Below are 144,179 nucleotides of genomic sequence, written 5' to 3'. Positions count from 1 at the left end.
CGTTCTGTCTAGTTTAGTTTTTCTATGTTTAGGTTTGCGTGTGGACTCTCAATTGCAGGCAGGTGTTTCTATTTTCCTCTGATTGAGAGTCCTATATATAGGTATGTGTTTGGGGTTGTTAATTGTGGGTAGTTGTATTTCGCACTGCTGTTATTATTGTAGCATGTGAAACTGTCGGTCTATTGTTTTCCATGTTCACGGTTATTTAATAAATTATAATGATGAGCATGCAACCCGCTGCGCCTTGGTCCTCTCTCTCCTACGACAGCCGTTACAGATTCTCTATATTGTTGTCCCAATCACACTCACAATCACTGCTACTAGAAAAGACTCCTCGGCCAGTCAGGACAGGTCAATTAAGAGAATCTCATTTCCAAGTGATAAACTGCCAATATCTGGTATTGTGTTTTCACTATTATGGTGCTGCGTTTCTAACAGGGTTGATTAGGACAAAAACACATGTTAACAACTGGGATTACAAATGTGAAAAAACTGGAGAGTGATGGCACTGTCTAAATGTAATTATAAACTGGGGGGTTCGAGCCCTGAATGCTGATTGGCTGACAGCTGTGGTATATCAGACTGTATACTACAGGTATGACAATTGTTTTTAGTTTTACTGCTCTAATTACATTGGTAACCAATTCCAGCAGCATCTGGTCTCCCATCCAGGACCAACCCTGCTTAGCTTCAGAAGCAAGCCAGCAGTGGGATGCAGGGTGGTATGCTGCTGGCTGTAACACATCAAAATGTGGATTAAGTCAAGGGGTATGAATACTTGACGGCACTGTATATAGTTGCGGCCAAATATATTGGCACCCTTGCCCTTTTCTTAAATAATTATATATTTTCTACTAAAATAAGACATTTAACAACACTTTGTCTCCACATGTTATTGGATTTTCAACATTGCAGAACCAAAAGTATTTTTGGTAACTTAAGTTTACTATTTTAATTTATAAAATAAAGACAAATGGCATGAACAAAATTATTGCCACCCCGGATCTAGTGCTTGGAAGCACAGCCTTTTGCCAGGATAACTGTAGCCACAAGGGAAAGAGGATACATAGTCAGATGCACAACTGATCGCATTCAACCGAAATGTGTCTTCTGCATTTAACCCAACCCCTTTGAATCAGAGAGGTGTGGGGGGCTGCCTTAATGGACATCCACTTCATCGGCGCCCAGGGGTTAGTTGTTAACTGCTCAAGGGCAGAACAACAGATTTTTCCACCTTGCTGGCTCTGGGATTCAAAACAGCAACCTTTCGGTTACTAGCCCAACACTCTTAACCACTAGGCTTCATGCCGCCCTTGCTGAGCTTGCTGCACCTACTGGCAATTTGGCCGCTTTTCAGCAGCAAACTGCTCTGATTCTTCAATGTTTGATGGGTGCCCTCCACCAACTGCTGTTTTTAGCTCTCACCATAGGTTTTGGATGTGATTCAGATCTGGACTCTTCTCTGACCACTCCAGAAAAGTCCAATGTTCCTTCTTGAAACATTCCAGGGTGCTTTTGATGTTTGTTTAGGCTTGTTGTCCTGCTGGAAGGCCCACAACCTTTAACAGAGAGACAGATGTTGGACACATTGCACTCTAAAACACCTTGACAATCGGCTGATTCCATGATGTCTTGCACACATTCAAAAACCCCAGTACCAGAGGCAGTAAAGCAACCCCACAGCGTTATCTAACCTTTCCCATGTTTGATTGTGGGCAGGGTGTTCTTTTCTTTGAATGCTTCATTTATTTATTGTATTTGGCTGCAACTGTATATAGTGTTCGCTGGAGATGCACTGTTGAGGCCATTTGCTTCACTAGGAGCTAAAGGAATAAGTAAGTTAAGACCTATTTCTATATGTATATCAAGTCTATGTATCTCTCCTGCAGGTGAGGGCGAGTCGTAATGCTGAGGCTGCGAAGAGGTGTCTGGCGACCATAGAGGAGTGTGCTCGTACCAGGGAGGGGAACCTGCTGGAGCTGGCTATGGAGGTTGCCAGAGCCAGGTGAGGAACTAGTATACTTCGCTAGTCCCGTGGTCAGCAACCCTGGGCCCATTGTCACTTTAAAGGAAACTTTGGCAGTATGATTTGTATAAGTAAGCAAACAATATAATAGAATACCAGGTACAGTGAGGGAGAAAAGTATTTGATCCCCTGCTGATTTTGTACGTTTGCCCACTGACAAAGAAATTATCAGTCTATAATTTTAATGGTATGTTCATTTGAACAGTGAGAGACAGAATAACAACAAAAAAATCCAGAAAAACGCATGTCAAAAATGTTATAAATTGATTTGCATTTTAATGAGGGAAATAAGTATTTGACCCCCTCTCAATCAGAAAGATTTCTGGCTCCCAGGTGTCTTTTATACAGGTAACGAGCTGAGATTAGGAGCACACTCTTAAAGGGAGTGCTCCTAATCTCAGAATGTTACCTGTATAAAAGACACCTGTCCACAGAAGCAATCAATCAATCAGATTCCAAACTCTCCACCATGGCCAAGAGCAAAGAGCTCTCCAAGGATGTCAGGGACAAGATTGTAGACCTACACAGGGCTGAAATGGGCTACAAGACCATCGCCAAGCAGCTTGGTGAGAAGGTGACAACAGTTGGTGCGATTATTCGCAAATGGAAGAAACACAAAAGAACTGTCAATCTCCCTTGGCCTGGGGCTCCATGCAAGATCTCACCTCATGGAGTTGCAATGATCATGAGAACGGTGAGGAATCAGCCCAGAACTACACGGGAGGATCTTGTCAATGATCTCAAGGCAGCTGGGACCATAGTCACCAAGAAAACAATTGGTAACACACTACGCCGTGAAGGACTGAAATCCTGCAGCGCCCGCAAGGTCCCCCTGCTCAAGAATACATATACATGCCCGTCTGAAGTTTGCCAATGAACATCTGAATGATTCAGAGGACAACTGGGTGAAAGTGTATACAGAATGTATACAGAATGGTGTCGTCTGCGTAGAGGTGGATCAGAGAATCACCAGCAGCAAGAGCGACATCATTGATGCATACAGAGAAGAGAGTCGGCCCGAGAATTGAACCCTCTGTCACCCCCATAGAGACTGCCAGAGGTCCGGACAATAGGCCCTCCGATTTGACACACTGAACTCTGAGAAGTAGTTGGTGATTCAGGCGAGGCAGTCATTTGAGAAACCAAGGCTGTTGAGTCTGCCGATAAGAATGTGGTGATTGAGTCGAAAGCCTTGGCCAGGTTGATGAATACGGCTGCACAGTATTGTATTTTATCGATGGTGGTTATGATATCGTTTAGGACCTTGAGTGTGGCTAAGGTGCACCCATGACCAGCTCTGAAACCAGATTGCATAGCGGCGAAGGTACGGTGGGATTCGGAATGGTCGTTGATCTGTTTGTTAACTTGGCTTTCGAAGACCTTAGAAAGGCAGGGTAGGATAGATATAGGTCTGTAACAGTTTGGGTCTAGAATGTCTCCCCCTTTGAAGAGGGGGATGACCACGGCAGCTTTTCAATCTTTGGGGATCTCAGACGATACGAGAGGTTGAACAGGCTAGTAATAGGGGTTGCGATAATTTTAGAAAGAGAGGGTCCAGATTGTCTAGCCCAGCTGATTTGTAGGGGTCCAGATTTTGCAGCTCTTTCAGAACATCAGCTATCTGGATTTGGGTGAAGGAGAAATGGTGGAGGTTTGGGTAAGTTGCTATGGGGGGTGCAGGGCTGTTGGTAGGGGTAGCCAGGTGGAAAGCATGGCCAGCCGTAAAAAAAATGCTTATTGAAATTCTCAATTATCGTGAATTTATCGTGGTGACAGTGTTTCCTAACCTCAGTGCAGTGGGCAGCTGGGAGGAGGTGTTCTTATTCTCCATGGACTTTACATTGTTCTAGAACTTTTGAGTTTGAGCTACAGGATGCACATTTCTGCTTGAAAAAGCTAGCCTTAGCTTTCCTAACTGCCTGTGTATATTGGTTCCTAACTTCCCTGAAAAGTTGCATATTGCGGGGGCTATTCGATGCTAATGCAGTACGCCACAGGATGTTTTTGTGCTGGTCAAGGGCAGTCAGGTCTGGAGTGAACCAAGTGCTATATCTGTTCCTGGTTGTAAATTTTTTTGAATGGGGCATGCTTATTTCAGATGGTGAGGAAAGCACTTTTAAAGAATAACCAGGCATCCTCTACTGACGGGAATGAGGTCAATATCCTTCCAGGATACCCTGGCCAGGTCGATTAGAAAGGCCTGCTCCCTGAAGTGTTTTAGGGAGCGTTTGACAGTGATGAGGGGTGGTCGTTTGACCGTAGACCCATTACGGACGCAGGCAATGAGGCAGTGATCGCTGAGATCCTGGTTGAAGACAGCAGAGGTGTATTTAGAGGGCAGGGTGGTCAGGATGATATCTATGGTGCTGTCAAGACAACTGGGAACTCAGAAAAATACTAGGTCAAATATTGACATCAGTGATCTTTAGGTCGGAAAGTCTGAGCTCTAGAAAGAGGCCTGAGTTCCCGAGTTGGAATTCCGAAAAAGATTTCCCAGTCGGAGCTTGTTTTTTTCTGAATGCCCAGTTGTCTTGAATGCACTGAAGTCGGAGATTTCCAAGTTCCCAGTTGTTTTGAATGCGGAATTAATGCTCAGAGGAAGGCAGCAGGGTATTCCCTTTGAGCCATGAACCAAAACTCCTCCGTAGTGACAGTGAATGCGTTGTCTGCAGCATTTGGTCACATGACAGCACGATCAGCTGTTCGATTTCACTTACCAGCATGTCAACTGAGCCAGGATAATAGTCCAATGGATTGTGAAGTTGTTCCCAAAGTGCCCTTCCAAGCGTTGGAGGTGAGCAGTAATCACTCATGTGGAACACCTATTGATGCTTTTTTCTGTTATTTTCATTACACAGAAAGTCAACCAAGTCAGTTGTTTTTACATCCATTGTGAATGACAACAGTTCCTCTCTCAATGCGAAAAATCTTTCCAACAATCCCCCTCGATAACCACCAAGCCTCGGAGTGAAATAGAATATTGTCATGCTCTGATCCCATATCTCCACATTGTTTTGTGAACAGGCGTGCGCATAGTGGATGTAGTTTACAGTCGAAGTTACCTGCTGCAGTATATCTCGAGTTCTGTGCTCAGCTCTTTTGCCGCCAGTTGCTCTGTGTATCATACAATGCCTCCATATAGCAGAGGGAGAAGCATTCATAACCAGAGTTCAGAGGCCTGCCCGCCATCTCATGATAGATGGAGCTCCATCTGTGCAAAAGCCCACCATTCGATCCCATATGGTATCTGTTTTTCGTCAACATCCCATATGCCGTTTCATGCTCGGGAATCGTGAGAGAGAATAATGTCCTTGTGATTAGCATCCCCCGACATGTATAGCGAACAAAAGTCAATGTATGGGCATCTCGGCAGTCACCGCTAACGTCCATTTGGAGCATAAACTGGGGAGTTTGAGTCGTTCAGTCAGTTTCCTCTTGATTGCTAGCAATAACATAAATTCTTTGTTTAACAGTGTTATGTGCGTTTTCTGGTTGAATTTTTGATTTTTAAGGTTAACCACATTGCAATGATTTTGAGATACAAAGTCGATATTATAATATACATAATTATTCTCCCGCAACCCCGTTTTCATTTCAGGCGACCCATAGTTTGGGAACCGCTGGCCTGACATTGGACTACACTACAACTCGTCTTGCGCTGCGCAGAATATCAGATCTCAACAATGATTGGAAAAGTGTTTAACATCACCATTAGGCTTAGGCTACCACATTGTTATAATATAGATATTTTCATAAGCGCAACGTGAGAGGTTGGAATATCAGACTGACAAACAAAAAAATCTAAATTGGTGGTGTTTGAGTTTGTTGAGATGTGGGACATGATTGTTTGGTTGCGAGACAAAAGGGCCAAAATGCGGGACTGTCCTGCACAATGCAGGACTAGTGATCACCCTACAAGTATGGAGTCCCACAAGGATAAAACAGATGGAAAAGTAAAGACGCTTTTCTTATAGTAGCGGATGGTGGCTAGTCTCGTATTGCACTTCATAGGACTTTTAAACCATTTAATTCAGCAGCAATTGTATACTTTAACTTGATTATACATGCAATTAAAAATAACATTTAATATACATTTTATTGCTGAATATGAAATCAAAGGAGACATGGGTAATTTGATAGAAAATGGGCTAGGTAAAAAATGGCCCGTTATTCCCTATGTAGTGCACTGCTTTTGGCTAGAGCCATATAGTATGTGAGATGGTAGTGTTTCCTCTGCAGTCATTTATATGTGACGCTGTGCCATGGCAAAATCAGTGCTGCCCAGGAAAGGCGGTAGAACTAATCAGTTGGACTTGCCTTTGATTTCCATAGGCAGGCATGTTTTTTCACTGGACCTCCTATGTGTGCACGTGCTTGCGCATTTCACATTTTTTAAAATGAGTGTTATACTTAAGCAATAAGGCCCGAGGAGGTGTTGTGGTATATGGCCAATAAATTTGTTGTTCTTATTCATGACACAACGCGGAGTGCCTGGACACAGCCCTTAGCTATGGTATATTGGCCATATCTCACAAACCCCCGAAGAGCCTTATTGCTATTATAAACTGGTTACCAGCGTAATTAGAGCAGTAAAACTAAACGTCTTGTCATACCCGTGGTATACGGTCTGATATACCATGGCTTTCAGCCAATCAGAATTCAGGGCTCAAACCAGCCAGTTTATAATAAAAACCATAGGCAGCTTGTGAGTTTCAAGTTTGGGGAAGCTTACAATTTATCCTACCATTTCTACCCATCTGTGTGCCAGCTCTAATAATTTTTATATGCTCATTTTTGTGAAACTTTAATTTCAATAATAACGTTTTTGTTTCTCAAAATCATTGTCACCTTGTTCATCATAAAAATCTGAAGTAAAACGATAAAAATCTGAAAAGTTCAAATTCAACTAGGGCGAGAGCACCAGCCTCTGCCATATGGACACATTGATACACTGATCTATTGGCGGCTAACGAAATGAGTGCATAGAACTCAGAGATATTCTATAGGCCAATCCAGCAGTAAACCTATAACCAAGTAAAATACATAGGCCTAAAGTAGAAAAATTAAAACAGTAGGAAATATTTAATTAATCTCTAGTCTGCTTGTCTGCCTCCCTTTCTATCTGTCTTGATTTGAGCTGTTGCTAGTGAAGTGCAAAATTATACCAAATCATCAACTGGGTTGCCCCAAAGTAACTTGCAACATTTTATCAACTCACAGAGTTTCCAGCTCCAGTGAGCTTGGGATAGACAGCTGTTTTTGTATGATGTTTCCACTGTATACAGTGGGGATAAGAAATATTTGATACACTGCCGATTTTGCAGGTTTCCTACTTACAAAGCATGTAGAGGTCTGTAATTTTTATCATAGGTACACTTCAACTGTGAGAGACGGAATCTAAAACAAAAATCCAGAAAATCACATTGTATGATTTTTAAGTAATTAATTTGCATTTTATTGCATGACATAAGTATTTCATCACCTCCCAACCAGTAAGAATTCCGGCTCTCACAGACCTGTTAGTTTTTCTTTAAGAAGCCCTCCTGTTCTCCACTCATTACCTGTGTTAACTGCACCTGTTTGAACTAATTACCTGTATAAAAGACACCTGTCCACACACTCAATCAAACAGACTCCAACCTCTCCACAATGGCCAAGACCAGAGAGCTTTGTAAGGACATCAGGGATAAAATTGTAGACCTGCACAAGGCTAGGATGGGCTACAGGACAATAGGCAAGCAGTTTGGTGAGAAGGCAACAACTGTTGGCGCAATTATTATAAAATGGAAAAAGTTCAAGATGACGGTCAATCACCCTCAGTCTGGCGCTCCATGCAAGATCTCACCTCGTGGGGCATCAATGATCATGAGGAAGGTGAGGGATCAGCCCAGAACTACACGGCAGGACCTGGTCAACGACCTGAAGAGAGCTGGGACCACAGTCTCAAAGAAAACCATTAGTAACATACTACGCTGTCATGGATTAAAATTCTGCAGCGCACGCAAGGTCCTCCTGCTCAAGCCAGCGCATGTCCAGGCCCGTCTGAAGTTTGCCAATGACCATCTGGATGATCCAGAGGAGGAATGGGAGAAGGTCATGTGGTCTGATGAGACAAAAATAGAGCTTTTTGGTCTAAACTCCACTCGCCGTGTTTGGAGGAAGAAGAAGGATGAGTACAACCCCAAGAACACCATCCCAACTGTGAAGCATGGAGGTGGAAACATCATTCTTTGGGGATGCTTTTCTGCAAAGGGGACAGGACGACTGCACCGTATTGAGGGGAGGATGGATGGGGCCATATATCGCGAGATCTTGGCCAACAACCTCCTTCCCTCAGTAAGAGCATTGAAGATGGGTCGTGGCTGGGTCTTCCAGCATGACAACGACCCGAAACACACAGCCAGGGCAACTAAGGAGTGGCTCCGTAAGAAGCATCTCAAGGTCCTGGAGTGGCCTAGCCAGTCTCCAGACCTTAACACAATAGAACATCTTTGGAGGGAGCTGAAAGTCCGTATTGCCCAGCGACAGCCCCAAAACCTGAAGGATCTGGAGAAGGTCTGTATGGAGGAGTGGGCCAAAATCCCTGCTGCAGTGTGTGCAAACTTGGTCAAGAACTACAGGAAACGTATGATCTCTGTAATTGCAAACAAAGGTTTCTGTACCAAATATTAAGTTCTGCTTTTCTGATGTATCAAATACTTATGTCATGCAATAAAATGCAAATTAATTACTTAAAAATCATACAATGTGATTTTCTGGATTTTTATTTTAGATTCCGTCTCTCACAGTTGAAGTGTACCTATGATAAAAATTACAGACCTCTACATGCTTTGTAAGTAGGAAACACTGCCGATTTTGCAGGTTTTCAAATACTTGTTCTCCCCACTGTATATGGAATCATCAGATCATGATATTTTGCTCTTTCACACCGAGGCTTGGTGATTATCGAGGCCAGGAGTGTTGGAAGGATTTTCCCCGTGTGTTTTGGGTCATTGTCATGCTGGAATACCCATCCACGACCCATTTTCAATGCCCTGGCTGAGGGAAGGAGGTTCTCACCCAAGATTTGACGGTATATGGCCCCATCCATCGTCCCTTTGATGCGGTGAAGTTGTCCTGTCCCCTTAGCAGAAAAACACCCCCAAAGCATAATGTTTCCACCTCCATGTTTGACCGTGGAGATGGTGTTCTTGGGTTCATAGGCAGCATTCCTCCTCCTCCAAACACGGCGAGTTGAGTTGATGCCAAAGAGCTCCATTTTGGTCTCATCTGACCACAACACTTTCACCAGTTGTTCTCGGAATCATTCAGATGTTCATTGGCAAACTTCAGACGGGCATGTATATGTATTCTTGAGCATGGGGACCTCGCAGGCGCTGCAGGATTTCAGTCCTTCACGGCGTAGTGTGTTACCAATTGTTTTCTTGGTGACTATGGTCCCAGCTGCCTTGAGATCATTGACAAGATCCTCCCATATAGTTCTGGGCTGATTCCTCACTGTTCTCATGATCATTGCAACTCCACGAGGTAAGATCTTGCATGGAGCCCCAGGCCGAGGGATATTGACAGTTCTTTTGTGTTTCTTCCATTTGCAAATAATCGCACCAAATGTTGTCACCTTCTCACCAAGCTGCTTGGCGATGGTCTTGTAGCCCATTCCAGCTTTGTGTAGGTCTACAATCTTGTCCCTGACATCCTTGGAGAGCTCTTTGCTCTTGGCCATGGTGGAGAGTTTGGAATCTGATTGATTGATTGCTTCTGTGGACAAGTGTCTTTTTTACAGGTAACAAGCTGCGGTTAGGAGCACTCCCTTTAAGAGTGTGCTCCTAACCTCAGCTCGTTACCTGTATAAAAGACACCTGGGAGCCAGAAATCTTTCTGATTGAGAGGGGGTCAAACTCTTATTTCCCTCATTAAAATGCAAATCAATTTATAACATTTTTAACATGCGTTTTTCTCGATATTTTTGTTGTTATTCTGTCTCTCACTGTTCAAATAAACCTACCATTAAAATTATAGACTGATCATTTCTTTGTAAGTGGGCAAACGTACAAAATCAGCAGGGGATCAAATACTTTTTTCACCCACTGTATGGATGTCTGCTTGAAACATGTTGGTATTACAGACTCGGTCAGGGAGAGGTTGCAAATGTCAGTGAAGACACTTACCAGTTGGTCCGCCATGTTTGAGTACACATCCTGGTTATCCGCCTGGCCCCACGGCTTTGGGAATATTGACGTGTTTAAAGGTCTTGCTCACATCGGCTACCGAGAGCGTTATCACACAGTCGTCCAGAACAGCTGGTGCTGTCGTGCATGCTTCAGTGTTGTTTGCCTCGAAGCGAGCTTAAAGGCATTTAGCTTGTCTGGTAGGCTCGCGTCACTGGGCAGCTCGCGTCTGGGTTTCCCTTTGTAGTCCGTAATAGTTTTCAAGCCCTGCCATATCTGACGAGGGTCAGAGCCGGTGTAGTAGTATTCAATCTTAATCCTGTATTGACACTTTGCTTGTTTAATGGTTCGTCTGAGGGCATAGCAGGATTTCTTATAAGCGTCCGGATTAGTCTCCCGCTCTTTGAAAGCGGCAGCTCTAGCCTTTAGCTCGATGCGGATGTTGCCAGTAATCCATGGCTGCTGGTTGGGATATGTACGTATAGTCACTGTGGGGATGACATCGTCGATGCACTTATTGATGAAGCCGATGACTGAGGTGGTATACTCCTCAATGCCATTGGATGAATCCCGGAATATATTCCAGTCTGTGCTAGCAAAACAGTACTGTAGCGTAGCATCCGCGTCATCTGACCACTTCCGTATTGAGCGAGGCACTGGCACTTCCTGCTTTAGTATTTGCTTGTAAGCAGGACTCAGGAGGATAGAATTATGGTCAGATTTGCCAAATGGAGGGCGGGGGAGAGCTTTGAATGCATCTGTGTGTGGAGTAAAGGTGGTCTAGAGTCCCCCCCCCTCTGGTTGCACATGTGACATGCTGGTAAAAAATTTGGTAAAACGGATTTAAGTTTGCCTGCATTAAAGTCCCAGGCCACTAGGAGCGCTGCTTCTGGATGAGCATGTTCTTGTTTGCTTATGGCCGTATAGAGTTGGTTGAGTGCGGTGTTAGTGCCAGCATTGGTCTGTGGTGGTAACTAGATGGCTACGAATAATATAGATGAGAACTCTTGGTAGATAGTGTGGTCTACAGCTTATCATAAGGTACTCTACCTCAGGCGAACAATACCTCAAGACTTCTTTAATATTAGACATCGCGCACCACACCAATACCCCTTAATGACGAAGCAAAACAGATTTTTTTTTATGTTTACAAAAAAAACTGATATGACATTTACATATATATTCAGACCCTTTACTCACTACTTTGTTGAAGCACCTTTGGCAGCGATTACATCATCGAGTCTTCTTGGGTTTGACGCTACAAGCTTGGCACACCTGTATTTGGACAGTTTCTTTCATTCTTCTCTGCAGATCCTCTCAAGCTCTGTCAGGTTGGATGGGGAGCGTGGCTGCCCAGCTATTTTTGGGTCTCTCCAGAGATGTTTGATCGGGTTCAAGGGTCATGTGCTTAGGGTTGTTGTCCTCTTGGAAGGTGAAGCTTCGCCCCAGTCTGGGTCTCAGGAGCAGGTTTTCATCAAGGTTCTCTCTGTTACTTTGCTCTGTTCATCTTTGCCTCGATCCCGACTAGTTTCCCAGTCCCTGCCGCTGAAAAACATCCCCACAGCATGATGCTGCCACTACCATGCTTCACCATAGGTATGGTTCCAGGTTTCCTCCAGACGTGATGGTTGGCATTCAGGCCAAAGATTTCAATCTTGGTTTCATCAGACAAGAGAATCTTGTTTCTCATGGTCTGAGAATCTTTAGGTGCCTTTTGGCAAACTCCAAGCGGGCTGTCATGTGCCTTTTACTGAGGAGTGGCTTCCATCTGGCCACTCTACCGTAAAGGCCTGATTGGTGGAGTGCTGCAGAGATGGTTGTCCTTCTGGAAGGTTCTCCCATTTCCACAGAGGAACTGTAGAGCTTTGTCAAAGTGACCATTGGATTCTTGGTTACCTCCCTGACCAAGGCCCTTATCCCCCGGTTGCTCAGTTTGGCTGGGCGGTCAGCTCTAGGAAGAGTCTTGGTGGTTCCAAACTTCTTCCATTTAAGAATGATGGAGGCCACTGTGTTCTTGGGGAACTTCAATGCTAGAGACATTTTTTGGTACCCGTCCACAGATCTGTGCTTCGACACAATCCTGTCTCAGCGCTCTACGGACAATTTTTTTCGACCTCATGGCTTGGTTTTTGCTCTGACATGCACTGTCAACTGTGGGACCTTATATAGACAGATGTGTGCATTTCAAAATCATGTCCAATTAATTGAATTTACCACAGGTGGACTCCAATCGAGTTGTAGAAACATCTCAAGGATGATCAATGGAAACAGGATGCACCTGAGCTCAATTTTGATTCTCATAGCAAAAGGTCTTTTGTAAATAAGTTATTTCTGTTTTTTATTTGTAATGAATTTGCAAACATTTCAAAAAAACTTTTTTCGCTATGTCATTATGGGGTATTGTGTGTAGATTGATGAGGACAATTTTTTATTTTATCAATTTTAAAATAAGGCTGTAATATAACAAATTCTTTCTGTATTTTACTTAACTAAAGTTACTTTGAAAAAGTAGTTCACTACATGTAAACTACTTTGTGAAAAATTATCATACCTAAATCTGAAATGTCATAGACTACAAATTGCAACAACAGATCTCTCTGGAGTCAGATGTTAACATAATGTGTAACTTAGCCTATTAAACACAAAAAATATATATTTGGTTAAATAAATAAAGTAAGCTGAACTGGCAGTGTAGCTCTCTTCACAACAACAGACACAGGTTGGTTCTTTGAAACGGGCGTTTATTGCATTGCATGTCTTTTTCTCCGATGCATCCACGTCACGCCGTGAGAACTATATGTTTGAATGAACACAGTAACGTTGATAAATTATACAGTACTGAAACAAAGAAATACAAATGGCGCTCGGCGCAACAATACAAATGGCGCTTGGCGCGACAATACAAATGGAACTTGGCGCGACTATAAACAAAGTTCTATAGGTTGAACAAAATACCTCGTTGGCTGCTTGTCCTGAAAAGAGGTTCTTGAATTCTTAAAGTCCCTTGAAAGTCCCTTTACTGTCTTTCTTAGCCTCTGCCATCAACAATTATGACTCAGACTAAGATCTGCTTAAGTTAGATTGCACACAGTCAATTAACAAATTCCGTAGCAGTAACACAACAGAGAACGTTAGTTCCGGGATGGAACATAAAAACACAATTAATGGCCTAACGTTAATTTACCTGTTACATCACATTTAAATTCTTATCTATACATCAATAAATCATTTATTTATTTACTACATCAAATAAACCTTGAATTATGTATTAATCATGCATAGTGAACACAGCATCTATGTAACAACACTTACACTCCCACCAAATCACTCATTAACTTGGAATGTGGGATTTTCTTTTAAACAAAATTATGAAAATAATTAATAAAATGTTTTAAGTCTGAATGAACGCATGTGGTTTAGTTAGCCTCCAGTAAGGTAACTACCTTGTGAATAGGCCTTTCAAGGTGGACTGATCTAGTGTGTGGTTTTCCTTTACCAAGTGTAGTGTCACTGACTAGTAGCTTCAGCTTTCGCACCATGCCGTCTGCAGTAGGATGAGCTTCTACAACCCTGGCAAGCTTCCACTAGTTTCTTGGTGAGTCCTTTGAATTCCCTGACAAATTTCTGGAGCCTGGCGATGGCTCTCACTGCTCTGGACCAGTCAGAAAACTTAATGAAGCGATTCACTATTGAATTCACTTCTTTCATCTTGACTGCGTGGACATGGGCCTTGCGAAGCTCAGGATCGGTTGTTTCTACTTCTCCCACCATTTCCTCTTCACGTGGAAGACTCCACTGCCAAAGAAAGTTGGGTCCTTTCAGCCAGTTAGACTCTTTCAGCTGAACTTCACTTCGTTTATTGTCTGGAAGATTAGGTTTGTCCGTCTTGAAAGGAAGTGGGAGTTCATAGTGGCCGTCTTCCTTCTGCCTTATACTTTCTTTCACTTTAAACAAGAAGAGAAGGTCTTCCTGAGAAACTGGGTTGTCATCTGCAGTGTGATCTGCAAAATCAGATTCGAGGACCTTGATTATGTCTGTTGGATCTCTTTGACTTGAGTTTTGCACACAAAGTGTACTTCTCTCTTCAGCTCAACTGATGGCTGCACGGCAGGTGTCACTTGTCGCACTATGATTCTGTGACTGGTTCCTATTGCATCACCGTAGTCACTTGCTTGAGTTGAGCAGCCAACAATGCTCCAGCCGAGATCAGTTCGCTGTGCATATGGATGATTTTCTTCACCGGACAGGATCTCCCTTGGAAGAAGGGCTTGTTGACAGTTATAGCCGATCAGAAGGCCTACGCAATCCAGTGGTGGTGGAATCTTGTCTGCCAATTGTTCCAGATGAGGCCCTTTTAGAGCTGTTTCAGCAGTTGGAATGTGCGACCTGTCTGCTGGAATGAATTCTCGTGTGAAAAGTGGTGGCAATGGGATCCTTTTCTTTAAGTTGTACCCTCTCACTTGTAGACTTGTCAGTTTCTGGCAGGGTATGACTGTTGACCTTGTAGACATTGTGGACAGCCGCAAACTGACATTCTCTTTGTTTGTGTTGAGGTCTTGGGCTACTTCATCTAGGATGAAAGTCGTATCGCTTTGCGTGTCTAAGAGAGCGTAGACGAGAACTTCTTGATCTGGCTGTTTTGTGGACGAGACCCAGACTGGTATGATTGAGGATGTTTGTGTGCTTAGGCCTTCTTGTATGACTCTGTTGGTAATTGCTGCTGCAGCTATTTCCTTGGTGTCTGCCCTGTGCTTTGAGTAGTCGTCTACCTTTGGAGGTGTCGACCTTTGATGTTCCTTGAACTTGTCATCATGCAAACATGTCGGGTGTCTCTTCTGACATCTTTCACACGTACTCTTGTTATCACACGTTCTTGAGTGATGACCGGTCTTCAAACATCCAAAGCAAAGCTTTTCTGCTTGCACAAACTTGACACGATCTTGAACCGTCTGTTCACTGAACTTTCTGCACTTGACGAGGACATGTCCTGTTCTTTTGCAAAAAATGCATGATGGGATGTTGCTCTGTGTTGTGTTTGTGGACAGCGTCTTTGCTTGAATGGTTTGACTTCGTGGATGCTTTGGTTTCTCGCTTTCCACACTCTTGAGCGCTTGTATTGAGGATATAGGATTGCAAGCGAGATCTGCTTCCTTTGATAGAAAGTCTACAAACACCTTGAATGGTGGGTACCCAGCGTTTGCTTGTCTGACTTCCATCGTTTTGCGGTTCCAACTGGATACCAGCCAATCTGGCAACTTCAGCAGAATCCTTTGACTCTCATTGCAGTCATTGAGAACTTCCAATGTCTTAATGTGGGGCATTGCAGCCTCACAGCTCTTGAGGAAGTCTGCAAAGTCTCTTAGTTCACAACCATCCTTAGAGCTTATCTTTGGCCATCCATGCAGCTTGTCTCTGAAGGACTTCCCAATTATGAATGGGTCTCCGAAACGTTTTTGCAACAGCTGCCAGGCTGAGTCGTATGCTGCTTCAGTGCCTAGTAGGAAAAATCCTTCAACAGCTTTCTTTGCGGCACCACCTAAGTACTTCCTTAGGTAATACAGTTTTTCATTCTTTGGAATGTTTTTCCTGTCTATCAATGTTTCGAAAGATAGCTGCCAGTCTTTGAATTTCAAAGGATCTCCAGTGAATAATGCAGGCTCTGGTGTTGGGAGACGATTGGCACTTATAGCTTCTGCTAGCATGTTGACCAGATCAAAGCTGTTCTGCACTTGATGCATGGACACTGAAGTTGGTGGAGCTTGAGGTACCAATTGTGGACTTTGGGAACTAAGAGCTTGACTTGTAACTGGTAGAGGTTGAGGAATGAATGAGGGACTTGAGGCATATAGGGCTTGCGTTGTGACTGGTAGAGATTGAGGAATGAATGAGGGACTTGAGGCATATAGGGCTTGTGTTGTGACTGGTAGAGATTGAGGGCGGTCTGGAGGAACTGTGAGGTTAAGAACGTGAAGTTCTCCTGCTGGTTCAACATCATGCAGAAAGTCAGTGATCTCAAAATTGTCTTCGACTTGATCGTAGACCTTTACTCGAGCTCTTGCAGCGTTCAACTTCTTCACTTCCTCTAGACGTTCAAGCTTTCTACGCTTGTCTTGCATTGCCTGTTGTCTGGCTAGGTTCTCAGATTCAAATTGTGTCAGCTGCTGTTTTCCTTCAGCCTCTAGCCTTTGAAGTTCTATCGCTTCCCTTTCTTGTTCATCCAACACTGCCAAAATCTCCTTGGATGCGGCAGCTTCAGCTGCAGCCTCATTTCTTTTAACTGAGTGGATGCTAGAGTGGATAGAAACACATTTTGATCGACGAGACGGTGGCCTTGATAGAGAACCTGTTGAGTCTAGGATCGAGCCAACATCGGGCCAAGGTTCTTCCTCCTCATCTGATGTATGCCCTTTAAGTTGCCTTTCTGCCTTTTGAATGATAAATCCTGAAAGCGAAATGCACGTGTCAATTCTGCGTCGCAGGTTTGGTTCAGGAGTTTGCATTCTACGTAACTCTTCATAAATGACCTGTACATCAGAACAGGTGCTTTTCATGTTCTCAATCAGCTCATTTAATTCGTCCTCGGAGGCCAAATCAGTCAATATTTCCTTGCCTATTCTTGCATGATACTTCCACTTCTCATGGATGATCCTGTACCGACGTTGTACACTCTTCAGCCTTTCTTCTTGAAGTTCTTTTCCTTTCTCTGTTAGGGATCGGGTTCTTTCACTTCTTCGTAGCCTTTCCACTTCTTCTGCAGACTCTGTGTCTGTTGCGTCGGGTTGAGCAGGTGAGGTAATTTCACGGCATGTCTCAGTGTTTGCGTCTGACATTTTGAGATGGATGTGGTATGTGTGTCTCAACTATTGAGCTTGAATTGGATTTATATTAGGCTATGGGTGAATGTAGGCTACAGTAGGCCTAAATGTGATTAGCCAGGAAGGTTAATAACTGTATGAATTCCTTAACTGTGTGAAGACTAGGTGGGTAGCCTAACTTCTAAATATAAACTTCAGTATTGCATCAAGATAACTATCAGCATTTAAACTTAGCTAGACTTCCAGTTGACTTCAATTTCAAAATAAGATTGAAAATTACTTTGGTACAAATAAACTTAGTATAAACCTTAATCACAGAATGAATATGCATATAATGCATTAAATCACATATCACTTCACATAATAAAATAATTTCACATCAGTGGAGGTACCTTTTAAACTTTGCTTAAATTGCTCTTTAAGCTTGGCTAACACCACTTTTCATAAAACATTCATCTTAATTTCAATGTATGATTATCTTTTATCTTTACTCAAAACGTGTTCACTTGCTTATGGAGTTAAGTTTCCCTTTAAATCTCGTAACACGTAACAACCACAAACACCAGCACATTCGATTTATCCCCAAAACATGTAGGCTAAGCACAGTATGTACGATTCATAGAGCTGAGTCCTTAGTTGCAATTTCCAAGTAGAACCACTTCTCATACCACCTTAACTTGAATGTTGTGGTAGAGTGCTTTTGGCCTGAAAAGTTGCGCTTTCAACACAGTCCAATCACCGTTGCTTGCTGTCGCTAAGCCGACAATGTCATGGGCTTTGTTTATCTGATCTGCTGGATCTTCGTTGTGTCGTTACCCGCGGCGATCTTGTTGTCTCTCCTACCCGTGTTGAGCAGGCGAGTTCTCACTTGTAATAAAGATAATCTAACGTTTTACCTAATGATATATAAGGAGGGCATTTGCACAACATGTTTCACAACAGCACACAACAAAATTCCAGAGACATATTGAGCGACCAACTGATACCAATCACGACCACACCCAGAGACAGATGGCTGACTTAAGCCCTAGCCACACGAACTGACCACTGGTGTAAAGAACAACATTCCATGAATATCGCAAGCACCCAGACACGAATTACCAGAAATACACACACACACACACACTTAGGTGTGTTGGACTCCGAGGACAAAGGACACTGCCAAGGGCCAATGGGAAGTTGACACCACCTGGAGAGTGGACCGTCCCTCCACTCATCGACCAGTCAGGAGAGCGGACCTACTAGACTCAACGTCAACACACTGTTATTTCATTGTATAAATTGGATGTACACTATGTTTCGGGGCTCTCTCTTCTGCTAGTTCCCTAAGAGCTAAACGAACGAGCCCGTGCACGCTCAGCCAAATATCTTTGTCTCATAATAAATAGCCTTACTATATACTGAATCCACCTGGTCCATCGTCTTGACTTGGTCTCCTTCTCAAGTAATTTTCATCAACACACACGCTCTCTTCACGACAACAGACACAGGTTGGTTCTTTGAAACGGGCGTTTATTGCATTGCACGTCTTTTTCTCCGATGCATCCACGTCACGCCGTGAGAACTATATGTTTGAATGAACACAGTAACGTTGATAAATTATACAGTACTGAAACAAAGAAATACAAATGGCGCTCGGCGCAACAATACAAATGGCGCTTGGCGCGACAATACAAATGGAACTTGGCGCGACTATAAACAAAGTTCTATAGGTTGAACAAAATACCTCGTTGGCTGCTTGTCCTGAAAAGAGGTTCTTGAATTCTTAAAGTCCCTTGAAAGTCCCTTTACTGTCTTTCTTAGCCTCTGCCATCAACAATTATGACTCAGACTAAGATCTGCTTAAGTTAGATTGCACACAGTCAATTAACAAATTCCGTAGCAGTAACACAACAGAGAACGTTAGTTCCGGGATGGAACATAAAAACACAATTAATGGCCTAACGTTAATTTACCTGTTACATCACATTTAAATTCTTATCTATACATCAATAAATCATTTATTTATTTACTACATCAAATAAACCTTGAATTATGTATTAATCATGCATAGTGAACACAGCATCTATGTAACAACACTTACAGGCAGGGAGTATTGAAAGGAGAGCTTTGTAAAAAACCCTGCTTATGTATAGTGGGGTCCGGAATTATTGGATCCCTTGATAAAGATGAGAAAAAAGACTGTATAAAATAAATAATACAAATACTGAGCTATATCATATGCTCACATTTAAAAATAGATGTATTTTATACTAATTCAATTGTTCAGCTAAAGATATTTAGTTTAACAAGTAATAATAAAAAAAATAGGTGTCAAAATGATTGGCACCCCTGTTTTCAATACTCTAGCACCCTCCCTTTGCGAAGATAATGACGCTGAGCCTTTTTCTAAAATGTTTTATGAGATTGGAGAACACAATGGGAGGGATCAGACCATTCCTCCATAAAGAATCTTTCCAGATCCTTGAAATTATTTGTCTGCGCTTATGGACTAGCTTCTTCAATTCAAACTACAGGTTTTCAATGGGGTTCAAGTCCGTAGACTGAGATTTCCATTGCAAAATGTTGATTTTTGTGGTCAATTAACCATTCTTTGTGGATTGGATTTGTGCTTGGGGTTATTGTCTTGTTGGAAGATCCACTTGTGGCCATGTTTCGGACTCCTGTAGAGGCAACCAGGTTTTTGGCAAAAATGTCCTGGTACTTGGTAAAGTTCATGATGCTGTTCACCTTAACAAGGGCACCAGGACCAGAATAAATAGCTCAGTATTTATTTTTATTTTATATAGTCTTTTTAGCTGATATTTTTCAAGGGATCGAATTATTCCGGACCCCACTGTATGTGATTAAATGAGAAGATTTGTTAAGACATGCTGTTGTGTATTCCCCAGATGTTCTGTAGGGGAGATCACGGATGCCATGAAGGCTGTGTTTGGGGAACATAAAGCCAGCACCAGAATGGTGAGTGGAGCCTTTTCGCAGCGAGTTTGGAGAGCATGAGAAGATCTCTACAGCACATAACCAGTAAAAGCAGGAGAGAATAGTACTTAAAATTGTCTTCTCCTCTGCTCTGTTTTCAACCCCCTAAGTCTCACTATTGATATGATTTATTAATCTTCTCCCAGGGTAGTGGAGTTTAAGAAGCATGAGGGCAGGAACCCTCGTCTGCTGGTGGCCAAGATGGGCCAGGACGGTCATGACAGGGGGGCAAAGGTCATCGCCACGGGATTTGCCAATCTGGGATTCGACGTCGACCTCGGACCGCTTTTCCAGGTGAGCTTTGTAGCTAGCTATTGGACTTGGGAAATACATACTCTTTCAATTCTCTTTAACCTGTTATGGATAGGGGGCAGTATTTTCACGGCCGGATAAAAAACGTACCCGATTTAATCTGATTATTACTCCTGCCCAGAAACTAGAATATGCATATAATTATTAGCTTTGGATAGAAAACACTCCAAAGTTTCTAAAACTGTTTGAATGGTGTCTGTGAGTATAACAGAACTCATATGGCAGGCAAAAACCTGAGAAGATTCTGAACAGGAAGTGCCCTCTCTGACAAGATCTTGTTCTTCTTGTCTCTGTTTATTGAAGACTGAGGATCTTTGCTGTAACGTGACACTTCCTACGGCTCCCATAGGCTCTCAGAGCCCGGGAAAAAGCTGAATGATATCGAGGCAGCCCCAGGCTGAAACACATTTGCGCGTTTGGCAAGTGGTCTATCAGCGGACACTGGGACTCATGCTCGTGCATGAGACGACACCATGTTTTTATTATATCGTCTTTGAACGGATAATACGACTCCCGGTCGGAATATTATCGCTTTTTTACGAGAAAATTAGCATACAAATTTTTAACAGCGGTTGACATGCTTCGAAGTACGGTAATGGAATATTTTTTGTCACGAAATTTTCAAATATTTTTTGTCACGAAATGCGTCGTGCTCGTAACCCTTCTTTACCATTCGGATAGTGTCTTGAACGCACGAACAAAATGCCGCTGTTTGGATATAACTATGGATTATTTGGGACCAAACCAACATTTGTTATTGAAGTAGAAGTCCTGGGAGTGCATTCTGACGAAGAACAGCAAAGGTAATAACATTTTTCTTATAGTAAATCTGACTTTGGTCAGGGCTAAACTTGGTCGGTGTCTAAATGGCTAGCCGTGATGGCTGGACTATCTACTGAGAATATTGCAAAATGTGCTTTCACCGAAAAGCTATTTTAAAATCGGACATATCGAGTGCATAGAGGAGTTCTGTATCTTTAATTCTTAAAATAATTGTTATGTTTTTTTGTGAACGTTGATCGTGAGTAATTTAGTAAATTCACTGGAAGTTTGCGGGGGTATGCTAGTTCTGAACGTCACATGCTAATGTAAAAAAGCTGTTTTTTTATATAAATATGAACTTGATTGAACAAAAAATGCATGCATTGTATAACATAATGTCCTAGGGTTGTCATCTGATGAAGATCATCAAAGGTTAGTGCTGCATTTAGCTGTGGTTTTGTTTTTTGTGACATTATATGCTAGCTTGAAAAATGGGTGTCTGATTATTTCTGGCTGGGTACTCTGCTGACATAATCTAATGTTTTGCTTTCGCTGTAAAGCCTTTTTGAAATCGGACAGTGTGGTTTGATTAACGAGAGTCTTGTCTTTAAAATGCTGTAAAATAGTCAAATGTTTGAAAAATGGAAGTTTTCGGATTTTAGAGGAGTTTGTATTTCGCGCCACGCCCATCATTGGATATTGGAGCAGGTGTTCCGCTAGCGGAACGTCTAGATGTAAGATTAAGTCTTCAAAGAACAGGATAACTCCAGGACAGCGTGTGGAGATCAACTGAGGCAGGGATTCAAACAAAAGCAGATAAACAACCTGTGTACTGTGATTAAGCCGTTAACAGTGAATGTGATCTCTGCCATTGTCTGGGAAGTTGCCTTTATATTTAAATCTATTGCTTTGCATAGGTTGTTAATTTGCTTTGGATTGAATCCAGGCCTCAATGTTGTTTTATTCATAACTTAACAAATTCTTACATGTTAAGGCAGTCAATCACATATCAGCTATGCCAGGTATAACACAATGATCACGCTATGGAACTCAGTGTGCTAACAATGGACCTCTAATGCAGCAATGTTAACATGTGCAGACATACCACATAACACTCACACGTGGAAAAAGGTGGGCCATACCTCGGTAAAGCCTCCGTTCAAATGATTAAAGCTGTAATTCATCTGTGTCTGTGAGTTCTTCTGGTCCACTCCATGGAAGGCAAATACAACCAAAACATTCCCTACATAGGCATACGAACTTCAAAGCTGCATACCGGCCTGTTAAGCTACCGTTTCACCACTGTTTTCACAATAAGGCTAATCTCAGTCTTATGTTCTGTTATTGGTGCTCTAGTAGCTACTTCCCCTTAGGTAGACCTACTGTACCCTATAGTCCTGAGTTTCATTAGCAGGCAGCAGTCTCAACCTCTCTCTCCTAATCCCTCTCGCCTATCTGTCTCCTCTAGCCCCTCTTACCCTCTCGCCCAGTCCAGGAAGAGATGGGGGGGATAGAGAGGCATATGGGCTGTTAAGGTGAACACTGATGCCGTCCCTAGATAAACAGTGCCCTCTTTGCCAAAGGCAGGGGCATGATGCAGCGTAGCCTCTACGGTAGAATGAGTATATAGCCTCTGTGGCCATTTCTGTAGCTTACAGGGCAACAAATTTATGACAATTTCATGAGACAGAAACTATTTACATCATGCGTGTTTCCTATCAAATGGCCTAAATGGCACCTTATCAAATAAAAATATGCTTCGATGTGAATATGAATTAACATGTTAACACAACATATCCTAAAAACAGGATGGGTTAAAGAAAAATTGACAAAAGCCTATGGAATGAAATAAGGCTACTCACGACTGTTGTCTGGGAGTTTCACTCAGTGGGCTAAATTGTCATGATAATTAGTGATTGGTCAATTTCTGATCTGATCATGGTGAAGAAGAAAATACGAACTGCATTTTCCAAGATAACGCAACGCCTGATCATTTTGGGTAGCTGAAATAGGCAACGTGTGTTATCCTACCATTTCTACCAATCTGCGTGCCACTTATGATTTAAACTCAGCTTATTATTAGTGGTGGTCAGAAATCAGACATCCCCAAATTCGCACTTTCCTACAGTTGCACGCAGCAGGCTAGGTAGCCTACTTTATGCATGCTCAGGCACTCGGTCAACATTAGCACAGAGAAACAAACCATACACACGCTCATATGGAGCGCTCTAAACAAAATAATAAAAACATTTATAAAACTCGTAAATTATGATAGGAAATAAACCAAAACAACAATTCCACTCCGAGAATGAGAAAGGTAAATTACTAATTAATACATGCATTAACAGGAATTTCGTCATAGGGGTCGTTGAATGGAGACCAAGGCTCAGCAGGTATAGTGCTCATTCTTTGTCTTTAATGAATACACTTTAACAACATAACAACAAAACAACAAAACGACCAACAACAGTCCCGTCAGGTACACTAGACTAAACGGAAACAACTACCCACAAACCCCAAAGGAAAACAGGCTGCCTAAGTATGGCTTCCAATCAGAGACAACGAAAGACACCTGCCTCTGATTGGAAACCATACCCGGCCAAAACATGGAAAACGAAACATAGAAATAGAATTCTAGCACGATCCCACCTAGAAACTGAAAACCCCAAAACCACCCAAAACAACCACCTGTCACGCCCTCACCACTCCACTATGGCAAATGACCTCCTACAATGGTCAGGACGTGACAAATTTATGTAACCAAATGACAGGGAAGGTAAAAATCTGTCGTTCTGCCCCTGAGCAAGGCAGTTAACACACTGTTCCCCCGGCGCTGAAGACGTGGATGTTGATTAAGGCAGCCCCCTGCACCTCTCTGATTCAGAGGGGTTGGGTTAAATGCGGAAGACATATTTCAGTTGAAGGCATTCAGTTGTACAACTGATGAGGTATCCCTCTTTTCCTAATAGTACATTTTCTACTGGTGACATACAGTATGTAATGGGGAATTGAAAAAAATAAACAATCAAAGGGCAAACAATTCATACAATGAAACAATGTGCAAGAATTGACGGGAGTGCATTCTGGAGAGAGATGCGCCTATAAATTCAGCCCCCCACCCCTCCCCTTCTTCTTGTCTCAACATTTTAAATTATACTCAAGACACATTATCTTCACACATATTTTAGATGCTTTTCACTGACAGGCAGAACTCAATAATCAGCTAGGCCTAATGCCACACATGCTGGCCAAATTGCAGACTTCCCAATTTAGGCATAAGCCTACTCACTTGTGTTTTGAAACAATCCACAGCAATTTCTTTTTAAGAAGCTAATGATCCTCTGTGGCTAAGTATTTTAAAACATTTTTTAAATTTAAGGCAGGATTAATTATATACATTTGGTAAATTTATTTCAATTAACTTTAGGACGCGCCGCCTATGGTAGCTGATATTCAGAATAATCAAAATGATTTGTCTTTGTCAGGTATCATGACTATAACAGGGACCCTGGGCATCTTTTTTTGGTGTTTTTCAGAGTCAGTAGAAAGGCCTTTTTTAGTGTCCTAAGTTTTCATAACTGTGACCTTAATTGCTGTTAGTGTCTTAACGACCGTTCCACAGGTGCATGTTCATTCATTGTTTATGGTCAATTGAACAAGCATGGGAAACAGGGTTTAAACACTTTACAATGAAGTCAAGTTATTTGGATTTTTACGAATTATCTTTGAAAGACAGGGTCCTGAAAAAGGGACGTTTCTTTTTTTGCTGAGTTTATGTAGCTAGATATAGTAGGCTAATGTTAACTAGCTGGCTAATTGTTGTCCTTGAAAGGAAGTTAGGCTAGCGAGCAAGCATTTGAGCCAGGTAGCCTAGGACAACAAAAGCGTGTACTGTATTTTTTATTATAATTTTTTGGGGGGGTATGTCAGAGTCATAGACTGTTTTGGCAACATGTAAGAGAGAACAAAGGCATTGGCGTTTCTCTACAACTAGGGTTAATCAACGTGTTTTTTTCTACGCACACACACAAAAATCAGTACCATGGACAACCAAATCAAATTTACACAACATGACCAAAAATATGTGGACACCTGCTCATCGAACATCCCATTCCAAAATCATGGGCATTAATATGGAACTGGTCCCCCCTTTGCTGCTATAACAGCCTGCACTCTTCTGGGAATGCTTTCCACTAATGTTGGAACATTGCTCCGGGGACTTGCTTCCAATCATCCACAAGAGTTTTAATGAGGTCGGGCACTCATGTTGGGCTATTAGGCCTGGCTCGCAGTCAGTGTCCCAATTCATCCCAAAGTTATTCGATGGGGTTGAGGTCAGGGCTCTGTGCAGGCAAGTCAAGTTCTTCCACACCGATCTCGACAAACCATTTCTTTATGGACCTCGCTTTGTGCACAGGGGCATTGTTATGCTGAAACAGGAAAGGGCCTTCCCCAAACTGTTGCCACAGAGTTGGAAGCACAGAATCGTCTAGAATGATATTTTTATGCTGCAGCGTTACGATTTTCCTTCACTGGAATTAAGGGTTACCTCCCTAAGGGCCCATGAAAACAGCCCCAGACCATTATTCCTCCTCCACCAAACTTTACAGTTGGCAATATGCATTGGGGCAGGTAGCGTTCTCCTGGCATCCGCCAAACCCAGATTTGTCTATCGGACCGCCAGATGGTGAAGCATGATTCATCACTCCAGAGAATGCGTTTCCACTGCTTCAGAGTCCAATGGCGGCGAGCTTTACACCACTCCAGCCGACACTTGGCATTGCGCATGGTGATCTTAGGCTTGTGAGCGGCTGCTCGGCCATTTTATGAAGCTCCCGACGATCAGTTTTTGTGCTGAATTTGCTTCCAGAGGAAGTTTGGAACTCAGTAGTGAGTGTTGCAACCAAGGACAGACGTTTTTTACACGCTATGCAATTCAGCACTAGGCGGTCCCGTTCTGTGAGTTTGTGTGGCCTACCACTTTGCGGCTGAGCTGTTGTTGCTCTTATACGTTTCCACTTCACAATAACAGCACTTACAGTTGACCAGGGCAGCTCTAGCAGGGCAGAGATCTGATGAACTGGCTTGTTGGAAAGGTGGCATCCTATGGCTAATTGAAGGTCACAGTTTTTTTTTTAACTAGGAAAAGCCCACTGAGACCCAGAGTCTCTTTTTCAAGGGAGACCTGTCCAAGAAGGCAGCAACAATCAATACATTATGTAATTAAAACATACAACATGATCCAGCCTAAGAAAGCATTTACACTCCTCTGTAACAGAGTCTTCCATCAATATGTAAATTCATTCAGTGGCACTAACATATCTAGATGAAGCATGGATTGGAGATTATTCCATGCGTCTGGTGCACAAGATGAGAAGGCAGTCTTGCCTAATACTGTGAATGTCCTGGGGACTTTAAGTAGCAACCACGTAGCAGACCGTGTATGGTAACTGCTGGTGGTGAAGGAGACCAGACAGGGGTAGTCTGGTCTCTTCAGTAAGGCCATTCTACTGCCAATGTTTTTCTATGGAGATTGCATGGCTGTGTGCTCGATTTTATACACCAGTCAGCAACGAGTGTGGCTGAAATAGCCGAATCCAGTCAATTGAAGGGGTGTCGATATACTTTTGTATATACTGTAAATTCCGGACTATAAGCCGCAACTTTTTTCCCAGGCTTTGAACCTCGCGGCTTAAACAATGACGCGGCTAATATATGGATTTTTCCCGCTTTCAAATTTTTTTTCTCCAAAAAAACACATTCTGTGACGTGCTCAGTTTTTTGCCGGCATGAAGCTTTCATTAGACCAATGAAATTGCCGAACGGGTTACGGTCAAACAACTTTTTTGTTTACTGTTTAGATTAAATCGAGCGCTCTCAAACTTCCCATCATTCTGATTACGGTAGTCATTTTGTCACCCTCATCATGGCAAAGACATGGAGAAATGCATATGATGCAGCTTTCAAGTTGAAGGCGATTGATCTGGCTGTTGGAAAAGGAAATAGAGCTGCTGCACGGGAGCTTGGTCTTAATGAGTCGATGATAAGACGTTGGAAACAGCAGCGTGAGGAATTGACTCAGTGCAAAAAGACAACTAAAGCTTACTGATAATTTTTTATTTTTTGTTACAAGCCGTGTTTCGTTAAAGCCTATTTATTTTTGTTACAAGCCGTGTTTCGTTAAAGCCTGTGTAAAGTTCATTTGTTTCAATGTACCGGTAGGCACCTGCGGCTTATAGACATGTGCGGCTTATTTATGTTCAAAATAATATGTTTTTTTAAATTCAGTGGGTGCGGCTTATATTCAGGTGCGCTTAATAGTCCGGAAATTACGGTACAGTGCATTCGGAAAGTATTCTCCGATCCCTTGACTTTTTCCACATTTCGATTCATTACAGTCTTATTCTAAAATTGATTAAATAATTTCCCCCCCTTATCAATCTACACACAATGCCCCATACTGACAAAGCAAAAACAGGTTTTTAGAAATTTTTGCAAATGTATTACAAATAACAAACAGAAATACCTTATTTACATAAGTATTCAGACCCTTTGCTATGATACTCGAAATTGAGCTCGGGTGCATCCTGTTTCCATTGATCATTCTTGAAATGTTTATACAACTTGATTAGAGTCCACTTGTGGTAAATTCAATTGATTAGACATGATTTGGAAAGGCACACACTTATCTATGTAAGGTCCCACAGTTGACAGTGCATGTCAGAGCAAAAACCAAGCCATGAGGTCGAAAGAATTGGCCATCGAGCACAGAGACAGGATTTTGTCGAGGCACAGATCTGGGAATGGGTACCAAAAAAATGTCTGCAGCATTGAAGGTCCCCAAGAACACAGTGGCCTCCATCATTCTTAAATGGAAAAAGTTTGGAACGACCAAGACTCTTCCTAGACCTGGCCAAACTGAGCAATCGGGGGATAAGGGCCTTGGTCAGGGAGGTGACCAAGAACCCGATGGTCACTCTGACAGAGCTCCAGAGTTCCTCTGTGGAGATGGGAGAACCTTCCAGAAGGACAACCATCTCTGCAGCACTCCACCAATCAGGCCTTTATGGTAGAATGGCCAGACGGAAGCCACTCCTCAGTAAAAGGCACATGACAGCCCGCTTGGAGTTTGGCAAAAGGCACCTAAAGGACTCTCAGACCATGAGAAACAAGATTCTCTGGTCTGATGAAACCAAGATTGAAGTCTTTGGCCTGAATGCCAAGCATCACATCTGGAGGAAACCTGGCACCATCCCTACGGTGAAGCATGGTGGTGGCAGCATCATGCTGTGGGGATGTTTTTCAACGGCAGGGACTGGGAGACTAGTCAGGATCGAGGGAAAGATGAACGAAGCAAAGTACAGAGAGATCCTTGATGAAAACTTGCTCCAGAGCACTCAGGACATCAGACTGGTGTGACAGTTCACATTCCAAAAGGACAATGACCTGAAAATAGCTGTGCAGCGACGCTCCCCATCCAACCTGACAGAGCTTGAGAGAATCTGCAGAGGAGAATGGGAGAAACTCCCCAAATACAGGTGTGCCAAGCATGTAGCGTCATACCCAAGAAGACTCGAGGCTGTAATCACTGCCAAAGATGCTTTAACAAAGTACTGAGTAAAGGTTCTGAATGGTTACGTTCTGGTTATTTAAAAAACGATTTAATCCAATAAGGCTGTAACAAAATGTGAAAAAAGTCAAGGAGTCTGAATACTTCCCGAATGCATTGTATAGTGTAGCTTACAGTGATTGGAATAAATCGTTTTTGCAATCTTTTAGTTGTCACTGTAATTGACTAAGCATAGGTTATTTGATGATGTTGAAATGGTGCTGGAATAGTGGAGGCAGCTCCTCTTCTCCGTGGGACTTGTGTAACTCTTCGGGGTTCTAAATCAATAGTTGTTTAGTAGTCTGAAGATGTCGGAAACATTAGCTTGATTGACCATGCTGTAGGTCATGTAACTGTTTGTCACATGCAATATGCTTTGTGGACTCCACCGGACATATGTTGCTCTCCGGTTTTGTGATGCCGCTGTGTCTTATTGTCTCGGTCTTAGGCCTATATATCACGGTGCCAAGGCATTTGAACTAACAGGTTATAGAGCAAACAATGCAATTATCACAACACATACAATTGGTTGTAATATGGCTTTTTTTCCCAGGCTTGGCTTCCCCAGTGATTTTACCCACGCACCGCTACTGCTCTCATAAGTATTTTTACTTTCGCTCTTCCTTATCATGTGTGACATTGTGAATCCTAACAGACCCTTTATCTCCAGAACTCGCCCTCAGACAAATAGTAATGACTAAATTCAATATAGATCATGGAAACCGGAACAAATCATAACTGGAGAAACGCAAGAGCAGCTCTGACTACACATCTAAATCACTCATTATGTCATAATGGGTTAGAGATTTTCCTGATTCTCTTATCACAAGCTCTCAAGTTGGAGACTCTAACTGATGATGGAAGGTCAGAGGTTTGCTCAAGCAGATCAGATCAGACATAATACATAGTGGACCGTTGCTGGCTACATTACGCATTTAGTCAGATAGCCTTTTGCCTTTATGTACAGTCTTTTGTATTATCTTTATCTTATTCAAAAACCCATCTGCTGGAGCTTTCAACCGGCTTATTGGAATAAGAGTTGAGTGCTATGGAGACTGATTATACCCGCTGACTGCGGCTGACTTGCGTAAGCTCACGTCTCTGCTCTCAACAACAGGAAGCTCAACAGCTCTTTCTTTCTCTTTCTTTCTCTCTGTCCATCCCCACTAAGCCACAGTCAATCACCATCCAGAAACAACACCTAGCCATAAGAGATGACCACTAACCCATATAGTCGGTACCCCAAGGCACTTCTGTAACTTGATCTGAACATTTTGGAATCAACTATTATCAGAGTGTGAGGTGGAGGCAGAGCTACTAGCATATTGGTTATTCCTACCCATTCATTTCAAGTACCTAGGAGCTAGGGGTTATTTCTGTACAGGGCCACAGTAGCAGAATGGTTGTGTATTTTGTCTGAGGATGAACTCCATGTTTTCCTCTACATCTCTTCATGCCTGGAGTCACAGATAGCTATCAAAGACAAGTGTATTTTTCTACATGTGATTCTGCCCTGAGATTCACTAACGTGGTTAACGAATTAAATAATAAAGTGTTTAACTTTAAACTGAGGCTCTCCCTTTTATCTGTGTTGTGGTCTTTCTCTCTGTCTCATACACACACTCACTCTTTTTCTTTCTTTCTCTCTATGTAATTATATGCAGGGTTAGAACTGTGTTTAAAAAATAAATACAATTATTTAACCTTTGTTTATCCAGCTGAGTCCATTAAGAACAAATTCTTCATTATATTGACTGCTTGGTGTTGACAAAAGCCCTGATAGTAATGTAAGGTAAATCCTCCCATGAAGCCATGGCCAGTGAAGCATGTCTTATGAAAAGCTTAGGAAAGCTTTCAACAGTCAATATTCCTAATAACAGCCATTTGATGCCACGTTCTCAGGTGCTGTCTTGGTATTGATCTGCCTTCACATGATAAATCTGTCTCTTCCAGTTGGCTGGCTGGCTGACAGGGTGAGACTTGAGGATGGTAGAGGAGAGCGAGGAAATTCATGGTGAGACTGCAAAATTGTCTTCAGTTGACAGCTGAGCGAAGGAGGGGATGGGAGGGTTAGGCTGGTTGAGAATGACAGGAGTGGGTAATGGTTGAGGGAAGGAGGAGTGAATGTTGGGTGAGGGTGGTGGATAAATGGGTGAGGGAGTCATGGGGCTTTCCTTGTATAAAATATGTTTTAGTCACGGCACCAGCCAAGCATGTCTTAATGTTTTAAACAGTCGATATTCCTATTAACAGCCATTTGGTGCCACATTTTCAGAGGCTGTCTTAGTATTGATCTGCCTTCACATGATAAATCTGGCTCTTCCGGGTAAAAGAGCCATGGTGGAGGAGAGTGAGATAGGTTACAGCTGAATGGAGGGAGGGGTCAGGAGTGTTTGAGGCCTAATTGAAGAAGGGGTGAGATACGTGGGATACGGGAGGGGGTAAGTTGTGAAGAATGGTTAAGGGGTGACGGTTGTGTGAGGAATAAGATAGATGAGTGAGTGTTGCAAAAGGGGTCTTACAGTATATAATGCCTGTTGTTCTAGTCAGAACAGCATGACTACCCAGTGTGAGACCAGGGTGCTTCGTCTCATTATGATTTCCATGCTATGTATTCCTCTACGCAGGGCCTGAGAGGAGAACAGCATGAGAGCCACATGATGGTGGGGATTTCTCTGCTCTGAAGGTGACTGCAGCCATTTCTTTCAAATAAAAACAATCTCCATGACACTACGGCTGCATCTCAATAGTCTATAGTGGATCCCTCTCCATGACACTGCAGCTCCATCTTAATAGTCTATCGTGGAATCCTCTCCTTGTGGATTTTTCTCTCTTCAGGAATTTGCTGTCACAAAATCTTTCTCAAGCCATACATTGCCTACATTGCTGATCTGCCATAAAAGCAGTGACAGTGCTATGTATAATTTCCCCCTTTTAGTCTGTCCTTGTAAGATGATTTCAGTCACCCTAAACACACCCTCACTTCATAAGCCTGAGATGAACAGTGTCGGATAAACCCATTTTCCCACAGAAAGTGTTGTTCATTGTTACAGATTTCACATTGAGATGAAACGTAGCACGTTTAAGTGGTATGCAAGGCTGATGGGATAGCCAGTGAGAGGAAAGTGATAGTTGGGGAGTGGCTGTTGGAGAGAGTGGCAATCATCTTCCTCTGTGTGAATTTGAACTGCTACTCTCCCCAGTCAGCCAGCTCAACAGCCGTGTGAATCCTTGCCATGTCTTTGCTTGGACACATCCAGATCACTAAATAATGGACGGTAATGTCTTCAGCAAGACAAGACAAGATGCTTTCAGTCACTTCAAGATACTTTTTATTGACTAGCCATGATAGAAAAGTAACAGGGTTTTTATTAAAATGCCCAGCGACAGTAACAGAGGAAGAGAGAGGCCCAACTCGGCAGAATATCTGTCTCCCTCCAGCAGGTGGCGTTTTTCATTGTTTCACCCAACATGCAAGGAGTTTTTGTATGGAGGTCAATGTGAAAGTGTGGAATTTGGTCAACATAAAAGTTAATGGCTTATTGTCTATGTGAGGTTTATTTGATTGAATATTGAAAATAGGTTTACAATAATGAGATGTATCCACCAATCCAATGAAAGGGTACGTGGGAGCTACACTAGACTGCCCGCCATGCCACTTTGTGGACAACGACTCCCATTGTTAGGGCAGAGAGACATGTATGTATCTTGTCAGTATAGCCATAATCTTTGACAGTAATAATGGTTGAGTGTGAGGATGACATCACTTCTTCTCCAAAGACCGAAATATTTCCCCCATCTTTTCGATTTTGTGTGAATGTTTCTCTTAAAGAGTTAAAGAGTAGTTTTCAGTTATACAGTATTCCATATCCATTTAATTGAGCCTCTCCAGGCATTTTTATCTCAGTAATGTTGGCTCCTGTTTTTGTCTTCCTGAAAAATGTCAATGGCACCTCTTGATTAAATGAATGAGCTTCTCACCGAATTAAAAATGAAAATTAATCACACCAATTAGCACTTTCCCATAATTCCTCTCCAGTTGGCACCAATGTAGTCTTGCTTGCCAGACACATGGCGGCCGTGGAGAATAGCACATATGCTCCCAATCAAATATTGCAACTGTCGTTTTACGATATTTTCTCCCCTCTATTTTAGTCCGGTCTCTGACGTACACCATCCAGAGAGGATTGTGGCTAGTGAGAGGTAGACATACATCCGTGTCAACAGTTATAGAGACAACCTTCAATTGTTAAAATGGTTATGTCAAGTGAAAAATGTGCCTTCTGAAACTTAAATCTGATCTCGCTTTTTAAAATCTTTGTTGGCATGACAGAAAAGAGGTTCTAAAATAAATGGGTTTCAGGTTTTTTTTAAAGAAGAGAAGAAGTAGCTGTATCAATTAAAGAAACCTTGCGCGTGTGCGTAGATTAGAATATATTTTTTTAATGTTTTATACATTTTTCAAATGGAAACGTAATGTATTTCATTGAAAATATATGTTAGAGACAAAGAATGTCCTTGGTCAGAAAGAATAATCATCACTCCACAAAATGATGGTGCCAACACCAGTGTTTTATTTTTCTGTAATGAAAATTGTATTTCTGATCATTTGCTTTGAGCAGTAAAATGAACAGAAAGCTACATCAGAGAAACACAACAGATTGAAATAAATGACTGTTTGAATTCTTTCTGCATCAATTATGCAAATATCAACCAATCTGCCTGTCTGAATAAATACTTTTCTAACCATTTATATTCAGAGGATCAATGATCATCAGTTTCATTGAACAGCTAGAGGTGTTATGAACCATTAACATTGTCCATTAGATAATAGTAGATGATCATTTTGGAAATATAATCAGTACGGCCCACTGAGCCAATAATTTATCAATAAATTGACTGTCCTCTCGCTGTATAATTGTTTGTCTCTGTAGGAGCATCAATGATTTACTGTACACCGCAACCCTTATAAGCATATTATGCATGTTTTGTAGGTAAAGGTAGACTCAGCGAAATGATGTAGAAAGTAAACAGCATAGTGGGTCAACTAATAGCATTGAAGATTGAGGCTCAACTTCTCCGCTGTTTTGGTCACGTGGCTACCACGATGTGAACCGTGTGAAGTGAACCCGAATGCGCAGATACTGTGTGTGACTGAGAGAGCGAAGTCTTGCATCACACTCATCTCAATATCTGCGGTACTGCTCGTTGCACCGTTTTTCTCTGAGGCAACCTTTACATTTGGACGTAGTCTGGCGTTTGAAAGCTTACGCACGGCTTGTGTCTAGATTCTTGTCAGCAATTGTTTTTTTTAAATCAAACGTGGGCATTATAGGGGATACAAGTGGTTTGCAGTCAAACAGAACGTCACATCCACACAGTTGAACACAACAGGTTGACAGGTTTTTATTATGGCTTTGCAGTAAGGGAGTCGACCATAGGAAACGGAATAATTGTAATAAGTCTCCCATGCTTTCATGAATCAAGCTTGCTTTGTCCTGCAACAACCCATTGTTTACAGAGGCTTCTGTAGCCTGGCGTCCTTTATCAACCAAACCTAAATTATTTGGTTTCACAAAAATAAAGTTTACCCGCAACAGAGGCACATCTAATATCTCTAGCAACAAGACTTACGATTCCTCAGGTTGAATGTGTCCTTTGAAACACATCTCCCATTTTCCGCCTCTGTGCTGCCATTGTCTAGACCATGCAAGAGCAGGCTACTATGTAATCTCCCACTTCTACAGGAGGAAAATGGGAGACCCAGGCTAAAAATGTGTTTTAAATACTTATTTGATAGCAAAGGACACATTCAACTTGATGAATCGAAATTATTGTTCCTTGGGATATTGGATATGCCTCTGTTGATGGGAAACCTCTGTTACGGAAGCTTGCGCAACGAGCCATCTGTAAACATTGTTGCGGGCCAAGGCAAGAATCAACCATTATTCTACAATACAATGGGAATTTGCTTATCTTCTATAGTTTGACTGAGATGGGACCTACCCAGAAATAGAATGGTAGGGGGTACTTCTGCAAACATCAATAATAAATTATACAAATGTATTAATTAGGTATTGCTTTTTCATAATCAGCTATTAGGAATGGATTCAATTCGTAGCGCTGAAGTTCAACATTACAGCGTGATTGAAATTCAATGTTTCCACGTTGGCGGAAACTGCTTTCACGGTAAATGCTGCATCAGCTCAGTTGAAGATTACCTTTACATTTCAACCGCGCTACAATGCTGATCTTCAGCATTATTGATTGAATACAGCCCTTAGTTAAATGTTGGTTTGCAAGTACACAGTGTGCTGAAGTCACTTCAACCAAAGTTCTTCATTTTTCTTCTCTGATATATACACCTGTTGTACAATGTGTACTTCATGCGTGTCAAAGGGATCTTTACTTGAGTTGCAAAACTCAAAGATGGTTTTGGGGATGTGAATTGTGTCCTTTATCAGTTCAAAACATGACTTATAGTGATGCTACTGTAGGTGATTAAAATGTCCACATCTGAAACAGTTTTTATGGGCTTTCAGAAACAGTAATTTTATAACTGTATAACAGCGATTTTATCAGGGGTTGGAACTGGAAAATAACAACATTTTTCAACGAACCGAAACAGATTTTTTTTTTTTAAGCATGGGAACTGGTTAATAATGTTATTTTTTTTTTCTAGTCCCACAAAAAAACGAACAAAGCACCTATGCAAAGCCCTCACTCTGTCACTCAGAAACTTACTTCAGTGTCAGCCTGCAAGCTAAAAATCTTTGCCAATGTGTGTGCGTGTTTAGGCTACCTGCCCCTCCCCCCTCCGAAGCATAGGCTACTGTACTGAAGTTACAATCTTGATTCAGAAGATAGGAAGAGAGATTTTTAATTAGCTAGAAAAAAAAGTATTCACTTTTTCAATGTTAGTTAAGGATACTATAGGCATAGTTACCACGTTTCATGTTGGATTTATTAACTACAAAAAGGTAAAACGAGTTTTTAAATCTTGTGCCACTCTGCACACACAAGCTTGTTAGCTAGCTAGCTCAAAAGACATTCAAAGTTCCTTCATAGAAGCCTCTCCTCCTAGGTATAATTCTGTGGACCGAATTCAGATAATGCATGTCATAACAAGATGCCCAGCGCTTCAAGCCTCCTCCTCCACCCTCTCTAGTTCTCTCACCACCTGCAAAACACTGGGTGACAGGTAGCCTAGCGGTTAGAGTGTTGAACCAGTAACTGAAAGGTCACTAGTTCAAATCCCTGACCTGACAAGGTGAACAATCTGCTGATGTGCCCTTGAGCAAGGCAATTTAACCCTAATTGCTCCAGAGTTGCTGTTCATAATGGCATTTAAAAATATAAGTTTTTTTTATTTAACTAGGCAAGTCAGTTAAGAACAAATTGTTATTTACAATGACAGCCTACCCCGGATGATGCTGGGCCAATTGTGTGCCGCCCTATAGGTCTCCCAATCACAGCTGTATGTGATAGAGCCTGGATTTGAACCAGGTACTGTGGTGACGCCTCTTGCACTGAGATGCAGTGCCTTAGACCACTGCACACCTCGGGAGCCCCTTTAAAATGATTGACCCCACTCCCTGAGGGTGTCTCACATTTCCAATTCAAATGTGCATGTTAATAAACAATTGTACATGTGTGAAATAGCACAAATATAAGCATATATAATTATATAATTATTATACTGTACCCTGCCCTTTAAAAGCAGACAACTGCACTCAGTCTGACAACTGAATCGGTGTGAAGTGTCTTTTGTAACATTGAGGAACATGTGAGGGGGCAAAATTATATAATAACAAACAAAGAGTATTATAAGATTTTATATATATATGTATTTCTTCCGTGAAGGTTTAGAGATATGATGTAATGATTGTGACAGGCCTATACATTTAAACTTTTGGTTCCCTGACAATAATGTAATTGTATTTTTCAAACATTGCTTTAAAAAGAGTACGAAGAGGGAAGTTATTTAGTATGCAACACTTAAGACAACACTGGGGGTGAGGACATTGACAAATCAGTGATAATGAACAATCCATGAAGATGCTTACATAATAACTACATTCCAAAAACCAGATCTGCTCAATACCACAGGACTGTATTCACAATAAGGTTCCAAACTATACATACTATGGTTGCATGACAAGCATGACAACATTATTTGGGGTCATATAGGGTCATATTGCCCACCCCACTATACATGGGAAATAGGTTATGTACTGTATATCTTATCTTCATGAAGCATGGAGCTCCTAAACTACGTATATATCTGTAGGAACCCAGATGCATCACCTATGAGATTAGTGTACAGTCTATGGCATAGCCCGGTCAACTAGATGCATGAAATCCCCATCATCAATCCATGGTTGCCCACCCAAAGGAGCCTCAGCAGGCTCCGCTCGCAGTCCTGGCTGACTGCTACTTAGCATGCTAGCATCCTTTTTAGATAAGAGTGCCTGCTAAGTCTCAAGACAAATATAATATATAATACAGTATTATATAGAATATATGCCATTTAGCAGACGATTTTATCCAAAAGAAATTACAGTCATGGTAAAGTGGGTTTTCCAAGCTATGTGGCCGTGGGGATATTAAACAGAATTAAAAGGAAATATGAACAGACACCCAATTCGTCCGTCACAAATTCAGATTCCGTCCGACCTCAACTATGACTTTTCAACCCCCTTAGTGGCTGGCGTGTGACCTTTGAGGCTGGGCTGGGATCCATCCTGAGCACTAGAAGCATCCGTTTCTCCACCCTCTCCTCTCCTCATGGGATCAGTCCTGAGCACTAGAAGCATCCGTTTCTCCACCCTCTCCTCTCCTCATGGGATCAGTCCTGAGCACTAGAAGCATCCGTTTCTCCACCCTCTCCTCTCCTCATGGGATCAGTCCTGAGCACTAGAAGCATCCGTTTCTCCACCCTCTCCTCTCCTCATGGGATCAGTCCTGAGCACTAGAAGCATCCGTTTCTCCACCCTCTCCTCTCCTCATGGGATCAGTCCTGAGCACTAGAAGCATCCGTTTCTCCACCCTCTCCTCTCCTCATGGGATCAGTCCTGAGCACTAGAAGCATCCGTTTCTCCACCCTCTCCTCTCCTCATGGGATCAGTCCTGAGCACTAGAAGCATCCGTTTCTCCACCCTCTCCTCTCCTCATGGGATCAGTCCTGAGCACTAGAAGCATCCGTTTCTCCACCCTCTCCTCTCCTCATGGGATCAGTCCTGAGCACTAGAAGCATCCGTTTCTCCATCCTCTCCTCTCCTCATGGGATCAGTCCTGAGCACTAGTAGCATCCATTTTTCCATCCTCTCTTCTCCTCATGGGATCAGTCCTGAGCACTAGAAGCATCCGTTTCTCCATCCTCTCCTCTCCTCATGGGATCAGTCCTGAGCACTAGTAGCATCCATTTTTCCATCCTCTCTTCTCCTCATGGGATCAGTCCTGAGCACTAGAATCATCTGTTTCTCCATCCTCTCTTCTCCTCATGGGATCAGTCCTGAGCACCACTAGAAGCATCTGTTTCTCCATCCTCTCTTCTCCTCATGGGATCACTAGAAGCATCTGTTTCTCCATCCTCTCTTCTCCTCATGGGATCAGTCCTGAGCACCACTAGAAGCATCTGTTTCTCCATCCTCTCTTCTCCTCATGGGATCACTAGAAGCATCTGTTTCTCCATCCTCTCCTCTCCTCATGGGATCAGTCCTGAGCACTAGAATCATCTGTTTCTCCATCCTCTCCTCATGGGATTAGTCCTGAGCACTAGAAGCATCCATTTCTCCATCCTCTCCTCTCCTCATTGGATCAGTCCTGAGCACTAACAGTGTATTCCCTCTTTAGTGCAGGGCACTACTTTTGACCAGGGCCCATATGGCTCTACATAGGGAATAGGGTGGACCCAGGCTTAGTGTCTCCATCCATCCTCTCCTCCATGGGAATACGGTCACTTCCTTCCTCTGCATTGATCAATGGCAGCTGTGTTTCTCTAAAGAAAACAGCCCACCTACTGTACGCTCCGTCCATTCAAACCATATACGGTTTATGATTCCCTTTTGGCTATAGCATATTGTCAATCCTCTTCACCCTGGAAGCCAATTGGCTTGGGAACCAGTCCTCCAATCCTCTCATTGGTTGCCATTTTTCACTCACATCCATTAAGTTAAGATACAATAGTGCAAACACGCCCTCTTTCATTCAACCATCAATACAGGATTTGATATTACCCTGCAAGTTATGTTGCACACACTAGTTGTGCTTATTAAAGTATAATTTGTCTTTATGTAAAAGCAATTTTCATGCCAACAGCAATTGATAAAGGCGTATAACAATAAAATCATAGATATTGGTCTTAGCTCGTTTCAAATTATATTCTGTATGATGTCCTTTCTCATGACAATCTATAATTCCTCATCCAGTCAGGGTTGAAATTATTATAAAAGTTCACCATTGTCTCTAAAAGTTTTCATCAATTCAGCATTCTGTGAAACCTCATCTCATCACCGAGGCCCACGGGTGGAGTTCACCAAGTTCAATGGTGAACTTTTATGGTCATTTAGACCCTGACTGGATGAGGAATGATAAGATTGTCATGAGAAAGGACATCATACACTATACCCCCCGCCTCCCCGAGGCCTTCCTATTGGCTGTCGCAGGAGTTTAACCTGGTCTCCATCTCCTGGTTCTTCCCAGAGGACAACTTATCCTCAGTGGTCCTCCCAACCACCGTGGCCACCACCTTCTCCTCCTTCTCTGTCCGGCTGCTGTCACACACCAGGTAGATGGGGTTGTCCGTGATGTTGTTCCTGGCGCTGGAAGCGTGGCATGCGTTGGATCTACCACACAGCTGCTTCACCTCCTGCTTAAAGGTCTTGCTGAAGATATAGTAGATCAGGGGGTTGTAAAGAGTGGAGGACTTGGCAAACAGGCAGGGCAGCATGGTCACCTCTGGGGGGAGGAACTCACTGCCCCTGACGGCAGACACCAGGCTCACCAAACCGTATGGAGCCCATGATAAGATGAAGCCCAAGCTGATCAGGACTGCTATCTGTAAGATAGAAGAAACACTGTGAAAATGGGCCGGCAGAGAAAACTATCTGAAACAGAGGGCAGAAAGCAAACCAGCTAAATATACTTTGAAGACCATGCAGTTGAAACATTGTTGTTGAATCCACATCTTCAGTTAAAATCTGATTTGGACACTCTCCCTGAAACAGGATCTTGAACAGTGGGATTTACTTTCTCTTTCTTTGGGCATAAGAAATAACACTGTTAAAATGAATGTATTACCTACGTTTTTATACTTATTTCAATGTATTCGTATCTTTCTGACCAAATCTTTTTTTTTATCTCCATAGATAAACTGATATCTGCTTTTATCTGGAACAAGAAAACCCTTGGATACGTAAGAGCGTATTACAGAGATCTCGCCCCCAGGGTGGTCTAGCACTTTCGAACTTTTTCAATATTATTACTGGGCAGCTAATATAGAAATCGGTCTATATTGGATGACAGAAATCCCAGATGTTACAGGCCCGAAATGGTTGACCTTGGAGATTTCATCCTGTGGCCGCACCTCCTTAGCTGCCTTTCTCTGTTCTAAACTAGCTGAGCCAGTTTCCAAATACATTAAAAACCCTATTGTGAAACATTCTCTAAAAATCTGGAAATAGTTCAGGCTATCGTTTGGTCTCAGTGAATTTTAAACTTCTGTCCCGTTATTAAAGAACTATACATTCTCTCCATCATTATTAGACCGGGCGTTTCATATCTGGGCTGGAAAAGGGATCTCCTCACTGAACGTTGTACGAGATCTTCAGTTTCTTGGCAATTTCTCGCATGGAATATGCTTCATTTCTCAGAACAAGAATAGACTGACGAGTTTCAGAAGAAAGGTCTTTGTTTCTGGCCATTTTGAGCCTGTAATCGAACCCACAAATGCTGATTGTAAGGGGTGCGTACTGGCGGCAGAGAAGTCAGGCGCAGGAGAGCAAAAACTGATTTACAATGGTGCAGTTTAATAATAAAACCCCCCTGTTAACAGAACAGTAAATCAATGGGTACAAAACCCGTCACACACCAGCATAACGTGCACAAGCACTACAATAAACATTCCGGACAAGGACATGGGGGGAACAGAGGGTTAAATACACAACATGTAATGATGGAATTGAAACCAGGTGTGTGGGAAGACAAGACAAAACAAATGGAAAATGAAAAGTGGATCGATGATGGCTAGAAGACCGGCGACGCCGACCGCCGAATGCCGCCCGAACAAGGAGAGGAACCAACTTCGGTGGAAGTCATGACAGTGATGCTCCAGATACTCAACTAGTCTTAAGAATTCCAGTTTTATTGCTTCTTTAATTAGAACAACAGTTTTCAGCTGTCCTAACATAATTGCAAAAGGGTTTTCTAATGATCAATTAGCCTTTTAAAATGATAAACTTGGATTAGCTAACACAACGTTCCATTGGAACACAGGAGTGATGGTTGCTGATAATGGGCCTCTGTAAGCCTATGTAGTTATTCTATACAAAATCTGCCGTTTCCATCTACAATAGGCATTACAACATTAAAAATGTCTACACTGTATTTCTGATCAACTTCATGTTATTTTAATGGACAAAATATGTGCTTTTCTTTCAAAAACAAGGACATTTCTAAGTGACCCCAAACTTTTGAATGGTAGTGTATATGTCTAAGACATGCTGTAATTCACTTTAAAATAGTTAATCGGCTGCGTTGGTCAAAGGCAAAATGATCCAAGATTAGACCAGAAATAGATCCCACTTGTGACCGATGTAAGCAGGCTCCTGCTACTTTATTGCACACGTTTTGGACATTGACAATTTCTTTGACGTTTTCTAAGATACTGGAGAGACCTATAAAAACTTCTGCCTTTATTGCATTATTCAGAGTGCCACCACAGGAGGCCCAACTAAACAGTTCTATGGAGTGGCACCACAGGAGGCCCCTCTAAACAGTTCTATGGAGTGGCACCACAGGAGGCCCCTCTAAACAGTTCTATAGAGTGGCACCACAGGAGGCCCCTCTAAACAGTTCTATGGCAATATGCTGGCATGTACTACTCTTCTAGCTAGATGTCTTCTACTATCTAAGTAGAAGGGTTGGTTTCCTCCTACGTTTATTGGATAAAGGAAGTTATGCAACATCTCAAGCTAGAGAAAATACGCTAACTCTATTAGGGGATCTGCAATTACATTTTATAATATCTGGCAACGTTTCCTATCCTTTGTAGAAGACATGGACCCAGCTAATTTCACAACTCCATAAACCAACCCAAATTAGAATTTATATAACTATTTTTACTATTTTTTACTTTTTGTTTTAGAATATATTTTATTGTATTTTTTACTATTTGATTATTTTACTCATTCTATATCATGCCTGCTTTAAGTCTGGTATTGGGGTGGGGCTCTGTTGGAGCATGGGGGGGTTGGGGTTGGTTTGATTTGGTAGGGGATCAGTGTGTGTTTTGCCCTCTACCTGTTCTGTCTGTATTATCTGAATAATCATTAAAAAAACGCAAAAAGTACAAAAGTATAAAATAACAAATTATTTAGAAGCAGCAAGTAGAGGGCGGTTTGTTCCTCTCCTTTTGGAAGAAAATATCACACATTTCTCAATGTCTGAGCAGTGGAGCTGGAGGCAGAATAATTTATACAATATGTTTATTCAAAAGGAAGTTTGTTCTGAAGTGTTTTTACATGTATGTAACCCCTTTTTGGCACTAATTCTCCATATATAAATATCTCTCTATATACAGTACCAGTCAAAATTTTCCACACACCTACTCTTTCAAGGGTTTTTCTTTATTTTTAGCTGGTGGGGAGGATGCCAAGAGTGCGCAAAGCTGTCATCAAGGCAAAGGGTGGCTACTTTGAAGAATCTCAAATATAAAATATATTTTGATTTGTTTAACACATTTTTGGTTACTACATGATTCCATATGTGTTATTTCATAGTGATGATGTCTTCACTATTATTCTACAATGTAGGAAATAGTAAAAATAAAGAAAAACCCTTGAATGAGTAGGTGTGTCCAAACTCTTGACTAGTACCTCATATATTTTATTTAAAAAAATGAAATTTACAACAATAGACAATATAATGATAATATTACATCAGATTTTCAATGTCCCCTTAGTCCTACAGTATCTGACATCTTAAGAGTCGGAATGTCTTAATGTTCACATTAATGGTTTGCCTTTAGCCACTTTTTCAGGTTTGCCTTGAAGCTAGCAAAGGTACTACACTCTCTCACACTGGTTGGCAGAGTGTTCCATAATCCAGACGCTCTGACTGAAAAAGCAGTCTGGCCAAATTTGGTGGACCTAAACTGAGTATTCCCCTCTGGTTGAAGCTCTTGTAGTTTTCCTCTGGGATTTTGTCAGTGCTTAGCTCTATCCTTTTTCTTTTCATCCTGAAAAACTGCCCAGTGTGTCAAGCATATCCATACCATATACCAGCCATATACCATACCCATACCCATACCAGCCACCACCATTCTTGAAAATAAGGAGGCAGTTACTTAGTGATGTGTTGTGTTGGATTTGCCCAAAACATAAGGCTTTGCATTTAGGCCAAAAAGTGTATTCTATTTAGGCCAAAAAGTGTATTCTATTGCTGTTTTTTTCAGTATTACTTTAGCACCTTGTTGCATGTTTTGGATGATTTTTGTTATTAATCCATTCTCAGTTTTCTCCGGAAGTTGGAACCGGTTCAGGGAACAGAAACAAAAACTGGGAACGAAAGTGATCTATACTGTTCCGGAACAGAACTCTTTTTCCAGTGACTGCCTGACTACCAGCTGAAAAATACTGATGTTACAAGCGTGAAATTAGGAAGAAAGATTTTTAAAGAAGAATTTTTAGAGAAGAATGGATTCACTTTTTCAATGCTAGTTAAGGATACTATAGTTATTATGTTTCAAATTAGATTTATTAACTACAAAAAGGTATGACGTGTTTTTATTTAAATAGAACAGAGCCGGCTTTAACAGGTCAACATTTAAATGAGTGTGCGTTTGACAATTGCGCCGGCTTAACCCCAGCCTAAAATAGAGCCCATAGTGAAAGATGCAGTTTCATTCATTCAACTCATGAAATAAAGTTATAATTATATACACTGAACAAAAATATAAATGCAACATGTAAAGTGTTGGTCCCATGTTTCATGAACTGAAATAAAATATGTATTTCTCTCAAATTTTGTGCACAAATATGTTTACGTCCCTGTTAGTGAGCATTTTTTCCTTTGCCAAGATAATACATCTATCTGACAGGTGTGGCATATCAATAATCTGATTAAACAGCATGATCATACACAGGTGCACTTTATACTGGGGACAATAAAAGGCCACTTTAAAATGTGTAGTTTTGTCACAAACACAATGCCACATATGTCTCAAGTTTTGAGGGAGCGCGCAATAAGGCATAAGTTACGGACAACGAACACAATTGCATTTTATCAATGGCAATTTGAATGCACAGAGATCCTGAGGCCCATTGTCGTGCCATTCATCCGCCGCCATCACCTCATGTTTCAGCATAATAATGCATGGACCCATGTTGCAAGGATCTGTACACAATTTCTGGAAGCTGAAAATGTCCCAGTTCTTCCATGGCCTGCATACTCACTAGACACGTCACCCATGTTGCTCTGGATCAATGTGTACGACATCGTGTTCCAGTTCCCGCCAATATCCAGCAACTTCGTACAGCCATTGAAGAGGACTGGAATAACATTCCACAGGCCACAATCAACAGCCTGATCAACTCTATGCGAAGGAGATGTGTCCCACTGCATGAGGCAAATGGTGGTCATACCAGATACTGACTGGTTTTCTGATCCACGCCCCTACCATTTTTTTTAAAGATATCGGTGACCAACAGACACATATCTGCATTCCCAGTCATCTGAAATCCATAGATTAGAGAATCATTTATTTATTTCAATTGACTGATTTCCTGATATGAACTGTAACTGTTGCATGTTGCATTTATATTTTGGTCAGTATATATAACGTATAAAGTTAAAACTATGTGTAAATAGGCCTGTATAATGTCCATATTCTAGTCCTTTAAAAAATCAATTTAAAGTAAGATGGTGTGACAAAAACAACTTTATAGGAATTCAACTCCAAGTCAGCAAGTCACTCACTATGAGAAGGCGACGGTGCATCTTGATGATGTTTGGGATATTTTTGCTGTGTTCGAGGGACTTGTAGGTAATGTACAGCTTCAAGGCAATGCCAAAGTAGCAACAGAGGATGATGAAGGAGGGCCCCAGCAAGTTGAAGGAGAAGACGGAGATGACGAAGGAGAAGCCTTGTTCCTTCATCTCTCCCCAGGCCAGGGTGCAGGAAAGGCCGAAAGGCTCTGGACCGTACCGGCCCCAGCCCAGGAGAGGGAAGCAGGCCCACAGCAGGGCATAGAGCCACGTCCACAAACACAGCAGCTTCACGTTTCTCCGGCTGATCTTCTCCTCTAGGGAAACACACACAGACAGTGGGTCACTAAGAGGTTTAGGGGGAGAGCAGTACTTCCTGTATGGCTCATCTGGTAAGAACACTAGCAACGGAAAGGCCATGAGCTCATGTCCTGGAGGGATCACATACGCATACCAAACATGTAAGCACTCACTGTACTGTAAGTTGCTCTGGATAAAAGCGTCTGCTAAGTGGTATATATTACACTTCTGACCTCAAGGTCCGGATTATAGACATTTTCCCTGATCTCTGTAGTGTGAGAGTGTGAATATAATTTGAGAAGCTTTATATAGTTTATCTGTTGCTATTTCTGGGTTGTACTCTTCAAAAACAAGAGGTATATTTCAGGTTTAAATGCTTGGTGGGCTTTGAGAAATCAGTTGGGGCCCCTAACCACACACCACTTTTGTAAATGCTTCCTAGTTTGTGTGTTTTTTATTCCAAACATTCACAATTACTTTCCAAAATGTTCCTATGATGACAAGTGGTGGTATCACTCACTCACTCACTCACACAGCCTATACAGAAACTGACTCAAACATACACAAATTCCAATGGTCCTAACATCATTCCCTGTGGTACTCCTGCTCCACAATGCTCTATATACTCACTGGGAGACTGGAGGCTGAGGGAGACGACGAAACGCACCACAGCCATCACGGTCATGGTCATTATGCTGGCCGTGCCAAAGAAGAAGCCTACCAGGCCGTAGTAGATGCATGTGGCGTCTCCTCCCAGCCAGTGGTGGTTCCAGGCCGAGGCCACAGCCAGAGGGTACATGGCGACAGCAGCTCCCAGGTCTGTCACCGCCAGGTTGACACTCAGCAGCTCCGGGGGCTTCATGTGAGATGAGTGCTTAAATGCCATAATGAGCACCAGCAGGTTCCCCACAATGGACAATATAGCTAGAGAGAGGGGAGAGAGACAAAGAGGGAAAGGGAAGGGAGCGAGAGAAAACGGGAAGGAAGAATAAAGAGCAATATGATGAGAGAGAGAAACAGAAAGACAAAATAGGAAAAGAGAGAAAAGACAAGAGGAAGAGAGAGAAAACGGGAGCTTTATTGTTAGATGTAAAATAGAGGTGAGGTGACCTGGAGATGATAAACCAAAGGATTAACTGCAAATACTGGCTAATATTTGTTTTGTGCGCTCAGCAAACTGTGAACAGTTTTTTTTAGTTCCTTGTATACTCTCTCTCACGCAAGCACACACACGCGCACACACGCGCACACACACACACACACACACACACACACACACACACACACACACACACACACACACACACACACACACACACACACACACACACACACACACACACACACACACACACACACACACACACACACAACAGTAGCAAGGGAGAAGCTGTTAGACCTTGCCTTAACCCTCCATTTCCCAACGCCCAGACCAGACCCAACAATCCCACCAGGCTAACATTGGTTATTTTCTTGTCTGGGTAAACACTACATTATTAGGCATTCAAAAAGCACATGAATCCCTCCGGAGAGAGATTGATTTGGTCACCATGGTCTCCACGTGATTCCAACATACCTTCAATGCCCAGACCCGTGTAATGGTTTAGTGAAAGAGATTACATAAAGTTAGCACAAGATAGAGCAATACCATGAGCCATAGAGAGTTAACCGTTTAATTTTCAGACAACAGAGATGGTTAACTGAAGATCAGAACTAGATTCCTCATGCTGTCATGGAGATTGGACCATTAAAAAGAAACCTCTGTTTACCAACAGGAAAACATCAAGGTTGCATAAACTGTGAATCTTTTCTCAATGGGTCTTTTGTTGTGCCAATGAATGGCGAGCACATTCAGTTCGTTTGATTGGGAGTATTTGAGGTCATCAGTAATAGACAAGAAAACAGGTCTGATAGGATCTGACAAGGATCCCATTTTGAGCCTAATATAATTTCCAGATAAAAGAAATATGAAGAGTATATGCCTCTGGCAGAGGTTCTTCGTCTGAGTAAATTAATGTGGGCCAAAAAATATCACGTTACCTTTAACTCCAAATACACAGGAGATAGATAAGATAAAGTAAGATCGAGTTCGGACTTCAGCATGATATTTATAACTCAATAAAACGTAAATTGGTTTCATTTCAATGCATATTGTCACGACTTCTTCCGACGTCGGTTCCTCTCCTTGTTCGGGTGGTGTTCGGCGGTCGACGTCACCGGTCTTCTAGCCATCGCCGATCCATTTTTCATGTTCCATTTGTTTTGTCATGTTTTCACACTCACCTGGTTTCAATTCCCTAATTACATGTTGTATATTTTCCCTCCGTTTCCCCCATGTCCTTGTCGGGAATTGTTTATTGTATGTACTTGTGCTATGTGTTACTGGTGCGCTACGGGTTTTGTACCCATGTGTTTGTTGTTTTGTATGCCGTTAGTTTTATATATTAAACTGCTCCGGCTATTCACCAAGTTCTGCTCTCCTGCATTTGACTTCCCTGCCACCAGTTACGCACCCCTTACACACATTGAATTAACTTCGACAACATCTGGTGAAATTGCAGAGTGCCAAATTCAAATTAAATTAGTATAAATATTTAACTTTCATGAAATCACAAGTGCAATACATTAAAATAAATCTTAACTTGTTGTTAATCCAGCTGCCGTGTCAGATTTCAAAAAGTCTTTACTGCGAAAGCAAACCATGCGATTATCTGAGGACAGCGCTCAGCACATAAAACATTACAAACAGTTAGCAGCCAAGTAGATTAGTCACGAAAGTCCGAAATAGCAATAAAATTAATCACTTACCTTTGATGATCTTCATATGGTTGCACTCACAAGACTCCCAGGTTTTCGCAAGCCATATCAGTTCTGTTATATTCACAGACATTATTTTAACAGTTTTGGAAATTAGAGGGTTTTCTATCCAAATCTACCAATTATATGCATATCCTTGCTTCTGGGCCTGAGTAGCAGGCAGTTTACTTTGGGCATGCTTTTCATCCAAAATTCCGAATGCTGCCCCCTATCCTAGTGAGGTTAAATATAAAAGCTATTGGAAAAACAAATCCCGTTTTCTGTGGTATACCCCAAACAACTGCAGGTCAAATGGAAGGAAAGAGACATCCCACTAAAATCAGCAAAAGAAGATACCTGATTCCTGGACAAGGACAACGGTGGAAATGGCAATGAATGAACTGTATAGACTACAGGACAGCCTCTCAACAGACAATGTATGACAGATGGGGCACTGGAATACTGAACTGTTTAGGATACTGAAACACGCTTTTTGAAAATACAGCACCACTCAGGAGATCTGTCTAAATGAATAACACTTTAATGACTATTGGCTATGCAGCTTAAATGACAACCAATTCATTGGTAGGCTATAGCCATGATCTATTTGTTCAAGTAACAAATTGACAAGTGAACAGGACAACGTGATGATTGCTATGATCTGGACAATTATTTGCGAATGCTGCCCAGCTGATAGGCTCCAAAGGCCTGGGTGGATGTAAAGAATTTAAACGGCCCATATGTGAAAAAAGACTGGGAGGGATCAAATGTCATACAGCCTAAGAACCTGAAAATGTAAGCACACAGTACTTTTTTCCCAATTGCTTTTGCTCCCTTCTTTTTTTAAATGTATTTACTTTCGCCCTTATACTGGTGTCTTCGCCCAAGACGTTAGTGACCTTTGACCCGTTGTTTGTGTTTGAGATGTGAGAAAACAACAATCCTAGCCTCATGTCATCACAAAGAGGAACTATAAAAACATCAGTGAATAGTTTTTTTTTACATTATCTTTATTTTAGTGACCTTGCTTGTATTTCAGCTATCCTTGAACCTGATTTAGCTTTGAGCCTTTTTGCAGATTTCTTCCACACTATTGTGGATAATCATGGTCCCTTCCAAAAATTAAGGGTTAAAGCTAGATCAAATGCCTGGTACACTCCGGAATTATCAGAAGTCATTCATAAAAGACATGATGCTTGGGTCAAGAACAAGAACACAGCCTTGGGCCTGGACTGGCAAGCTTTTAAGCAACTGAGGAATCATTGTGTAAAACTAATCAGAAAGGCCAAATCTGATTGTTATGTAACCGCTCTTTGGATTGTAATGGGAACATGGCTAAGTTCTGGAATAATGTCAAATCCCTGAAGGGTTCTACTTACTCCTTCGGGCCACAACAAATTAATTCAGACACTGGTCTCATTACTAAAAAAGAAATGTCATCATTGATGCATTTAATCAGCATTTTATTTCAACGTGCTTTGTCTTAGAAGTTTTTTCAAAGAGACCAGTGTCTGAATATTCACAATGATCTTGCGCTTGAAGCTGACAGGGGAAACTTGCTGAATGATCAGAGAAATTATAGTCAAAGCTTTTCTTTTAGGCTATTTACAGAAAAAGAAGTCCTGGATGCTTTGCTAGCAATAGACAACAAGAAATCCACAGGGGCCGACCAATTGGATACTGGTCTGTTTAAGTGTACAGCACCCATCATTGTTTGCTCAATAACCCATATTTTTTATTTAACATTGTTATTAGGAAATATTCCAAAAGTATGAAACTCAGCTCTTGTGCTGCCACACCATAAGGGCGTGGCTTCCTTGTCTAGCTAACATCCTTGAATCCTTGGTAAATGTACAATTTAGCTTTTTTTTAAATCTAAACCAATCATGGTTTAGGCCTGGGCATAGCATTATTACAGAAACCACTATAGTTGTTAATGATCTTGTCAATGCTTTAGACACTAAAATGAAACGTGTTGCTTTGTTTCTGGATCTGTCAAAAGCTTTTGATACTGTTGATCAGGCTATTTTATTGAATAAATTGTCCTCGATAGGCCTGAGCTCTGACGTCTGTTTATGGTTTCATGATTATCTTAATGACAGAACTCAGGCCATCGAGATTGATGGGGTTAAGTCTGAATTTCTCCAAGTACATAAAGGTGTACCACAGGGGTGGATTTTGGGACCTGCTCTCTTCACTATTAAAAAAAACACCATTGGTTAATCTGTTAAAATAGACAAGTTAATCTATACGCGGATGATACATATGCTATTGCGCCATCTGCCATCTAAGTGTATGTAAACTTCCGACTTCAACTGTACCTACACTTACACTACGGTCACAAGATGCAGGCCTCCTTTTTGTCCGTAGAATTTCTAAACAAACAGCTGGTGGCAGAGCTTTCTCGTATATAGCTCAATTTTTATGGAATGATCTGCTTATCCATGTGAGAGACGCAGACTCAGTCTCGGCCTTTAAGTCTTTACTAAAGACTCATCTCTTCAGTAGGTCCTATGATTGAGTGTAGTCTGGCCCAGAGTTGCGATGGTAAATGGCAAGGTACTGAAGCGACAAACTGCCTTGGTGTCTCTGCCTGGCCGGCTGCCCTCTCTCCACTGGGATTCTCTGCCTCTGACCCTATTACGGTGTCTGAGTCCCTGGCTTACTAGTGCTCTTCATGTCATCCCTAGGAGAGGGGTTTAGTCACAGACGTAATCTTCCTGTCTGGTTTTGCGCCCCCCCTCAGGCTTGTGCGGTGGAGGAGATCTTTGTGGGCTATACTCAGCCTTGTCTCAGGGAAGTAAGTTGGTGGTCTGTTGATATCCCTCTAGTGGTGTGGAGGGCTGTGCTTTGGCAAAGTGGGTGGGGTCATATACTGCCTGGTTGGCCCTGTCTGGGGATATCGTCAGTGTCCAGTGAACGCTGCATGTGCTAGCTAAGTAAGTGAATGTCACGTGTGCTCCCTCTCCGTCCTCTAGGTCACCAGGCTGCTCATTATGGTGCACACCTGTCACCATCGTTACACACACCTGCGAGTGGTCAGACTCACTTGGACTCCATCACCTCCCTGATTACCTTCCATATGTACAGTTGAAGTCGGAAGTTGACATACACTTAGGTTGGAGTCATTAAATAATTGTTATATATTTTGTCAACGTTTATGATGAGTATTTTTGTAAATTGATGTGCACATTCACCGGACGTTTTGGTGGGAATACATTTTCTGAACATCACGCGCTGTTTTTGGATATAAATATGAACTTTTTGGAACAAAACATACATGTATTGTGTAACATAATGTCCTAGGAGTGTCATCTGATGAAGATCGTCAAAGGTTAGTGCATAATTTAGCTGTGTTTTGGGTTTTATTGACACATGTCCTTGCTTGGAAAATGGCTGTGTGATTATTTTTGTCTATGTAGTCTCCTAACATAATCTAATGTTTTGCTTTCGCTGTAGCTTTCGCTGTAGCGTCCCACGTAGCCCATAGAAGTTAAAGGCAATGCTACCAAATACTAATTGAGTGTATGTAAACTTCTGACCCACTGGGAATGTGATGAAAGAAATAGAAGCTGAAATAAATAATTATCTCTAGTATTATTCTGACATTTCACATTCTTAAAATCCTAACTGACATAAGACAGGGAATTTTTACTTGGATTAAATGTCAGAAATTGTGAAAAACTGAGTTTAAATGTATCTGGCTAAGGTGTATGTAAACTTCCGACTTCAACTGTATGTCACTCCCTTTGGCGTCATTGTTTCTGTTTCTGTTTCATGTCTGTGTGCTGTTAGTGTTTCTTGTTTTTATATTATGTTCTGATTATTTAATTAAAACACTCACTCCCTAAACTTGCTTCCCGACTCTCAGCGCATAACGTTAAAGTGAAAGTAAAATGACAAAATATAGCTCTCAATCTCTCTCTCTCTTGCTTCTCCATTTTTTAAGAAATGACTTTGTTCAAAACTGTTAAACTATTGTCTTTCTCTATTGTCATGACGTGGCCCTCTTTGGGTATAGCGAGTGCCTTCCCCCTATCTCTCCTTCTTACACTCAGGTTCTGTTATCTCAGGTCGTAAATTCCTAGAGGACTCTCTTCCCCCCCGGCCATGCAGTATAGAGAGAGGGTTCATAGAGAGAACAAAGGAACTTCTTCTACATCACAGAACTTGAGAACTGAACAATGTCCATGTTTTGGAGAATGTGTAAACGGTCGGTGGAGAATCCAGCTACGAACGGTCCATTTTGTTTAATGTTTGTGACGTCATTGAGAGACAATACAGCCACATTACCATAACTCTGTTTATACAAGAGTCTCCGTTATGAGATTTGTATCTAATTATTGAATAAAATGAATGAGTAAAGATTAAAATATTTGTGAAATTATGTAATGTGATTTAAAACTGTTTAAGAGAATCCAATTCCCTTTAAAGTTAACTAAGTCATTGGCCCGCCCCATGAGCACAAACATTGATCTGGCGTCATGGGACAGCCTTTTCTGCTGTTCTGAATAAAACCCCCACCTAGAGAGATCATCTGCAGACCATGCGTACCTCGATTACCGAGAGGGCTAAGGTTTGAGTAGAGACCATGCATTCCTCGGTTGTTGAATTCCTAACCAAACCACGTGGAGCATTGGCTACATTGGTGGAAATGGTTAAACTCTGGGACTATCGATACCAACAGAATAAGAGCAAATCTTTAGAAACTAATTACTAATCTGCAGCTAGAATTTATGTCGACTGAATGCGAAGACCGACAACCGCCGAAACATCTATTCTATAAGAACATTTCTGAATGGGACTCTGAAGTGTCCATTCTAACCATGAAAGACTCCAGGGACGCAAAGAGAAGTTCAGATGAACTTTCCAACAGAAAGACGGACGATTCCAACAGAGATCATGACGACACACTGAGCGTAAATATATATATTGATTGCAATTATTCCCGAATGAGTGAGCGTTCATGTACAAGGGTTTAGCATTTAAATTATTATAATTATCAACTGTGTAGTGTCTCTTGTCTTTCCTGGCCTTCTCAGTCCACACCCACTTCCCTTATCATTTCCTTGTAACCATATATATTGTTGTTTGTTTATGCATTTCTGTGATTATTTAGTTAGTTAGTAAATAAATTATTAAGACAATTGATGTATGGATGATTCATAGTGAAGGCTGGGTTCGTGCAGATAACCAACAATTTCCGACGTTTGGAATGAGACTAATGTGAGGTAAAGAATGATTAATTAATTAGAAGACTAATTGATCAGATATTAAAATATCAGAAAAGTTAAATTAGGAAAATTATAACTTTGTAATCTGAAGATTTTCTTTGGTGCCCCAACTTCCTCATTAATTACATTTACATGATTAGTTTAATCACGTAATAATAATAATTACAGAGAATTCATTTGATAAAATAAGTCTTCCCTTTAATGATGCCAAAGACACAACACTATCTTAGAGTCTACTACTCACCACATGTTATGCAGTGCAGTGCTAGCTAGCTGTAGCTTATGCTTTCAGTACTAGATTAATTTTCTGATTCTTTGATTGGGTCGACAACATGTCAGTTCATGCTACAAGAGCTCTGATAGGTTGGAGGACATCCTCCGGATGTTGTCATAATTACTGTGTAAGTCTATGGAAGGTGGTGAGAACCATGAGCCTCTGTCACGTCCTGACCATAGAGAGCTCTTATTTTCTATGGTAGAGTAGGTCAGGGCGTGACTAGGGGTTTTTCTAGTTATTATTTTCTATCTGGGGTTCTAGTTTAGTTTTCTATGTTTGGGTGTTTGGTATGATTCCCAATTAGAGGCAGCTGGCTATCGTTGTCTCTAATTGGGGATCATACTTAAGTAGCTTTTTCCCACCTGTGGGTTATGGGATATTGTTTTGAGTTAGTGCACGTAGCATCTCTGTAGTCACGGTTCATTTATTAATTTATTGTTTGTTTTGTATGTTGCTAAGTTTCACTTTATAATAAAGATGTGGAACGCTACTCACGCTGCGCCTTGGTCCGACATTTATTCCAGCGAACGTGACATCCTCCTAGGTTTTGTATTGAAGTCAACGTACCCAGAGGAGGACAGAAGCTAGCTGTCCTCTGGCTACACCATGGTGCTACCTTACAGAGTGCTGCTGAGGCTACTGTAGACCTTCATTGCAAAAGAGTGTGTTTTAATCAACTATATATTTAGTATAGTTTTATCTAAAAAGGACACATTTTTTTTATGTTTCACTAATTTTATTTTTACGAAATTCATTGAGGAGGATGATCCTCCCCTTCCTCCTCTGAGGAGCCTCCACTAATGTACAGTACCAGTCAAAAGTTTGTATAAACCTACTCATTCAAGGTTTTTTTTACAAAATATTTGTACTATTTTCTACATTGTAGAATAATAGTGAAGACATCAAAACTATGAAATAACACATATTGAATCATGTAGTAACCAAAAAAGTGTTAAACAAGTAGCCACCCTTTGCCTTGATGACAGCTTTGCACACGTTTGGCATTCCCTCAACCAGCTTCACGAGGTAGTCACCTGGAATGCATTTCAATTAACAGGTGTGCCTTGTTAAAATTACATTTGTGGAATTCCTTTCCTTCTTAATGCGTTTGAGCCAATCAGTTGTGTTGTGACAAGGTAGCGGTGGTATACAGAAGATAGTCTTATTTGGTAAAAGACCAAGTACATATTATGGCAAGAACAGCTCAAATAAGCAAAGAGAAACGACAGTCCATCATTACTTTAAGATATGAAGGTCAGTCAATGCGGAACTTTTCAAGAACTTTGACCGTTTCTTCAAGTGCAGTCGCAAAAACCATCAAGTGCTATGATGAAACTGGCTCTCATGAGGATCTCCACAGTAAAGTGAGACCCATAGTTACATCTGCTGCAGAGGATAAGTTCATTAGAGTTACCAGTCTCAGAAATTGCAGCCCAAATAAATGCTTCACAGAGTTCAAGTAACAGACACATTTCAACATCAACTGTTCAAAGAAGACGTGAATCAGGCCTTCATGGTCAAATTTCTGCAAAGAAACCACTACTAAAGGGCACCAATAATAAAAAGAGATTGGGTTGTGCCAAGAAAACATGAGCAATGGACATTAGACCGGTGGAAATCTGTCCTTTGGTCTGATGAGTCCAAATTTTAGATTTTTGGTTCCAACCACCTTGTCTTTGTGAGACGCAGAGTAGGTGAACGGATGATCTCTCTACATGTGTATTTCCAACTGTGAAACATGTAGAAGGAGGTGTGATGGTGTAGCGGTGCTTTGCTGGTGACACTGTCAGTGATTTATTTAGAATTCAAGGCAAACTTAACCAGCATGGCTACCACAGCATTCTGCAGCGATAGGCCAGTCCATCTGGTTTGCGTTGTGGGATTATCATTTGTTTTTCAACAGGACAATGACACAACACACCTCCAGTCTGGGGAAGGGCTATTTTACCAAGAAGGAGAGTGATGGAGTGCTGCATCAGATGACCTGGCCTATCCATGACGCGGAACCAGTAGTGATGATCCATGGCACGGAGCCTGCAGCGAAGGTCCCCAGTCCGGAACCTACAGAGACGCTCCTCAGCCCGGAGCCTCCAGCGACGCCTCCCAGTCCGGAGCCTCCAGCGACGCCTCCCAGTCCGGAGCCTCCAGCGGTGGTCTGCAACCCAGAGCCTTCAGCGGTGGTCTGCAACACAAAGCCTTCAGCGGTGGTCTGCAGCCAAGAGCCTTCAGCGGTGGTCTGCAACCCAGAGCCTTCAGCGGTGGTCTGCAGCCCAGAGCCTTCAGCGGTGGTCTGCAGCCAAGAGCCTTCGGCGGTGGTCTGCAGCCTAGAGCCTCCGGCGGAGGTCGGCAGCGCAGAACGGGAGCTATGCCCGGAGCCAATGCCACCTCCGTAGTGGGTGGATTAGCGAAGGGGGGTGTAGCACAGGAACCGTCGTTGACGGTGGCCACCCTCCCTTCCCTCCCTTTAGGTTTTGGGTTGTTTTTGTGGGTTTTTTTGTTTTGACCTTCGGGGGGGGGGTACTGTCACGTCCTGACCAGTAAAAGGGGTCATTTGTCATTGTAGTATGGTCAGGGCGTGGCAGGGGGTGTTGTTTTTGTGTGTTTTGGGGTTAGTTTGTTTCATGGGGATTTGTTCTAGTTTTCATTTTCTATGTTCATTTTCTATGTGTGGCCGAGTATGGTTTCCAATCAGAGGCAGGTGTCTTCCGTTGTCTCTGATTGGAAGCCATACTTAGGCAGCCTGTTTTTTCCTGTGGGTTGTGGGTGGTTGTTTTTCGTATAGTCTATGTTACCTTACGGAACTGTCGATTGTCATTTTGTTATTTTGTTTAAGTGTTCACTTTATATGTTAATAAAAGTAGATGAGCTCTCAACATGCTGCGCGTTGGTCCAATCCTTCCGACAGATGTGGCACAACCTCAATCCAATTGAGATGGTTTGGGATGAGTTGGACCGCAGAGTGAAGGAAAAGCAGCCAACAAGTGCTCAGCACATGTGAGAACTCCTTCAGGAATGTTGTTAAAGCATTCCAGGTGAAGCTGGTTGAGAGAATGCCAAGAGTGTGCAAAGCTGTCACCAAGGCAATGGGTGGCTACTTTGAAGGATCTCAAATATAAAATGGTTACTACATGATTCAATATGTGTTATATCATTGTTTTGATGTCTTCTCTATTATTCTACAAGTTTGAAAATAGTCAAAATAAAGAAAAACCCTTGAATCGGTAGATGTGTCTAAACTTTTGACTGGTACTGTATGTGCTATTATTTCATTGTGGCTAGGAATTTATATCCATCCATCTCCACGATTTTGTCTGTTGGGAAATGTTAATATTGGTGATCAATATTAGAGAAAGTGTTCTAATCTAGCTCCAATTGCTGCAAAAATATGTATAGCCATTAATTGGAAACGCCTCATATTCACACAATAACAAACTGGAGGACTGAACTATCTAGTTACATCCCACTAGGTTTCTATATACTACGAAGTAAAAACAGACTTATATGACAGAGTTTGGAGGCCATATGTGGACCATCTCGGGGGAGTGTGGTGCTTAATTGGAAGTGACGGCTACTTGTGCTGCGCTTGCGTGCCGGTCGGGGCTCGGGGGTTTCCAACTTTCTGACTGGTTGTGGTTGTGCGCATGTCGCGTTTTTGTTTTTGTGTGTGATTGTGGGCAAGTGCGTGCATGTATTTGTGTGTTTTGTTTTTGCGGTGTATTGTTTCTGTTTGTGAATGTCCGTTTATTTTGGATAGATTTTTTACTTTATTATTTTGTTCAATATAAAAAATAGTTATTTGTAAATGTTGAACCATTATCAAAATAAACATATATTCTAGCGAATAAGCCATAATATTGTCTTGATCAGGGGTGGGCAATTCCAGTCCTTGAGGGCCTGATTGGTGTCAGTTTTGCCCGAGCCCCAGCTAACACACCTGACTCCAATAATCACCTAATCATGATCTCCAGTTTAGAATGCAATTTGATTAATCAGCTGTGTTCGCTAAGGATGGAGAATAAGTGTGACACCAATCAGGCCCTCGAGGACTGGAGTTGCCCACCCTTGGAAGATGATGCACTGATTTATCTTTATGGACAGTACTGTACCCTACCCTGGTGACCAAAGTAGTGCACTATAGAGAATAAAATGCCATTAGAGACACAGCCTATGTCCTGTTAAGAATAGATGACAGGAGAGGAGAGGAACCTCTTGAAGCCATTAATAGCAGCATCACTCAGGTTAAGTGCCTGTGTGTGTTTGTGTGCATGGATGTGTGTCCCATCCTAAATCAGTCCTGTTCCTGAGGGACTGTGAGGAGTGTCTCTCTCCGTCTACGTGAGGGACTTGTGGATGACATTAGATCAGTCAGGCCTACTAATCCAACTAATGACTCTCTCATACATACATGCTCACACACACACACACACACACACACACACACACACACACACACACACACACACACACACACACACACACACACACACACACACACACACACACACACAAGCATATATACACACCTGTGTTGGAGCTCAAAGCCTCAGGCTCTTAAAGCCATCTCCCCTCCTATTCCTCTCCACCCCCTCACCTCTCTGTGTCTCACGGTGAATGCATAAATGTGAGGAGATATTCCATTATGAAAGGAATTCAATTGGTGGCTGCATTGCTTAATTAAGCCTGGCCTGGACTCGTTAAGATCAGGGTCATAATAACAACACACACACACACAACACACCCACTCTCTCTACCTGGGGTGACTTTCCAGTACATCTCTCTCAGACTTATAGAAGAGCTGGAGCTGGAGGCATCGCCTCAGGCTCTTAAAACCACCTCCCTACTTCCAGCTCTCCCCTCTCTCTACATGTCACAGTACATACTTACATACAAGGTCCATGGTCACATAAGCAGCACTTCTATTAATACATATGTGAGGAGACCTTCCATTATGAAAGGAATTAACTTAGCTGGCTGCATTGCTCTAGCCTGGCCTGTATCTGTACTCTGTGCTTCTACATCTGCATTGCTTGCTGTTTGGGGTTTTAGGCTGGGTTTCTGTATATCTGCTGATGTAAAAAGAGCTACATAAATACATTTGATTGATTACGATTAGGGTAACAATAACAGTAATTATCTATTGCTGATTATGGTAAGCTAAATGTTTCATACAGCAGGTTATCATACAGCAGGTTATCATATAGCAGCATTGGCCACTCGTCATTCAGGGCACATTGAGCCCCACAATTTTAGCTAAAAAAGTATTAAAATAAAATAAAGAAATTGGGCATTAAAACGTGTCACATATATATCATTGAGTTAATAAAGCCGCATGGTCTCTTTTTTGTTTTCTTGAGTATGGCAGCTCCAAAATGCAGGTGTTTCAGCCTAGCTCAGGGCTTTCTGTGGTGGTGGAGCAAGCCAGCAGAAAATACGGAGCGTTACGCCATGATAGTCTCAGTGTTTTGTCACTCATGGAGACACTACGTTACCACCAAGTCTAAGGGTAGACCTCGAAAAATGTTGCCCTTTGGGTGCTGCCATAGAGTTACATTAGAAGTGCCCATCCAAGAAGGCTCTAGGTCATTGGCCACAGATAAAACTACAACTTTGTTATTGTAGTTTGGTCAGGGCGTGGCAGGGGGTGTTTGTTTAGGGTGTTTCGGGGTTGTTTGGGTTATGTTCTATGTTAGTGTATTTCTATGTTATTTCTAGTTGGTCTATTTCTATGTGGTGTTTATTGGGTTGACCTTCAATTGGAGGCAGCTGCTTCTCGTTGCCTCTGATTGAAGGTCCTATTTATAGGGGTGTTTGTTCTATGGGGGTTTGTGGGTAGTTATTTCCTGGTTTAGTGTTTGTTGCACCTGACGGGACTGTTTGGAGTCGTTTGTTTTTGTATACGTGTTTATTTTGTTTTTCCTTCTTCAAATAAAAAAAGAAGATGAGTGTACATTTTCCCGCTGCCTTTTGGTCTACTCATTATGACAATCGTGACAGAACTACCCACCACAAATGGACCAAGCAGCGGAAGAAGGAGCAGCAGGAGGAATATAAGGATTCATGGACATGGGAGGAGATCCTGGACGGGGCAGGACCATAGCATCAGGCTGGGGAGTACCAGCGCCCTAAGGAGGAGCTGGAGGCAGCCAAGGCGGAAAGGCGCCATTACGAGGCGTTATACGCGCCGATTGGCAAGTGCGAGAGGCAGCCCCAATAACTTTTTTTGGGGGGGGGCACACGGGGAGAGTGGCTAGGTCAGGTAATAGACCTAAGCCAACTCCCCGTGCTTATTATGGGGAGCAACGGATCATGAGAGCACCGGTGTATGCGGAAGTGCGCACAATCTCGCCCATGCGCACGCACAGTGCCGTGCTAGAGTGGGCATCCAGCCGGGTAGGAGTATGCCTGCACAGCACATCTAGCCACCAGTGCGCCTCCTAGGACCAGGCTACCCTACGCCTGCTCTGCGCACGACAGCCATCAGGCCTCTGCACAGCCCAGTTCGCCATGTGCCAGCACTCCGCTCGTGCAGGGCTACTGTTACCATCCAGCCAGGACGGGTTGTGCAGGCGGTGCGCTCCAGACCACCGGTGCCTACTCATGACCCAGTGTATCCAGTTCCCGTTCCTCGCACTAGCCTTGAGGTGCTTGTTTACAGTCTGGCGCCTCCAAAGCCAGCACCACGCACCAGGCCTCCAGTGCGTCAGCCCAGTCCAGTATGTCCTGTTCCCGCTCCTTGCACTAGCCTTGGGGTGCGTGTCTCCAGTCTGGTATCTCCAGTACCAGCCCCACGCACCAGGCCTCCAGTGCGTCAGCCCAGTCCAGTTCGTCCTGCTCCTGCTCCTCGCACTAGCCCTGTGGTGCGTGTCCCTAGTCTGGCGCCTCCAAAGCCAGCCCCACGCATCAGGCCTTCAGTGCGCAGTCCCCGTCCAGAGCTTCCGACGACAGTTCCTCGTCCAGAGCTTCTGGTGACAGTTCCTCGTCCAGAGCTTCCGGCGACAGTTCCTCGTCCAGAGCTTCCGACAACAGTTCCCCGTCCAGAGCTTCCGGTGACAGTTCCCCGTCCAGAGCTTCCGGTGACAGTTCCCCGTCCAGAGCTTCCGGTGACAGTTCCCCGTCCAGAGCTTCCGGTGGCAGTTCCCCGTCCAGAGCTTCTGGTGACAGTGCCCCGTCTAGAGCTTCCGGCTACAGGGCCCCATCTAGAGATGGCCCACAGTTCGGAGCCTGCAGAGACGGCCCACAGTCCGGAGCCAGCAGAGACGGCCCACAGTCCGGAGCCAGCAGAGACGGCCCACAGTCCGGAGCCAGCAGAGACGGCCCACAGTCCGGAGCCAGCAGAGTCGCCCTCCTGTCCGGAGCTCCCAGAGTCGCCCTCCTGTCCGGAGCTCCCAGAGTCGCCCTCCGGTCCGGAGCTCCCAGAGTCGCCCTCAGGTCCGGAGCTCCCAGAGTCGCCCTCCGGTCCGGAGCTCCCAGAGTCGCCCTCAGGTCCGGAGCTCCCAGAGTCGCCCTCAGGTCCGGAGCTCCCAGAGTCGCCCTCAGGTCCGGAGCTCCCAGAGTCGCCCTCAGGTCCGGAGCTCCCAGAGTCGCCCTCAGGTCCGGAGCTCCCAGAGTCGCGCATCAGCCCGAGGTCTCCAGCGACGCGCATCAGCCCGAGGTCTTCAGAGATGCGCCTTAGTCCAGAGACTTCGGGAGGTGTAAATAATAATAAGCAGTTAGCGGGGGTGGACAGGTTAGGTTGGGGAGTAAGGCCGGAGCCTGAGCCACCTCCGTAGTAGGAGGTTGGGGAGGGGGGGGGTGTAGCACAAGAACCGTCGGTGACGGTGGCCACCCTCCCTTCCCTCCCTTTAGTTAGGGGATTATTTTTGTGTTGGGGTTTATTTTAGTGTTTTTTGTTGTTGTTTAAGGTGCATCTGGGGTCTGCACCTTTGGGGGGGTACTGTCACGTCCTGACCAGTAAAGGGGCTGTTTGTTATTGTAGTTTGGTCAGGGCGTGGCAGGGTGTGTTTGTTTAGGGTGTTTCGGGGTTGTTTGGGTTATGTTCTATGTTAGTGTATGTCTATGTTATTTCTAGTTGGTCTATTTCTATTTGGTGTTTATTGGGTTGACCTTCAATTGGAGGCAGCTGCTTCTCGTTGCCTCTGATTGAAGGTCCTATTTATAGGGGTGTTTGTTCTATGGGGGTTTGTGGGTAGTTATTTCCTGGTTTAGTGTTTGTTGCACCTGACGGGACTGTTTGGAGTCGTTTGTCTTTGTATACGTGTTTATTTTGTTTTTCCTTCTTCAAATAAAAAAGAAGATGAGTATACATTTTCCCGCTGCTTTTTGGTCTACTCATTACGACAATCGTGACACTGATCATGTCAACATCATACTTTCAAAATATTAGCTAGCAGTCATCCTCATGAATCAAGTCGACAATCTACTGGCATATCCTTTTTAATCTTTGTCATATGAAGAGAAATAATGAAGAGAAATTATAGATAAAACAAATCGGTTCTCCTTCGGCCATTGGACATAAACATTACACAACAAGTTGGAAATCGCAAATTCAACAATGAGTGGTTTGGAAGGAATTAGTGACAGTGGCTGTGTGGTCCCAAATATGGGATTAAGGGACTCATTTCCAAGTTTAAAATGATAAACATTCAACATTGGCCATGCTGTCAATGAGGCATGATTTGTACCGTGCTCAAAACAACAGTTAACTCGGAACTGCGAAAACTTGACTTCAGTGAGTTCAACAACTCTTGAGTTCAGTGAGTTCAACAACCTTGTTTTTATCAGAGTTCCCAATTGTTTTGAAAGCACCATAAATCCAGAGAATGCCAGACTTTTATGACAAAATTTGCCCATGAAGGACCGCCGCGCCAACTTCCTGTTCAAGTGAGCACAGTACAACAAGGTGAGTCCAAAAATGTATTGTATGCTGCTGCATAAATTATGTAATATGCCAGGGAGATATGTATACTGTAGCTAAGTAAGTAATACTAAGTGTATGTTGTGTAGTAAGATGTTAGTAGCCCATGTGCAGCAGCCTAATCATTTCGTCTATTTACCCCTCTTAATTTCACCTACTGTTCTGACTTGGTGGTGCATATGTAGCCTATAACCTGTTTTAGAGAAATGTAGTCATTGAATATTGTAAGAGCTTTCATTGTCTGTTTATATGCCCCCTTTATTTATCCTACGGAGAACGGCCCATGTTCTGAGTTCTGTCGCTGTACATTTCAAAAGTGCTAAATAAATAGTTATATTGACTATGTCCGTCGTCGCTTGCTCAGGAATGTCTTAATCGAAATTACGGATTGCCTCTTATCCGCTTGTTGTCCCCTTATGCCATAGTTTGTACATCTCAATAGTCATTAGAAACCACATTTGTTTAAGCTAGTCAGCCATATATATTAAAAGGCAGTAAATGAGGTGTTTCGCTGCCAGACAAGGCTCCGCTGATAGCCAGGTGTAGCAGCGATAAGATGTTGAGACTGCTGTTGGGACAGCTTTATGTAGGCCCTAACAGTTTGTGGACACCGTTTGTCACCGTTATAGTGCAATTCATGTATTGTTTAGGGTTGTGTTGTGTAATGGCTTTGCTGGCATGCATCCCACTTTTTTTTTTTTTACCCCACCAAGATTTATATGATAAAATTGCCTCTGTACAGCAGGTTATCATTACCAATTATTAAGGAAGGTATACATGTTGTTGACTGCTAGTGAAGTCTTCACTGTTGGGGACTAAAATAGCTCTATTGGACACTATATACACAATCTAAATAACAACACACACACACACACACACACGCTTGGCAACAGGTTAGTTATCTCAGTAATCAGACATTATAGATCAAAATAACCTATGTTGCCCCCTTGATCACATGTAGATCCCTCCACATACAGTCACATAGAATATATACTATTCATAAGACATTTCATTACTTTAATATGACATCTACATCCTCCAATCACCACCTGAGCAGATATCCAATTTGTGCAAAAGATGTCACTCCTGCCTAATTCATATGCGGTTGGATAGTAGTCATGTAGAAAATTAGATGGATAGTAAATGCCAGAGGGCATAAAAAGCACTTTCTAATATAGTACCATTGACATACAATATCGGTGAAAAGTTTTAGAACACCTACTCATTCAAGGGTTTTTCTTTATTTCTACTATTTTCTACATTGTAGAATAATAGTGAAGACATCACAAATATGAAATAACACATATGGAATCATGTAATACTTTCTCTGTGGGACAAATGGCAAATAAAGACTCTTTATCAAGTTAAGCTGGTTACACATAGTCATTTCCATGTAAAAGGACCCATGACCACCAACATTTTCAGACAGGTGTAGATGATTGAGGCATCGTGGTCTGATTGTGGTCAGATCTTCGTTACCACCTCAGGAGGTATTCTGGCACGCATTGTGTCTGAATATCATACAATTGTAGACGGATCTGGACTGTGAAATCAGTTTTATCATCATCATCTCACCTAATAAAATTCATTGACAGCTGGGCACCATTGACATACATTACTGGACAAAAGCTTTAGAACACATACTCATTCAAGAGTTTTTCTTTATTTTTACTATTTTCTAGATTGTAGAATAATAGTGAAGACATCACAACTATGAAATAACACATATGGAATCATGTAGTAACCAAAAAAGTGTTAAACAAATCAAAATATATTTTATATTTGAGATTCTTCAAATAACCACCCTTTGCCTTGATGACAGCTTTGCACACTCTTGGCATTCTCTCAACCAGATTCACCTGGAATGCTTTAACAACAGTTGTGAAGGAGTTCCCACATATGCTGAGCACTTGTTGGCTGCTTTTCCTTCACTCTGCGGTCCAACTCATCCAAAACCATCTCAATTGGGTTTATGTCGGGTGATTGTGGAGGCCAGGTCATCTGATGCAGCACTCCATCACTCTCCTTCTCAGAAAAATAGCCCTGACACAGCCTGAAGGTGTGTTGGGTCATTGTCCTGTTGAAAAACAAATGATAGTCCCACTAAGGCCAAACCAGATGGGATGGCGTATCGCTGCAGAATGCTGTGGTGCCTTGAATTCTAAGTAAATCACAGACATTGTCACCAGCAAAGCACCCCCACACCATAACACCTCCTCCTCCATGCTTTACGGTGGGAAATACACATGCCGAGATCATCCGTTCACCCACACCGCGTCTCACAAAGACACGACGGTTGGAGCCACAAATCTCCAATTTGTACTCTAGACCAAAGGACACATTTCCTGGTCTAATGTCCATTGCTCGTGTTTCTTGGCCCAAGCAAGTCTCTTCTTCTTATTGGTGTCCTTTAGTAGTGGTTTCTTAGCAGCAATTCGACCATAAAGGCCTGATTCACAAAGTCTCCTAAGAACAGTTGATGTTGAGATGTGTCTGTTACTTGAACTCTGTGAAGCATTTATTTGGGCTGCAATTTCTGCGGCTGGTAACTCTAATGAACTTATCCTCTGCAGCAGAGGTAACTCTGGGTCTTTCATTCCTGTGGCGGTCCTCATGAGAGCCAGTTTCATCATAGCGCTTGATGGTTGTTGCGACTGCACTTGAAGAAACTTTCAAAGTTCTTGTGATGTTCAGTATTGACTGACCTTCATGTCTTAAAGTCATGACGGACTGTCGTTTCTCTTTGCTTATTTGAGCTGTTCTTGCCATAATATTGACGTGGTCTTTTAGCACATAAGGCTATCTTCTGTATACCCCTCCTACCTTGTCACAACACAACTGATTGGCTCAAACGCATTAAAAAGTAAATAAATTCCACAAATGTACTTTTAACAAGGCACACCTGTTAATTAAAATGCATTCCAGATGACTACCTTATGAAGCTGGTTGAGGGGATGCCAAGAGTGTGCAAAGCTGTCATCAAGGTAAAGGTTGGCTATTTGAAGTATCTTTTTATTTTGTAATTTGTTTATTAAATATATTTGGATTTATTTAACACTTTAACCTGTTAGGGCTAGGGGGCAGCATTTGCACGTCTGGATAAAAAAAATGTACCCGATTTAATCTGGTTACTAATCCTACCCAGTAACTAGAATATGCATATACTTATTATATATGGATAGAAAACACTCTAAAGTTTCTAAAACTGTTTGAATGGTGTCTGTGAGTATAACAGAACTCATTTGGCAGGCAAAACCCTGAGACATTTTCTGACAGGAAGTGGATACCTGATGTGTTGTATTGACTTTAAACCTATCCCATTGAAAAACACAGGGGCTGAGGAATATTTTGGCACTTCCTATTGCTTCCACTAGATGTCACCAGCCTTTACAAAGTGTTTTGAGTCTTCTGGACGGAGATCTGACCGAACAAGAGCCATGGAACGATGATGTCCCATTAGACACCTGGCGCGCGAGTTCATGTTGGGTACCCTCGTTCCAATACGTTATAAAAGAGTATGCATTCGTCCACCTTGAATATTATTCATGTTCTGGTTAAAAAAGGCCCTAATGATTTATGCTATACAACGTTTGACATGTTTGAACGAACGGAAATATATTTTTTCCCCTCGTTCATGACGAGAAGTCCGGCTGGCTTAGATCATGTGCTAACAAGACGGAGATTTTTGGACATAAATGATGAGCTTTTTTGAACAAAACTACATTCGTTATGGACCTGTGATACCTGGAAGTGACATCTGATGAAGAGAATCAAAGGTAATGGATTATTTACATAGTATTTTCGATTTTAGATCTCCCCAACATGACGTCTAGTCTGTATCGCAACGCGTATTTTTCTGGGCGCAGTGCTCAGATTATTGCAAAGTGTGATTTCCCAGTAAGGTTATTTTTAAATCTGGCAAGTTGATTGCGTTCAAGAGATGTAAATCTATAATTCTTTAAATGACAATATAATATTTTACCAATGTTTTCTAATTTTAATTATTTAATTTGTGACGCTGACTTGACTGCCAGTTATTGGAGGGAAACGATTTCCTCAACATCAATGCCATAGTAAAACGCTGTTTTTGGATATAAATATGAACTTGATAGAACTAAAAATGCATGCATTGTCTAACATAATGTCCTAGGAGTGTCATCTGATGGAGATTGTAAAAGGTTAGTGCATCATTTTAGCTGGTTTTATGGTTTTGGTGACCCTGTCTTTGACTTGACAAAACATTACACACAACTCTTGTAAATGTACTGTCCTAACATACTCTAAATTTATGCTTTCGCCGTAAAACCTTTTTGAAATCGTAAAACGTGGTTAGATTAAGGAGATGTTTATCTTTCAAATGGTGTAAAATAGTTGTATTTTTGAAAAATTTGAATTTTGACATTTATTTGGATTCAAATTTGCCGCTCTTGAAATGCACCTGCTGTTGATGGAGTGCACCACGGGTGGCACGCTAGCGTCCCACCTAGCCCATAGAGGTTAATGGTTACTACCGGATTCCATATGTGTTATTTCATAGTTTTGATGTCTTCACTATTATTCTACAATGTAGATGTGATGCACGTCATAGAGAGGAGACCAAGGTGCAGCGTGGTAAGTGCTCATGATTACATTTTATTTATACTCAGAACATTAAACAAAAATTACAAATAAAGGAAAAAAAACGTCACGTTCTGCAGGATTTCACTGAGCTGTACAAAAACAAGATCCCACACTGAAGGAGGGAAAAAGGGCTGCCTAAGTATGATTCCCAATCAGAGACAACGATAGACAGCTGCCTCTGATTGGAAACCATACTCAGCCAAAACAAAGAAATACAATGACATAGAATGCCCACCCCATATCACACCCTGACCTAACCAAACAGAAAAACAGCTCTCTCAGGTCAGGGCGTGACAGTACCCTCACCCAAAGGTGCGGACTCCCGGCCGCAAACCTGAACCTATAGGGTAGGGTCCGGGTGGGCATCTACCCATGGTGGCGGCTCCGGTTCGGGGCGTAGCCCCCGCTCCGCCCGCTGATCCCTCCGCTTTTGTAACACCGGACAGTGGATCGTCGTCGAAGGAACCGGACCGCGGATCGTCGCCGGAGGCTCCGGACCGGGGACCGTCGTTGGAGGCCCCAGCCTCCAGGGACCGTCGTTGGAGGCTCCGGACCGAGGACTGTTGCTGGAGGCTCTGTGCCATGGATCATCCCTACAGGCTCCGGGCCATGGATCATCACTGGAGGCTTCGTGCCATGGATCATCCCTACAGGCTCCGGGCCATGGATCATCACTGGAGACTTCGTGCCATGGATTATCACTGGAGGCTCCAGACCATGGATTATCACTGGATGCTTCGGGCCATGGATTATCACTGGAGGCTCCGGGCCATGGATTATCACTGGAGGCTTCGTGCCATGGATCATCCCTACAGGCTCCGGGCCATGGATTATCACTGGATGCTCCGGGCCATGGATTATCACTGGATGCTTCGTGCCATGGATTATCACTGGAGGCACCGGTTCATGGATTATCACTGGAGGCTTCGTGCCATGGATTATCACTGGAGGCTCCAGACCATGGATTATCACTGGAGGCTTCGTGCCATGGATCATCACTACAGGCTCCGGGCCATGGATCATCACTGGAGGCTTCGGACCATGGATCATCACTGGAGGCTTCGGACCATGGATCATCACTGGAGGCTTCTTACGTGGAGCTGGAACAGGTCTCACCGGACTGGGGAGACGCACTGGAGACCGGGTGCGCAGAGCAGGCACAGGGTATACTGGGCCGTGGAGACGCACTAGAGGTCTGGAGCTTAGGGCTGGCACAACCCGTCCTGGCTGGATGCTTACTTTAGCCCGGCAAGTGCGGGGCGCTGGCACAGGACGAACTGGGCTGTGCAGGCGCACTGGCGACACAGTGCGTAGAACTGGCGCAGGATATCCTGGGCCGTGGAGGCGCACTGGAGATCTGGAGCGTATGGCTGGCACAACCCGTCCTAGCTGGATGTTCAGTTTAGCCCGGCAAGTGCGGGGCGCTGGCACAGGATGAACTGGGTTGTGAAGGCGTACTGACGACACAGTGCGTAGAGCTGGCGCAGGATATCCTAGACCGAGGAGGCGCACTGGAGACCAGGAGCGCTGAGCCGGCACAATCCGTCCTGGCTGAACGCCCACTCTAGCACGGCAAATGCGGGGGCGCAGGCACAGCGCACCGGGCTATGAATGCGCACTGGAGATATAGTGCGCATCACAGCATAACACGATGCCTGGCTGTTCACTTGATCCCCACGGTAAGCATGGGGAGTTGGCTCAGGTCTCCACCCTGACTCTGCCAATCTCCCCGTGTGCCCCCCCCAACATTTTTTTAGGGGGGCTGCCTCTCGTGCTTCCGTTGTTGCCGCGCTAGTTCCTCGTATCATTGCCGTTCCTCTCTCGCTGTCTCTACCTGCTTCCATGGCAGGGTCTTGTCCCCTGCCATTACCTCCTCCCAGGTCCAGGACGTCCTCCACTCTCTCTTCTCCCGGGCCCAGGATCCCTGCTCCTCCTGGGCACGCTGCTTGGTCTTTTTGTGGTGGGAACTTCTGTAACGTACGTCGTAGAGAGGAGACCAAGGTGCAGCGTGGTAAGTGCTCAGGAAAGTGCTCAGAGAAAAACGGTTCTCTCAGGTCAGGGTGTGACAGTAGAAAATAGTATAAATAAAGAAAAACCCTTGAATGAGTATGAGTAGGTATTCTAAAACTTTTGACTGGTACTATATGCCACTCCTAAAAGACCCAGTACAGTCAAAATTCTGTTTCCCTGTGTTTTATATCACATTGTACAACGGCTGCTAAAACAATCACTGTAAAAGTGTGAAAACATTTGTTGAGTGTTATTTCCTGATAGTTGCTGGTTGAAAATACAATCTACACAGGACCTTCTAATAAGCAGGTTTGCATGGGTGGGAGTTTCAGCTTTCCATGGTGACATCACCTTGCAGTAAATTGGTTAATAGACCAATAACAAAGCTACTACCAAACCTCTCTGCCAATAACAGCTAGATTTCAGTTTTCCCCTCCCCACTAAGACCTCTCCCAGACAGTCCTAGCAATATTCTTGCTTGAGAGATATACCGAACAATAATATAAACGCAACATGTAAAGTGTTGGTCCCATGTTTCATGAGCTGAAATAAAAGATCTGTCACGTCCTGACCAGTAGAGGGTGTAGTTGGGTCAGGACGTGGCAGAAGAAGAAGTGTGTGTTTTGATTGTTTCGTTTATTTTGGCCGTGTGACTTCCAATCAGGCACAGCTGTAGAGGGTTGTGGCTGATTGGGAGTCACACATAAGTAGCCTACTTTTCCTTTGGGGGTTGTGGGTAATTGTTCTTGTTACAGTGTTTGCACCTGACAGGACTGTGTTGGCTGTCAGTTTATTGTTTTTGTAATTGTATAGTGTTCCGTTTCATTAAATATATCATGAACACTAACTCCGCTGCAATTTGGTCCACTCTCTCGAAAGACAGCCGTTACAGAATTACCCACCAAACCAGGACCAAGCAGCGGAGAAGGAGGGAGCAACAGGAGTACAGCTTGATGGACTCGTGGACATGGGAACAAATCCTGGACGGAGAGGGACCATGGACTCAGGCTGGGGATTATCGCCTCCCGCAGTGGAAGATTGAAGCGGCGAGAGCAGAGAGGCGATATTACGAGGAGAGAGAGCGCAACGAGCACGAGAGGCAGCCCCAATAATTTTTTTGGGGGGGTCACACGGGACAGTCGGCGGAGCCGAGGTCGGAACCAGAGCCAGCCGGGGTGACATTGGAGGTGAGCGAGGGGTACGAGGCAGAGACTGTGATGGAGTTAATGGGGAAATTAAAGGAGAGAGATGAGAGAGCTGCTAGTTTGGTGCATAAGGCACGGCATTCGCCCTACGGAGCGTGTCGTGGAAATGATGTCACCTGAGGCAGCTCTCCATACTCGTCCTGAGGTGCGTGCTGGTTGTCTGGTGAAGACTGTGCCTGCGCCCAGAAACAGGCCTCCTGCATGTCTTCCCAGCCCTGCATGTCCTGTGCCTACGCCCAGAACCAGGCCTCCTGCATGTCTTCCCATCCTGGTCAAGCCTGTGCCTCCTCCACGGACCAGTCCTCCAGTGGGTCTCCCTATCCTGGTCAAGCCCGTGCCTCCTCCTCGGACCGGTCCTCCAGTGGGTCTCCCCATCCTGGTTCGTCCTGTGCCTCCTCCAAGGACCAGTCCCCCGGTGGATCCCTCCACCCTGGTCTCTCCTGTGCCGCCTCCTCAGACCAGGCCTCCAGCGGGTCTCCCCAGCCTGGTGAGTCCAGGGCCTGCGCCCAGAGCCAGGCCTCCCTCATGTCTCCCCAGCCTGGTGAATCCTGAGCCGGATCAGCCAGAATCGCCCGCCTGTCCTCCGGCGCAGCCAGAGTGGCCCGTCTGCCCGGAGCTGCCAGAGTGGCCCGTCTGCCCGGAGCTGCCAGAGTGGCCCGTCTGCCCGGAGCTGCCAGAGTGGCCCGTCTGCCCGGAGCTGCCAGAGTGGCCCGTCTGCCCGGAGCTGCCAGCGTGGCCCGTCTGCCCGGAGCTGCCAGAGTGGCCCGTCTGCCCGGAGCTGCCAGAGTTAAGAAAAATGTCTAAAAACCTGTTTTAGCTATGTCATTATGGGGTATTGTAACGGCCGTCGTATGAAGTGGACCAAGGCGCAGCGGGTTGAGTAACATAACACATAACCCAACAAACCTTGAACCACATAAAACAAACACCCCCTGCCACATACTGACCAAACTGCAATAACAAATAACCCCTTTACTGGTCAGGACGTGACAGGTATTGTGTGTAGATTGATGAAGAACAAAAACAATTTAATACATTTTAGAATAAGGCTGTAAGCTAACAAAATGTGGAAAAAGTCAAGGGGTCTGAATACTTTCCGAAGGCACTGTAAATAAATAACTATAAAGAATAAAAATTACTTTAAAAAAAAAAGGCACACGTAGCCTACATATCAATACATACAAACTATCTAGGTCAAATAGGGGAGAGGCGTTGTGCAGTGCTTTGTCTGTTTTTTTTAAACCAGGTTTGCTGTTCATTTGAGCAATATGAGATGGCTCTATATAATACGGTCCGCTGTTCTTGAATTTGTTCTGGATTTGGGTACTGTGAAAAGACCCCTGGTGGCATGTCTGGTGGGGTAAGTGTGTGTGTCAGAGCTTTGTGTAAGTTGACTATGCAAACAATTTGGGATTTTCAACACATTCATGTTTTTTATAAAAAGATCAAGTGATACAGTCAGTCTCTCCTCAACTCTTAGCCAAGAGAGACTGGCAGCATAGTATTTATATCAGCCCTCTGATTACAATGAAGATCATGAAGTGCCGCTCTGTTCTGGTCAAGCTGCAGGTTAACTAGGCCTTTCCTTGACAAAACTAGAGCTTGCAGGACTTGCTTTTTGGAGTGTGGTGTCAAAAAAAGCAGTGCATCTCTTTAATACGGACAGATCTCTCCCCATCTTTACAACCATTGAATCTATATGTTTTGACCATGTTTTTACAATCTAAGGTAATGCCAAGTAATTTAGTCTCCTCAACTTGTTCAACAGCCACATCATTCATTACCAGATTCAGCTGAGGACTAGAATTTAGGGAATGATTTGTACCAAATACAATGCTATTAGTTTTAGAGATGTTCAGGACCAGTTTATTACTGGTCACCAATTCCAAAACTGACTGCAACTCTTTGTTAAGGGTTCCAGTGACTTCATTAACTGTGGTAGCTGATGCGTGTACAGCATACATGGACACGCAGGCTTTGTTTAATGCCAGTGGCAGGTCATTGGTAAAAATAGAAAAGAGTAGAGGGACTAGAGAGCTGCCCTGTGGTACACCACACTTTACATGTTTGACATTAGAGAAGCTTCCATTAACCTCTTGGGGCTAGGTGGGACGCTAGCGTGCCACCCGTGGTGCACTCCATCAACAGCAGGTGCATTTCAAGAGCGGCAAATTTGAATCCAAATAAATGTCAAAATTCAAATTTTTCAAAAATACAACTATGTTACACCATTTGAAAGATAAACATCTCCTTAATCTAACCACGTTTTACGATTTCAAAAAGGTTTTACGGCGAAAGCATAAATTTAGAGTATGTTAGGACAGTACATTTACAAGAGTTGTGTGTAATGTTTTGTCAAGTCAAAGACAGGGTCACCAAAACCATAAAACCAGCTAAAATGATACACTAACCTTTTACAATCTCCATCAGATGACACTCCTAGGACATTATGTTAGACAATGCATGCATTTTTAGTTCTATCAAGTTGATATTTATATCCAAAAACAGCGTTTTACTATGGCATTGATGTTGAGGAAATCGTTTCCCTCCAATAACCGGCAGTCAAGTCAGCGTCACAAATTAAATAATTAAAATTAGAAAACATTGGTAAAATATTATATTGTCATTTAAAGAATTATAGATTTACATCTTTTGAACGCAATCAACTTGCCAGATTTAAAAATAACCTTACTGGGAAATCACACTTTGCAATAATCTGAGCACTGTGCCCAGAAAAATACGCGTTGCGATACAGACTAGACGTCATGTTGGGGAGATCTAAAATCGAAAATACTATGTAAATAATCCATTACCTTTGATTCTCTTCATCAGATGTCACTTCCAGGTATCACAGGTCCATAACGAATGTAGTTTTGTTCAAAAAAGCTCATCATTTATGTCCAAAAATCTCCGTCTCGTTAGCACATGATGTAAGCCAGCCGGACTTCTCGTCATGAACGAGGGGAAAAAATATATTTCCGTTCGTTCAAACATGTCAAACGTTGTATAGCATAAATCATTAGGGCCTTTTTTAACCAGAACATGAATAATATTCAAGGTGGACGAATGCATAGTCTTTTATAACGTATTGGAACGAGGGTACCCAACATGAAGTAGCGCGCCAGGTGTCTAATGGGACATCACCGTTCCATGGCTCTTGTTCGGTCAGATCTCCCTCCAGAAGACTCAAAACACTTTGTAAAGGCTGGTGACATCTAGTGGAAGCAATAGGAAGTGCCAAAATATTCCTAAACCCCTGTGTTTTTCAATGGGATAGGTTTAAAGTCAATACAACACATCAGGTATCCACTTCCTGTCAGAAAATGTCTCAGGGTTTTGCCTGCCAAATGAGTTCTGTTATACTCACAGACACCATTCAAACAGTTTTGGAAACTTTAGAGTGTTTTCTATCCATATATAATAAGTATATGCATATTCTAGTTACTGGGTAGGATTAGTAACCAGATTAAATCGGGTACATTTTTTTTTATCCAGACGTGCAAATGCTGCCCCCTAGACCCAACAGGTTAAAGAAAACCCTCTGAGTTCTATTACATAGATAGCTCTGAATCCATGATATGGCAGAGGTTGAAAAGCCATAACAAATATGTTTTTTTCATCAACTGGTTATGCTCAATAATATCAAAGGCTGCACTGAAATCTAACAGTACAGCTACCACAATCTTCTTATAATCAATTTCTTTCAACCAATCATCAGTCATTTGTGTCAGTGCAATACATGTTGAGTGCCCTTCTCTATAAGCATGTTGAAAGTCTGTTGTTAATTAGTTTACTGTGAAATAGCATTGTATTTGATCTAACGCCATTTTTTTCCTACAGTTTGCTAAGAGCTGGCAGCAAGTTTATAGGTCTGCTGTTAGAACCAGTAAAGGCCGCTTTACCACTCTTGTGTAGTGGAATTATTTTGAATTTCCTCCAGGCCTGAGGACAAAGACTTTCCTCTAGGCTCAGATTAAATATATGACATATAGGAGTGGCTATAGAGTCAGCTACCATCCTCAGTAGCTTTCCATCTAAGTTTTCAATGCCATTATTGATCCATAACAATAATTTCTCCACTTCTCCCACACTAACTTTACGAAATTCAAACTTGCAATGCTTTTCTTTCATGATTTATTTTTTATGCATGAATTTGATGGCTCACTGTTCATTGATGGCATTTCCTGCTACATTTTTTCCACGTTGCCAATTTTTGGTGTTTCTGGACATAATATAATTGTAATTTTTCCCCCATCAGTCTTTATATCATTGCGCTTTGCTTCATAATACAGTTTCTTCTCCTTTTTGTTGAGTTTAGTCACATAATTTCTCAATTTGCAGTAAATCAGCCAGTCAGATGTGCAGCCAGATTTATTAGCCATGCCTTTTGACCCAGCTCTTTCAACCATACAGTTCTTCAATTCCTCATCAATCCATGGAGCCTTAACCTGTTGGGTCTAGGGGGCAGCATTTGCACGTCTGGATAAAAAAAATGTACCCGATTTAATCTGGTTACTAATCCTACCCAGTAACTAGAATATGCATATACTTATTATATATGGATAGAAAACACTCTAAAGTTTCCAAAACTGTTTGAATGGTGTCTGTGAGTATAACAGAACTCATTTGGCAGGCAAAACCCTGAGACATTTTCTGACAGGAAGTGGATACCTGATGTGTTGTATTGACTTTAAACCTATCCCATTGAAAAACACAGGGGTTTAGGAATATTTTGGCACTTCCTATTGCTTCCACTAGATGTCACCAGCCTTTACAAAGTGTTTTGAGTCTTCTGGAGGGAGATCTGACCGAACAAGAGCCATGGAACGGTGATGTCCCATTAGACACCTGGCGCGCTAGTTCATGTTGGGTACCCTCGTTCCAATACGTTATAAAAGACTATGCATTCGTCCACCTTGAATATTATTCATGTTCTGGTTAAAAAGGCCCTAATGATTTATGCTATACAACGTTTGACATGTTTGAACGAACGGAAATATATTTTTTCCCCTCGTTCATGACGAGAAGTCCGGCTGGCTTACATCATGTGCTAACGAGACGGAGATTTTTGGACATAAATGATGAGCTTTTTTGAACAAAACTACATTCGTTATGGACCTGTGATACCTGGAAGTGACATCTGATGAAGAGAATCAAAGGTAATGGATTATTTACATAGTATTTTCGATTTTAGATCTCCCCAACATGACGTCTAGTCTGTATCGCAACGCGTATTTTTCTGGGCGCAGTGCTCAGATTATTGCAAAGTGTGATTTCCCAGTAAGGTTATTTTTAAATCTGGCAAGTTGATTGCGTTCAAGAGATGTAAATCTATAATTCTTTAAATGACAATATAATATTTTACCAATGTTTTCTAATTTTAATTATTTAATTTCTGACGCTGACTTGACTGCCGGTTATTGGAGGGAAACGATTTCCTCAACATCAATGCCATAGTAAAACGCTGTTTTTGTATATAAATATGAACTTGATAGAACTAAAAATGCATGCATTGTCTAACATAATGTCCTAGGAGTGTCATCTGATGGAGATTGTAAAAGGTTAGTGCATCATTTTAGCTGGTTTTATGGTTTTGGTGACCCTGTCTTTGACTTGACAAAACATTACACACAACTCTTGTAAATGTACTGTCCTAACATACTCTAAATTTATGCTTTCGCCGTAAAACCTTTTTGAAATCGTAAAACGTGGTTAGATTAAGGAGATGTTTATCTTTCAAATGGTGTAACATAGTTGTATTTTTGAGACATTTATTTGGATTCAAATTTGCCGCTCTTGAAATGCACCTGCTGTTGATGGAGTGCACCACGGGTGGCACGCTAGCGTCCCACCTAGCCCCAAGAGGTTAACAGTTCTAACAGTCAGCTTCTTAACAGGTGCATGTTTATCAATAATTGGAAGAAGACATTTCATAAATTCATCAAGTGCGCATCTGGATGCTCCTTATTAATCACATCAGACCAACAAATATTTTTAACATCATCCACATAAGAGTCACAGAAAAATATTTTTTATGATCTCTTATACATTATTTTAGGCCCAGTTTTTGGAACTTGTGAACTTGTTCCTGTAGTGTTTGTAAAATCCTGGAAGGTAGTTTAACAACCTGCACCAGATTACAGGCACTGGTTACAGTGAGAAGCTTCCTATTGAGCGGACAGCTTGATGAAAACCAGTCAATATTCCGGTACCCAAGAAAGTAGACCTCTCTGTTTACATCATATACACTATCAAGAATTTAGATATTGACTGTTATCACTTGGTGGCCTATTGCAACACCCCAAAAGAAAAGGCATTAGATGTGCCAAGTGAGCATGCAACCATAACACTTCAATAACACTTGACATAAGATCTTCTCTAAGCATTACAGTGATATGGCTCTGAATATATACAGCAACACCTCCCCCATAAGCATTTCTGTCTCTTCTATAGATGTTATATCCTTGTATTGCTACTGCTGTTTCATCAAATGAATTATCTAAGTTAGTCTCAGAAATAGCTAATATATGAATGTTATCTTAGCAAGTTATTGATTTCATGAACCTTATTTATAAGGCTACATATATTAATATGGGCTACTTTTAACCCTTTCCTGGGTAGCTTCTCAGAGATAGACATAATATGGAAAAGAGCAAACAAAGCAATAGAAAGAATATACATTCAGCAGTCCATTGATCAATTGGTGTGTGTGTGTGTGTGTGTTCTGCGGGGTTGAAGCTACGAAACCATAGGCTTGGCTCTCTCATCCCTTCCAGTCTACTGGGAGGGAGGGTGGACAATGAGCCTGTCATAGCGGATGTAAGCAATGTCCCCACGGGCTCTAGCAGCTTTCATGGCCGGGATAAGTTATTTCCTCTTCTGGCCCACAGCTTCAGGATAGTCCTCATTGAGGAAGAGATACATTCTTCTCAAGTTCTTGGTTCTTCCCAGAACAGCTACCTTGTCCTAGAACCTCAGGAACTTGACCACTATCGGCCTGGGCCTGTCACCTGGGCCAGTGGTGGGTCTTCCCGTCCTGTGGGCTCGCGCCACCTCAATCTTCCTGTGGTCCATCTTCAATTTCTCAAAAATAATTTCCCTCACTTTGTCCTCAGACTCGGTTCAGGTCTCATGTGGAGATTCTGTAATTCCGTCCACAACCATGTTGTTCCGCCTTGATTGCCCCTCGAGATTTATTCTCATTGTTATCATGAATTCACACACAGAACTGATGTCCTCTCTCAATGACTTACAGATTGCTGTCATCTTGTTGTTCTCCTGTTTCAACTCCTCGAGCTGACCCTGGGAGAACTGCAAACTGTTTTTCAGGTCCTGGACCTCTCTGGTCAGGTCGTTCATAATTTTATTAGTTGAATCCACCAGTATTTGGACATAACACTTGATGCTATTTTCTTCTTGTTGTTGTAACAACTGCTTGTAGAGTTATTTTTGATGGTTTAAAAGATCCTTCAACTGTGATAGAGAGACCCCAATCCTCAACGGTACTCCTGCCGGCTTTGGTCTTTGTCATGGTAGCTAGCAACGTAGGTTATGCTGTTACTCCTGGCAGTTCCAGACAGGGCAGGTTACAGGGAAGATTGAAAACAACAAACAGCAGGGATCTAGACAGCCACAAACCCGGGACAATCCGTGGTCCTAGCAACAATTGTCACAACTTATGGATAAGCCCCCACTTGTCACAGGCCGGCTCATAGCCTGCGGCATAAATGAGAGGACATCGATAACTGGTATAGGCCAATTCAAAACGTTCTTTATTATAAAACAAAACTATTAACTTTAAACAAAGAAAAAGGAATGAGGTGTGGAAATGTCATAATGTAAGGTGTATGTAAGGTGCATGGATGCGTGAATATGTATGTGTAAACATGACTGAGTGGAAACTAAATACATCTACAAAGGAACAAACAAAACCGGATCATACCTGGAGGAGCAGGGAGAAAGAGAGCAAGCCCAGCGAGCCAGAAGCTCAGCGAGGAGCCAGACCCGACAGACCAGAGAGAGGTTAGTGGAGCAGTTGGTTAAATACCCTGAGCCCAGGTGGCTCCAATCACACCAGCTGCAATCACTAACGACCCTCCTCTGCCTGCAGGGGGAACCACCCCTGCACTGCAGAGAAGGAGCCGTGACACAATGGCTAACCGCGTCGCGGGCTCAAGAAAACCCTGCTAGCTTGATAAGCAGCTAGCTAGCAGCTAGGCTAGCTACTACGCCAAATAGCTCCTCAGACCCGGTCTTGGTCGGCAGGATCACTGGACAGAGAGTTGCAGTCCCAGCAACTGATACCAACTGCGTTGCAAGACCCAAACTCAAAAGTTAGCTAGCTACTAAGAAACTTTCCAATACACTTTCAAAAGAACAAACATTCCAAAACAATAAACCGAGCTCTCCCTCGTTCCGTGTTCAACAAGACTGACAGTTGGATAGGCTCTCTGCAAGGTTTTGTATATCTTACCTATCATATCATTTTCTGACTCAAATAGGATTCCCTCAAGATTGCGCTGATGTCCAAAATATTAAAATCCTAATTTTGTGATATGAAACATTTAAGTTGCATGTATTTGAAAATATCTTCATTGGTCAGGCCAACATTGCTTTTAATTCTGTCATGGAAATAAATTTATTTCCTAATACCAAGTCTTTTACAGTTTCTATGCTTTTAGTTTTCCATGTGGACCAATTTATCGGTGAATTCTGAAAAGTTATCCAAGGATTGTTCTATAGGGTTGTGTTTTTAGGAAGTGAGATTGGTTCTTGTAGAATTAGATTTTCTTCCATATTGTTATAGTGTTCTTAACTATGAACTTGATAATGTTCTTTGCTTTATTCTTTGAAAATAGACAAGTTTGCTGGATGAGCTGGATGAGCATGTGCATCTTCAATATGTACACATTGTTCCTCTTTAGTGTATTTAACTATATGTCGCAAGATACAATTCCAAGTCTGGAAGGTTAAAACCTATAAAAAGCTATATAAAGTATTTTATTACCAAGTATTTTTTTTCAATAATGTTTTCATTTGGGTATTTATTATTACCGAGAATAAATATTAAAACCTTGGGAGACATGCCATTCTGAAGAGGTTTATTCTGCTTTCATATTGTTGAGTAGTGGGATAAAGTTATCTTTATGTATTTGCTGTTTGTGGTCACTTATTAAGCATTCTAAGTATTTTATATTTTTTGTGGTTCATTTAAATGGCTGCAATTCTTTTAATTTTTCCATTATTGCCATTATTTGTTTTTTTCCACATTCATTTCATATCCAGAGATTTTAGAGTATTCTGAAAATATTTTTAGCAAGGGGGGCATTGAGTTTTCAATATTGGTCAGGTATATCAGGAGATCATCTGGAAATAAGTTTATATTCATGTTTACCAATACTGATACCTGTTACGTTTGGGTCCTGTCTAATTATTTCTGCAGCAGTTCAATTGCCAGTGCAAATAGGAGGGGGAGAGAGAACATCCTTGTCTGGTGCCCTTTCTAAAGCAATTCCATCAGATTATTTGTGTATATTTTTGCATTAGGACATTTATATAACATTTTTATAATGTTTATTATTTTCAGCTGGAGAGTTAACCTCTATGGGCTAGGTGGGACGCAAGCGTCCCACCCGTGGTGCACTCCATCAACAGCAGGTGCATTTCAAGAGCGGTAAATTTGAATCCAAATAAATGTCAAAATTCAAATTTTTCAAACATACAACTATTTTACACCCTTTGAAAGATAAACATCTCCTTAATCTAACCACGTTTTACGATTTCAAAAAGGTTTTACGGCGAAAGCATAAATTTAGAGTATGTTAGGACAGTACATTTACAAGAGTTGTGTGTAATGTTTTGTCAATTCAAAGACAGGGTCACCAAAACCATAAAACCAGCTAAAATGATGCACTAACCTTTTACAATCTCCATCAGATGACACTCCTAGGACATTATGTTAGACAATGCATGCATTTTTAGTTCTATCAAGTTCATATTTATATCCAAAAACAGCGTTTTACTATGGCATTGATGTTGAGGAAATCGTTTCCCTCCAATAACCGGCAGTCAAGTCAGCACCACAAATTAAATAATTAAAATTAGAAAACATTGGTAAAATATTATATTGTCATTTAAAGAATTATAGATTTACATCTCTTGAATGCAATCAACTTGCCAGATTTAAAAATAACCTTACTGGGAAATCACACTTTGCAATAATCTGAGTACTGCGCCCTGAAAAATACGCGTTGCGATACAGACTAGACGTCATGTTGGGGAGATCTAAAATCGAAAATACTATGTAAATAATCCATTACCTTTGATTCTCTTCATCAGATGTCACTTCCAGGTATCACAGGTCCATAACGAATGTAGTTTTGTTCAAAAAAGCTTATCATTTATGTCCAAAAATCTCCGTCTTGTTAGCACATGATCTAAGCCCGCCGGACTTCACTTCATGAACGAGGGGAAAAAATATATTTACGTTCGTTCAAACATGTCAAACGTTGTATAGCATAAATCATTAGGGCCTTTTTTAACCAGAACATGAATAATATTCAAGGTGGACGAATGCATTCTCTTTTATAACGTATTGGAACGAGGGTACCCAACATGAACTCGCGCGCCAGGTGTCTAATGGGCCATCATCGTTCCATGGCTCTTGTTCGGTCAGATCTCCCTCCAGAAGACTCAAAACACTTTGTAAAGGCTGGTGACATCTAGTGGAAGCAATAGGAAGTGCCAAAATATTCCTCAGCCCCTGTGTTTTTCAATGGCATAGGTTTAAAGGTAATACAACACATCAGGTATCCACTTCCTGTCAGAAAATGTCTCAGGGTTTTGCCTGCCAAATGAGTTCTGTTATACTCACAGACACCATTCAAACAGTTTTAGAAACTTTAGGGTGTTTTCTATCCATATATAATAAGTATATACATATTCTAGTTACTGGGTAGGATTAGTAACCAGATTAAATCGGGTACATTTTTTTATCCAGCCGTGCGAATACTGCCCCCTAGCCCTAACAGGTTAAAAGCTTCCAAAGTTTTGAATAGAAACGGCCATTCAAGATGGTCGAAAGCCTTTTTGGCATCAACAGAAATTATTGATAAATCTATATCTTGTTTTTTAGCATATTGCATTAAACTGGAACATGTTCTTGTATTTGTTTGTAAGTGTCTATTTCTAAGACTTTTGCCATTCTGTTGCTTATGACCTTTGTTATTATTGTATTGTCACAATTTATTAAACTTATGGGTCTGTAATTAGCAGGAGACTATTTTAATAAAACTTAATAACTGTTTGATACATGGAACTAGGAAGCACTGAATTGAGTGACGTGTGTTGTCATTTGTGTAAATAGGGGCGCTACTTTGTCCCAAAATGTTAAATACTATTCTATAGGAAACTGTCGATTCCTGGTGCTTTTCTCCATGGGAATGGCTTAAAACCTCTCTGGGACATCTAAGACGCTAGCGTCCCACCCGCGGTACACACTATCAACAGCCAGTGAAATAGCAGGGCGGCAAATTCAAAACAACAAAAATCTCATAATTCAAATTTCTCAAACATACAAGTATTATACACCATTTTAAAGATAAGATTCTCCTTGATCCAACCACAGAGTCCGATTTCAAAAAGGCTTTACGGCGAAAGCATAAAATTAGATTATGTTAGGACAGCGCCGAGACAAGAAAAACCACACAGCCATTTTCCAAGCAAGGAGAGGCGTCACAAAAACCAGAAATACAGCTAAAATTAATCACTAACCTTTGATGATCTTCATCAGATGACACTCCCAGGACTCAATGTTTCAAAATACATGTACGTTTCGCTTGATAAAGTTCATATTTATATCCATAAACCCCATTTTACATTGGCACGTGATGTTCAGAAATGTATTCCCACCAAAACATCCGGTGAATGAGCACATCAATTTACAAAAATACTCATCATAAACGTTGATAAAATGTACAATAGTTATTGAAAGAATTATAGATACACTTCTCCTTAATGCCACCACTGTGTCAGATTTTAAAATAGCTTTACGGCGAAAGCACATTGTTCAATATTCTGAGTACAGAGCTCAGCCATCAAAGCAAGCTATACAGTTACCCGCCAAGTTCTGGAGTCAACTAAACTCAGAATTAGTATTATAAGTCTTCACTTACCTTTGATGATCTTCGTCGAAATGCACTCCCAGGGCTCCCACTTCCACAAGAAATGTTATTTTTGCTCAAAAAACTCCATATTTATGCCCAAATACCTCCGTTTTGTTCGCGCGTTCAGATCACTAATCCAAAGGCATAACGAGCCGTTCGTAGAAACATGTCAAACGATGTTTACAATCCCCGCTTTTCAAAATCTGACTTGATCCTTGCCACCAAAATAAAGGGGACATAAATAGGTGTATAAAATAATCCAGGGTCTTTTTAACATAAATCTTCGATAATATTCCAACCGGACAATAGCGTATTCATTACAGAGGAAAAGAAGGAGCGGCACACCTGCGTGCTTGCGCAGTAAACAACTCGTTGGTCCCACGCTTGAGTCAGCTCCTATTCTCTGCCCAGTAACAGTAGAAGCATAAAACAAGGTTCTAAAGACTGTTGACATCTAGTGGAAGCCTTAGGAAGTGCAGAATGACCCCACAGACACTGTAGTTTGAATAGGGATTAGATAGAAAAACTACAAGTCACTTCCTGGTTGGATTATTTCTCAGGTTTTTGCCTGCCATATGAGTTCTGTTATACTCACATACATCATTCAAACAGTTTTAGAAACTTCAGAGTGTTTTCTATCCAAATCTACTAATAATATGCATATCTTAGTTTCTGGGAGTGAGTAGCAGGCAGTTTACTCTGGGCACGTCAGTCATCCAAGCTACTCAATACTGCCACCATCCATAAGAAGTTAACAGAGAACACACAAAAGACATAAAGCACAGTACTTCTTTGTACTTTGAGGTGCTACAGTGGTTGCTCCACTAAAAGTTGTGTGATTATGCTGCAGTACTTAGAGGTAATTTGTGGTTTAGTACGGTACCCTGCGTCACCACTTCATTGCACCAGACCAGCGCAAGGGGGAGTTAGGGGGTCCTACTGTGTCTCTAACTGAGAATGAATGGGCGACATAAACCTAAATAGAAACTGATAATTGTGCACAACTTTAGTATTACTTACTAAATCTGTTGTTACACTAAGGTTTTTATTATTTTATTTTGTCAGGATTATTTTACTCTTACTGTAGTAGTTTAGCCCATTCCCAACTGGTCACGTTGTGCAGTGCTTGAGTGGTGCAACGGTCTAAGACGCTGCATGGCAGTGCAAGCTGTGTTGCTACTAGATGCTAGTTCAATACCCATGCTGGCCTCACTCATTTAATGTTATTTGAAAACTAAATAATCTCCAAAATATTGTTATTTTTTTAAACAAAGCGATTATTATTATTAATAATTTATAATGATATAAAAGCTCCTTGGATATTCTCAGAGATATATTATTAACCCTGTTATTAGCAGGACAATATATATTGGTCATATTGGTCATGGCTCCCGAGTGGCACACAATGGAATTGCCTTGCAGTTCTCCAGCTGTATCCATTGAAAGAGCGCAAGGTTCAAGGCATGAGGGCAGGGGGCATGGGATGGGCCACAGAGTCGCACACAGAAGACGCACCTAGCCCATGGGGAAGGGAGAGGGAGGAAGGGAGAGGGAGGATGGACCCCCACCCCACCACAATGGGTAGTACAGAGCAGCACTTTAAAGGGCATTGCACTAATAAGGACTAGGGAAACGTACCTGCTGTTCGTAGTGCCAGTCTGCACTTTCAAACTAAAATAATGTAACTAATAATGGTATATTTATGCTTTCGTTAATAAAATAATGATAAAAATACTCTTTCAAAATGCCGATGTTTATTTAGTTATGGATTCGTAACTAATTACTATGCAATAAATATCACTGAATTACAGAAATATCCTCCAATCCTCTATATATAATTATTGGCGGAGAGTCACGTCATATTTTTCAATATACTGTAGGCCTACCGTAGGCGACATGAGTCTCACTAGTGTTGAGTAATGTGCTGTTAAAAGTGGTGTAGGTCTTATTTAAAGAGCATATTGAAGTTAGAAGCAATGGAATTGGAAGCAAATAGCCTACAACTATTTTAGCACTGTTTCGTGCTGCTCTGAGACAAGCATGGGAACTGGTCTTGATAAATCAATTATATTTTTATTTTGACTGAATCTCCGTTTGGGTATTGGTTACACTACAATTATAAAATGAGGGTGTAGAAATGTTATGCTCTTAGTGTAACCTTTATTTAACTAGGCAAGTCAGTTAAGAACAAATTCTTATTTACAAGGACAGCCTACTCCTTCCTCCCCATTGGGGAATTTAACCCTGGTCTCCCACGTGCCCGCACAACACAGGGATTCTTTAGCTAAATAGCCCAGTACTGTAGCCTACTCTCGACCGTCACGTTGTACAGCGCCATATTTTCCGTTCCATAATAAACAGAAACCCAGAGGGTTTTTCGTTTTTCTTGGAATAGAAACACCATTAATCAAATGAATCCCAAACTTTTGGCATTTTGAAAACAGGTTTTCAAACACCTGAAGCCCGATTAGCAGGACAATAGACTCTTTATAGCCCGGCTACTGTAGGTGTGAACATCCCCCTACCTGCAATGTATTCGATGCTTAAGTACTCTGAAGTGTTACATTTGTAACTCAAAACAGCAGTACAGTATTTCTTCATCAACATCTTTATGGTTTCGTTAACCTCTATGGGCTAGGTGGGACGCTAGCGTGCCACCCGTGGTGCACTCCATCAACAGCAGGTGCATTTCAAGAGCGGCAAATTTGAATCCAAATAAATGTCAAAATTCAAATTTTTCAAACATACAACTATTTTACACCCTTTGAAAGATAAACATCTCCTTAATCTAACCACGTTTTACGATTTCAAAAAGGTTTTACGGCGAAAGCATAAATTTAGAGTATGTTAGGACAGTACATTTACAAGAGTTGTGTGTAATGTTTTGTCAAGTCAAAGACAGGGTCACCAAAACCATAAAACCAGCTAAAATGATGCACTAACCTTTTACAATCTCCATCAGATGACACTCCTAGGACATTATGTTAGACAATGCATGCATTTTTAGTTCTATCAAGTTCATATTTATATCCAAAAACAGCGTTTTACTATGGCATTGATGTTGAGGAAATCGTTTCCCTCCAATAACCGGCAGTCAAGTCAGCGCCACAAATTAAATAATTAAAATGAGAAAACATTGGTAAAATATTATATTGTCATTTAAAGAATTATAGATTTACATCTCTTGAACGCAATCAACTTGCCAGATTTAAAAATAACCTTACTGGGAAATCACACTTTGCAATAATCTGAGCACTGCGCCCTGAAAAATACGCGTTGCGATACAGACTAGACGTCATGTTGGGGAGATCTAAAATCGAAAATACTATGTAAATAATCCATTACCTTTGATTCTCTTCATCAGATGTCACTTCCAGGTATCACAGGTCCATAACGAATGTAGTTTTGTTCAAAAAAGCTCATCATTTATGTCCAAAAATCTCTGTCTTGTTAGCACATGATCTAAGCCAGCCGGACTTCTCGTCATGAACGAGGGGAAAAAATATATTTACGTTCGTTCAAACATGTCAAACGTTGTATAGCATAAATCATTAGGGCCTTTTTAACCAGAACATGAATAATATTCAAGGTGGACGAATGCATACTCTTTTATAACGTATTGGAACGAGGGTACCCAACATGAACTCGCGCCAGGTGTCTAATGGGACATCATCGTTCCATGGCTCTTGTTCGGTCAGATCTCCCTCCAGAAGACTCAAAACACTTTGTAAAGGCTGGTGACATCTAGTGGAAGCAATAGGAAGTGCCAAAATATTCCTCAGCCCCTGTGTTTTTCAATGGGATAGGTTTAAAGGTAATACAACACATCAGGTATCCACTTCCTGTCAGAAAATGTCTCAGGGTTTTGCCTGCCAAATGAGTTCTGTTATACTCACAGACACCATTCAAACAGTTTTAGAAACTTTAGAGTGTTTTCTATCCATATATAATAAGTATATGCATATTCTAGTTACTGGGTAGGATTAGTAACCAGATTAAATCGGGTAAATTTTTTTATCCAGACGTGCAAATGCTGCCCCCTAGCCCTAACAGGTTAATAAAATAACAATAAAAAAGACATTCAAAATGCAGATGGTTATTTAACCTACATTTTAGTTGAAATTCCACCCAGCTCCACGACCACGGGTTAAACCTTGCTGAGATGATCAATGTATTTGTTACATTTGATAGGTTTGTATTCATGAACTTTAAATCCTTATTAATCATTAGTTGTAAAGAGAAATGAGGGGTGCCATAGCCGAGGGGCTACACCAGAGGTTAATGGTTATCTGTAGGAGGAAAGTATATGGTGGGGGCAATTAAGCTTGGAATGTACTGAGTGTAGAGAAAGCGATCACATGTGGCAGGCATTGATAAGGAGAGAGAGCCATGGATTAGCGATGAAGGGGGGTCGAGATCAGGTCAGGTCACAATAAGGGAGAAATCCAACTTTGTGGCCTGTATTACTTAGTTTACTGCTTAAGCAATAAAGATACAATGTATTTCAGATGTGTAGGAGGAGACTCAGCATAGAGATTGTGTGACCAATGTCTTTGTCTAAATGCAGCTGCATTGACCCTCTGGGAAGAATAAACTTGGTTTAAGCTTTCATAGTGTCCATCGAGTTTTTACCTTTTTAGCAAGAGGTAACATATTTTTTGGTTTTGATTTCTAAAGGCACGGGCCATTAGAACACATTACACGGGATCGGGTAGAAACAATGCTTACTTTGGCACGGCCAAACATTCCTCGCACACTCAGGAAAACCTTAGGAGTTTTCAATTTTGTGAGACATTTTATTCCGTCATTCTCTGAAATTGCTGAGCTACTTACAGAGTTGACAAAAGGGTGGAAGGGTCCCCAAGAAAGGATAGAGTGGAGTTAAGAGTGCGAGGAAGCGTTTGTCGAGCTAAAGAAGCAATTGTGTCAAGCGCCAGCATTGGGATTGCCAAACCTAAAATTACCTTTTAAAATGTTTGTTCATGAACAGGAAGGACATTGTAGCGCAGTGGTTACGCAAAATCATGGGGATAGAGAAAGACCAGTTATGTACTGGAGTAAATCGCTAGACTCGGTGGCGAGAGGAATGCCACCGTGCTTTAGGGCGCTACAGGCAACAGAAATGGTGTTGGATAACACGGCTTCGATTACAATGGGTCAAAAAGTGGATTTCTATGTTCCACATGCAGTAGCAACCATAGTTAACAGCACGAAAGCACAACATGTTACTAGTGCAAATGGACAAAATAGGAGTTAACGTTAAATGTGGAAAATCTACAATTTCATAAGATTGGTGCTTTGACTACTGCGTCGTTAATGCCGTTGCCTGGGGAGGGTGAATTGCATACATGTGACCCAGATAAGATTACTCCAAAGCCTAGGCCTGATTTGCAAGAGGCAGCATTGGAATCGGGACAAGTATTGTATACAGATGGCTCTAGTTACATGACCATAGAAGTGAAGAGAGTAACGGGGTACGCTGTGTGTGATGACAAGGGAATAATGAAGGCTGGCCCACTGCCAGCCTCGGTGTCAGCCCAGGGGGCGGAGTTACATGCATTAGCTGAGGCCTGTAGGTTGTCAGAAGGGGAGAATGTGACAATATACACTGATTCTCAATATGCATTTGGAGTAGTTCATGATTTCGGTACATTGTGGTCAGTACAGGGCATGTTAAGCTATAAAGACACAATGTTTGTTCAGATGTGTAGGAGGAGACTCAGCATAGAGAAAGGGTTAAATATCAGTGCTTGTGTGAACAATGTCTTTGTCTAAATGCAGCTGTATTGACCCTCTGGGAAGAATAAACTTGGTTTAAACTTTCATAGTGTCCATCGAGTTTTTACTCTGAGAATTAGAACCTAACACATTATAGTATCGTCAATTTCTTTAGCCAAAACGTCTTGATGGCCTTGACCAATTCATCTTTGCTTGTAGGCTTGGAAGAGATATGGATGAATGTTTTCAGTTGATGCCAAACAAGTTAGATCGGGTTTAAATCAGGAGACCTACATGTAGAGATAAAAAAAAAACATTTTTAGATATACTGTAGGCCTACTGTAGGTGTTGTAAGTATTTTTATTTATTTTTTATTTAACCTTTATTTTCCTACATAAAGGTCTACTTACTCTGCTGGCGTCTTGACCCAGTTTATGCCCTCATTTGCAATGCAAACCCGGGCGGCAGTGTGTTTTGGGTCATTGTCTTTTTTTCTTCTCCAAATGCAGACATTCAGCCTAACAGCCAACAATACTAGAAATATACATGTACATAGGCCTAAACATAACAAAATATTGCTATAATCCTACCTTGAAAGAAACGATGTGGTCCCAGAAACACCTCTCTGACATAGGGTCCAGCATACCTCTTAATGATTTCTTCCTGAAAGAAATTTTGAGCCATGATACCTGAAAAAGGAGGCAACAGTGAATTATTGTGGAACACATAGCAGTCCGTGCGGTGTAGGCTACAACATTTTATGTACCTTTTGATTTGTAAATAGCCAAACCTACCCTCAAAAATCAAATATGGGCCTGGTCCCTGACGAGAAATTTCCCCCCACACATGGAGTTTGAGCGAATGCTTAGGACTCGGCTTGCTTGACCTTCTTCCTTTTTTTCTGTAGAAATTTTGAGCAAATTGCTCAATGGCCACGGTTGATTCGTCTGTGAAGATGACATCATTGAATGTCTCGCCAGCTTTTATTGATGCCTGGGCCTGCAGGACGCAAAGTTCTTCGTTTGTCAGACGAATCATCGGGTCAAAATTACAGAACAGTACAAAACAAGCGAACACACATTGTTAAAACCTCTTAAGGATCCACCCCTTTTTTTTTCCCTAAAATGACATACCCAAATCTAACTGCCTGTAGCTCAGGCCCTGAAGCAAGGATATGCATATTCTTGGTACCATTTGAAAGGAATGTAGAAGATCTCCACCCGGCACAGCCAGAAGAGAACTAACCACCCCTCATAGCCTGGTTCCTCTCGAGGTTTCTTCCTAGGTTCTGGCCATTGTAGGGAGTTTTTCCTAGCCACCATGCTTCTACACCTGCATTGCTTGCTGTTTGGGGTTTTAGGCTGGGTTTCTGTACAGGACTTTGTGACATCAGCTGATGTAAATAAATACATTTGATTTGATTTGAGAATATAACAATAGATCTGGTAAAAGATAATACCGTTTTTTTGTACCATCATCTTTGAAATGCAAGAGAAAGGCCATAATGTATTATTCCAGCCCAGGTGCTTTTTAGATTTTGGCCACTAGTTGGTAGCAGTGTATGTGCAAAGTTTAGACTGATCTAATGAACCATTGCATTTCTGTTCAAAATGTTGTATCAAGACCGCCCAAATGTGCCTAATTTGTTTATTAATAACTTTTCATGTTCAAAATTGTGCACTCTCTTCAAACAATAGCATGGTATTCTTTCACTGTAATAGCTACTGTAAATTGTACAGTGCAGTTAGATTAACAAGAATTTAATCTTTCTGACAATGTCAGATATGTCTATGTCTTGGGAAATGTTCTTGTTACTTTACAACGTCATGCTAATCGCATTAGCCTTTGTAAGCTCAACTGTTCCCGTGGACAGGACACCGATCCCAAATAAGTTTTTAATGTTCTGAAAAAAATTAGATTTATATAAAACATGTCTTACCGAGCGTTTCCATAAGTCCACGCAAGTTTCTTCACCTGTCTTCTGACTGTGATTAGAGTGATGTTGATGTTGTGCCGTGATGCCATCAGATTACAGATGGCCGATCCCTCATCATCTTCATTCATCAGTGAGTCGATGGCTTGAATAGTCTCGCTGGAAATGGAATACAATGTAAAAATGTGCAGCATTCAGTAAAGACCAGTAGTCGATTTATTTAAGCATTCTTTTTAGCATTATTAGGCCTACTTTACAGTATTGTCGCCTACTGTACCTGTTCATAGGCCACTGTAATCGATGGGGCCTCAGGGCGGTACCATTCTGCTCATTTGATGAAGGTGCACATAGATCAGATTCAAACTTTGAAGACCGAGATCGAGTCATTGAAGGCAGACCAGCAGAAAGAGAAACATTATCTGAGGGCAGAGATACGGGCGACAGCTGATGCATTGGTCCAGAGCCAGGCGGCATTGGTGGAATATCAGGCAGAGGATGACGCGTTGAAGAGGGCGAGGAACGAGATGGAGTCACAATCCATGCCAGGCACCTGTAAGCTCTGGAACTCCACCTCTGACAGGCAGAGTCAACATACCTGGCGGGTTCATCAGGTCGTCGGTTCACCCTGACATTTCCATTCCTCTTCTGACAACAGAATTTGACCAACTGCTCACCAGGCACAGCAAGGTCCATTAGGACCGTTATGCTGCTCTTTAAATAAATACGCCTAATAAACAAATGCAGGTGGCTTATATCTTCAAAATGCTTTAAATGCTTTATTATCCAAATGTAAAAGCATACACTGTTTAGTACTGTATTTCTTCATCAGCATCTTTATGCTTTTGTTAATAAAATAATGATAAAAATACTCTTTCAAAATGCCAATGTTTATTTAGTTATGGATCCAGAACGAATTACTATGGGAATAAATATCACTGAATTACAGAAATATTGGAACAAGGTTTACTAATGAAGGTAAACAAATTGTTGCTTACTGGACAATACTCTTTCAAACACACATGGTCACGTTGTACAGCGCCATTATGGCTATAAGCAGGTAGCTGGACAATAGACTTGCCTCGAAGGAGGGTAGGGGGAGAATTCTATCGTCAAATGTATTTCTTAGTTAGGTTAGCCGTGATTGGTTGCAATTTCAGTTTAATCCATCAGAAAAGACAAAACAAATAATACAACAAAAAGTATTATTATTATTATTATGTATCACATCCAACCGTGATTGGGAGTCCCATAGGGTGGTGCACAATTGGCCCAGTATTTTCTCTCCCTCTAAAAACAGAAATAAATGTTTTGGCCTTCACAAATATTATTTTGGCTTTTATTCAGATTACAATCGCTCACTTTAGCTTTTTTGAAAACGAAATAACCTCCAAAATATCATTATATATTATCAAGTTCGTGGCACAGTCATATAGCCTTGCACCTACATAAAGCTGAGTGACTCACTCATTCATGGCTTTGGATCAAAATAAATAAGTACCAAATTATTTCTGATAGTCTTTAATAAGGAAATGTTTGGGTTATCCTGACCTGGACACCATGTACAGTATTATAATAGCCCATTATGGGCTATTAGCAGGACAATATACCTTTACCAACACCTCTCTGTATTTTGATACCTTGTGCTTCAAATCCTATTGCTTCTAACTTCAATATGCTCTTTAAATAAATACGACCTACATTACTTTTAACAGCACATTACTCAACACTAGTGAGACTCATGTCGCCTATGGTAGGCATACAGTATATCGAAAAATATGTGTCATAAACTTCGTCGTCTGAAGAGGAGAAATCATTGGACCAATATGCAGCGGTTATGTTGCTCATCTTCTTTTTATTAGAAGGAAAAAACAAAACACTTAACAAACGACAAAAACAGTCCTGTAAGGTGCTCAGACTATACAAGGAAACAACCACCCACAAACACAAGTGAAAACAAACACACTTAAATATGGCCTCCAATCAGAGAATACAACAAACAGCTGTCTCTGATTGGAGGTCATTGACTAAACTAACATAGAAAAAGAATAACTAGAAAAACCACATAGAAATAGAAAACATAGAACATAAACCAAAAACCCTGAAACACACTAAACAAACACCCCCTGCCACGCCCTGACCAAACTACAATAACAAACAACCCCTTTTACTGGTGAGGACGTGACAATATGACGTGACTAATAATTACATATAGAGGATTGGAGGATTCTAAATTAAAACCAAAAGCCGCCTCATGCCTTTTTAGGGGTTTTAAGCTCCAACTACTCACCTAATGTACCAAAAGTCTGTGGATTATGTCATTCCACATACATTGGAGAAAGACTCACTTAAGTAATGTGGTCAGTTTGTATTACCTTGTAAATTAAAGTATAGTGTCTGGTGGGGGCCTACTTGGGGAGAGTGGGTCTACCAAGAGACTGAAGTGAGATGAGTGGAGGCCCCACACATACTTCAGAGAAGTGTCTGATGCCCTACCAGTCACCCCGTCCCAATCGCTCAGATAGAGCCCCTCTCCACTCTCACCAATAACCCCCATTGAATTAGCTATACATTGCTATAATGATAAACAAGTAATAATAACGACTCAACATCCTCTCCTAATCTGTCCAGAAATCATATTCCTTTTACAGCAGGTTTGCTAAAAATAGTTAAATCCTTCCGTTTCTCTCTCCCAAGCCAAAACCATCCCTCTCCACCTCACCTCCTGATTTTCTCCCCCCTTTACCCAGGCCAAATTTGTCCCAACCTCCAATCCTTACCCATCCTTGCCCACCCAAACCAAGCTTGTCACAACTTCCTATCTTTACCCACCCTACCACTCAGACACACTTACATCCATCCATCCATCCATCCATCCATCCATCCATCCATCCATCCATCCATCCATCGACTTACTCACACATTCTCATTCATTCCCGCCCAACATATACCCTATGCATCCACATAGCCATTCTCTCCCACCCTCTTACATATATTCACATTCTTCATCCCTCACTCTTCCTTCACAATCTCATTCATATACACAAACACACACAAATATACTGCTCAAAAAAATAAAGGGAACACTAAAATAACACATCCTAGATCTGAATGAATGAAATAATCTTATTAAATACTTTTTTCTTTACATAGTTGAATGTGCTGACAAAAAAAATCACACAAAAATAATCAATGGAAATCCAATTTATCAACCCATGGAGGTCTGGATTTGGAGTCACACTCAAAATTAAAGTGGATAACCACACTACAGGCTGATCCAACTTTGATGTAATGTCCTTAAAACAAGTCAAAATGAGGCTCAGTAGTGTGTGTGGCCTCCACGTGCCTGTATGACCTCCCTACAACGCCTGGGCATGCTCCTGATGAGGTGGCGGATGGTCTCCTGAGGGATCTCCTCCCAGACCTGGACTAAAGCATCCGCCAACTCCTGGACAGTCTGTGGTGCAACGTGGCGTTGGTGGATGGAGCGAGACATGATGTCCCAGATGTGCTCAATTGGATTCAGGTCTGGGGAACGGGCGGGCCAGTCCATAGCATCAATGCCTTCCTCTTGCAGGAACTGCTGACACACTCCAGCCACATGAGGTCTAGCATTGTCTTGCATTAGGAGGAACCCAGGGCCAACCACACCATCATATGTTCTCACAAGGGGTCTGAGGATCTCATCTCGGTACCTAATGGCAGTCAGGCTACCTCTGACGAGCACATGGAGGGCTGTGCGGCCCCCCAAAGAAATGCCACCCCACACCATGACTGACCCACCGCCAAACCGGTCATGCTGGAGGATGTTGCAGGCAGCAGAACGTTCTCCACGGCGTCTCCAGACTCTGTCACGTCTGTCACGTGCTCAGTGTGAACCTGCTTTCATCTGTGAAGAGCACAGGGCGCCAGTGGCAAATTTGCCAATCTTGGTGTTCTCTGGCAAATGCCAAACGTCCTGCACGGTGTTGGGCTGTAAGCGCAACCCCCACCTGTGGACGTCGGGCCCTCATACCACCCTCATGGAGTCTGTTTCTGACCGTTTGAGCAGACACATGCACATTTGTGGCCTGTTGGAGGTCATTTTGCAGGGCTCTGGCAGTGCTCCTCCTGCTCCTCCTTGCACAAAGGCGGAGGTAGCGGTCCTGCTGCTGGGTTGTTGCCCTCCTACGGCCTCCTCCACGTCTCCTGATGTACTGGCCTGTCTCCTGGTAGCGCCTCCATGCTCTGGACACTACGCTGACAGACACAGCAAACCTTCTTGCCACAGCTCGCATTGATGTGCCATCCTGGATGAGCTGCACTACCTGAGCCACTTGTGTGGGTTGTAGACTCCGTCTCATGCTACCACTAGAGTGAAAGCACCGCCAGCATTCAAAAGTGACCAAAACATCAGCCAGGAAGCATAGGAACTGAGAAGTGGTCTGTGGTCCCCACCTGCAGAACCACTCCTTTATTGGGGGTGTCTTGCTAATTGCCTATAATTTCCACCTGTTGTCTATTCCATTTGCACAACAGCATGTGAAATTTATTGTCAATCAGTGTTGCTTCCTAAGTGGACATTTTGATTTCACAGAAGTGTGATTGACTTGGAGTTACATTGTGTTGTTTAAGTGTTCCCTTTATTTTGAGCAGTGTACATACCTACACTCCCCCACACACGCACATCCATAGAACAGTTATTGACATACAGTACATGCTATATGTCCCCCTTTGAATTGTCGTTTCAGTGTCCATGTAGCCCATTGGCAACGGCTACTTCTATCATTACTTCATAGAGAAGAACAGTTACTTGGGGAAAGTAGAGTATAGATTGTATTGGGAGGAGGGAGAAAGGACACTGTCTCAATTTACGATAAGCTGGTCTTAGGCATCACTGTATGTAAATATATTAGGTTAAATAACACAAAAAAAAAATGTAGCCTAATGCGCTCATCGTTTTATCCGACTTCGTCCTCTTCTCAGAGTAGGGGGATCTCCTACTTCAACTGGGACGGTTTCTTGTAGCTTGATTAGGGCTTCATCGGGCGCTTGTGAATTTCATCCTTTGTGTTCCCTTCCTTACCCACAGAACTGCCGTAAAGCGGAGCTGAGACTTGATCCCATTTTCCTCCAGTGACTGTCTGATCGGAATGTATTCCTTGCGTCTCTTTCTCAGCCTAGCAGACAGGTCGAATGAACCCAACGTGGATTTTGATCTCCTTTCTCCCTGTGCCCTCAGAATGTTTATTTTGGTCTGATAGTTCCACAGTTTGAAGATGACTATACGTGGGTATTTAGCATTCTTCTGTTTTTCACGGCTATCCTATGGGGATATTTCACCAGATCTATATCCACGTGAAGTTCCTCTGATATCAGTTTGGCCATGCAGGTGTAAAGGTCTCCTTCTTCCTTGTTTTCCGGTAAGGACTATATTCTTATGTTGTTTAATCTCATTCTGTTTTCTTGCTGGTCCAATTTGTCTTCTAAAGTTTGCAACTTTGTTTTCCAAAAGGCAAATTTTGTTGTGTTGTTCATTCATGCACACACCTTGATTGTGCGTGTCTGACACGATAGGAGACTTTCTACTTTCTTTTCGAGTAAATCTACTTTTATAATAACAATTGTACCAGTTAGTTAGTTTTGGTGTGCATTGAGAGCATTTTAGCGATGTTTTCCTGGATAGCCTTTTAACAGTTCGTTACTCTCATTTTCATCTCCAAATTGATCCTTGTCTTTTCCTCTGGGGGAAGCCATGGCTTGTTGGATTCCAACTGATTGGTTTGCGGTTGTACATAACTGATTGCTCACACTTTCCCAGCTGCTTAGGGATATGTTGATTTATCTATTTTAGAGGATTGATTTAAACTTTGTTGTCTGGTTTCTACATATAACCACAGTTTTGGAGGTACAAAACAGAGCTACTCACACCCCATGCGTACTATCGGTACGCACATGCGCCTTGATTTCAACGTCCAAAGGCGTTGATTTTTGGTCCAGTCCCAAACATAGACGTCCATGATCGATGACTGGACTAAATCTGAACCAATCATAGATGTCTATGTTTCACAAGTTTGGAAAGCACATTACAGTGAAGCACAGTACAGTAGAGTAGAGTTCAGTACAGTCCAGTAGAGCATACTGGAGTACTGTATAATGTACTGTTTGTACTGTATTTAATGTACTGTACTGAACTATACTGTATTCTACTGTACTGGACTCTACTGTACTGTGATGTGCTGTGCTGTACTGCACTATACTGTGCTCTACTGTGCTGTACTGTGATGTCCAAAGTTGCGTAACATAGACATCTATAATGGGTTCAGATTTGGTCTGTTCTCGACAAACCAAATTTGGTCTTGTTTGGGGGGGGGGGGAGCTCATTAGAATAATATCCAGTGTGTAGAATAATACCCATATATGTAAAGGATGACATTGCATATTTCTAGCTTTGTATACCTATTCAAGATACAACACCATGAAGAGAAAGAAATTCATTTCCATAGTTATGCACTTCTGTTTAGTACAGATCAGGGACCCGTGATGTAATTCCGTTACCGGGTGTAAATCCACTTCACTAGTTCAATAACAAAACGTTTTTTCAAAGTCAAATTCGGAGCATATATTTAATAGGGTTTATTGGAAAACGTGGTTGAGACTTTACCGTAATTCTGTTACCAAACTTTGCATCTGCAAAGTTCTTCCAGTAAATGTGTTTTGTGACATTTTCTGTGTAAATTGTTCAAAGTAGTCCCTCTGCATAGAGTTGTATGGTTTATTAAACTTTGAAATCAATGTTTTTTGTTTGGCATACATTTTAGGGTAAAAAATCTGGGTCTCGGCATAATTCGGTTACTATGGAATTGCCCACATGCTACACGATATTCATCACAAACATTCGGGACATCTTGTGTAACTTAAAAGGTTTAATGAACAATGTGTCCCGAAGGGCAAAGCGCTGAGAATCTAAGGTGGAATCAGCTCCTAACCCTCACATAATCTCAATCTTAATAAAACATTCGCTCATAAAACACAAGACCTCTCACAGACATACTTTACCTAAAAACCAACATGTCACCCAATCAAAACAACAAAATGCTGTGGGATCCTAAGACAGATAGGTGTCTCCCAAAGCATAACACTGACCAAGGTGACCCCTATTTCAATGAAGCCAAGGTTTAGAGTTAGCATTGGGTCAGGTCAAGTGGTCAGGAGTGCTTAGGGGCAAATTATACCTGGAATGTTTCCTACGACCACCCTGCCCACCTGTATAAGACTTACAGTACATCTCCCTATAGGGGTGGTGAGGTTCAGGATTACGCTTCAGTTACGTAATGTGAATGTATAGGCCTGAGTGAAATAAAGTCTGTGGCATACAGGTTAGGAATTGGGCAAGGTCTGAGGCTGAAACTAGTTAGAAATTGGGCAAGGTCTGACGCTGAAACAGGTTAGGAATTGGGCAAGGTCTGATGCTGAAACAGGTTAGGAATTGAGCAAGGACTGATGCTGAAACAGGTTAGGAAATGGGCAAGGTCTGACGTTGAAACTGGTTAGGAATTGGGAAAGGTCTGACGCTGAAACAGGTTAGGAATTGGAAAAGGTCTGACGCTGAAACAGGTTAGGAATTGGGCAAGGTCTGACGCTGAAACAGGTTCGGAATTGGGCCAGGTCTGATGCTGAAACAGGTTCGGAATTGGGCCAGGTCTGACGCTGAAACAGGTTAGGAATTCGGCAAGGTCTGACGCTGAAACAGGTTAGGAATTGAGCAAGGACTGATGGTGAAACAGGTTAGGAATTGGGCAAGGTCTGATGCTGAAACTGGTAGATCAGTGGCGACCTGTCATTCAGGGCAGGTAGGGCAGAGCCTGTTTAGCTATAAAAATAAAAATAAATCAATGAGTTAATAAAGCCTCATACAAACATGGTCTCTTTTTTGCTTTCTTGAGTAAAGCAGCTTTAAAATGCAGGTGTTTCAGCCTAGCTCAGTGCTTTCTGTGGTGGTGGGGCAGCCAGCAGAACATATGGATCATAGGGGTTGGTAATGTTCTCTAGTTGCACCGTGATTGGCTCAGTGTTTTGCCACTCATCGGGACACTACGTCACCGCAAAATCTATGCGGAGAGCTCGGAAGTTCAAGCCCCTTGGGTGCTGCCATAGATTTACATTAGAAGTGCCCATCCATGAAGGCTCAAGGTCATTGGCCACAGATAAAATGACGTCAAATCACGTTATTTCTGCCGTAGCTTTGATTGGACTGATCATGTCAACATCATACTTTCAAAATCTTAGCTAGCAAGCTAGACAAGCAGTCATCATGAATCACGTTGACAATCTACTGGCAAATCCTTTTCAACCCTTGTCATATGAAGATAAATTATAGATAAAACGTATCCGTGCTCATCTGCCATTGGACATAAACATTACACAACAAGTTGAAAATCGCAAATTCAACAATGAGTGTTTTGGAAGGAATCAGTGGCTAACTGCAAGTGTTGTAAAGCAGTTACTAGCCTGCTATTCAATGGAGTGGGTGTGTGGTCCAAGTCTGGGTTTAAGGGTCTCTTTTCCTAGCTTAAAAGGATAAATATTCAACACCATGGGCCAGAAAAGTTTGAATACATTGGCCATGCTGTTAATCCAGCATGACTTCTGCTGTTTTCAGAACAACTGGAAACTGGGAACTGGGACATTTCAGACTTCAATGAGTTCAAGACAACTGGTTCAAGACAAATACGTTTTGAACGGTCATCCAGCTCGGAATTCCAAGTCGGGAACTCTTTCTGAAGATCGCTGACTCCCCCCCGAGTTCCCAGTTTTCTTGAAGCACGTTAAATCCAGAGAATGTCAGAAATGTGTTGTATGCTGCGCATAAATGATGTAAAGTACCAGGGGTATATGTATACTGTAGCTAAGAAAGTAATATTAAGTGTATGTTGTGTAGTAATCTGTTAATAGCCGATGTGCCTCACCAAAATCATTTGGTCCCTGTCCCCCTCATAACTTTGCCTACTGTTCTGACTTGGTGATGCACATGTAGCCTATAGCCTGTTTTACAGAAATGTAATCATCGAATATTGTAAGAGCTTTCATTGTCTGCTTATATGCCCCTTTGATTTTCCTACGATTCTGACTTTGTGTATAGGGAGAATACTGTAAGAGCGGCCCATGTTCTGAATTATGTCGCTGTACATTTCAAAAGTGCTGAACAAATAGTTATATTGATTACGTCTGTCTAGCTCTTGATTAATGTCTAATCGAAATTACGGATTTCCTCTTATCCGCTTCTCCTCCCCTTATGCCATAGTTTGTACATCTCTATTTTCAGTAGGAACCACATTTGTTTAAGCAAGTCAGTCATATAAGTTATGTTTTTTTAAAGGCAGTAAATGAGGCTGAATGAACTTTTTTGCTGCCAGACAAAGCTCCTCTGATAGCCAAGTGTAGCAGTGGTAAGGATTCACTCAATGTTGCTGAAAAGAAAGCTCTGCTGTTGGGACAGCTTTATGTAGGCCCTAACAGTTTGTGGGAACTGTTTGTCACCGTTATAATGCAATTAATATATTGTTTAGTGTTGAGATGTGTTGAGATGTGTTGTGGTTTTGCTGGCATGCCTCTAAAAATAATGTTTTTTGTTTGCCCCACCAAGATTTACATGCTAAAATCGCCACTGTGGGAGACTAATGGATAATTAAGCATTTTATTACTATTAATCATTCTATTTATATGGTTATCATTTTGAGCTCCAAAATCATAGTCTATTTCCAGCCCTAATTTCAGGACGCGTGAGAGACATTATTCCAGCATTTCCCAAACTCTGTCCTGGGGACCACAAAGGGTGCACGTTTTGGTTTTTGCACTGCACAGCTGATTCAAGTAATCAAAGCTTGATAATGAGTTGATTATTTGAGTTGCTAGGGCAAAAAAGAAAATGTGCACCCCTTGGGGTCCCGAGGACCGAGTTTGGGAAACGCTGCATTATAACAATATTAGTTTGACGGCACGACAATGGAAGTGGAATAGAAAAGGCTTCTTTATGATTCAAAACCAAAGTGTTTCTGAATTACATAAATTGGTGTGCTCGAGAAAGCGTAGCTTACAGTCAGTGGTGGAAAAAGAACCCAATTGTCATAATAAAAGTACAGATACCTTAAACTTCTCTGGGGTATGTGGGACGCTAGCGTCCCACCCGCGGGACACACAATTCAACAGCCAGTGAAATAGCAGGGCGGCAAATTCAAAACAACAAAAATCTCATAATTAAATTTCTCAAACATACAACTATTATATCCCATTTTAAAGATACACTTCTCGTTAATCCAACCACATTGTCCGATTTCAAAAAGGCTTTACGACGAAAGCATAACATTAGATTATGTTATGACAGCGCTGAGACAAGAAAAACCACACAGCCATTTTGCAAGCAAGGAGAGGCGTCACAAAAACCAGAAATACAGCTAAAATGAATCACTAACCTTTGATGATCTTCATCAGATGACACTCCCAGGACTCAATGTTACATGTACAGTGGGGAGAACAAGTATTTGATACACTGCAGATTTTGCAGGTTTTCCTACTTACAAAGCATGTAGAGGTCTGTAATTTTTATCATAGGTACACTTCAACTTTGAGAGACGGAATCTAAAACAAAAATCCAGAAAATCACATTGTATGATTTTTAAGTAATTAATTTGCATTTTATTGCATGACATAAGTATTTGATACGTCAGAAAAGCAGAACTTAATATTTGGTACAGAAACCTTTGTTTGCAATTACAGAGATCATACGTTTCCTGTAGTTCTTGACCAGGTTTGCACACACTGCAGCAGGGATTTTGGCCCACTCCTCCATACAGACCTTCTCCAGATCCTTCAGGTTTCGGGGCTGTCGCTGGGCAATACGGACTTTCAGCTCCCTCCAAAGATTTTCTATTGGGTTCAAGTTTGGAGACTGGCTAGGCCACTCCAGGACCTTGAGATGCTTCTTACGGAGCCACTCCTTAGTTGCCCTGGCTGTGTGTTTCAGGTCGTTGTCATGCTGGAAGACCCAGCCACGACCCATCTTCAATGCTCTTACTGAGGGAAGGAGGTTGTTGGCCAAGATCTCGCGATACATGGCCCCATCCATCCTCCCCTCAATACGGTGCAGTCGTCCTGTCCCCTTTGCAGAAAAGCATCCCCAAAGAATGATGTTTCCACCTCCATGCTTCACGGTTGGGATGGGGTTGTACTTATCCTTCTTCTTCCTCCAAACACAGCGAGTGGAGTTTAGACCAAAAAGCTCTATTTTTGTCTCATCAGACCACATGACCTTCTCCCATTCCTTCTCTGGATCATCCAGATGGTCATTGGCAAACTTCAGACGGGCCTGGACATGCGCTGGCTTGAGCAGGGGGACCTTGCGTGCGCTGCAGGGTTTTAATCCATGACGGCGTAGTGTGTTACTAATGGTTTTCTTTGAGACTGTGGTCCCAGCTCTCTTCAGGTCATTGACCAGGTCCTGCCGTGTAGTTCTGGGCTGATCCCTCACCTTCCTCATGATGGCTTCTTAAAGAAAAACTAACAGGTCTGTGAGAGCCGGAATTCTTACTGGTTGGGAGGTGATGAAATACTTATGTCATGCAATAAAATGCAAATTAATTACTTAAAAATCTTACAATGTGATTTTCTGGATTTTTGTTTTAGATTCCGTCTCTCACAGTTGAAGTGTACCTATGATAACAATTACAGACCTCTACATGCTTTGTAAGTAGGAAAACCTGCAAAATCAGCAGTGTATCAAATACTTGTTCTCCCCACTGTATGTTTTGTTCGATAAAGTTCATATTTATATCCATAAACCCTATTTTACATTGGCGCGTGATGTTCAGAAAATGTATTGCCTCCAAAACTGCCGGTGAATGAGCACATCAATTTACAAAAATACTCATCATAAACGTTGATAAAATTTACAACAGTTATTGAAAGTATTATAGAAACACTTCTCCTTAATGCAACCACTGTGTCAGATTTCAAAATAGCTTTATGGCGAAAGCACATTGTTCAATATTCTGAGTACAGAGCTCAGCCATCAAAGCAAGCTATACAGTTACCTGCCAAGTTCTAGAGTCAACAAAACTCAGAATTTGTATTATAAATCTTCACTTACCTTTGCTGATCTTCGTCGGAATGCACTCCCAGGACTCCCACTTCCACAAGAAATGTTTGTTTTGTTTGATAAACTCCATATTTATGTCCAAATACCTCCGTTTTGTTCGCGCGTTCAGATCACTAATCCAAAGGCATAATGCGCGAGTGCAAAACCAGAGACGAAAAGTCAAATAGTTCCATTACCGTTCGTAGAAACACGTCAAACGATGTTTACAATCAATCCTTAGGGTCTTTTTAACATACATCTTTGATAATATTCCAACCTGACAATAGCGTATCCATTACAGAGGAAAAAGAAGGAACGGTGCGCCTGTGTACCTGCGCAGTAAACAACTCGTTGGTCCCAGGCTTGAGACAGCCCTTATTCTCTCCCCAGTAACAGTAGAAGCATGAAACAAGGTTCTAAAGACTGTTGAAATCTAGTGGAAGCCTTAGGAAGTGCAAAATGACCCCACAGACACTGTAGTTTGGAAAGGCAATCAATTGAAAAACTACAAACCACTTCCTGGTTGGATTTTTTCTCAGGTTTTTGCCTGCCATATGAGTTCTGTTATACCCATAGACATCATTCAAACAGTTTTAGAAACTTGTTTTCTATCCAAATATACTAATAATATGCATATCCTACCTTCTGGGCCCGAGTAGCAGGCAGTTTAATTTGGACACGTTATTAATCTGAATTTCCGAATACTGCCCCGTCACCAAGAAGTTAATAGAAAATGACAAGTAAAATGTCACCCAGTAAAATACTACTTGAATAAAAGTCTAAAAGTATTTGGTTTGAAATTTACTAAGTATCAAAAGTAAATGTAATTGATAAAACATTCTGAAGTATCAAAATCATTTCAAAGTCCTTCTGTTAAGCAAACCAGATGGCATCATTTTCTTGTTTTAATTTTATTTGTGGATAGCCAGGGGCACGCTCCAACACTCAGACATAATTTACGAATGAAGCATGTGTTTAATGAGTCCTCCAGATAAGAGGCTGTAGGGATGACCAGGGATGGTCTTTTGATACGTGTGTGAATTAGACAATTTTATTGTCCTGTTAAGCATTCAAAATGTAACTTTTGGGTGTCAGGGAAAATGAATGGAGTAAAAAGTACATACACTTCTTTAGGAATGTAGTAAAGTAAAAGTAAAAGTTGTCAAAAATATAAATAGTAAAGTACAGATACCCCAAAAAACTACTTAAGTAGTACTTTCAAGTATTTTTACTTAAGTACTTTACACCACTGCTTACAGTGCATGACTTTCATTGGTGCCTGGCTGCCAAACAATCTTCAGAATGCCAGAAGTGAAGAGGTCTCCACCTTATGCGTCAGTTGGCACAAAGAATGCAGAGACCTAGGTCGCGGTCACTTCATGCAAACCTATATTCCACTAGTTTAATATTCTCTACCAGCCTGTGGACTAAACTTCATGCAACGATATCATGAGTGAGTAAAAGGCAGCAATCACCCTGTCGCATGGATGGTCACACACGCATTCACGCACACACATGGATGGTCAACAGCATGCACGCGCAAGTTCCTCGGCGTACACATCACAGACAAACTGAAATGGTCCAACCATACAGACAGCGTGGTGAAGACGGCGCAACAGCACCTCTTCAACCTCAGGAGGCTGAAGAAATTTGGCTTGTCACCAAAAACACTCACAAACATTTACAGATGCACAATCGAGAGGATCCCGTCGGGCTGTATCACCGCCTGGTACAGCAACTGCTCCGCTCACAACCGTAAGGCTCTCCAGAGGGTAGTGAGGTCTGCACAACGCATCACCGAGGGCAAACTACCTGCCCACCAGGACACCTACAGCACCCGATGTCACAGGAAGGCCAAAAAGATCATGAAGGACAACAACTACCAGAGCCACTGCCTGTTCACCCCGCTATCATCCAGAAGGTGAGGTCAGTACAGGTACATCAAAGCTGGGACCGAGAGACTGAAAAACAGCTTCTATCTCAAGGCCATCAGACTGTTAAACAGCCATCACTAACATTGAGTGACTGCTGCCAACATACTGACTCAAATCTCTAGCCACTTTAATAATAAAAAATTGGATGTAATAAATGTATCACTAGTCACTTTAAACAATGCCACTAGGGTAGCCAAGTGGTTAGAGTGTTGGGCTAGTAACCAAAAGCTTGCAAGTTCAAATCCCTGAGCTGACAAGGTACAAATCTGTCGTTCTGCCCCTGAACAAGGCAGTTAACCCACTGTTCCTAGACGTCATTGAAATTGTTAGATTACTTGCATGCACACATGGATGGTCACACAAACACACATGCATGCACGCACACACATTGTTGAGCAGTCTTATTACTATGTACTGAGCAGACAGTGTGTCAGAGCCAAGGCAGTATCACTTGATCTTTCATCATCTTCTCTTACTCTCCTTTCTTTCTTTCTCTCTCTCTTTCCTCCTAGAGGAGAGCACAGCGGCATGTTGCTAGACAACAAGAGAGGAAGGCATAGGGATGACTCTGCTGGAATCACACACACATACACTCACACGCACGCAGGCAGGCAGGTACGTGCACACACACTCACATACACATGTACAGACACAGCTAGGCACACTAAACATGGTCTGATTCACATCCTCCGCTAAGCACTTGTCTGCCACGACTTTGTCTCTGACACTAGATCAACAGTGACATGTGTTTGTGTTAATTTGTGTGTGTGTTTGTGTGTGTGTGTGTGTGTGTGTGTGTGTGTGTGTGTGTGAGAGAGAGAGAGAGAGAGAGAGAGAGAGAGAGATAGACAGAGAGAGAGAGAAAGAGAGTGTAAGACAGAATAGAAAAGTGTGAAATGTATGAGAAAGTGTCTTGAGAGCCTTTATGATCCCTAATGACAAGACTGTTTAGAAGTGGAGACTAATAATGACGTTACCATCGAATCAGACGGTAACTTGAGAGACATATATTTCAAAATCCATGTACACTTCATAATACGTAATAATAAAGTTATTCAATAGACTGGTTGAGTAGGCTAATAACCAAGCCATCACCCGCCATGTGTTTTGGTAAACAGCTGAGTGATGGAGCTGAAGAAATGTAAGTGCTGACAACCATGAGATCAAAATGATAGGCTGTTTTGAAGCTACATTGTTTGCTTACGATTACATTGTTTACAAACAATGGAGTAAAAATAGCATAGGCTTATTTTAGGTTCGATGGGTTATGATTGTTGAACTAATCTCATGAAGCATTTATAAATTATATTCTTCAATAATCATGCACCAATCCCAGATTGCCCGTTTATTAATTTGGCTAGATTAGGTACTGTAAATGCTTCATCAGTTTTTTTAAACATAAAAACTATTGAGATAAGTCGTAAAAGGCTAACCATTTGGCGCGCGACAAATTAAACTAAACATTTACAGTGACATAAGAAAAAGCATTTACCTATAATGAGCAGGAAAGCACCGGCTGCGAAATCCACTGCAGGTGATAACTTCGACGAGTAAATATCCATCTGGGACATTAATTTGTAGATTTGCGCAGAAGCACAAATCCAAAGGCAAAAAACTGTAAAATATTCTGCTTTCATGTAAACGCAAACCTAAATACTCAGCGGAGACAGACAAAATTGATGTTGTGGATTTCTTGTGTCAAAACCATCTGACTTGAAGTATCCAGACCAGCAGCCTGTACTAACTAGGCTAACTGCGATGTGAGAGAGGAGCGCGTTTAGGTGGAGTTGACACTGCTTCCAACCAAGTCAGAGAGTGAGTGTGAGAGAACGGTGGGCTCGGTATCTGAAATCCCGTGCAACCCATGTGTATATCAAACACTATCGTCTGGGGGAGTGTTATGTTGAATACAATTCAGTCACATAACATTAGAACAGGCACTGTCTTTGTCCATGAAAACGACTTTTGAGCGTGCATAATAAACGTGTGTGTAAAGTGGCGGTCGCGGACAGCGAAGACAACCTGGTCTCAGAGCATTTCGTATTATTCTGTACATAAATCCGAGATGCTCCATAAACAGTTTTATTATGTTATGTTTGGTATGGTTACATATGACAGATGGTTACTCAAGGCAAAAACAAAACGAGGGTGGTTGGTCGGGGTGGAAAGGTAGTACCTCAAATCTTATCAAGACAACTTTAGCATTTTATCTAATTAGAAACTTTTCAATTACTTACTACTTTTTAGTTACTTTGCTCCTACTTAGCATGTTAGCTAACCCTTTCCCTATCCCTTTTAGCTTACCCTTCACCTAACCCTAACCTTAAACATAACTCCTAAACTTAACCCTAACCCTAACCCCTAACCCTAACCTAGCTAATGTTAGCCAGCTAGCTAATGTTAGCCACCTAGCTAGAATTCGTAACATGTCATACGTTAAAATTCATTACATATTGTAGGTTTTGCAAATGCGTACCTTATTGTTTATTTATCAAATTCGTAACATATAATACAAATTGTAATTCATAACATATCATACGAAATGGGTGATGGACATCCAGAAATTAATACATACCATACAAAATGTAACATATCATACTAAATGGAGAATCCGGATTTACATACAGAATAAAACCAAATGCTCTGAGACCAGGTTGGCACAGACTAGCAGTCCCATAAATAGCCAGTTTGTCACACTTACATTGCATGCATGTGTGATGTATCATCTTTGTCACATGCATTTGTGGTGCTTTTCATCCAGCAGAGGGGACCTCTCGCAAGGTTGCTTCATGTTTTCTCACACTCAGGTTCTCAAACTAGCCTAGACCAGGGGTCTTCACCTTTTCTTGCACAGGGACCCCCTCCCAGGCAAACTGGTGACCCAGGAACCCCAATCATACTTTAGCACCAAAAATATGTTTCACATGTCTTGTCTTATCATCAGGTGAATGATAACGACAAGGAGAAGTTATCAACATTTTAAAATGAATAGATTTGGTAGATAGTTTTTCACAATTTGACCTCCCCACATTATAAATGGAAGAGGAAGTGTAAACTCTAACATAGTCTACTAGCTAGAAAGGTACCTTCAAACACATTTTCGATAAGAGCAGCTACCCAGCTAACAAAAGTAATTTCCAGGACGTGACCAACGTTATTTTAGTCCCCACATAATTCATGATAACGTTATTGTGAAACGTGGGGGGGGGCACATGGAGCAGTCGGCGGAGCCAAGGAGGGAACCAGAGCCAATCCAGGAGAAGAGAGATATGGGTGAGTTGTTGAGTTGGTGGAGGCTGCATGGATTTTTCCCAAAGGAACGTGTTATCAGTTTGGTGCCACCTGAGTCAGCTCCCCATACTCGCCCTGAGGTACGTGTTACCAGTTTGGCGCCACCTGTACCTGCTCCACGCACCTGGCCTCCAGTGAGTCTCTCCAGTCCGTTGTGTCCTGTTCCTGCTCTCCGTACTCACCCTGAGGTGCGTGTTACCAGTCTGGCACCACCTGTGCCAGTCCCACGCATCAGGCCTCCGGCGACAGTTCCCAGTCCAGAGCTTCCGGTGACAGTTCCCAGTTCGGTGAGACCTGTTCCGGCTCCACGTAAGAAACCTCCAGTGATGATCCATGGTCTGAAGCCTCCAGTGATGATCAATGGCACGAAGCCTCCAGTGACGATCCATGGCCCGGAGCCTGTAGTGATGATCCATAGCCCGAAGCCTCCAGTGATAATCCATGGCAAGAAGCCTGTAGGAATGATCCATGGCCCGGAGCCTGTAGGGATGATCCATGGCACGAAGCCTCCAGTGATAATCCATGGCCCGGAGCCTTCAGTGATAATCCATGGCACAAAGCCTCCAGTGGTGATCCATGGCATGGAGCTTGCAGCGACGGTCCCCAGTCCAGAACCTTATCACGCTGCGCTTTGGTCTACTCCTTTCGACAACGATCGTCACATTACGTTCCCAGTGGTTACCAGAAACTGCATTTTGTCGGGCTGTCAATGTAGTTTCTGACATTTAGCAACGTTTATGAGGTTGACCTAAAAATTATGTTTTCCTGAAACGTCTCCTACATGTACAGTGAGGGAAAAAATTATTTGATCCCCTGCTGATTTTGTACGTTTGCCCACTGACAAAGAAATGATCAGTCTATAATTTTAATGGTAGGTTTATTTGAACAGACCTTGAGCGTGGCTGCGTTGCACCCATGACCAGCTCTGAAACCAGATTGCTTAGCGGAGACGGTACGGTGGGATTCGACATGGTCGGTAATCGGTTTGTTAACTTGGCTTTAGAAGACCTTAGAAAGGCAGGGTAGGATAGATATAGGTCTATAGCAGTTTGGGTCTAGAGTGTCTCCCCCTTTGAAGAGGTGGATGACCGCGGCAGCTTTCCAATCTTTGGGAATGTCAGACGATACGAAAGAGCTAGTAATAGGGGTTGCAACAATATCGGCAGATAGTTTTAGAAAAAGAGGGTCCAGATTGTCTAGCCCGGCTGATTTGTAGGGGTCCAGATTTTGCAGCTCTTTCAGAACATCAGCTATCTGGATTTGGGTGAAGGAGAAATGGGGGAGGCTTGGGCGAGTTGCTGTGGGGGGTGCAGGGCTGTTGATCGGGGTAGGGGTAGCCAGGTGGAAAGCATGGCCAGCCGTAGAAAAATGCTTATTGAAATTCTCAATTATAGTGGATTTATCGGTGGTGACAGTGTTTCCTAGCCTCTGTGCAGTGGGCAGCTGGGAGGAGGTACTCTTATTCTCCATGGACTTTACAGTGTCCATGCTAATGTAAAAAGCTGGTTTTTGATATAAATATGAACTTGATTGAACAAAACATGCATGTATTGTATAACATAATGTCCTAGGAGTGTCATCTGATGAAGATCATCAAAGGTTAGTGCTGCATTTAGCTGTGGTTTGGGTTTATGTGACATTATATGCTAGCTTGAAAAATGGGTGTCTGATTAGTTCTGGCTGGGTACTCTGCTGACAGGCTCTCAGAACCCGGGAAAAAGCTGAATGATATCGAGGCAGCCCCAGGCTGAAACACACTAGCAGGTTTGGCAAGTGCTCTATCAGAGGGCCATTAGACTGAGGCTCGTGCATGAGGGGATAGCATGCTTTTACTTTCACTCTCTTTGTAATAAAAAAACGATTTGCCGGTCGGAATATTATCGCTTTTTACGAGACAAATGGCATAAAAATTGATTTTAAACAGCGGTTGACATGCTTCGAAGTACGGTAATGGAATATTTAGAATTTCTTGTCACGAAATGCGCCGTGTTCGTAACCCTTATTTACCCTTTCGGATAGTGTCTTGAACGCACGAACAAAACGCCGCTATTTGGATATAACAATGGATTATTTGGGACCAAACCAACATTTGTTATTGAAGTAGAAGTCCTGGGAGTGCATTCTGACGAAGACAGCAAAGGTAATAACATTTTTCTTATAGTAAATCTGACTTTGGTGAATGCTAAACTTGCTGGGTGTCTAAATCGCTAGCCCAGTGATGCCGGGCTATCTACTTAGAATATTGCAAAATGTGCTTTCACCGAAAAGCTTATTTTAAAATCGGACATATCGAGTGCATAGAGGAGTTCTGTATCTATAATTCTTAAAATAATTGTTATGTTTTTTTTTATTGTTTATCGTGAGTAATTTAGTAAATTCACCGGAAGTGTTCAGTGGGAATGCTAGTCACATGCTAGTCACCTGCTAATGTAAAAAGCTGGTTTTTGATATAAATATGAACTTGATTGAACAGACATGCATGTATTGTATAACATAATGTCCTATGGTTGTCATCTGATGAAGATCATCAAAGGTTAGTGCTGCATTTAGCTGTGGTTTGGGTTTATGTGACATTATATGCTAGCTTGAAAAATGGGTGTCTGATTAGTTCTGGCTGGGTACTCTGCTGACATAATCTAATATTTTGCTTTCGTTGTAAAGCCTTTTTGAAATCGGACAGTGTGGTTAGATTAACGAGAGTCTTGTCTTTAAAATGCTGTAAAATAGTCATATGTTTGAGAAATTGAAGTAATAGCATTTCTAAGGTATTTGAATAACGCGCCACGGGATTCAACTGGCTGTTGAGTAGGTGGGACACAAGCGTCCCACCTAGCACAGAGAGGTTAACAACCAGTTATGCTTTATTTTGTTGTATTGCACTTGTGAGTTCATGAAAGTTAAATATTTATAGTAATTTAATTTTAATTTGGCGCTCTGCAATTTCACCGGATGTTGTCGAGGTGGGATGCTAGCGTTTTTGCTACCATGTGGGTTTTAACTTGCTTAAGCCTGCTAACTGAGGAGTGTTAATTCACCTGTTTCCATACATTTTTCATTTTAAAACATTAATCTTACAAAGGAGTTGTTTAACTACTTACTTATCTGTACATGGAATTGTATTTGTTTTTTTACTCCTTTTTTCTAATCTTTAGAGGAAAATGCCACGGGCACTATCTGATGTGTGGAGACATTTCACTGCAGCTAATGTAAATGGAAAAGCTTTGCACATTTGCAAATACTGTGCCAAATCATATGTGAAGAATGCAACAAAGATGCAGAATCATCTGGCCAAGTGCATAAAGTTCCCTCAGCGCTCACAACAAGCAACCTCTGACAAAAGTCCCTCTACCTCTTTTCGAGGTGAAAATTTTGAATCAGACACGTTATCAATAGCAACAGCTCATGGTCCTCCTGGAATCAGAAGTTTTTCTGACTCAATGGAGGAACGTAGACAGAGAAATGCTTATGAATGTCTTGGTCAAGCTGTGTATGCAACTGTTTCACCTCTGATGCTCACAGGTGTTTGGTTCTAATTTTCAAGGTAAATATCGCCCGGACACTAGAGAAGCTTAACCAAGTTAAATTCTGCCCAAAGGGTCGATACAGCTGGATTCAGACATCACATGTTTCCACCACCACAAGTATGTATACTCCAATTTAGACACTCCTTCTCTCCAATCTTTACATCTTTTATGGTCTGACAGGAAGACGAAGTGATAGGATAATAAACAATTGTTTCTCCCTTAAAACCTCTTGGGGCTAGGGGGCAGTTTTTTCATGAGAAACGTACCCAATTTTTACCCAAAACGGATGACAAACGTACCCAATTTAAACAGGTTACTTCTCTGGACCAGAAAATAGAATATGCATATTATTAGTATATTTGGATAGAAAACACTCTGAAGTTTCTAAAACTGTTTGAATGGTGTCTGTGAGTATAACAGAACTCATATGGCAGGCAAAAACCTGAGAAAAATTGAATCAGGAAGTGGGAGAAATTAGAAATGTAGTTCTTCTTTTGAATCCCTTGAGAAACTACAGTGACATAGGGTTTACGTTGCACCTCCTAAGGCTTCTATTGGCTGTCAACGATCTTTAGAAACTGGTTTCATCCGTCACCTGTTACCTGGCAGAAAATTGTGGCTCAGTCAATCAGTGGCCAGTCTGAGGACAGGTGTCTTGTGACGCGCGTGCACGCGAGTTCGCTGTTCGTTATTTTTCTTCTGGGATGAATACCTATTGTCCGGTTGGAAAATTACCTAAAGGATTGATTGTAAACATCGTTTGACATGTTTCTACAAACGGTAATGGAACTTTTTAACTTTTCGTCTATGGATTTGCGCCCACGCCTCATGGCATTGTAAAGTGTTCTGGATGGGTCAACAAAACGGAGGTGGTGTGGTGTGGGGGCTGTGCTTTGGCAAAGTGGGTGGGGTTATATCCTGCCTGTTTGGCCCTGTCCGGGGGTATCATCGGATGGATCCACAGTGTCTCCTGAACCCTCCTGTCTCAGCCTCCAGTATTTATGCTGCAGTAGTTTATGTGTCGGGGGGCTAGGGTCAGTCTGTTATATCTGGAGTATTTCTCCTGTCTTATCCGGTGTCCTGTGTGAATTTAAGTATGCTCTCTCTAATTCTCTCTTTCTTTCTCTCTTTCTTTCTTTCTTTCTTACTCTCTCTTGGAGGACCTGAGCCCTAGGACCATGACTCAGGACTACATGGCATGATGACTCCTTGCTGTCCCCAGTCCACCTGGCCATGCTGCTGCTCCAGTTTCAACTGTTCTGCCTGTGGCTATGGAACCCTGACCTGTTTACATTTACATTTAAGTCATTTAGCAGACTTGCTGTTTTTCAACTCTCTAGAGACAGCAGGAGCGGTAGAGGTGCTGACCTGTTGCACCCTCAACAACTACTTTGATTATTATTATTTGACCATGCTGGTCATTTATGAACATTTGAACATCTTGGCCATGTTCTGTTATAATCTCCACCCGGCACAGCCAGAAGAGGACCGGCCACCCCTCATAGCATGGTTCCTCTCTAGGTTTCTTCCTAGGTTTTGGCCTTTCTAGGGAGTTTTTCCTAGCCACCGTGCTTCTACACCTGCATTGCTTGCTGTTTGGGGTTTTAGGCTGGGTTTCTGTACAGCACTTTGAGATATCAGCTAATTTAAGAAGGGCTATATAAATACATTTGATTTGAAGAGGGGGAAGTTACTGACTCTACTGACCAGGAGTGGGTTGCACCAGTTAGACGCTAATAAGGTGTAAGAGATAAGTTGGGCTACCTACGCCCGACCTAATGATTTAGAAATTTGAGCAAGATGCGACATGACTAGTCATGAAACACTTACCTTGGAAACTAGTTATAGATTTATATTATATGCCTACCCAACATTACACTTGGTATTTACACCCTGGCATAGCAAAGCTATTACTTACAACCAGGTGGTGACACAGGTTTATGCCTGGCTTAGAACATATTCTACATTGGAACTAGCCTTACTTATAGGAGTATGTTCAACTGATAAAACCTGCTCCAGAGCCATACAACCAAGCATACACGGCAATATAATCAGGAGTGGATGGATACTGTAAAATATTATTTTACCAGTGGATGAAAGAATGGAAATTCTGTACTTCTCCCATAATATTTTGTCCGGCCGGTCTCCTCTCTTAATCATTGTTGCGCTGGCATTTCTTCTCCTGTAGCAACACAGGACCTGCAAGATGAGACACTGTTTAAAGTTAATTATTAATCCATCTCTTTGGCTGAAAAGGGTAAACCATTTAACTGATCAACTCACCTCATCTCTCTTCTCCTCCCACTGCTCTGATACAACTTCAACAGTGTTCTCTTTTACAAAATGTACAACATAATAACGCTGTGTGTCCTGTGCAGAAAAACAAAACACCAATTCCACACTGTCTCTTGATTTACCAGCCAAGATAATTTTCAAAACTAATACAGCTTGTAATCTTGACTATAGCTAAATGGGGCTTGCTACAGGTTATGCAAGATGGTAAGCACAACACATTTTAGTCATTTAGCAGACGCTCTTATCCAGAGCGACTTACAGTAGTGAATGCATACATTTCATACATTTTTTTTTCTCCATACTGGTCCCCCGTGGGAAACGAACCCACAACCCGGGCGTTGCAAACACCATGCTCTACCAACTGAGCCACATGTGTGCCATGGTCCTCCTCAAGTATAATAGCTCTCTTAACAAGACTGCTCTTTGCAATGAGATGTATTTGTGCTCTCCTCGTAGTGATGCGGAAAGTCCAATACAGTCTTGAGTCAGAAGGACTCAGCGTATAAGATTCCAGATGTTGAAACACTAGAGGGTATCAAAGGCATCTTCAAGGCTCACTACCTCACAGCATGACCTATCATTAAGTATGTAGATATTGTTTGGCTGTCTCATTTTGATGACCTGTTGGCGGGGAGAAGCTCTAACGGTGTGTTCTTGCACTCTTTTAGAAATTTGCAGAAGTGGTTGCCTCCCTGAATGGATCATCTTCTTTAGTTGTTGCAAGTAGTTATCAAACTTGAAAGCACTACAGTTGTCAAGGCAGCTGTGTTCTTCAGCATCAGCAGTGAGGTGTAGGAGGGAGTGAACATTATACACGACAAATGTGTCTCCATACAAAACCCTTCCCTGCTCCACAAAGAAGTTAGTAAAGCATGAGCATAGGCACTATGGATTGAAGAAAGTTGAGGAGAAACCAAAATGCGCATGGCAACACTGGAGGCCATGAATTGTGTGTACTGTTCTTTAGACAAGATTCTTCTCAGGACTACTTTCCTAGTATAAAGTAGAAACTGTCTGAATTCTGTGGCCTTCCAATGGTCAATGTCATCCAATCCCCGTGGTTTGTGAGAAAAGCAGTCTGGAATTTAATCCTTTAGTCTGTTTAGTCATTGACTGACCTCCTTGACTTGAACCAATGACAACCTGGCCACAGTCTTTACCCTAGTCCACATCATCAAGAGCTTCCATGTTACTCCGAGGCAACAAAGCTGCATATAGTCATTTGCGAATGACTTCACCATATCAATGGGGAGAATGCAAAAAGAAGACAGGTTTTCCCTTCATGGTGATGTTCTGGCTGTACCAATTCCCTAAAGGATGTCAGTTCTGAGACACAGGTTTTTTTTTATCTGCGGGTACGTCATCCTCCCATCATACCTGCCTTTTTGTGTGCACCTGTTACAGCCATAGAAGCCAGAAGACATCTTTATGCATTTTACAATAGCCTTTGTAGGTGCATCACGTTACAGAACAAACTTTCACTTGCAGTGTTTTGTCTCCAGTCTGCATCAACTCCTTAAGCTCCTGCAAAGTGTCATTGAGGAATCCAGGGAGCTTGGTTTCAATGATGCCATTGCAAGTGACAGAGGAAACACTGTGTGTGATGATAGATTGATGGAGCCCAAAAGTGGCCATAATGATATATTGGTACATTTGAATAAAGGGAGACCATCCAGATTAAGGGATATTTCTAAAACATTCAAATCTCCAACCACAGATTGAGGATAGATGCTTAGATGTTTCACTAACTCAACCTTCACTTTAAATCTGACAAACTTCACATCAGACTTGGCTTCAACACAAACATTGGTCTTTTCTAGGAGAGTTCTAGCAGTGGAAGGCAAATCTAGGTGACCATTAGACTGCAGCATCTTCAGAAGTGTATCAACAGCATCGTTTTCACTTGGACATCACTGATCCAGGTTGCAAGGTCCTCTCTGAAGGTAGAATCATTTTCAACATCATCATCATTGTCAGAGTCAGCTGTCTCCTAAATTGCACAACCAGCATTGGCTTCAGTCTCTGAATCTATGTCACTGTGTGATGGCAGTCACACAGTGGAGTACCACCTAGTGCCTCAAGCTCACCATCTGACTCTTTCTCAGTGTGTGTTGGCAGTCTTGGAGGAGTACCACCTAGTGCCTCAAGCTCACCATCTGACTCTTCATCAACATGTATTGGCAGTCTTGGAGGAGTACCTTTCACTGTGTCAACTTCACTAGCTGACAAAATTTTACTCTCAGATTCAGTAGAACTGGTCTCTTCGTGACTCTTCGTGTCAGACTGGCTGATGAGACTAGACCCACTTTCTTTGTCACTGTCGTCCTTCTCCACCGTTTTTTTTCTTAAGGGTGGTTTTCTCCTTTGACAATTTAGTCCATATTTTATTGTATTCTCTCTTTCTTGAAGTACTTGACATCCGTGTTACACCAGCGGATTTAATGGTCTGAAAATTATTAAACAATGAGATGAAAATGGCTTTACACATACAGTACAATATGAAATTGGACTGCCTTACTTGTCCATTGAAAATGAATAACCAGTTAGACAACACATAGGTTTACCTTTTTTTGAAGACATTTTCAATTTCATAACACTAAGTAAAGAAATGGAAAGAACATTAATCTCTACTACTCAAGACATTATCCATAATATCAGAATCATAACTTAAATGAGAAAAGAGGTAATTACAGCTTCTCAGGATATCGTGACACTGCAAGGCATTTTAATATTTGTGGTGTTATAGAATGGATAAATTGCACTTTTCATAATCTGGATTGTGCAAATTTAGACAGCAAAAGCTTGCATTATATTTTTGTATGTTCTTATGCTAGTAATAGACCAAGAACACTTGTCAATGTTGTTCATCAGGACCTAAGAACACGATTACTGAACTCTGTAACAAGGCTGTCATTACGCAGTGTAACAAAGCTGTGCAAGACACATCTTACTCACAATAGCTTTTTCTTATTTTACACCATCAGTCACCTTCCCGAAATACAAGCCAACAAATTCCACACGGACTGAGTGGAAATCAGCAAATTGAGTTCCAATATCTATTTTATCATGGCTAGCACACAAAGGAACCATAGCAACAACAAAAAGTACACCAAGTTAAATGACTACATTATATCTATTCAAAGCCCTCGTGAGTGAATAGGTTGCGCAAACATCAAAAACCATCAGGTTGAAGTCAGGTTTTTTTTAACAAGTATATAGAGCATTCTGGAATGGAACAGAAGTATATATGATTCACCTGAGAAAAGGTACCAGTCTTATTGATCACAAATCAAAGGAACAGACGGAACAGCATATTTACATACAGAATGAAGTGATCGGACAGATTGTTGACATGACAGTGGATTGGTGTAATTCAGTGATATGCCCTGGTTACTGTCAGATTTACTGATGCCCAGCTGTCAAATCGTGCACAAGTCTGTGACCGTTTGCGTTTGTTTCCTTCTTATCATAAACCAGTTTTTCTTAAACAAGACAACTTACCCAAAGGCAGAGGCAGAGTTATATCATATCTTATCTGCCTCCACTGCTGCTCTTACTTGATCCTACACTGAAGGCCCTCTTTCCATTGGCAGTCATATTTGGGGATAGGTTCCAAGATCATCTCTTCCCCAGAGTCACTGCTGCCACAAGACTACTGTGGAGCAGTCAGGTATTTATCCTCGCTCGGCCGGAAGTTTATTCACACACAGGGATACTCCGTTACACATGGAACAACTTCACATGGATCCACAACCACAAGCAGCACTATCCATGGCCATTAGCAATCTGGTACCTGACATGAAAGCAAAGCTGCATTGTGCCACATTCAAGTTAAGGTTGAGACTTAAATTCCGGACTTTTCCTGCATGTCTTCTTTAGAGAATAGAGAAAGGATAGCCCTAGCAACATTTTACTTTATATGTTTCTTTGATTTTAGCATTGTTTTAATATATGTATTATGATATACACTGTATTTACTTTAAGTGTATATATTCCAGAATGTCTATTTATCACTCTAATGGTAACTTTATGTATATAACTATATTAACATTATGAAATGTTTGTATAAAGATGTTAGATAACAAGGGAGTTTTAAGTAAAACGTTTAAATATTTCTTTAGTAACACAATTGCAACGTTGTTTGTAGACACATCAAAACTCTCAAATAAACATTCCAAAATATTATTTGGATATTCACTAAGTAGTCTGACATTCTGTACATTTGAGGAACTTTTTGTGAACATCACAAATACTACTACAATGTCACCAAAGTGTCCTGACATTCAGAACCTCCAAAGTACTTACTGAAAACGTAACTAATATCCATTTGTAGTCAGATACATGTATACCACCACTTGACATACTGACATTTATCCATAATGTCTATGTATACTTCCCATTGCAACTTTAGATGTAACTATGCATGGCTCTATACCAAACACTCTGAATTGTTATATCCCAACATTGACCTGACATTTAGAACATTGAAAGGACTAACTGGGAATGTTATGAAGGTTCCTAAAATGTCACCAAAATCATCATATTGTTAAGTAATTTTAGATCTTGCCTAGACTTAAAAAAATATATAATTCTAATCTCTAATGTCTTATGCTCAGAAAGAAAATGTGACATATAGATCACTAAGGGACATACTGCACAATAAATATTTTCCTAAGTCTTTTGAGTAACTCAACTGCAATGTTGTTTGTAGACACACCAGGGCTCTCAAAGGAACATTCCTAATACAACGTTACAAGTAGACCAACACTTGACTAACTGACAATGATCCATAACGTCTATTTATAATAGTCATTGCAATGTTAGATAACTATGCACGGCTCTTTGGCAAACATTCTGAAATTAGACATTATATGAAAAAAATATTTTTAGGTCAACCTCCAAACGTTAATAAATGTCAGAAAGTACATTGAGAGCCCCACAAAAGGCAGTATCTGGTAACCACTGGGAACGTAACATTCGTCAGTGGGTACCTACAGTACCAATAAGGCACGTAACAGTGTGCACGTTCAGGGAAGATTCAAGGACATCTCTTATAATGTTATTAAATAACAATATTCAGCTATTCAGGGTCCCCCACATTTCAACATCCTGAAGAGACTTGGGACGTAACTTATGTCAACTGACACCACAGGTACATCTAGGAGACGTTTCATGAAAACATTATTTTCACATCAATCGCATAACGTTGCTAAACGTCAGAAAGTACATTGAGAGCCCCACAAAATGCAGTTTCTGGTAACCACTGGGAACCTAACTTTCGTCAGTGGGTACCTGTAAGGTACATAACAGTGTGCACGTTCAGGGAAGATTCAATGACATCTCTTATAACGTTACTAAATAACGTCATTTATCTATTTAAGATTCATGACATTTCAATATCCTGAAAAGACTTGGGACGTAACTTTTGTCAGCTGATACCACAGCTACGTACAAGGCACGTTTCACAATAACGTTATCATGACTTATGTGGGGACTAAAATAGTTTGTGGTCACCCCTGGTTAAATACCCCGGAAATATTTTCATGTTATGTTGTTTTGAAATTGTTTTAAATATATTGGCTATTCATTTAGTAGTTGTGTAATAATAGAATAGTCCATTGAGTGAGAGAGACAAAAATGTGTTGTATTGAAAAACAACAAGATAAATTCATTATTTTCAAGGTGTCAAGGCTCCATCATTCTTTTCACTACATTTAATTTCAAACAGGAAACATATTACTGCTCTCTGCTCTATTCCCTGACCATGCATATGCAAAACATCCTAGACTGACAAGATCAAGTGATAGATTACTGTCACTTGAGTATTCGTCAATTTGTGTCAGTTGATTATTTATTTGACCTTTATTGCATTTAATTCAGAAAGAGAACAGTGATAGATAGATGGATAGATAGATAGATAGATAGATAGATAGATAGATAGATAGATAGATAGATATATAGATAGATAGATAGATGATAGATAGGCGACATAGGCCTGTGTTACACTATTAGATAGGTGTTATTGGGATCTGTAGCCAGAGCTAACCTAGGTCTCCACATCCTCATTATAACTGTCATTACTTGACGCAGAGCACATTGATATGAAGATGATCTTTCCATCTCATCTCTCAACCCGGAGCCTCTCATCAACATCTTGACTTCTGATTAAAAGACAGATTGAAACTAGCATAGGAGAGAGAAAATTATGACTAGGCTACACAGTTTTAGCTATTCAGAAGAGCTGTTGCCATGTAACATTAGTGGGTGGGCGTGCAGTGGGTATTTTGTGCCTTTGACTCCACTGTAGGCCTATCACCAGTGAACAAATTATCCAAAAGGTCAGTCCCACACTCAAAAGGATGCAACAAGAGTGAGTGATGATTTCTCAGAAGCGGCTGCTCTATACATTCAAGTTTTGTTTCTAGTTTTGTTTCTTCCTGAAAGAAGATGATTCCAAGGAAATCTCTTAGCATCACTGACCTGACTTGTGCTAACAGATGGATATTAGGTATTATAGTATTCTATAGGAAAAAAAAACAACGTTTATTCAAAAAAAAATAAACGTTCCTTTTTCAGGACCCTGTCTTTCAAAGATAATTCGTAAAAATCCAAATAACTTCACAGATCTTCATTGCTTACAGTCCGGAACCTCCTGAGACAGTCCACGGCCCGAAGCCTCCAGCGACGGTCCGCAATCCAGAGCCTCCAGCGACGGTCCGCAGTCCAGAGTCTCCGGCGACGGTCCGCAGTCCAGAGTCTCCGGCGGCGGTCGGCAGTCCAGAGTCTCCGGCGGCGGTCCGCAGTCCAGAGTCTCCGGCGGCGGTCGGCAGTCCAGAGTCTCCGGCGGCGGTCCGCAGTCCGGAGCCTCCGGAGGCGTTTGGCAGTCCAGAGCCTCCGGCAGCGGTCGGCGGTCCAGAGCCTCCGTCGGCGGTCCGGAGCCTCCGGCAACGATCTACGGTTCAGAGTCCCTGGCGACGATCCACGGTCCGTGACCTCCGGCGACGATCCACGGTCCGGAGCTTTCAGCGACGAACCCCGAAATAGTCGCCACCGAGGATGGCGGATCCGCGATTAGAGCGGGGTCTACGTCCCACACCAGAGCCGCCACCGAGGCTAGATGCAGGTTTTGCGGCCGGAGTCCGCACCTTTGGGGCATACTGTCACGCCCTGACCGTAGAGGGCCTTTTTATTTCTCTATTTGGTTAGGTCAGGGTGTGACTTGGGTGGGCATTCTAGATTATGTATTTCTATGTTTGGTATTTCTATGTTGCCTGATATGGTTCCCAATCAGAGGCAGCTGTCTTTCGTTGTCTCTGATTGGGGATCATATTTAGGCAGCCTTTTCCCACTGGGTTTTTGTGGGATCTTGTTTTTTGGTTAGTTGCCAGTGAGCACGCCATTTACTTCACGTTTCGTTTGTGCTTTATTGTTTTTGTTGTTTTGACGGTGTTCATTTTTAATAAAGTAAAAATGTTCACCTACCACGCTGCACCTTGGTCTCCTTCTTACGACGAACGTGACATTACATCACAGGAGGTTGGTGGCACCTTAATTGGGGAGGACAGGCTCGTGGTAATGGCTGGAGCGGAATAGGTGGAATGGTATCAAATACTCCAAACACATGGTTTCCATGTGTTTGATGCTATTCCATTTGCTCCGCTCCGGCCATTATTATGAGCCGTCCTCCCCTCAGCAGCCTCCCCTGAAATACATACATATGTTAATTCAGAGCTTTATGTGTAACTGTAACCATGCTAAAACACAGTTGAATAGAGGGGGTACGTTGTAAATGAGGCGTGAAATAGGTGTGAAAGAACTCGTCTCCAAATGAGACTGGAGAGAATATTCTATAGTGATAATTACATTTTGTCTTGATGTGTGAGAGAGAGAGAGGGGTTGTGTGTGTCTGTGTGTTCACGTGTGCATGCAGTGTATGCATGTGTTTCGTATTCGTGTCTGTTTGTATCTGTGTGCGGACATGGGGGAAGGGGTTGTTGTTTCACATCTCACTTAGAGGAGGTTGCAGGAAATGTGTCTCCTTTAGAAACCAGGCATTATTTCTGAACGCTGTTGTTATACAACTACATAAAAAAATATATGTTTTACATACACCAGATAGGTGCATTGAAATATGTTGTTTTCCTAGGACAGCCATAGTAGTACAGTGCACCTGGCGCAATATTAGGATTAAGTGCCTTGCTCAAGGACACATCGATAGATATTTCACTTTGTCGGCTCGTTAACCAGCAACCTTTTGATTACTGGCCTAACGCTCTAACCGTAAGGCTACTTGCCGCCCAGGACTATTTAGCATAACAGGCTATGATATATCCTAAGATCCTAATGGTATAGCCGTGAGCACTAAAATACCCAAAATAGAAATGTCAACAAATGCTATATGGTTTTGCTGTGCATGAAACCAGTCTGAAACACATTTACACAGTCTGAAACACATTTATGGAATGATATATGACTTCGGTAGGATTTTTTTCCCATTCCCTAGGGAGTGTGTGAATCCTGTTAATATGAAGAGACTTAAAAGGCATGCTCTGAAGTTGTTTTTCCCCCTGGTTACATAACAAATTACATGCACAATCTCTGCTGTCATACGGCAAATGACAAATGGCATGGGCACGCATAGTTTAGCAATCTGTTATTGGTTTCTGGTGTTAGTGCACACCCCTGGCTACATGCAGCAAGCCTTACAAAGTCATTGTTTGACTGAATATTATGCAATCTTGAATCCAAGATGGCGTAGCAGTCGGAACGTGTGTATTTGTCTTGTCCCGTCCTGTCCCGTGTTTATATCGTTTTCTTCGTATATATTTCGTATATATTTTAATCTCACTTTCCATCTACGGACTGAATATACTCTCCTGCAACCCGCCTCACCCAATGTGGTACGGATCTGCTATTTTTATACTTTAGAACCGGAACCCCCATCAGAAGCTAGCCAACTAGCTAGCTACAAGCTAGTAGTCAGTTAGCCAATGCTAGTGGTCCTCACCGTTAACTCGGACATCAGCCAGCCTCAACCCGGTCAATTCCTGCCAGTCTGCACAGCGCAATATCAACCCAGAGAATATCGGACTGCTTTTTCTCTACCACATATCTGGATTCCTACCGCAAGCTCTGAATCTTTACACCGGATCATCGCAGCTAGCTAGCTGCTATCTGAGTGGCCACTTCTGGCTAATGTCTCTGTCAAGAAGCAAGCACCAGTTAGCCTGGAGTTAGCCTCGAGCTAGGCCCATCTCCCGGCTAGCCAAAGAGGTCCACCAGCCAATTCTTGGGCTACAATACCTATTATGCCAATTGGCCTGGACCCTTTAATGCTGACACGGAGCCCCGCCAATCCATCACGACTGGTCTGCCGATGTAACCCTCCGAGGTGGTTTCAACAGGCTCTTCCATTGCGACGTTGCCGGATGCCCATCTGCTCACCCCGGCCCACTAGTTGTCTGAATCGCTGCGTCTCCAGCTCGCCTAGCGTAGCAGCGACTACGGAATTTGGCTCCCTGACTCATCTAGTGCTACTCTTTGGACCCTATGATCTCTCGGCTACATATGCCTTTCCCTAATGTCAATATGCCTTGTCTATTGCTGTTCTGGTTAGTGATTATTGTCTTATTTCACTGTAGAGCCCCGAGCCCTGTCCAATATGCCTTAGATAGCTCTTTTGTTCCACCCCCCCCACACAAGCAGAGACCTCACCTGGCTTAACTGGTGCCTCTAGAGACAAAACCTCTCTCATCGTCACTTAATGCCTAGGTTTACCTCCACTGTCCTCACATCCTACCATACCCTTATCTGTACATTATGCCTTGAATCTATTCTTCCGCACCTAGAAATCTGCTCCTTTTACTCTCTGTTCTGAACACACTAGACGACCAGTTCTTATAGCCTTTAGCCGTATCCTTATCCTACTCCTCCTCTGTTCCTCTGGTGATGTAAAGATTAACCCATGCCCTGCAGCCCCCAGCACCACTCCCATTCTCCAGGCGCTCTCATTTGTTGACTTCTGTAACCGCAAAAGCCTTGGTTTCATGCATGTTAACATTAGAAGACGCCTCCCTAAGTTTGTTTTATTCACTGCTTTAGCACACTCCGCCAACCCTAATGTCCTAGCCATGTCTGAATCATGGCTTAGGAAGGCCACCAAAAATCCTGAAATTTCCATCCCTAACTATAACGTCTTCCGACAAGATAGAACTGCCAAAGGGGGCGGAGTTGAAATCTACTGCAGAGATAGCCTGCAGAGTTCTGTCATACTATCCAGGTCTGTGCCCAAACAATTTGAGCTTCTACTTTTAAAAATCCACCTTTCCAGAAACAAGTCTCTCATCGTTGCCAATTGTTATAGACCCCCTTCAGCCCCTAGCTGTGCCCTGGACACCATATGTGAACTGATTGCCCCCTTCTATCTTCAGAGTTTGTACTGTTAGGTGTCCTAAACTGGGATATACTTAACACCCCGGCCATCATACAATCTAAACTAGATGATTTCAATCTCACACAAATTGTCACGTCCTGACCAGTAGAGGGTGTAGTTGGGTCAGGACGTGGCAGAAGGGAGTGAGTGTTTTATTGTTTCATTTAATTTTGGCCGTGTGACTTCCAATCAAGCACAGCTGTAGAGGGTTGTGGTTGATTGGGAGTCACACATAAGTTGCCTACGTTTCCGTTGTGTGGTGTGGGTAATTGTGCTTGTCATTGTGGTTGCACCTGACAGGACTGTGTTGGCTGTCAGTTTTGTTGTTTTTGTAAATTGCACAGTGTTCGTGTAATTAAATATGACGAACCCTAACTCCGCCGCATTTTGGTCCACTTCTTCCGTAGACAGCCGTTACAGAATTACCCACCAAACCAGGACCAAGCGGCGGAAGAGGAAGGAGCAGCAGGACTACTGTGTTATGAACAAATGGACGTAGGAACAGATCCTGGACGGAGAGGGACCATGGACTCAGGCTGGGGATTATCGCCTCCCGCAGTGGGAGATTGAAGCGGCGAGAGCGGAGAGGCGATACTACAAGGAGAGAGAGCGCAACGAGCGCGAGAGGCAGCCCCAATAATTTTTTTGGGGGGGGCACACGGGACAGTTGGTGGAGCTGAGGTCGGAACCAGAGCCAGTCGGGATGACATTGGACGTGAGCGAGGGATATGAGACAGAGACTGTGACGGGGTTAATGGGAAAATTAGGAGAGAGAGAGATGAGAGAGCTGCTAGTGTGGTGCATAAAGTACGGCATTCGCCCTAATGAGCGTGTCGTGGGTATGATGTCACCTGAGGCAGCTCTCCATACTCGTCCTGAGGTGCGTGCTGGTTGTCTGGTAAAGACTGTGCCTGCGCCCAGAAACAGGCCTCCTGCATGTCTTCCCAGCCCTGCACATCCTGTACCTACGCCCAGAACCAAGCCTCCTGCATGTCTTCCCATCCTGGTCAAGCCCGTGCCTCCTCCACGGACCAGAACTCCAGTGGGTCTCCCTATCCGGGTCAAGCCCGTGCCTCCTCCATGGACCAGTACTCCAGTGGGTCTCCCTATCCGGGTCAAGCCCGTGTCTCCTCCACGGACCGATCCTCCAGTGGGTCTCTCCACCCTGGTCTCTCCTGTGCCACCTCCTCAAACCAGGCCTCCAGCGGGCCTTCCCAGACTGGTGAGTCCAGGGCTTGCGCCCAGAGCCAGGCCTCCGTTATGTCTCCCCAGCCTGGTGAATCCTGAGTTGGAGCTGCCCGCCAGTCAACAGTCGTCGGAGCTGCCCGCCAGTCAACAGTCGTCGGAGCTGCCCGCCAGTCAACAGTCGTCGGAGCTGCCCGCCAGTCAACAGTCGTCGGAGCTGCCCGTCAGTCAACAGTCGTCGGAGTGGCCAGACTGCGCTGAACTGCCGGAGTGGCCGGACTGAGCTGAACTGCCAGAGTGGCCGGACTGCGCTGAACTGCCAGAGTCCGGACCTGAACTGCCAGAGTGGCCGGACTGCGCTGAACTGCCAGAGTGACCGGACTGCCCTGAACTGCCAGAGTGGCCGGACTGCCCTGTTCTGCCAGAGTGGCCGGACTGCCCTGTTCTGCCAGAGTGGCCGGACTGCCCTGTTCTGCCAGAGTGGCCGGACTGCCCTGTTCTGCCAGAGTGGCCGGACTGCCCTGTTCTGCCAGAGTGGCCGGACTGCCCTGTTCTGCCAGAGTGGCCGGACTGCCCTGTTCTGCCAGAGGTGCCGCCTGCCCTGATCTGCCAGGGTGCCCGGCCTGTCAGGATCAGCCCGAGTGGTCCTCCTGCCCTCCGGTCCAGCCCGAGTGGCCCGCATGCCTTCTGGCCCAGCCCGAGTGGCCCGCATGCCTTCCGGCCCAGCCCGAGTGGCCCGCATGCCTTCCGGCCCAGCCCGAGTGGCCCGCATGCCTTCCGGCCCAGCCCGAGTGGTCCGTCTGCCAGGGTCAGCCCGGCGCAGCGATCGGCGCCAACAGAGTGGGCGACGCCGAAGGTGGAGCGAGGTCCACGTCCTGCACCTGAGCCACCTCCAGGATAGGTGGGTTGGGGAGGGAGGGTGTAGCACAGTGCCGTCGGTGACGGCAGCCACCCTCCCTTCCCTCCCTTATTGTTTAGGTGTTCCTTTTTGTTGGGGATTTTTTTTGTGTTTTCCTTTTTTAGGGTGCATCCCGGGGTCTGCACCTTGAGGGGGGGTACTGTCACGTCCTGACCAGTAGAGGGTGTAGTTGGGTCAGGACGTGGCAGAAGGGAGTGAGTGTTTTATTGTTTCATTTAATTTTGGCCGTGTGACTTCCAATCAAGCACAGCTGTAGAGGGTTGTGGTTGATTGGGAGTCACACATAAGTTGCCTACGTTTCCGTTGTGTGGTGTGGGTAATTGTGCTTGTCATTGTGGTTGCACCTGACAGGACTGTGTTGGCTGTCAGTTTTGTTGTTTTTGTAAATTGCACAGTGTTCGTGTAATTAAATATGACGAACCCTAACTCCGCCGCATTTTGGTCCACTTCTTCCGTAGACAGCCGTTACAGAATTACCCACCAAACCAGGACCAAGCGGCGGAAGAGGAAGGAGCAGCAGGACTACTGTGTTATGAACAAATGGACGTAGGAACAGATCCTGGACGGAGAGGGACCATGGACTCAGGCTGGGGATTATCGCCTCCCGCAGTGGGAGATTGAAGCGGCGAGAGCGGAGAGGCGATACTACAAGGAGAGAGAGCGCAACGAGCGCGAGAGGCAGCCCCAATAATTTTTTTTGGGGGGCACACGGGACAGTTGGTGGAGCTGAGGTCGGAACCAGAGCCAGTCGGGATGACATTGGACGTGAGCGAGGGATATGAGACAGAGACTGTGACGGGGTTAATGGGAAAATTAGGAGAGAGAGAGATGAGAGAGCTGCTAGTGTGGTGCATAAAGTACGGCATTCGCCCTAATGAGCGTGTCGTGGGTATGATGTCACCTGAGGCAGCTCTCCATACTCGTCCTGAGGTGCGTGCTGGTTGTCTGGTAAAGACTGTGCCTGCGCCCAGAAACAGGCCTCCTGCATGTCTTCCCAGCCCTGCACATCCTGTACCTACGCCCAGAACCAAGCCTCCTGCATGTCTTCCCATCCTGGTCAAGCCCGTGCCTCCTCCACGGACCAGAACTCCAGTGGGTCTCCCTATCCGGGTCAAGCCCGTGCCTCCTCCATGGACCAGTACTCCAGTGGGTCTCCCTATCCGGGTCAAGCCCGTGTCTCCTCCACGGACCGATCCTCCAGTGGGTCTCTCCACCCTGGTCTCTCCTGTGCCACCTCCTCAAACCAGGCCTCCAGCGGGCCTTCCCAGACTGGTGAGTCCAGGGCTTGCGCCCAGAGCCAGGCCTCCGTTATGTCTCCCCAGCCTGGTGAATCCTGAGTTGGAGCTGCCCGCCAGTCAACAGTCGTCGGAGCTGCCCGCCAGTCAACAGTCGTCGGAGCTGCCCGCCAGTCAACAGTCGTCGGAGCTGCCCGCCAGTCAACAGTCGTCGGAGCTGCCCGTCAGTCAACAGTCGTCGGAGTGGCCAGACTGCGCTGAACTGCCGGAGTGGCCGGGCTGAGCTGAACTGCCAGAGTGGCCGGACTGCGCTGAACTGCCAGAGTGGCCGGACTGCGCTGAACTGCCAGAGTGGCCGGACTGCGCTGAACTGCCAGAGTGACCGGACTGCCCTGAACTGCCAGAGTGGCCGGACTGCCCTGTTCTGCCAGAGTGGCCGGACTGCCCTGTTCTGCCAGAGTGGCCGGACTGCCCTGTTCTGCCAGAGTGGCCGGACTGCCCTGTTCTGCCAGAGTGGCCGGACTGCCCTGTTCTGCCAGAGTGGCCGGACTGCCCTGTTCTGCCAGAGTGGCCGGACTGCCCTGTTCTGCCAGAGGTGCCGCCTGCCCTGATCTGCCAGGGTGCCCGGCCTGTCAGGATCAGCCCGAGTGGTCCTCCTGCCCTCCGGTCCAGCCCGAGTGGCCCGCATGCCTTCTGGCCCAGCCCGAGTGGCCCGCATGCCTTCTGGCCCAGCCCGAGTGGCCCGCATGCCTTCCGGCCCAGCCCGAGTGGCCCGCATGCCTTCCGGCCCAGCCCGAGTGGTCCGTCTGCCAGGGTCAGCCCGGGCGCAGCGATCGGCGCCAACAGAGTGGGCGACGCCGAAGGTGGAGCGAGGTCCACGTCCTGCACCTGAGCCACCTCCAGGATAGGTGGGTTGGGGAGGGAGGGTGTAGCACAGTGCCGTCGGTGACGGCAGCCACCCTCCCTTCCCTCCCTTATTGTTTAGGTGTTCCTTTTTGTTGGGGATTTTTTTTGTGTTTTCCTTTTTTTAGGTGCATCCCGGGGTCTGCACCTTGAGGGGGGGTACTGTCACGTCCTGACCAGTAGAGGGTGTAGTTGGGTCAGGACGTGGCAGAAGGGAGTGAGTGTTTTATTGTTTCATTTAATTTTGGCCGTGTGACTTCCAATCAAGCACAGCTGTAGAGGGTTGTGGTTGATTGGGAGTCACACATAAGTTGCCTACGTTTCCGTTGTGTGGTGTGGGTAATTGTGCTTGTCATTGTGGTTGCACCTGACAGGACTGTGTTGGCTGTCAGTTTTGTTGTTTTTGTAAATTGCACAGTGTTCGTGTAATTAAATATGACGAACCCTAACTCCGCCGCATTTTGGTCCACTTCTTCCGTAGACAGCCGTTACACAAATTATTAACCTGTTGGGGATAGGGGGCAGTATTTGCACGGCCGGATAAAAAACGTACCCGATTTAATCTGGTTACTACTCCTGCCCAGTAACTAGAATATGCATATAATTGTTTGATTTGGATAGAAAACACCCTAAAGTTTCTAAAACTGTTTGAATTGTGTCTGTGAGTATAACAGAACTCATTTGGCAGGCCAAAACCTGAGAAGATTCCAAACAGGAAGCGCTCTCTCTGACCATTTCATGGCCTTCTTTATCATCTCTAACCAAACAGGGGATCTCTGGCATAACGTGACATTTTCTAACACTCCCATAGGCTCTCAGAAGGCGCCAGAAAGATGAATGGTGGCTTTGCAGGCCATGGCTGAAAAACATTAGCGCATTTTGATAGTGGTCGATCTGAGGACAATGAGACTGGAGGCGCGTGCACGAGCCGACACCATGTTTACTTTCTCTCTCTTTGAACGAAAACAACGACTCCCGGTCAGAATATTATCGCTTTTTTACGAGAAAAATAGCAAAAAAATTGATTTTAAACAGAGGTTGACATGCTTCGAAGTACGGTAATGGAATATTTAGACATTTTTTGTCAGGCGCGTCACCCTTATTTAGCCTTTAGGATAGTGTCTAGAACGCACGAACAAAACGCCGCTGTTTGGATATAACGATGGATTATTTTGGACCAAACCAACATTTGTTATTGAAGTAGAAGTCCTGGGAGTGCATTCTGACGAAGACAACAAAGGTAAGAACATTTTTCTTATAGTAAATCTGACTTTGATGAGTGCTAAACCTGCTGGGTGTCTAAATAGCTAGCCCTGTGATGCCGGGCTATCTACTGAGAATATTGCAAAATGTGCTTTCACCGAAAATTTTAAAATCGGACATATCGAGTGCATAGAGGAGTTCTGTATCTATAATTCTTAAAATAATTGTTATGCTTTTTGTGAACGTTTATCGTGAGTAATTTAGTAAATTCACCGGAAGTGTTCGGTGGGAATGCTAGTCACATGCTAGTCACATGCTAATGTAAAAAGCTGGTTTTTGATATAAATATGAACTTGATTGAACAAAACATGCATGTATTGTATAACATAATGTCCTAGGGTTGTCATCTGATGAAGATCATCAAAGGTTAGTGCTACATTTAGCTGTGGTTTGGGTTTATGTGACATTATATGCTAGCTTGAAAAATGGGTGTCTGATTATTTCTGGCTCGGTACTCTGCTGACATAATCTAATGTTTTGCTTTCGTTGTAAAGCCTTTTTGAAATCGGACAGTGTGGTTAGATTAACGAGAGTCTTGTCTTTAAAATGGTGTAAAATAGTAATATTTTTGAAAAATTGAAGTAATAGCATATCTAAGGATTTGAATAACGCGCCACAGGATTCAACTGGCTGTTGAGTAGGTGGGACGCAAGCGTCCCACCTAGCCCATAGAGGTTAACAAACAGATCACCGACCATTTCAAAAGCCACCGTACCTTCTCCACTATGCAATCTGGTTTCCGAGCTGGTCAATCCCCGACACTCGGAAGAGGAAAAGAAGAAGGCCAAGCGTCAATACAGGACTAAGATGGAATCCCACTACACCGGTTCTGACGCTCGTCGGGTGTGGCAGGGCTTACAAACCATCACGGATTACAACGAGAAACCCAGCTACAAGATGCCCAGTGACACGAGCCTACCAGACAAGTTAAATGCCTTCTATGCACACTTCAAGGAAAGCGACACTGAACCTTGCATGAGAGTGACTGTGTGATCACGCGCTCTCTGTAGTCGATGTGAGTAAGACCTTTAAACAGGTTAACATTCACAAGGCCGCAGAGCCAGATGGATTACGAGGATGCATACTCAGAGCAGTCTGTAATACCTAGTCAAGCAGACCACCATAGTCTGTGTGCTTAGAACGCTAAGGTAACCTGTCTAAATGACTATTGCCCCGTAGCACTCACATCTTTAGCCATGAAATGCTTTGAAAGGCATGGCTCACATCAACACCATTTTTACAGACACTCTGGACCCACTCCAATTCGCATACCGCCCAACAGATCCACAGATTACGCAATCTGTATTGCACTCCACACTGCCTTTTCCCACTTGGACAAAATAAACACCTATGTGAAAATGCTGTTCATTGACTATAGCTCAGTGTTCAACACCATAGTGCCCTCCAAGCTCATCACTAAGCTAAGGTCCCTGGGACTGAACACCTCCCTTTGCAGCTGGATTCTGGACTTCCTGACGGGCCGCAACCATGTGGTAAGAGTAAGCAACAACACATCCGCCACGCTGACCTTCAACACGGGGCCCCTCAAGGATGCGTGCTGAGTCCCCTCCTGTACTCTCTGTTCACCCACAACAAGTGGCCGCGTACGACTCCAACGCCATCATGAAGTTTGCCAACGACACGACAGTGGTAGGCCTGATCAACAACAACAATGAGATAGCTTATAGGGAGAAGGTCAGAGACCTGGCAGTGTGGTACCAGGACAACAACCTCTCCCTCAACGTCCGTAAGACAAAGGAACTGATTGTGAACTACAGGAAACGGAGGGCCGAGCACACTCCCATCCACATCAACGAGGCTGTAGTGGAGCGTGCCGAGAGCTTCAAGTTCCTTTGTGTCCACATCATTAAAGAGCTATCATGGTCCAATCACACAAACACAGTCATGAAGAGGGCACAACAACACCTCTTCCCCCTCATGCTTACACTGACACCCCAACACACACACACTACATACGCCCATCACACATAACATGCACAAACGTTTTTATCCTATCTTTACCTCTGCACTGTTGGAAAATGACCTGTTAGTGAGCATTTCACTGTTAGTCTACACCTGTTGTCCAAGAAACATGCAACAAATAAAATTTGATTTGAAAATGTGATTTATGTACTTGTCATTTGGTTGAGAAAATAATTGTTTGCTCTGCTTATATTTGATGTGTAGTTGGTTGACTTTTCTATTTAGCAAGCTGCGTCCTCTGCTCAAGTTGGCTAACGTTAGCTAGCTTGCTAATAATGTTTTGAGGAGAACAGGCTAGCTCCCTGTAGAATCAAGACGAGGATGGGAAAGAAGATTAGATGTGCAGTTGCTTCATCTGGCTGATGCCCAGATGAGATGAGAGCTAACTGCTACAGGTATAAAAATGTGAGATCTCTGAGATTCTATCTTGATTAGCTAGCTAGATGTCAATGTCAAACCAATGCAAATATATACGTTTTATTGGCTTGCTATATGAGTTGTTTTTCATGAAAATGTATTTCTGATATAGCTAGCTAGCTAGTTGTTGTTGCTCTAGTGTCAGTTAAATGTTACAGCCACAACATCATGATCATGTAATCATGCATCTGCACACCAGCGAGGATGAGAAAAGCATTCTTTGGCTAGAACAACATCAACTAGCTAGCTATAATAGCAGATAGACATTTTCAGCAAAAGCATGGATAGAGCTAGCTATCTGTAGTAACATTATATTTGAAACCACCACATGCTCATTATCTGTATCTGTGTTACATTCCATATTATGTTTTAATATATTTGTACTGTATTGCTATCTGTCTCAAGTTGTACAAATCATCAGCATGAAGAATATTGAGTTCTGTTGAATTGTCAAGTGGACTGAATTCTCATTCAAATAATGTTTTCTCTCTTTCAGATCTGCTAAGCACACTTATGCCTCTGCTAGCCACACAACCACTTCCTCAGAGAGGTTGGGTAAGCTTCTTCTTGGCTGGTCCTATCTAGGGGTGACATTGGGTGGGGCCACAGTCTCCCAATAATAGCAGCCCAGAGAATCAAAATCCACTGGTCCTGGGAATGGAGCTCTAACAGAGCTTTCTTGTGGAAAGGAGAAATGGCATCGTCATCATAAGGCAGCCTAGACTAAAGAGGGAACCTTCATTACTCCTCAGACTAGTGTCCTCAGTTTTCAACAGCAGCTCTCTCCTAAAATAGCCTTCCTCACTGTGGCTACTGGCTAGACCTGCTACCGAACACCAGACCAACCAGCAATGATGTTTTATTTTCTCATGCCTAATCATCTGCTGGATTTTTTCCCCCTCAATCTATTTTTAAATGATGTCTGAGATATTAACTGAACCACATGAGGCCAGCCCACATAACCTTTTCCTATTCCAACCAGATCCTTTAAATGAATAACTCAGGGGCTTTTTCAAAGAATCCATGATTGCCACAGGATTCTGGGAACCAGATAATGGCAGGGATAGGCAGTGCTCTGAGGGAAAACTTGTTCACACATTACACCACACGTCCTCAAAGTCACACTAATATCCAATAGGTGGTTTAGGTTCATAATAAAGCACATGGGGCTGGAGATTTGACCATTTGTGTGTAGGAACCAGATAGGCAGGTATTATGATTCAGGTAATGATAAATGCATGACAAACTGAGAACATGTTGTTTTGTATCACACCATGCCCTCACAAACATCAATTGTCTATGGGACTCCACTCCATACCCGTGAATTCAAAAGGTTGTACACCAATAATAGCCAACTTAATATATTCAGCTATTTGTTACAGTGTGTGTGCATTGTGTGATATCAGTGTATTCCAGAGGAATCATTATGCATGCCGCTAGTACGGTCGATTTTGAATAATACCTCAAGTGAAAGCAGTCCTTTGTAGTTGATGTTGTATTTGCGATAATGTTGTATCTGGGCTGCTGGATGTGTAATAAGACGCTGTGAGAAGAGGAAGATTGGCCTCAGGTGTTAAGGCTGCTTTTGTCTAGGATGGCCTGTGTTGTAATGTGTGAACGAGTGCACATGGAGCCCTCAGTCACAGTCACACATCACAGCTGAGAAGAGTGTGACATGTCACCCTCTTTGCCTATGTTCCCTAGAGAGAGGTGTCGTGTCTTTGGCATCATTAAAGGTGAAGACTGTTATTTTATCAAATCAATTCTCTGTAATTATTATTATTATGTGATTTAACTAATCATGTAAATTGTATTAACTAGGCAAGTCAGTTAAGAACAAATTCTTATTTACAATGACGGCCTACCCCGGCCAACTGTGCACCACCCTATAGGACTCCCAATCACAGCCAGATGTGATGCAGCCTGGATTCAAACCAGAGACTGCAGTGATGCCAGAGATGCCTTAAACCACTGCGCCACTCGGGAGCCCCAACAATGAGTTGGATCTATAGAGAGGGTGTAATGTTTCTGGGTCAAGGGTCACTTCTTTCTCATTGAGTTTCTATCAAACCCATTGAGGTTCTCATCGATTAATATGTCACCTGTTCGGGAATTTCCAAGAAATAGAAGTGAATCAGTTTTGTTTAGAAAATTGCTTGTCTTGTGCAGCGTGTTTTTGAAAGACAATTTGTTGTAATAATGAGAGACCTTTTGAGGTAGCTCCAATTAAAGCTACTACTTAAATTAGCTCGAACATCGCTTTTCCGTCCATATTTAGTTTGATTTCTATTTTATTTCATTTCAATTAATGTTTCATAAGATTTGTATCTAGACCAGGGACCCCTCCCAGGCAAACCAGTGACCCAGGGACCGCATCATTTGTTAGCAAAACATGTATATATCTTGTCTTATCATCAAGTGAATAATAATGGCAAGGAGAAGTAGTCAACATTTTTAAATGAATAGATTTGGTAGATAGTTTTTCATTATTTTGACCTCCCCACATTATAAATGGAAGAGGAAATGTAAACTCTAACATAGCCTACTAGCTAGAAAGGTACCTCTCAACACATTTTAGGTAAGAGCAGCTGTTTACTGGTAAAACAAAGGTTAGCCATGATGTTCAAGTCAAGAAAGCATAACCAGATACTCCAGTGAGTATAATTGGCTCCAATGAGGGTAATTTGCTCAATATTAGCAGTTAATAAATAAAGTTGACATCATTAGAAATAAGATATTCTTCTCTTTTCTAGGTATGTAATTCAAAATGTGTTTTCTGTTGTTGCTAGCTAATGGGGGGGGACAAACATGGGGGGGAATCCACAAAATAAAACTTTTTTTACAGAACCCCTGCAGTATCTCCGCAGACCCCCGCTTTAATACCCCTGATCTAGACTTTATAATGCATGATATATTGAATCTCTGTAGCCTTTATTTAATTGTGCGATAGGAGAAAAGTGCTTTTCCTGTGACAATGGAAATACGTTTGGCTACTACTGTGTCATCATGTCACACCCTGATCTGTTTCACCTGTCTTGTGATTGTCTCCACTCCCTCCAGGTGTCGCTTATTATCCCTGGTGTATATATCCCTGTGTTTCCTGTCTCTCTGTGCCAGTTCATCTTGTATGTTTTTCAAGTCAACCTGTGTTTTTCCCGTACTCCTGCTTCTATTCTCTTTTGCTAGTCCTCCCGGTTCTTGACCCTTGCCTGTTTTCTGGACTCCGTACCCAATTGCCTGACCATTCTGTCTGCCCTGACCTCGAGCCTGCCTGCCGCTCCGTACCTCCTGGACTCTGAACTGGTTTTGACCTTTTGCCTGTCCACGACCATTTTCTTGCCTACCACATTTGTATTGTTTAATAAATATCAAAACTCAAACCATCTGCCTCCCGTGTCTGCATCTGGGTCTCACCTTTTGCCCTTCTTCTTCACTCATTGCAGTTTTTCTACAGTATGATCAGATCAAATCTGATACAGAGTTGCCAGGAGGTTGAGAAGTTTTGGCATCATGCACGTTAAATTGAATCTCTGTCATTCTGAGATAGCAGTAAAGTGCTCTTCCATTGCTCTTCCAGCTCTAGGACCACAATAAAAACCACAATAAAAACATGGAAATAAGTTTGACCACTTTAGTGTTATCTTCGGTGGTCCATCAGAGGCAGATACATCAGAGAGATGTGAAGTTTGGGCTTCATGTCATGAGCAGTATACTTCCCCACAACGTGTGAGTGAACCCAGACTCAGATCTACATGGGTGATAGCAAGCCAAATAAAGTAATACCACCAAATGTGGTTAGACAATGTTCCTGCAAACTATGAAAGTGTAACAGAGACTTTTGCAAATACTGTTAGGATTTCATTACTTTGCCATAGGCACCACAGGTTAGTTGTCTTTAAGAGAATCAGATTATCCTTGTATAGAACATTATTACATTATTGTCCATAAGAAATCGATTTGTCATTTTCCTTTATCCCAACTCCCGGAGAGGTTGGAGCACAGGGCCAGCCACAGTACAGCACCGAAAAGTGCAGGAAATGTGGAAGGAATGTATACCTGATTACAGGCTAATAATACGCATAATTGAATATCAAGCCTGAGCAAGAAGGCTGTTGTAGTGTTCCAGTATTAATCTGTATACCAACCTCTGCATTCAACAAACAGACAGGGTAATGTTACTGGTCTACAGTTTATCAGTCTATCAAACTGTAATCAGCTGACCTTTCTCCTAAGACCACTGACCTTAAAGAACCTGTTGGTTGTGAAACCTTATCAATGCAGGTGATTGGCCCCTTTCCCAAATCTCACAATAATCACACTGCCCAGGGGTTTTGGTGATGGTGAAGAACTTACATCAGACAGATTACATCAAAGACAGACTAATGGGGGGACTTATAGCTGTGAATCAACCTGCAGGTATTGATTTCTATGTCGGGTGATCAGCAACCCCTTTACTTTCATTATCTCTTCCCAGATGGAGAAAATAACCAGCCCACACATGTTGTAGTGTGTGTGTGTGTCTACCCGCCTACATGGAGTGTAGCGCCTCATTGGCTGGGAGGTTTATGTGGTTGCTTTATTGCCACGGTGTTATTAACTAACTATTAAGTGTTTTTTTAATTTGAACAGAAAGTGATGTTGTTCAAAGAGCCTTTTCCGAACAGCGGTGGGAAGGGAGAGAGGGAAAGAAAACATTGAGACAGAAAGCAAAATAGACAGATTAAAACTACAGAGCACCTTCACTACTTTCACATTTTCTAAAGCTGTTTAATTTTCTCAGAGTAGCATCACTGTTACAATCATTAGCGGGCACACAAACAAGGTCAGAATGTGAAACACCTGAAGTTTCCAGTAACCTCCAAAATGGCACACAATTCCCCCTATACCATAAATAGTTTACAACCAGAGCCGTGTAGGAGTAATGTTAGCTACATAGGGCTCTGAATAAAGTAGTGGATGATGTAGGGAATAGGGTGCCAGATTTACTCTACTATCCTGATGTTTCCTGAGTGGGGACACACACACAGACCACTGTAGACATGGGGATGGTCAAAATGACCACCTAATAGCTACAATGCTACAATATCCAACAAAAACTCTGAAAACACAAATGGACCAGAAGTATGGCCATAGTGACCATTGTGAAGGTTAAGTTCAATGCTACAGTACCTCACAACAACATTTAACAATAAAGTGAACTTTACAAACTTTGACAAACACAATGCTTTACAACTTTTTACAACCACGTATGAGCCCTTATACTGCCTTATGATACATACAGTATAATATGTGATGTGTCTAGGCAGGATTCATCCAACAGTCTCTGCAGCTGGTATTTAGCCAGGACATGCTTATGATACATTTTACAATTCTTTATGACTGCATTATAATGCATTATGTCTGCTGGCTTAAAGTAAAGTGTTACCTTTGCTAGCGATGTGGTGAGGACCAGGGTTTGATCTAGTAGTTTGTGCAATATAGAATGACAGTGAAGAAACATAGCTGAACATCCATTTGTAACCCTGTAACAGACGCACACGCGCATGCACACACACACACACAGTATTAACAGGAGCTTGTCAACTCATTTTCAGACTGCATCTCCAGCGCCGCAGTTCCCAACTCCCCTACCAGAGGAGCTCCACTCTTCTCCTCTGGGAGACTCTGTCGTAGATCAGACCTCAAAGTCTGTCTTCCCTCCTCTCCTGTCTCCCCACGCGAAGGTGTGTCTGGCTGGGCAGAGCAGCAGATCATCCCCCGGAGCTGGCGAAGCTGGAGTCTAAAGGAGCGTCTGAAGATGTAGTAGATAAAAGGGTTGTAGGCCGTGGAGCCCTTAGCAAACAGGCAGGGCAGCAGGGAGACCAGCGGGGCCAGACTGGCCTTCCCCTGGAACATATACCAAAAGCTGAGCACCACGTAGGGAGACCAAGCCACGATGAACCCTGAGCTGATCAACACCGCCATCTGGGGAGGTAAGGAGAGGGGAAGGAGAGGAGAGGAGGAGGAGAGGATGAGGAGGAGAGGGGAAGGAGAGGGGAAGGAGAGGAAAGGAGGAGGAGAGGAGGAGGAGAGGGAGAGGAGGAGAGGATGAGAGGAGAGGGGAAGGAAAGGAAAGGGGAAGGAGAGGAGGAGAGGATGAGGAGAGGAGAGGAGAAGGAAAGGAAAGGAAAGGAGGAGAGGAGGAGAAGAGAGGGGAAGGAGAGGAAAGACATTAATCTATATAGACTATGTTTACAGCCTTGTCAAACATCTTAAGCCTGAGGAAGCCGGATTTGACAGGGACTAAAGCGTTTCTTAAATATCTACAAAAGTCTTCCACACTTTAGTCACGGTCATTCATGAGCTTTGCTTGAGCCCAATGTCTAAAAGACCCGAAAAGGAATACGTGTAAAACAGAGTTTTACCTGGATATTATCTTCCAAAACGATGACAATTTATTAGACTTGTTTTGATATCAAACCAGAATTGAATAATTCATTCCTCGTAACAAACAAGGAAAAAGCAATTTGGGCAGCAGGAATGCCAAATATAGAACAGCTTGTTGCGTTGTGGCCATAGACATATAATCCATAGAAGTGTATGGTAACCCCTAACCTTGGCAATTTGACTGTTAAACTCATGGGTACACTAGCAATGGCTGCCAGTCCTGACTTGAATGGGAACTGCCATCAATGGATTATATTTATATGGTTGGTTGAGGCTGCTTTCTGCAATTTTTTAAATACAACCACTAGAAAAATGTAGTTTGGATAGCAAATGCCTACTGCTGAAAGGAGAAGACTAATCTGTCTGTAGAAGCTAACCATTTTTTCTCAACAACTTTTGAGTGATTCTGAGCAGACAGCACTGCTTTTCAAAGTGTCTTATCTTGAGATAAGCTATTGGCACGAGCACACCAGCCATCATTAGTGATCATCATTGGATGAATCATTGCCACTGGAAAGTTTATTTAGTAGCCTATAATATGCAGTATATATATATTTTCTCCTAATATTGTACAATCTGTGCGTCTCTTTAATGGCCTGGGCTATTGTTTGTATTCAAGACCAGGTCGTTTTTATTGCTTTCAGTTTGTCACTGTCAGATTAGCCCCTTATTTCGGTCATTTGTGTGGTATTAGAAAATATTCCGCTAATGTCTGCTATCATGTCAGTGACGTAGAATGGCGTGAAATGTGTTTATAAAAGGCACTTTTATTTTCTTCAGACCTTGCTGACAACATTTCCCCATGTGTGTAAATCCTAAAAATGCCTCTGCTCAACTGTATACCACCACGCAAATGTGAATATAGATGCATGGAATTATTATAAATTATTATTATTATAAAGGGGATTAATTTGGGACAAAAAGTCTAAATGTGAAATTGTATGTTTTTTAATGTTTTTTTTCCACAGTAACCTTGTTTTAAGGGGATGTAAATGTCCAAAAGAATGTGACAACTAGCATTGATGTCCATAAGAATAGTAAACTGTTCTATACACTGTAAGCAGCTCTGCACAACAGTATTTGTCTTGGAGGCTTGTGTAGCACTGTGTGAGCTATGGACCTGCATATAAATTATCTACAGATGTCACAGGTTCAATTTATCATAAACAAACACTTCCTAGAGATAAGCCATTGTTTGCATTGGTGACAGAAACAATACGCATCTCAGATCACATGTAGCTTGGTAATTAGATCTAGGAGCAACAACAAGGCCATTATCTTCACTGAACAGTGCAATCTGTTCTTGTAGATATGATGGTCAGCCTGTTTGGATATCACTGCATGTGCAATAGAACTGTTATGCGGAGTGGAACCCAAGAGCAGACTCAGATGTGGAAACTGGGATGAAGTAACCAAGGTATTTATTGAAACACAGGGGGAAGATGGAGTGCAGGCCAGGGGAAGCTCAGGTGGGTTGCAGGAAACCAGGTGAGGAGGCTGAGGCGAGAGGGGTTGGGACAGGGTAAGCAGGTCCGGAGGAGAATCCAAGGGAGTAGTAGAGTGGGGAATCCAGGACAGAGTAGCAGGATGACGAGACGTGGAACTGGTGACAGGGACCAGAGTCAGAGCGGATGGAACTGTAGCGGAGAGGAAACCAGCGTCAGGCAAGGAAAACATGCACAACAGGATCTAACAGTAACAAACGGCTAGAAGCGTAGACTGACAGAGCAGAGATTACGATCTGGCAGCGTGGAAGTAGCAGAGTTGAGTATTTGTAGAGGTCTTGATTATGGAACAGGTTGCAGCTGGTGGGGATCTGCTCTGACTCCAGCACACCTGTCTCCACCCACACAATCACAGAGAGAGAGAGGGAGAGAGTACCGGGGGAGTGGCGGCAGGTCAAGGAGGCACAGGATGAGCAGTAGAGGGCGTGACAGGAGCAGATGTAACAAGAACACCATAATAATATTAGGCCATAAAAATTATCTAAGACTAACCAATTCTGGGACCAAAAAGCTCCTGAACAGCTTCTATCCCCGAGCCATAAGACTTCTGAAGATGGCGCTGACAGAGATGGTCGCCTCGCTTCGAGTTCTTTGGAAACTATGCAGCATTTAGTTTTTAATGTATTATTTCTTACATTGTTACCCCAGGAAATCTTAAGTCTTATTACATACAGCCAGGAAGAACTATTGGATATAAGAGCAACGTCAACTTATCAACATTATGACCAGGAATATGACTTTCCAGAAGCGCATCCTCTGTTCGGACCACCACCCAAGACAATGGATCTAATCCCAGTAGCCGACCCAAAACAACGGCGCCGCAGCAGGGGCAGATGGAGCGGCCTCCTGGTCAGGCTCCGTAGACATGCACATTGCCTACCACTCCTGGGTATACTACTCACCAATGTCCAGTCTCTTGACAACAAGGTAGAGGAAATTCGAGCAAGGGTTGGCTTCTAGAGACACAGAGATTGTAACATTCTCTGTGTCACGGAAACATGGCTCTCTCGGGATATGTTGTCAGAATCGGTTCAACCACCAGGATTCTCCATGCATCGCGCCGACAGAGATAAACACCTCTCTTGGAAGAGGAAGGGCAGGGGTGTATGCTTCATGATTAACAACTCATGGTGTAATCATAACATACAGTAACTCAAGTCCTTCTGCTCACCCGACCTAGAATTCCATACAATCAAATGCCGACCATTTTACCTACAAAGAGAATTCTCGTTAGTTATAGTCACAGCTGTGTACATTCCCCCTCAAGAAGACACCAAGACTGCCCTCAAGGAACTTCACTGGACTCTATGTAAACTACAAAACATATATCCTGAGGCTGCATTTATTGTAGCTGGGGATTTTAACAAAGAAAATTTGAGAACAAGGCTACCTAAATTCAATCAGCGTATTGATTGTACTACGAGCAAGGGTAATACACTCGATCAATGCTACTCTAACTTCCGAGATGCATACAAAGCCCTCCCCGCCCTCCCTTCGGCAAATCTGACTATGATGCCATCTTGCTCCTACGTCTTATAGGCAGAATCTCAAACGGATGTACCAATGATGAGAACCATTCAACCCTGGTCTGACCAATCAGAAGCCAAGTTAAGATTATTTTGATCACGCAGACGGGAATATATTTCTGGTCAGCCTCATAGAACAACATCGACTTATACGCTGACTCAGTGAGTGAGTTTATAAAGAAGTGCATTGGAGATGTTGTACCCACTGTGACTATTAAAACCTACCCTAACCAGAAACCGTGGATGGATGGCGGCATTCGCGCAAAATTGAAAGCGCAAACCATCGCATTTAACCATGGAAAGAGGTCTGGGAATATGGCTGAATATAAAGAATGTAGTTATTGCCTCCGCAAGGCAATCAAACAAGCAAATTGCCTGTTCAGGGACAAGGTGGAGTCGCAATTCAACGGCTCAGACAAGAGACGTATGTGGCAGGGTCTACAGGGAATCAGGGACTAAAAAAAAGAAAAACAGCCACGTCACCTTCTCAACAGTGCTTCTTCAACCTCATGAGGCTGAAGAAAGTTGGCTTGTCACCCAAAACTCTGACAAACTTTTACAGATGCACAATCGAGAGCATCCTGTCAGGCTGTAACACAGCCTGGTACGGCAACTGCACCGCTCTCAACCGCTAGGCTCTCCAGAGGGTTGGGCGGTCTGCACCACGCATCACCAGGGGCAAGCTACCTGCCCTCCATGACACCTACAGCACATGATGTCATAGCGAGGCCAAAAATATCATCAAGGACATCAACCACCTGAGCCACTGCCTGTTCACACCACTACCATTCAGAAGGCATCAAAGCTGGGACCGATAGACTGAAAAAACAACTTCTATCTCAAGGCCATCAGACTGCTAAACAGCAATCACTAACTCAGAGAAGCTGCTGCCTACATTGAGACCCAATCACTGGCCACTTTATTAATAAATGGATCACTAGTCTCTGTCACACGGGTCATAAAATGGAGACCAAGACGCAGCGTGGATAGTGCTCATTTTCAAACAGTTTAATGAACACACTTGACAAAATAACAAACGACCAACACAGTCCCCGTCAGGTACACTAGACGGAAAACAACTACCCACAACCCCAAAGGAAAAACAGGCTGCCTAAGTATGGCTTCCAATCAGAGACAACGAAAGACACCTGCCTCTGATTGGAAACCATACACGGCCGAACATGAAAACCAACACATAGAAAAATGATAACTAGAACAAACCCACATAGGAACAGAAAACCCAAAATACCTACAAAACAAACCCCCCTGCCACGCCCTGACCACTCTATGGCAAATTACCTCTTTCACTGGTCAGGACGTGACAGTCACTTTAAACAATGTTACTTTAAATAATGTCTCTTTAATCATGTTTCATATCTTAAATTACTCATATCAGATGTATATACTGCATTTTATACCATCTATTGCACCTTGCCAATGCCGCTCGGCCATCACTCCCCCATATACTTATATGTACATATTCTCATTCACCCCTTTAGATTTGTGTGTATTAGGTAGTTGTTGGGGAATTGTTAGATTACTTGTTAGATATTACTGCACTGTCGGAACTAGAAGCACAAGCATTTTGTAACACTCACATTAGCATCTGCTAACCATGTGTATGTGACCAATAAAATGTGATTTGGGTTCAAGTCTGGACTCTGGCTGGGCCACTCAAGGACCTTCAGAGACTTGTCCCGAAGCCACTCATGCGTTGGCTTGGCTGTGAGCTTAGGGTCATTGTCCTGTTGGAAGGTGAACTTTCGCCCCAGTCTAAGGTCCTTAGCAATCTGGAGCAGGTTTTCATCAAGGCTCTCTCTGTACTTTGCTCTGTTCATCTTTCCCTCGATTCTGACTAGTCTCCCAGTCCCTGCCGCTGAAAAACATCCCCACAGCATGATGCTCCCACCACCATGCGCCACCATAGGGATGGTGCCAGGTTTCTTCTAGAAGTGACGCTTGGCATTCAGGCCTAAGAGTTCAATCTTGATTTCAAATCAAATTGTCACATGTGCCGAATACAACAGGTGTAGACCTTACAGGGAAATGCTTACTTACAAGCCCTTAACCAACAATGCAGTTTTAAGAAAATACATAAAAAAGAAATAAAAATAACAAATTAAAGAGCAGCAGTAAAACAACAATAGCGAGGCTATATACAGGGGGTCCCTGTACAGAGTCAATGTGTGGGGGCACCAGTTAGTCGAGGTAATTGAGGTAATATGTACATGTAGGTAGAGTTATTAAAGTGACTATGCATAGATAATAACAGAGTAGCAGCAGCGTAGAATAGGGGGTGGGGGGGCAATGCAAATAGTCTGGGTTAGATGCAAATAGTAATTTGATTAGATTTTCAGCAGTCTTATGGCTTTGGGGTAGAAGATGTTCAGAAGCCTCTTGGACCGATACTTGGCGCTCCGGTACTGCGTCGCCGTGCGGCACCAGAGAGAACAGTCTATGACATGGGTGGCTGGAGTCTTTGACCATTTTTAGGGCCTTCCTCTGACACCGCTTGGTATAGAGGTCCTGGATGGCAGGAAACTTGGCCCCAGTGATGTACTGGGCCATACGCACTACCCTCTGTAGTGCCTTGCGGTCGGAGGCGAAGCAGTTGCCATACCAGGCGGTGATGCAACCCGTCAGAATGCTCTCGATGGTGCAGCTGTAAAACCTTTTGAGGATCTGAGGACACATGCCAAATCTTTTCAGTCTCCTGAGAGGGAATAGGTTTTGTCGTGCCTTCTTTATGACTGTCTTGGTGTGCTTGGACTATGTTAGGTTGTTGGTGATGTGGACGCCAAGGAACTTGAAGCTCTCAATCTGCTCCTACAGCCCCGTCGATGAGAATGGGGGCGTGCTTGGTCATCCTTTTCCTGTAGTCCACCATCATCTCCTTTGTTTTGATCGCATTGAGGGAGAGGTTGTTCTCCTTGCACCACATGGTCAGTTCTCTGACCTCCTCCCTATAGGCTGTCTCGTCGTTGATCAGGCCTACCACTGTTGTGTTATCGGCAAACTTAATGATGGTGTTGGAGTCGTGCCTGGCCGTGCAGTCATGAGTGAACAGGGAGTACAGGAGGGGACCGAGCACACACCCCTGAGAGGCCCCCGTGTTGAGGATCAGTGTGTTTGATGTGTTGTTACCTAACCTTACCACCTGGGGGTGGCCCGTCAGGAAGTCCAA

At 42.8% G+C, this 144,179-nt stretch overlaps 2 protein-coding genes and 1 long non-coding RNA gene across 3 annotated transcripts in view; all 3 read right to left on the bottom strand.

The window, feature by feature from the left end:
- Positions 1-18,500: 18,500 nt before the first annotated feature.
- Positions 18,501-19,088, bottom strand: LOC123743488 (uncharacterized). Its single transcript, XR_006770315.1, has 2 exons — positions 18,736-19,088; positions 18,501-18,573 (listed from the first exon to the last, which is right to left on the bottom strand). It is a non-coding gene; the product is annotated as an uncharacterized lncRNA (long non-coding RNA).
- Positions 19,089-33,267: 14,179 nt separating this feature from the next.
- opn8b (opsin 8, group member b) lies at positions 33,268-105,840 on the bottom strand. The gene is made up of 4 exons (XM_045720977.1): positions 105,584-105,840; positions 45,808-46,101; positions 44,869-45,194; positions 33,268-39,730 (listed from the first exon to the last, which is right to left on the bottom strand). The coding sequence occupies exons 1-4, from the start codon at positions 105,726-105,728 to the stop codon at positions 39,323-39,325; spliced, it is 1,173 nt and encodes a 390-aa protein (XP_045576933.1). The 5' UTR covers positions 105,729-105,840; the 3' UTR covers positions 33,268-39,322.
- Positions 105,841-136,347: 30,507 nt separating this feature from the next.
- LOC106608050 (opsin-5) overlaps positions 136,348-144,179 on the bottom strand; it is a 47,936-nt gene continuing 40,104 nt past the window's right edge. Inside the window, exon 4 of the mRNA XM_014205725.2 lies at positions 136,348-137,502. Coding sequence (XP_014061200.1) covers positions 137,104-137,502 — 399 coding nt within the window. The 3' untranslated portion in view covers positions 136,348-137,103. The remainder of the gene's footprint in view (positions 137,503-144,179) is intronic.

Source organism: Salmo salar, chromosome ssa06, assembly GCF_905237065.1.
Source record: "Salmo salar chromosome ssa06, Ssal_v3.1, whole genome shotgun sequence".
In the NCBI taxonomy this organism is placed as follows: domain Eukaryota; kingdom Metazoa; phylum Chordata; class Actinopteri; order Salmoniformes; family Salmonidae; genus Salmo; species Salmo salar.
The sequence above is the reverse complement of the archived record's forward strand: the minus strand, read 5'-3'. Positions and strand labels throughout refer to the sequence as shown.

Excerpts from the sequence above, each read along its gene's own strand:
- opn8b (XM_045720977.1), bottom strand. The coding sequence starts at position 105,728 with ATGAAAGCAGAATATTTTACAGTTTTTTGCCTTTGGATTTGTGCTTCT. Across the intron at positions 46,102-105,583 it reads TGCTTTCCTGCTCATTATAG|CTATATTGTCCATTGTGGGG; the intron begins GTAAATGCTTTT and ends CCCTCTCTCTAG. Across the intron at positions 45,195-45,807 it reads CCTCAGCCTCCAGTCTCCCA|AGGAGAAGATCAGCCGGAGA; the intron begins GTGAGTATATAG and ends GTGTTTCCCTAG.